The sequence below is a fragment of the Loxodonta africana genome, chromosome 18 (genome assembly GCF_030014295.1).
Source record: "Loxodonta africana isolate mLoxAfr1 chromosome 18, mLoxAfr1.hap2, whole genome shotgun sequence".
Lineage (NCBI taxonomy): Eukaryota > Metazoa > Chordata > Mammalia > Proboscidea > Elephantidae > Loxodonta > Loxodonta africana.
Window position 1 is genome coordinate 31,900,445 of NC_087359.1, and position 127,221 is coordinate 32,027,665.

Sequence of the window (127,221 nt, forward strand, 5' to 3'; positions counted from 1 at the left end):
CAGGCATGGACAGTGGGCTATGGCGATGGGGGGGGGGCATGGAGGGCTATCCGCTTCCCAGAGGTCCAAGGACACATATTGGCAAGGGGCTGGGCAGGGGGAAGAGGTGGACCTGGCTCCCAGCCTATACACAGTGGCTCCCGATTTCCCAAACTTACCCATCCCTGGAGGCTTTTCCCATCTTCCCAGCCTGATGTGTGGGAACTCAAAGGTGATAAATCTCCAGCAGGAGAATGAGGGGGTGGCCAGGGAAACAGGGTGTCACAACAACAAAGATGTGAGCAGGGACAGCCAGGTCATTGGTAACTCCTTTGTGGAGCTGTCAAGGCTCAGGAAGGGAGTACAATGAGGCCAGGCGGGGTCTCAAGAGTGGCCCAGGGAGACGGTCGGGAGTACAGTGTTGGGCCCTCTTCCATACCGGGATCCCCAAAGCCTCTTCTGTCAACCTCCAACTGCTAGATAGAGACTCAGCTGACCGTCCAAACAAAGGGCTGGAGTCCAGTCCAGCTCCCAGCCCCAGAACTCCTGGGAAGGGTGAGGAAGTGGGAATGGCAGATGTCTGTGTCCAGAGGGGAGGATGTCCAGGAAGCTGTCAGGAAGGGGGCTGGGTAGGAAACTGTAACATAAGCTGTTCCTTGAGGGTCTGGAACAGGTTTGTTATTCGCCAAATTCCCATCATCAAGCAGGCACTCGATGGGTGAGGGGATGCCTGGGTGATGGAATTTGAGAGTTAGAAGGTAGGTTAGATGTCCCCTGATTCAGCCCCTTCTTGACCCACCTTCCTACAAAGGGGGTCTCCTTGTCCAATGGCTAGGGCCCTAGACCCAGAACCTGGTCCCAGGCACTACCCATCAGTGCCCCTCCCTGACTGTGGCCCAGGCCAGGGCTGGCATGCCCAGGAAGCCCTGCCTCTGGGCACAGTGACCTCGGTGGGGTGAGAGGAGCTCTCCCCATGGCTGGGCTGCGGCCCAACCCCACCCCCTCAGGCCATGCCAAGCGGTGTTGCCAGGGCAGCCTGGGCAGTGCCAGGCCAGCCCACTCCTCCATAAAGCTCTCAGATGCCAGAAGCAGGCAGAGCCCGGCCCTGATGGAGCGGAGACGCATCACCTCGGCGGCCCGCCGCTCCTATGTCTCCTCCTCAGAGACCATGGTGGGGAGCCTGGGTCCCGGCCGCCGCCTGGGGCCTGGCACCCGCCTCTCTCTGGCCCGAATGCCCCCTCCACTCCCGGCCCGGGTGGACTTCTCCCTGGCCGGGGCACTCAATGCCGGCTTCAAGGAGACACGGGCCAGCGAGCGGGCTGAGATGATGGAGCTCAATGACCGCTTTGCCAGCTACATTGAGAAAGTGCGCTTCCTGGAGCAGCAGAACAAGGCACTGGCTGCCGAGCTGAACCAGCTACGGGCCAAGGAGCCCACCAAGCTGGCCGATGTCTACCAGGCAGAACTGCGTGAGCTGCGGCTGCGGCTCGACCAGCTCACTGCCAACAGTGCCCGGCTCGAGGCGGAGAGGGACAACCTGGCGCAGGACCTGGGCACCCTGAGGCAGAAGTGAGGACGGGTACCGAAGAGAGGGGTTCTTGAGCAGGGGGACTGAGCTCCTGAGAGGGGTGCCACGGGCCTGCAAGGATCTTGGGTGCAGGGCTCTGCCTCCTTGCTCCCTGGGTTTTTCCACCTCTGGGACAAGAAGGCGATCCTTGTTCCACCATACAGTGGGAGGGACCAGGGAGAGGCCTAACACCTCAGAAGATCAGTCCAGGTACTCTTAGCACCTCCCAACCAGGGGAACGCATGGCAGAGACCTGAGTGGGTGGGGTCTTTCAGTTTCATCCACTGCTGGGCCTCCTGACTGCAGGCAGGGCATTCGCCTTTTCTGAGCCTGGGTCTATATAGAGGAGGTGTGAAAAGGGGAGAAGGTGGGTGTCTACAAGGAGAATGGGGAGGGGAAGGAGGCGGGGGAAACTGCAGGCAGGCCTGGCTTCAGAACACACTCTGCCTGTCATCACCTTGTGACCTTAAGCAAGCCACCTCAACCTGTGCAGCCTTGAAGTGGGGGTCATAATAAACCCTATTTCAATAGTTATTTGCCCAGGGTCTGAGAAGCCGCAGGGACACGATGTTTACTGAGCTGGCAGGGCATGCAGGATGGCCTGCAAGTGCAGGAGGAGTGTGTGTTTGTGCACACAGCAGCAGCAGGTGCTGTGGATGTGCCTGCCTGAGCGGGAGCAGGTCCACCAACTCTGATAAGGCCCCTTGGTAATGAGTTAAAGCAAAGTCCCTGGACTGCTCACCCTGCTTGTCAAGTCCTCTGTCTAGGACCCCTCTGACCCTGGCTCTCCTGCCACTCTACCAGTCCTGGGAGCCTGGGGAGAGACCCGAGAGTCCTCAGAAGAGCTTGGACCCAGGAATGTGTCTTTCCCACCCCAGACTCCAGGACGAAACCAACCTGAGGCTGGAGGCGGAGAATAATCTGGCTGCCTATCGACAGGTCAGGGAGGTGGAGGGGTGGGGCAGGGGGGAGGGATAGGCTTGCAGGCAGCCCACTCCAACAGAGCCCCCCCAGCCCAGCCCTCCAGAGCAATGTGCTGCTCCCCCCTGGTCCCCAAAGAAGGGATAAACAAGGCTGGGAAATGTGGAGGAAGAGTCTGGGGTCCAAGTGGCCCTTTGTCTCCTCCCCATTCCAGGAGGCAGATGAAGCCACCCTGGCCCGCTTAGATCTGGAGAGGAAGATTGAGTCACTGGAGGAGGAGATTCGGTTCCTGAGGAAGATCCATGAGGAGGTGAGGCCAGGGCAGAGGGAGGAGGGCCCAAAACAGAGACTGAAATGGACAGAGATGGAGAAAGACGCTCAGAGCGTCTTTCTCCATCTCTGTCCATTTTGGTATTGACTGATAGAGAAACAGAATGAGAGAGAAACAGAGTGAGAGACAGAGAGACAGATACAGAGAGAGACTAAGAGAGAGAGACAGACAAGAGTATCCAACCCCTAGTAAAACGCACACACTCAACGCCCCAACTCCATTTACTGAGTGTTACGATGGATCCTATTGCCTCATTTTTTTTTTTTTCCTTCACAACAGCCCAATGAAGTAGAATCCATTCCAGTATCATCCCCTCTTCACAGATTAGGACACTGAGGTGCAGAGGGGTTAAGACACTTGGTAAGGTCACCTAGCTAGTTTGACTCCAACCCCCCTCTGCCATCTGTCTCCCTTAAAATGACAGCCACTTATAAGAACCCCTGAGCTCTGGCCTCAGATCATAGATTCAGAATCCATGTTGCCATGGAATCAGGAACACAGGCACCCCCATTCACAGAAATATAGTCACTGTCCCCCAAGAATGCAGGCACACTCTCAGAGCCAGCTCCGGCCTGTCCAGCTCTGGGAAGAGGACACCATGAAGCCCCAAACCATCCCGTGTCTCCCTCAGCCTGGGCCATGCCACTTCCTCCAACTAGGGCTGCCCCAATTCCCTTAGCTGTGTCCATGTCCAAGAGGGCATGATGCTGCAGGAAACCCTGGCTGTCACCTGAGTCCTAAGCCCTGGGACTTTTCTCACGCTGGCCAGGAGGTACGGGAGCTCCAGGAGCAGCTGGCCCAGCAGCAGGTCCACGTGGAGGTGGACACGGCCAAGCCAGACCTCACAGCGGCCTTGAGAGAGATCCGCACGCAGTACGAGGCAGTGGCATCCAGCAACATGCATGAGGCAGAGGAGTGGTACCGGTCCAAGGTAGCCTAACTGTGGGCAAGCCTGTCTCCTCCAGGCAGCTCTCCTTGTACCATACGGGAGAATTGGGAGGGAGGATGCAGGAAGGTGGGAAAGGATCTTCTCTGGGTTACTGACCTCTGGAGAAATGAAGTGACTTGTCCAGGGTCACACAGGCACTACTACCTCCAATAAGTAAAACAAAACAAAAACCAGACCCATTGCCGTTGGTGGATTCTGACTCATAGTGACCCTATAGGACAGGGAAGAACTGCCCCATAGGGTTTCCAAGGAGCACCTGGTAGATTTGAACTGTTGACCTTTGGTTATCAGCCAAACTCTTAACCACTACGCTACCAGGGTTTCCTCTGAGAACTTATTATTGCGTGCCAGGCCCTGTCCTAAGTGGATTACCTTTTAAGAAGTAGGTACTGTTCTTTGATAGGGAATTGAGGTCCAGAGAGGTTAAGTAATTTGGCCAAAGTCACATAGCTCTTAAGTAGTAGAGATGGATTTCTAACGCTTGCCCATCTCCTTGTGGAGACTGATGTCATTCTTGATCCTTGTACTGGTCAGTGTGCTGGGTTATTGAACATCTACTGTGTGCCAGGCAGTGCCTGGGATGTAGAGAGGTGTCTGACCAAAGAGATGTGATGTGCACTCAAACAATCACAGTACACCTGTCTCCATACACCTGAGTGCTATGGCATCCGTAGAGAATGCCATGGGGCAGAGCTTACATATGCAGTTAGGAGACCAGGGAAGACATCATAGGAGGGCATTTGGGCTGGGCAGGACAGACAGGCTATGGGGCAAGCAGAGGAGGAAGGCAGAAGCATTATGAGTGGAGGCCACAGCCTGGACAGCGGCAGGGGCCCAGAGATGCTGGCCCAGAGTGCCAAGCTGAGGAGTGTGAGCAGCTAAGGCCAGGGGTGGTTCTGAGCACGGGAGAGGCCACAAGGAGCTTTAAGGGCCTCATTCAGGATGGAGAGGGCTATTAGAATCCAGGACTCTACTCTGCACTGCCTACCGTGGGGGAAAACAGCGTCCAGTGTAGAAGCTTTTGGATTCCACGGCAAATGGTTGTTCATTCATTGGCTGACCAGGCCCAGCAGTAGATGCTGGAGGCACAGCAGTAGCTACCCTGCCCCTCCCTGTGGTCATAGTCCCCGGGAGTAATTCCAGCCAGGGCTAATGTCCAGGGGGTGACCTGGACAACCTCCCTGATTTCCCAAAGGTCGTGCCTTCCCATGGGCCTTCACAGCCACCCCCCCCACCCCCGCCATATGAGCCCCACTGCTGTCCCTTGGCCCCAGCCCTTCCCCCCAGCCTACCGCCCTGTTCCCATCTAGTTCGCTGATCTGACCGATGCTGCCGCCCGGAACGCGGAGCTGCTCCGCCAGGCCAAGCACGAGGCCAACGACTACCGGCGCCAGCTGCAGGCCTTGACCTGCGACCTGGAGTCCCTGCGTGGCACGGTGAGCACGGACAGGGCTGGTAGGGGTGGACGGGGGCCAGCGAGCTGGGGCTAGCCCTGGCGGAATGGGAAGAAGGGCTGCATTCCCAGGAGATGCCAGAGGAGCAGGGCCGGGACGGGGACCACGGCTGAGGCCCAACCAAAAACCAAAACCAAACCTAGTGCCCTCGAGTAGATTCCAACTCATAGCGACCCTGTAGGACAGAGAAGAATTGCCCCCATAGAGTTTCCAAGGAGCGCCTGGCAGATAAAAACTGCAACTCTTGAGAGGCCCAGATCCTAAAAAATACTCCAGGGCGGGAACACAGGCAGGGCCTGGAACGGGGCAGGACATCGAGGGGCGGGCCTAGGGCCGGGTGGGACATGAAGCCCTAAGCCGGGCCTCGCCGCTGGACCTAGAGGGACCCGCCGACTCCACCCCACAGAATGAGTCCCTGGAAAGGCAAATGCGGGAGCAGGAAGAGCGCCACGTGCGGGAGGCGGTGAGTTACCAGGAGGCGCTGGCCCGGCTGGAGGAGGAGGGGCAGAGCCTCAAGGACGAGATGGCCCGCCACCTGCAGGAGTACCAGGAGCTGCTCAACGTTAAGCTGGCCCTGGACATCGAGATCGCCACCTACAGGAAGCTGCTGGAGGGCGAGGAGAACCGGTGCGCACTGCCTACAGAAGTAGGGAATTCCCACTGCCCCTCCTTGCTGCCCTTGATAGAGTCGGCCTTGCTCTCTTCAGGAGCTGTGTAGTGCTTGGCCTTGTGTCCAGCTTCCCTCATGCCCCAATGCCCAGTGCTGCCCCTGCTTAACACACAGTAGGTATTCAATAAATATTTGATGGATGAATAGATTCCATTCAAACAATATTGATTAGGTCCCACACCCAAGGACTTGATTACTCCCCAAACTTAGAGGCTCACTCCCCACCCTCCCAACAAAGATTGGGCTTCTTTGATCCTGATGGATCTCTTTTGCCTCCTCAGAACATTCTTCACCAATCTTCTGTCCCCTCTGCCATTATCCAAGCTCCACTCTCCTCTGGACACATATTCTCCTTGCATATAAAACTGCAGCCCTTCAAAGACTCCTGGAGCCCCGGAGAGCACATTGGCTGTTGGGAAAAACTAGGAGATGGGGTTGGCCTTTCCTAATAAGCTAAAGGGCCTTGAGGCTATCATGATAACCCTGGACCAGGACCCAGTCTGGGGATGTCCTAGGGCAGCTTGGTCACCCATCTCCCTCTGTCTTTCAGCATCACCATTCCTGTGCAGACCTTCTCCAACCTGCAGATCCGAGGTCAGTAGAGCAGGGCCTTGTGGGAAGGATGTTGGATTCTTACCCCTTCCCCCAGGCTTGTGGGCTGCTGCTTTAGCCTGGGGCCAAGGACCAGAGCAAAGGGGTCTGGGACTCTCCTTGGAGGCTTCATGATTCACTGCAGAGCTTCTAGCCAGAACACATCCTCCCAGGACCCTTCCCAGTGAGGTGTCCAGCTGCTCCTGGCCTGCTCTGGCCCTTGTCCCCTCTCCCCACTACTGTGCCCCATTCTGCTACAGAACTGGGGGGAGGGTCTTAACCTCTCTCCTGTTGGCAGGTCCCTGAGTAATTTATGCCTGTCTGAGTGTTTTATGTTTTTGTTTTTTTAACTGCTTGTCACTACAGGGGACAAAAGCACCAGAGAAGGGGAAGGTCACAAGGTCACAAGACATCTCAAAAACCTCACAATACAAGTTATACCAATACAGGCGCATTCGATTGTAAACGGAGCCCTGCCGGCTCTAGGTTAGCTGCCTGCCTTTCGGACACAGCGCTTTTCTCAGCTTGACAGGGAATGAGCCTCACCAAGCCCATCTTCCTGGGCCTCCTGGGCTCCCTCCTCCCAGGCTTCCCCTAAAAGGCCAAGGCTTTGTCATTTTTCCCCGGCAACTTCATTGCCCAGCTCAGGACTTGACACAGAGTAAAAGTATGCTAAACGAGCAGAGCTGGCCAGTGCTAACAGTGGTGTGTCCTTGAGTGTGCAGAAGAGAGGCTCTGAGGCCAGGTTTTGCCTCACCTTGTCCCCATCACTGGGAAGGCCCCTTGAGTCTGGCAGTGCCTGGTGACAGCCAGGCTATTTAATTCCTCTGTCCCGAAGGCTCAGCTCATTGCTGATTCAGCCTAGAGGATTATTTCCCCCTGGACTGCTGCTCTTGTAGAGAATAAAATTTTATGCTCTCTGTTCTTAATTTTAAATATTAGTGAACGTGACATGTTATATTTTTCTCTCTGAGGGGGTGGAAAACTAAATTACTTTTTACTTGTATGTGGCCCTCAAGTGATTCTTAGATAGGGCAAAAAATTCTTCTACGGGGCTAGAAAATTAAGGAATACCTGATATTCATGTCCCAGGGTTTAATCCAACACCAGAAGGGTTAACCAAGCTGACCAGGTAGAGGTAATACTGCCAGGTGCCAGGTGGTAAAGGGTCACTAGGCAGATAAGTGTCAGAGAGAATTAGGAAAAGGGAAAAGGGACAGGCAAGGGACCCACATGTATTGAGCACTAATACGTGCCACACGCTTAACATATATTATTTCAATTTGCTGACTCCTCACTCCCACCTAGAGAAGTAGATATCATCATCCCCATTTTGCAGATGAGGAAACTGAGGCTGAGAGGTAAATTAACTTTCCCACAGTCATATGGCTGGTTAGTGGCTGAGCTGGGACTCAAGCTCTGGACTTCCTGATTTCGAAGCCCGTGTGTGCCTTCCTTGGCACAATGCTGGGTTATCAGAAAGCCAGGTGCCAGACAAGGGTTTGCAGAGGGGCTGAAATGAAGCTGGGCCAGGAGATACAGCAGGACACTGGGCAGAGCAGCCAGCACTTGCCCAACACAGTCTCCAGCCCCTTTGGAAGTGGCTTGTCTACTCCCTGCCTGGTTAGATGGGCTCTCACACTCAGGATTGGGGGTGTGTGATGGGAAGGCTGAGGGTGAGAGAGGATGCCTAGTCCCCAAGAGCCCATGGAAGGCCTCCTGTCCTCACACCTGCAGAAACGAGCCTGGACACCAAGTCCGTGTCTGAAGGTCACCTCAAGAGGAACATCGTGGTGAAGACTGTGGAGATGCGGGACGGAGAGGTGAGGATGCTGAAGCCAGTCTCAGCGACGGCCTGGGGCTGGCCCACAATAAGGCCTTGACAACGCACAGGAGCTCCCCAGGGAGCTGGATGTAATTCCATTTCTCCAGCCCCGCCACTGGCTGTTCTAAGGGGCGCCTGGAGACCTAGGCCACAAGATGGGGTCCTAATTCAGGCTCTTTCCCTTTCTCACCTGTGGAGTCAGGTGCCCGCAGCCCCAGAAAGAAAGAGAGTTAAGGTTAGGAGTTCTCACCCCCAACCCTGGCCAGGACAGTTGGGAAGAGAGAGGGCTTTCAGTTTCCAACTTGGTTAAAGAAGCATGTCAGAGAAGTGAGAAGGAGGCTTTGGCATCAGCCCCTCCCCATTCGCAGCAGCAACAGTAAGAGTTAGTCTCAAACCATTAGCTTACCAGGTGCCCAGTAGTGTGCAAAATGCTTTATAGGCATATCTCATTTACTTCCCTGACTATGGTTATCATAGAAAGAAAGATCCAGGGGGGTTGGGGACTTGCCCAAGCTTACACAGCCTCGCAGCGGTGGGCTGGGCTGGGGTCTGTATGAGCTCCTAACTGTTGCACTGTGTACCTTCCCTGTCCCCTACAGGTCATCAAGGAGTCCAAGCAGGAGCACAAGGACGTGATGTGACACAGGATCCACCCAGCGGCCCCTGACCCACAGTGTGAGGGCCCACAGTCGGAGGCAGGGTAGCTGCCCCTCCTCTGTTAGCTGATCTCCCCAGATCTGCGTTCCCACCCTCCCCACACCTTTCCCTCCTTGCCAGCTCGCTACCCTAGGCCTCATCAGCATTAGGCCTGCCAGACAGCACCCACTGGCACCCAGCAACTCCAACTAACGGCACTAATGCTGGGAGCTGCATTGCGCTCACTCACCCCAAAGGGGCGGCCTGAAGGAGCATGGCCAGCAGCTTAGGTTAGAATTAGGAGGGGAGAAGCTGGGGAGGGCAGAGGAACCTGACAAATCACCCTCCACATCCCCAGTACTTGTTGTTATGGCAACTGTTGCCAGAGCCAGTCTCTGCAACTGTCTGGGAACTGGGTCTCTGAGTTTCCTCCAGCTGCGGGAGGAAAACAGACTCTGAGACAGGAAGGGAGAGTCCCCGCAGGCAAGGGACCCCTGGCTAGAGGCTTATTCTTCTAACCTGACCCTGGCCAGACTGCAAGTAGGTGGACATGTCCTGTCACCTGGCGTGGTCACCAGACAGATATTCCCAGATCCCAGAGGGGCTCCTGAGCGGTAACTCATGTCTCAGCCCCACTGAGCTGCCATCCAGGGAACCAGCCTGTGGGATCCTGTGGGCATGTGGGAGCTTGATTCTCAGAACTTGGGGGATGATAGTGTAAGTAGAGAGGGAAGGGGTACAGGGAGGGAGTAGAGGGGGGCTGCCTGGCCCTAGGTATGGGTACAGAGAGGCAAAGCCCTCCATACAGGCTGGAGGGGCTGCTGATGGGGATAGTAGGGCGCTGTGGGTGACATTTGACCTGTGGGTCATGGAAATCAAGAAGTGATTCATCTTCTTGAAGATGCTGCTGAAACAGGAGAGAGTAGGGCTGCTGCCCATGGCATGGGAGGTGTGGGGTGGGGTGGGGTGGCACAGCTTTGTTCTAGTTCCAAAGGTCTCTGCCTTGCTTTCTAGTCCCTGTCCATCCAGGCTCCAGACCCCTCGTGCTGCTGTCTCCTGATCCTGGCAAATGACCCTCTCTACCCCACAGCAACCAGCTGCTTTTCCCTAAGCCAGGGGCACCTTTTGGTCCCCTCTCACCCACACACAAAACATACTCCCGTATTTTAGGCAGCACCCTATTTTATAAACCAAGAACTTGAGGGCAGCTCAGGGCAGCTTCCATCCCAGAGCACCTGCTCTGCTTTCCCTGGGAAGACAACAGCAGGCCCAGAAGTAGAGCTGAGAAGGCCCACTCCAGGGTCCCCGCCTCTGCTCGAAGGCCAAAAGGAGGGAGACGTAGAGGTCCTTCCCTCTTTCTCAAGATTTGGTGCCCTCTCCCCTCAACCCCTCCTGCCACCTGCTGCTGAACTTCAGGGCACTGCTGCTGCTTTTAGTCATTGAGAAAAAATAAAGACAAATGCTGTGGCCTTCCCCAGAGTGGACTTGGATCTGTCAGAGAGGTGGGGCTGGGGGGGAGGACATAGCCTTGGACAAGACGCAACTTGCTTCTTATCACTGATCATCTTGGGATGCCCCCACCTGCAGACTACCGCAGCAGTAGTCACAGAGCCACATGACAAATCCTCCGACCCCACTCTGCCGCAGTCGCCCTGAAGCCCCTGACCTATTGCTCCCTCCCTCTCTTCTTGCCCCCAACCCTCAGCCTGCGTACATCTCTCAGGAAAGCACTGAATTTGATCCCCACTTTCCTTGCCCATTTCCCCTGTACTACCAGTTGCCATCAAGTGGACTCTAACTCATGGCAACCCCATGCGCTTGCTGAGTGGAACTGTGCTCCCTCAGGTTTACAATGGCTGACTTTTCAGAAGTAGATTGGCAGGCCTTTCTTCCAAGGTGCCTCTAGATGGACTTGAACCTCCAACTTCTCAGTTAGCAGCCAAGCACATTACCCCTTGTACTAGTCTTTACCTTTATTCCCAAATGCTCCATTTCTTCCTGCCAGTCTGAAGACAAGGTTGGGGAGGAAGCCAAAGGTGCATAGACTAGGATGGTCCTCTTTTCTTCTTTCCTCTCCCTGCTACCCCAATTCAATCAGTACCCACTCAGCAATCTTCAAAGGCAAGAAGGTAAAAGTACCTCAGACACTATTCCACGCAGACTAGGCCATTTGATAAATATTGGGTTCATTTCTTCCTCTCTGGAAACCCTGGTAGCGTAGTGGTTAAGTGCTATGGCTGCTAACCAACAGGTCAGCAGTTCAAATCCACCAGGCGCTCCTTGGAAACTCTATGGGGCAGTTCTACTTTGTCCTATAGGGTCGCTATGAGTCCAAATCCACTTGACGGCAGTGGGTTTTTTGGTTTTCTTCTTCTCTGATCTGAGCATAAAGTCAGAAAACACATGCACCCTGGCTACCTCCAGCCTGACTTGAGTCCCCAGAATCCCACCTGCCTCTGGCTTCCCCACTTCCCAGATCAGGCCCCAGATCCACCCTTGAAAATAGCAGGTTGTAACTAACAGATATGTCCACACCTCCTTGCCACGTGTCCCAGCCCAGGATGCCCATCCAGAGGCATCTGGTATCATTGCACAAACACATTTAAGCATAACTGGTCTTCAGGACTGGGGAGGAGACAGCCTAGGGGGAGAAGTTGGGACAACAGCGAAATAAGTAACAGCAGCAGCGACAGAGGTGAATAGTGACAAAGACTGCCGTGATGAGCAGGTAGCCTATCAGGGTGAGCTGGAGGACAGAGCGAGTCTCGGGGTCTGAGAAGGAGACCTGGTAGTGCCCTCGGGATTTCACAGCCAGCCGGAACCCGGCAACTCGTACCCCCTGCCGCCAGCAATAATAGATGCCCCGGTCACTCAGCTGGGTGAAGCGAATGTGGAGCTGGTTGCCATGATCGATGAACACCCGCATGGACCTGTTGACGCCCTTCAGGTATTGTGTGCGGTACAGGTGCTGGTGGTCCTTGTCCCAGGCGACAGCGTGCTCTGGCCGGGCACCAGGGCAGGAGATGATGAGTCCGTGGCCCAGCCTCTGCTTGTGGAACTGAATGGGCACCTGGGGCACCCAGGGCCGGCTGCCCACTTTGGACACGTAGTTAAAGATGGCCAGCATGCCCTCTCGGATTGTCTTTCTCTTCTCACAGGACACCAGGCAGCTCCGAACCAGCAACTCAGGCATGTGGTCCCTGGCCATGGTTCGCAGCTTCCTTGGCACAGCCTGTGAACCACAGGACACCACGTCAGGCATTGTCTTATGGTAGCGTGGGGAGAGGTCTGGGCTCTGCAGGTAGCAGAGGCCAATGCGCCACTGCTCCCCACGCACCCCGCAGCGGTCACAGGGGGTCCACTCCCAGAAGGTGGTGAAGACATGCAGGTCCCCATGGTACTCATCTTCGAAGGGCTCCTGGCCTTCGTCCTTGAATGTGGCCACCATCCCCTCATTGCTCTGGATGTCCACATCGTAGGCATAAAAGTAGTCCCCCTTCCGGGTGCCGCAGAAGTACAGGCCTGAGTCCTCGGGCTGGGCCCTGAAGACCAGCAGGCTGAACATGCGGATGCTGAAGCGGACCAGCATGTCACTGCCCCCGCGCACGTAAGCCGCCTCCGTCAGCACTCGCCCGTCGAAGTCGGTCAGCACTTTGGTGTGGCTGCTGCTGAGGTGCTTTTGGTAGTACCAGACCACAGCTGACACCTCCTCGGGCTTGCAGTGGCAGGGGAGCTCGAAGCTCATGTCGGCCAGGTAGGCTGCGTTGTCAAACATCAAGAAAGCTGGGCAGGGGGTTTTCTGAAAAATGTTCTCCTTCTCCACAATTTCAAAGGCCTGGAGACTGCCCCACACCCACAGGAGCACAGTGGTGTGGGCCAGGCTCATGCCTGCAGGAGAGAAGGGTCAGAGGCAGTAAGGCAAAACAAAGTACTAAAGGCCTTCGAGACTTCCAAAATTCACTTCTGGGAACAGTCTACAAGGAAAGGATTAAGCAGCCAGGAAAACAAGCAAAATCTGCAGAGGAAGCTGCCAAAGGCAAGACAATTTATTCCTAGTTCAGGTACAAGATGCCCTTCTGATGTTCCAGACCTGGTCTCATAGGAAAACCATTCTAGAACACTGGCACTCACCCAAGAATGGGTCAGAAGAAATCGGAATGAGAGGCAAGAGCCTAGGCGCTGGGACAAGGAAATGTCCACCTCACTGCTCCAGGCCCTGGTCCACATGCCTGGTGGAAAAATCTTCCCTTTTGCCAATTCAAGAGATGGAAGAAACCCATATGCTTGCACATCTGGCCATCTAAAGAAGCCCGGGAGACTGGCCAGGCCTGAGCTGATAGCTTGGGGCTTTCCCAGACCCAGCCGCACAGGAACTCAGTCCCTGTTGAGAAATGCTGCACCCCAAATGGGGTAGCATTTGAGCATTCATTGATCAAACATCCATTCATTGGTTTTGGATTATAAATATTCTTATTGAGGCTATGGAGATCAGTAGTTATTTACCATGGAGGATGGACGACTTTGCTTTTACCTCTCTTTAAGTGGAGGGTGTAATTGTAGCCAGGATTTGGTTGGGAACATGCCCATCTCTCAGGGCCAGCGGACTAAAGGCTTGGCAAGCTCTAAGAGCGCCGTCTAAGGGTGGGAAACAAAACTGCTTTCAACTTCTTGGGCCCTTGACTGCCCAGATAGTTCAAAATACATAGCCACAGAGGGACTGACAAAGTGGGGAAGACTCAATGCCTGTTTTTGCTGTGAAAATTCCAAGTTGAGAAGATAATCAGGTGTAGGCTTCTCATTACAGTCCTAGTGCCCTCAAGACAACAACCAATGAAAAATGCCTGAACGACAACTGGGGACCTCTGAAGGCAGCTGGTCCTATCAATTCACCTGGTACAGCCCCAGTAGCTCCTGCAGGAGCCCCTCCTCCTCCTGGGGCCCACCAGACTGCTCCTCCAGACGCTGCTCCTCCTGGCTGAGCCCCTCGGCCGTGGGTCTGGGGACGCTCGTGGCCTGAAGCTTCTGAAACAAGCCTCTGCAGCTCTCCCTCTCTGCATGACTCAGCAGGCTCAGGTTCAAGGTGAAGCGCCCAGTGCTGGTCAGGCTGTGCAGGATCCCAAGAATGGCCGCCCGGTCACCTGGCCTCATATGATCAGCCAGTGCCACCAGCAGCTCCCCTAGAAGTCCAAACCCCACATCCATCTGGAAGAGGCGGCCCAACCTTGGGCCCCCGAGCTGCAGCAGGGCCTGGTAGCGCTCTGGCCCACTCCTCAAGTGTCGCCGCCAATCGCGGTAGAACTCTGCTGAGGTCTCGGGCTGGAAGAGTGTTTTCTCCTAGACCACAAAGGAAGAAGGAAAGGGAGACCAGAGCTCTTCCAGCTGCTCTGGGACAGTGAGGGCAGCCTGTGGGTTTTCGTCTTAGCTCTGGTACTGCTCTTTGAGCACTGCGAAGGCTGCAGTCCTGTGGGTCTCATTTTCAGATCAACTAAGCCATGACTTGAGATTCTCAGTTGTACCAGGGTAGTCTCTCTGATGAATGGGGACATATAGCCCTGGTCTACGAGAATAAGTCAGGGTTTACTCTGAGCAGGGTGAAGGGGATGATTGGAACTCAAGGTGAGTGTCAAGGATCTGACAGGCTGGGTCTCCCTTCAACACTGCCACAGAATCATTACACTATATACACCACAAGTGGGAGATGGAGAGACCCAAACCTGCTCTGGGAATGAAAGTCGAAGGGCTGGCTGAAGGGGGCCTGCCCAGCACATCTTTCTGACTTGATCTGCCCAGTCCAACTTGGCCTCAGCATTCACTGGCTGCTTTGCTTTCTGGGATCAGAGTCAGAAACCTGCCTCTGGTCGCTTAACATGAAAACAACAACAGTAAAAACAACTAAAAAAAAAACGTGTTTGATTACATAGGTATATAAATATGCATAAATATGTACAGAAAAGCATATATGAGTAACTGTAGGCATATATGTGTATATATACATGTTCATGTGTGAAGCATATATTTTCAAGTATAAAATAAAGCACATAGTAGATTGGACCATAAAATAAATAATATCACCTGTGAGTACTGTGTTCCTCAAAATAATCATCTAGATGAAACCAAATGGTTAACATTTGCCCTAGACCAAACATGAGAAGGCTAGGAGGGACAGGGAAGCTAGATTAATGGAAACAGAACAACCAAAATGGAAATAATGAGAATTCTGATATATTGTGAAAAATGTAACCAAACTCACTGAACAGTAAGTACATAAATTGTTAAATGAGAACCAAATTTCCTGTATACACTTTCACTGAAAATACAATATTTAAAAAAATAATAATTATAAGGCAAAGGTATATGTTGTGAGAAGACAGGTTTGGGAGTTTAGGGCAGAGAACCTGCTGGGCTAAAAAGGCTGGGCCTCACCTACCTGGAATATTTCAGTGCCCTCATCCTGGGAGGTGCTTTCCTGAGTAGTGTGACAGTTCCAGGGTGCAGTTCTCTTCCCTCCCATCTTGTCCTTCTGCTCCAGAGGTTTCAAATGTGAAGCAAGGACAATACCCCTGTGGGCAAAGAACAGAGACTGAGGGGGTGGACTTAGTGCTGTTACAAGTGGGTGCAAGGAGGCTGGACTTTGCAGCATACCAGCTGAATCGTTAGCAGACAGTCATGGACGGAATTGTGTCCCCCCAAAATATGACTTGGAATCTTAACCCCTATACCTGTGAACATAATTCTGTTTGGAAATAGGATTTTCTTTGTCATGTTAATGAGGCTATACCAGTGTAGGGCATGTCCTAAACCTAATCACTTCTGAGTTATAAAAAGAGCAGATTAGACACAGAGGAAAACACATACCAAGGAAGGCAGATACCATGTGAGGATTGCCAAGGAAACAAGGAACACCGGGGCTATCAACAAGGAAGGAATCAACACAGCCCAGACCCTGATTTGGACTTTTAGCCTCCAGAACTGTGAGAAAATAAATGCCTGTTCATTAAAGCCACCTACTTGAGGTATTTGTGTTACAGCAGCACCAGGAAGCTAAGACACAGGTCAAAATGACAATAATAATAATAGTGACAATAGTTGACAGTTTTTGAGCACTTCCTCTCTGTTCAGAGTATTATGTGCAATAACTCATTTAATCGTAACAATTGTTCTTTATAAATGAGGAATTGAGACTCAAAGAGGTTATGTAAACCTGCACAAAAGATCACCCAGCTAACAGGGGGTGAGGCCAGAACTGAAGCCCAGAACTGACTCCAGAGCCCTTCCCTTTATTCACTATAGTCCAGCGTAACAGGGAGCCAACCTGAACTCCTCATAAGATGCCACCCTCTGTTCCACTGCCCGTAACTTGGCAGCATTCTCCCGCTTGTACTTCTCATCAGCAGTAAGTGCAGCCTGCAGCTCTTTCTCCAAAGCCTTGAAGTCGATGATGTCATTCCTTTCCATGACCTGTGCCTGGGAAAGCAAAGGGAATGGACATGAGCATAGGGTCATCGTCAGGGGGGAAGAGGAAGCCTCTGGATTCTTTGCCAGCCCACAAAATGACCCAAAAGCACTCTGGGTATCTCGTTACTTAACTTATCTTGGTGAAGAGGATAGTGATACAGAAATCTAGTTTTTTACTTTACAGAGGGGAGCTGAGTTGTACAGTGGGGACTTGCACAAGACTTGTCACCGAAAACAGAATTTGGAGCCCTGTGTTTTGTTTTCTGCCTCTAAAAATATTTTAATTTTTTTGCTTCCGCTGAGGCTTTTGGATCTCAGAATTTGGTTCCTTTACTTTATAGCTAGTTATTGGGATAAAGGACCTCACACAAAAGCTGAACTATTGTCAGGTACTATAGAGCTCTAGAATAAAATCTAACCCTGCATTAAACGTCTTTAATGGGGAAGGATACTTTTCACCCAAACCAGATGCAATGACTGAGCAGGAAATGAAGAAGTGGCAGAGGAAGGGGGTCAATGATCCCTATCCTCAAATCCCTCTGTCCAGCCCAGGGCTGGAGCACAGGTCCCCACGGACTCGGGCAATCTCTTTAGTCCTGCCACTATACTTCTGTAGCCTCTGCGTTATCTGCAGGCAGGTTATCTATATGGGTTCTAGTCTTTGACATTTATTTGCTGTAAAATCTCTCTTTAACCTCCTGGTGGATTAGGCTAGATTTTGTGGCGGAGTCATCATCAACAGCCTTCGGAAAGCAGGCGGCCCGCATCCAGCCCAATAGCCACCAACGCGGAGAAACCAACCAAGCGCCAACAAGGGCCAGAACTGAATTCCGGCGTCCCGGTTCCTGCTAGTTCTAAATCATCCCCAATAGCTGAACTGAGAGAGAAACTAACCCTTCCGCCTCCCTAATTCAGTCACCGGGAACTTCACCCCAGCAGCCCGGGTCTCGGATCCCTTGCTTTCTTTGGGGATCCCCTGAAACATCAGGGAAAGAGGGCGCTCAGCGCAATCTACTTCTAGCAGCTGTGGTTGCTCAGCAACTGCCACAACAGCCTGCCCACGTGATCTTCTCGAAGGCCCCTTTTCGGGGTGGCTCCGAGGTGCCTGATCAGATTCATGCCTCCTCGGGTCATACTTTCTTTGGAACAGCCGCGCCTTATTTTGGGGACCCACAACTCCATCTCGGGCCTTCCTGTCTCCATGGCTGGCACTCCTCTGAGCCGGTCCTCAGGCGGAGGGTTGTCCTTCGGGGCAGGAACGCCCCCGAGGCGTCTGCGGGGTCCTTCCTGACTGCGGGCGCAGGCGCGGCGCGGCGTGGGACAGAGCGCGGCCTTCGGCGGCAGACTTGGGGCTTCTGGCTGAGCGGGCGCGAGGTGAGCTGGCGCAGGTCAATGGCGTGGGGACGTTGCTCCGGGTGGGATGGGAAATTATAAACGTCATATATGGAAAAGACGTTATATGCTGTCTGTCCCCCTTTCGCTTGGAGAAATTGAGGCCTGGAGCGGAAAAGGGACCGATTCAAAGAACCCTTCTCTCTCTACTCCCCCCCACCCCAATTCTGGGGTTCCCTCCGTATCGTCCGTCCGTAAAATCTCGTAGGTAAGGCTTACGTTCTGTCTGGTTCCCTCTCTCTTCTATCTGGGTCGCCTTCGCCCATTCCTTCTTTTGGGACTCTGCGTGATAGCGAGAAGCTACAGTCAGGACTGGCACCAAAAGTCACTAACTGGTTTTGTGCAACTGTTGGCCAGTCAGCTAGCTTCTCTGTGCCTTGGTGGAGTCATTCATTGATTCAGTAAGGATGTATTGTTTTGTTCTAAGCGAACAAAACAGTCCTTGCTAAAATTGTAGTTGGGGTGATGAAGAGAACAGTGAGGGTACCTGACAGTACAGTTAACTACCATTCAAAGACATAAATGTTGATGAAGGTGTAAAGGTCTATATAGAACGTTGCTGTTGTCAATCATCATCGAGTCGATTTCGACTTATAGTGACCCCATGTATGCAAAGTAGAGACCCTGGTGGCGTAGTGGTTAAGTGCTAGGGCTGCTGACCAAAAGGTTGGCAGTTCGAATGCACCAGGCATTCCTTGGAAACTCTATGGGGCAGTTCTACTGTGTCCTATAGGGTCGCTATGAGTCGGAATCAACTGGACGGCAACTGCTCCGTAGGATTTTCAAGGCTGTGACCTCTCAGGAGGAGATCACCAGGCCTGTCTATCATGGTGCCTCCGAGTGGGTTTGAATTGCCAGCCGTTAGGCCAGTAGGGGACAGTTAAACATTTGTGCCACCCAGGAACTCTTCTAAAGGTACTACAGATAATATAAACAAATAAGTCTGGTTGTGTTCCAATACAGCTTTATTTTTATTTATGTATTGTTTGTTTTATTGTATTTTAGATGAAGGTTAACAGAACAAACTAATGGCTCATCATACAGTTAGTACACACATTGTTGTATGACATTGGTTAACAACCCCATGACATGTCAACACTCTCCTTTCTCAACTCTGTTGTTGTTTTTGTTGTTAGGTGCCGTCGAGTCGGTTCCGACTCATAGCGACCCTATGCACAACAGAACAAAACACTGCCCAGTCCTGAGCCATCCTTATAATCGTTGTTATGCATGAGCTCATTGTTGCAGCCACTGTGTCAGTCCACCTTGTTGAGGGTCTTTCTCTTTTCCGCTGACCCTGTACTTTGCCAAGGATGATGTCCTTCTCCAGGGACTGATCCCTCCTGACAACATCTCCAAAGTATGTAAGAAGACACAGTCTCCATCCTTGCTTCTAAGGAGCATTCTGGTTGTACTTCTTCCAAGACAGGTTTGTTCATTCTTTTGGCAGTCTATGGTATATTCAATATTCTTCGCCACCACCACAATTCAAAGGCATCAGTTCTTTTTCGGTCTTCTTATTCATTGTCCAGCTTTCACATGCATATGATGCAATTGAAAATACCATGGCTTGGGTCAGACTCACCTTAGTCTTCAAGGTGACATCTTTACTTTTCAACACTTTATAAGGTCTCTTGCAGCAGATTTACCCAACACAATGGGTCGTTTGATTTCTTGACTGCTGCTTCCATGGCTGTTGATTGTGGATCCAAGTAAAATGAAATCCTTGACAACTTCAATCTTTTCTCCATTTATCGTGATGTTGCTCATTGATCCAGTTGTGAGGATTTTTGTTTTCTTTATGTTGAGGTGCAATCCATACTGAAGACTGTGGTCTTTGATCTGCATTAGTAAGTAATTCAAGTCCTTTTCACCTTCAGCAAGCAAGGTTGTGTCATCTGCCTAACATAGGTTGTTAATGAGTGTTCCTCCAATCCTCATGCCCTGTTTTTCTTGGTATAGTCCAGCTTCTCCAATTATTTGCTCAGCATACAGATTGAATAGATATGGTGAAAGGATACAACCCTGATGCACACCTTTCCCGACTTTAAACCAATCGTTATCCCCTTGTTCTGTCCAAACAACTCCCTCTTGATCTATGTAAAGGTTCCTCATGAACACAATTAAGTGTTCTGGAATTCCCGTTCTTGGCAACGTTATCCGTAATTGGTTATGGTCCACACAATCGAATCCCTTTGCATAGTCAATAAAACACAGGTAAACATCATTCTGGTATTCTCTGCTTTCAGCCAGGATCCATCTGACATCAACAATGATATCCCTGTCCTCTTCTGAAACCCGCCTGAATATCTGGCAGTTCCCTGTCGATATACTGCTGCAGCCATTTTTGAATGATCTTCAGCAAATTTTGCTTGTGCGTGATATTAATGATATTGTTCTATAATTTCTGCATTTGGTTGGATCACCTTTCTTGGGAATAGGAATAAATATGAATCTTTTCCAGTCAGTTGGCCAGGAAGCTGTCTTCCATATTTCTTGGCATAAATGAGTGAGCACCTCCAGTGCTGCATCTGTTTGTTGAAACATCTCAATTGATATTCATCAGAATCAGAGGTTGATTTTGATTATAATGAATTGGGCAGAGAGTCCAAAAATCTTGATGAGGACTTCTTCCTTCAGTACCATCAGTTCCTGATCATATGCTACTTCTTGAAATGGTTGAACATTGAGTAATTCTTTTCGGTATAATGACTCTATGTATTCCTTCCATCTTCTTTTGATGCTTCCTGTGTCATTTAATATTTTCTCAACCCTGGGTTCCCTATTACTAGCTACAGCTTTATTTTTAGACACTGATATTGTTGAATTTTATGTAATTAATTTTCCTGTGTTGTGAAATACTAAAAAAAATTTTTTTCCAACTATTTAAAAACGTAAAAAGCATTGTCTTTTACAAAGACAGGCAGTGGGCCAGGTTTGGCCTGTGTGTCATGGTTTTCTGACTCTTGCACTAAAGTATTAGGGGATGGGGAGGCCTCGTGTTGGCAGCTTACTCTCAAATAATTTAGGAAAAAGAACGTTATTTGTATTCTTGAAACTTTTTGTTTTAATCATTTTAAAAACGAAAGATTTCTTTAACATTAAAAAGAAGGGTATGTAAACAGATGAGGGTGTGTAAATAACGAGCAGGGCAGAGAACAGCGGAAGTACAGGGCTTTTAGGCTAGCGGTTAGTAGGTCAGTGTAACTGGAGAGGAGGTTTGCGAAGGAATACGGTCAATCATAAAGGTAGGGCCATGTCATGGAGCACCTTGACTACCTTGCCAGAATCTAACTCTTCTCTTCTTGAATTTTAGCATCATGGATACTGACTTGTATGATGAGTTTGGGAATTACATTGGACCAGAGCTTGATTCTGATGAAGATGATGATGAATTGGGCAGAGAAGCCAAAGATCTTGATGAGGTAACACAAATATATTACTTCTTTAATCTCTCTCTTAAAAAAACAAAATGGCAATAAAATGACTGAATCCTCTGTGCTCCCGTAATACCCTGTGTACATTTCTGTTATTATCCTTTCTATAGTAAGACTTAATGGGGTCTCATACTGCCCCTAAGGAAGTTTAGCTACTGAAGCTTCCAAACGAAATACTAGATAGTTTCATCAGTGAGGTCGTCTTGTAACCTGAGCTCTAGTTCATCTGGTGGTGGCTCTTCTTCTATTTACCTGAAGTGCCTTTCGACAATTATGAGTAATTCCAACGTAGAAAAGCTCGCCAGCTTTTCAAATTGCAACTGCACTGGGCCGTCTCTCATAAGCTCAGGTTTAAAAGATGCATAAAAAGGATAGAAAGGGAAGGCACATATCCAAGGTCAGGTAAAAGATTCCTGTGACTCTCCATCAGGCACTCTATGGAGAACGAAGTCCAGAATGGTCCAGGCTTGCAAAAGACACCAGAGGTGGCCAGAATGGCCTGAGGCTTGCAAAAGGCACCAGAGGTGGCTTTTATGTTTTAGCAATATTTGTAACAAGATGAACAAGAAATGGATGGGTCCACGCTTAGCAATGGAGGTGTGATATTAACAAGGGACAGCAGAAAAGCAGAACAGAAGTCTTGGCTGCCATCTGTCTTCTCCATCAAGGGAAATGTCCTTCAAATTGAAAAAAAAATAAAAGAAACACTGGAAAAAGGAAATTGAAGCCACATACATGAGGTAAAAAGCATCTTGCAGCTTTGTTGTCAGGTGTCATCGAGTTGATTCCGACCCATAGCGACCCCATGTGACAGAGTAGAACTGCCCCATAGGGTTTCCTTGGCTGTAGTCTTAATGGGGGCAGATCTCCAGGTCTTTCTCCCATGGAGCTACTAGGTGGGTTCGAACTGTCAACCTTTCGGTTAGCAGCCAGATGCTTAACCGTTGGTGCCATCCGTAGGTGCATTCAAGTCTCCAGGCCCAGATGATTATATCCTAGGGTCGGGGGTAGGACGAGGGGAGATCTTGCAGAGGTGAACCGAGAGCCACTGTAGTAAGCTTTAAGAAACTGTGGGGAGGGCAACAGTATCAGAAACTGAATCAGGAAACTATTGTTCCATTTTTCAGAAACAGAAATAAGGCACTGCCGTTTAGAGACTATAGGCAATAACCGTGCTGTAGAGCCATGGTGAAATTGGGGAAGGAATCATAAAACTGATGACTGTTGAATATTAGGGGGACTTAGTGTGAGTTTTTGTTTGTTTACATTTATTTATTTATTTTTAAATAATTTATAATTTTTTTGTTGTTGACTACTATGAGTATTATAAAAATTTTCTCTTGATGGGATATAGATGTAGCTATAGGTCAGGGGTTTGCTGTGAACCTGATGTGTCTTGATTTGGGCAAGGCTTTTGAAGAGTCTTTTATGGATATCTTTTTTCAACCAGCTTTTTTTTTCTAACGTTATTTTAAAAAGATATTTTTCATTGTGTGAGTAGTTCATGAATACATTCTTATTGAACAGTATAGATAGAAGAGTCTTTGGTCCTCATTCCATTTCACTTACCTTCCTAGGGTAACCACTATATTCATGATGTCCTTGTGGAAGGAACATGGGCTAGGTCATAGTACAATTAGGGCAGTCACAGCTGATTGAACAAGGGGCCCAAAGAGTATTGATTAATGGGTCACCTCCAGAGCTCTCATGACATGCCCGTGGCATCTGTGCTTGGTCTTGTCCTTTTCAGTCTTTTGTCAGTGAGTTGAGTGAAGATTGAGATGATGTTTATAACATTTGCACACAACATTTTAAAAAGAGCACCAAACCCATGCCGAGTTGATTCTGCATGTACTGGATAATGAAATCTAAATCCAACAGACTTAAATAAAGCCCAATAATTCATTCATTAAGTAAGTATTTATAGAGCAGTTGCTATGTGCAAGGAATCCCAATGCAGAGAGAGCCAAGGCACAATTCCTGCCCTCAAGGAAACTACTGCTTAGAGGGCGAGATGGAGACGTTACGGAGCAGGGAAGAAACAAGTGTCATTTAAGTAATACTAAGTGCTATGATAATAAAAACCAAAACCAAACCCACTGCCATCGGGTCGATTTCGACTCATAGAGACCCTATAGGACAGAGTAGAACTGCCCCATAGAGTTTCCAAGGAGCGCCTGGCGGATTCGAACTGCCGACCTTTTGGTTAGCAGCCGTAGCACTTAACCACTACGCCACCAGGGTTTCCGCTAGATAATAGTATGTAAGAAAGGATCATTCTTGGCTGGGATGACCAAGAAAGGTATCTGAAAAAGTGATATTTGCAGTGGACCTGAAGAGTGTGTAGGCATCTATAGGGATGGAAAGTAGAATAATCAGTGGCGGCCTAGGCTTGGAGAAGGGGATGTGGGATGCTTGAACAGTGACACCTAAAGGGTATGGAGTTTCTTTTTGGAGGGATGAAAATGTTCTAAAATTGATTATGGCGATGGTTGCACAGTTCTGTGGATATATTAAAAACCATTGAACTTCGCATGTTAAATGGGTGAACCGAATGTTATATGAATTGTATCTCAAAAAACCTATTACCAAAAGAATACAAAAAACAAAAAAAGGGGTAGGTGGTGTGTGCATATTTGCTTTCTTGGTGGTATGAGGTACCTCTCCTCTGCTCGATTTTCTCATTTATATCTTGGAAGAGATGGACTTAAGATACAATCTAATCCTATAGATTGAGTCCTGCCTCGTTAATGTAACTGCCACTTATCCTGCCTTATTAACATCATAAAGTTTAGGATTTAAAACACATAAGATAATCACATCAGATCACAAAATGGAAGACAGCCACACAAAACTGGGAATCATGGCCTAGCCAAGTTGACACACATTTTTAGGGGACACTATTCAACTCATAAAACTCCTGTTACCCCGGTAGTCCATCATCCAAGGCCTTCTCTGGTCTGGCCCTGTCGCCTTGGCCTCCTACCTGTAGCTCTCCTCCTGGGATTGTGCTTTCAGCAATCTGGAGAAACACTTGTTCTCCATTAACATACAAATTCTGGGTCCCTACTCACTGCACTCCTCCCTGGCATGTCTTTCCTTCTTTGCTGTCTCCACTGTCAAAATCCTGTGCATCTCTTGAGCGTTCTATACCTCAGAAAAGGCCACAAAAAACAACTCTGCATCCTGTATGGACTAGGAATCTGTCCATGATATCAGAAGGAATGTAGACTGGTGCAGCCATTCTGAAGTGCAATTTGGCAGTAGTCAAACTTGTCGTTAGGTGCTGTTGAGTCGGTTCCAACTCATTAACGACCCTTTGTACAATAAAATGAAATATTGCCTCGTCTTGCACCATCCTCACAAGGATTGCTATGTTTGAGTTGATTGTTGCAGCCACTGTGTTAGTCCATCTCATAGAGGATATTCCTCTTTTCGCTGACCTACCTTTCCAAGCATGATGTCCTTCTCTACGGACTGTTCCCTCTTGATAACATGTCCAGAGTACGTGAGACAAAGTCTCACCATACTTTGGACCTGGGATTTCTGCGCTGAGAAACTCCTAGACCAGGGGGAAGATTGATAACAAGGACCTGCCCCCAGAGCTGACAGAGAAGGCCTTCCCCTGGGGCTGGCTCCCTGAATTTAGACTTCTGGCATCCTAAACTGTGAGAGAATGAACTTCTGTTTTTCGAAGCCATCTACTTGTGTTATTTGTGTTATAGCAGCAGATAAGTAAGACAGGGAATAAGGGGTGACACAACCAAAGCAAAGCCTGGAGTGCTTCCTGTAGCGAAGGCCTGGATACCAGCCAGGAGTTCATCACAGTGGTCCCCACAAGTTGCAGAGTTGCGGGGGGGGATAGAACGAGAATGAGGGAAGCTGGGGTGACTGGAAGAACACTGATGTTATGAACAGATAAAAGGAAGAGATAAAAAAGTTCTCATCTGGTTTCATTTTAGACCTGTTGAGTTTGAGCTACTGTTAGAATACTCAGAAATAACTATAGACACCTGGGAATTATTACATAAAATCCTGCAGTTAGATTCAAAATACATTCAGTAGTACAGGGTAGGAGAAGACTGGCTTGATACTTGTTTTGGGGCCACCATCAATAGCATGTGTATGGCTGCCAAAACAGCTAATGTAATCTTGGGCCACATTAATAGATGTAGAGTGTGAAGATGGTGGGAGGTAGCCAGTCTGCTCACAACTGGAGAATTTTGTGTTCTTTTTATGAAAGAGCTGACACATTGGAATTTGTGTGAAAGAAAACAAGCTCCCACCACTGCATCTACACATCTCTCTGCTCTGTGTCCATGTACGCTGCCTTCCCTCATGTTCTTGTAGATGACTCGTCCAGTTTCTACCTACTAGATCCCATCCCTTCTCACCTACTCAAGATGTTCACTCCAGCAATTCCCCCCTTTCTCTACTAGATCATCCCCTCAGCATATAGACATGCCGTTACTTCATCTTCAGACCCTCTCTTGACTCCCACGTTCTCCTTCAGTTACCACTCCATTTCCCTGCTCCCCAGTACAGCACATCTCAAGAGAGTATTGGTACTTGCTGTCTCCAAATCCTCTCCTCCCGTTTTTCTCTTAAACCCACTTCCGCCAGCCTTTTTCCTCCCACTCTGTACGGACTGCTCTTGTCAGGGTCCCCAGTGACCTCTGCTCCGGTAAACCTAATGGTCAGTTCCCAGTGCTCATTTTACTCGACCTGTCTGCAGCATCTGACACAGCTGCTTACTCCTCCCTCCTCTCTCCTCCTTAAAATACTCTCTTCCCTTGTTTCCAGAACATTCCTCTTCTGGTCTTCCTTCTTCTCAGAGGCTGTTCCTTCTCAGTCTTCACTGCTGATTCCTCATCTCACTGACCTCTAAACATCTACAGGCCTCAGGACCCCATTCCTCATAGCTCTTCTCTTCCTGTATTCAATCCCATGGGGATCACATCCAGTCTATTAAATAACTTCTATTCGCTGAGAACTCTCAAATTTCTATCTTCAACTCAGACCTTTCCTTTGAACCTCAGATTGGTATGTCCAGTTTCCTACTTGATGTCTAGTAGGCATCTCAAACTTAGCATGTCTAAAACCTGGCTACGGATCTTCCTTCCTAACCAGCACTTACAGTCTTCATCTCAGTAAAGATGGTGCCATTCTCTAATGCTTGGGTCAAAAACCTTGTGTGTCTCTCTCTCTTTTTTTGTTTTTTCTCACTCACTGTCAATTTGTTAGAAAACGTTTTTTGACTCTACCGTCAAAATGTATCCAGAATTTACCAGCCCAGGGGCAAGGACGACAAGGCAAGAGGAGACAGGAAGGCTGGTAACGGAGAACCCAAGGTTGAGATGGGGAGATTGTTGACATGTCATGGTGTTGGCAGCCAATGTCACAAAACAATATGTGTATTAATTGTTTAATAAGAAACTAGTTTGCTCTGTAAACCTTCATTTAAAAAAAATAGCATAAGTCAATGTTTAATAAATATCTCATGATTAAGAAAAAAATACGTATATATCCAGAATTCATCCTCTCCTTCTCAGCTTCACAGCTACCACTATAATCTCTTTCCTGAATTACTGCAGTAGCCTCCTGACTACGTAATCTCCCTCCTTCCACCTTTGCCCCCCTGCAGTATATCTTCAGCTTGGGAATCAGAGATTCTTTTAAAACAAAAATTGGATCATACCGCTCTTCTGCTCAAAACCCCAAGCGTTTCTCAACCTTGGCACTACTGACATTTGTGGCTGGAAAAAAATCTTTGTGTAGGGGTTGTCCTGTGCACTGTAGGGTGTTTAGCAGCATCTCTGGCCTCTACCCGCTAGATGCCAGTAGCAAACACTCCCCCCATGCATATCTATTTGTGACAACCAAAAATGTCTTCAGACACTGTCTGATGTTCCCAGGGAGAAGGGACAAAATCACCCCTAGTTGAGAACCATTCTCCTAGAGTAGAAGAGTGAAGTCACATTACTTAGAATGATCCAGAAGATCCTACAGGATCACCTCCTGTGTGACCTAAGTTGTACTATTTTCCCCATCATGCACACCACTCTAGCTATACTGGCCTCCTTGCCAAACCTCAAAGATGCCAGTGCCTGACTCAGGGCCTTTGCAGTTGCTGTTTCATCCAACTGAAGTGTTCTTTTCCCATGTACTTGAGGACTTATGCTCTCTCTTCCTTCAAGTCTTTGCTCAAATGTCATCACCTTTTTTTTTTTTCTCCCTCATTGATGTATTGTTAATGCCTGAAACAACGCCTAACACATAGTAAGTGCTCAATAAGTATCTGTTGAGTTACTGAATTAATCAAGGATGTTTTGGAATATAAAGAGTGACAGAGTAGCCACTTTTGATTATTTGAAGGACTTTTAAGCAGAAGAGAGACTAGCTTTGTTCAGTGTTGCTTATGACCAATGGGTTGTTTGTAAGGAGCTGGATTTGAAATCAGTTACAAAGACTAAATTTCTAGCCAAGTTTTCCAACAGGGAAAGGGACTGCCTTGTGAGCGAGGGCCATGTTATTGAAAGTATTCAATAGGGACAGGAATAAATAACTATAGAAAGAATACATTTGTTCATTTGATGGGATCTGCATTGTGGCAGGCCCTGTGCTGTGCATTACGGCCACAAAGATGAATAGCACGCTTTTCCTGCCCTTAGAGAATTCCTAACATGTGAGGTGTTGTAGGACAGTGCCCAGAAGAGTGCCTGGCACATGGTAGGTGCTCTTTAAATATTTGCGTTGTGTTTTTTTTTTAATAACTTATTTTTGTTGTTCCTATGGAGAACATACACAGCAGAACATACACTAATTCAGCAATTTCTACATGTACAATTCAGTACATCGGTTATATTCTTTGAGTTGTGCAACCATTCTCACCCACCTTTTCCGAGTTATTCCTCCCCCATTACCATCAACTCACTGCCCATAAGCTTCCTACCTAATCTTGCAAGTTGCTGCTATCGATTTGATCCCACATAGATATATCTTAAAAGAGCACAATGTTCAAGGCCAACATCCTTTACTAGTTAAGCTAAACTATTGTTTGGTTTTAAGAAGACTTCAGGGAATATTTTTGGTTTAAGGTTTAAAGATTATTTTAGGACGATAGTTTCAGGGGTTCATCCAGCCCCCATGGCTACAGGAAGTCTGGAGTCCATGAGAATTTGAAATTCTGTTGTGCATTTTCCCCTTTTTGATCAAGCTTCTTCTATAGGTTCTTTGATCAAAATATTTAGTAATGGTAGCCAGGCACCATCCGGGTCTTATGGTCTCATGGCAGAGGAGGCAATTGTTTGTGAAGGCAGTTAGCCATACATTGTTTCCTTCCTGTTTCTAACTCTTCCTTCCTCTGTTGCTCCAGGTGAATAGAGACCAACTGTTGTGCCTTGAATGGCCACTTGCAAGCCATTAAGACCCTGGGCACTACCCAGCGAACTAGGAGGTAGAACAGAAGCACTAAATATGTTATTAGCCCAGTTGATTGGGATGTCCCATGAAACCATGAACCAAAAGAACCAAATCCCATGAGATGTGTGGTTGTACATAAGCAACTTTAGCCACTACCCATTCATTCACTCATTCATTCATTTATTGCCATTGTTGTATATATATCTATCACACAACTTTTCCCAACTCAACTTTTTATAGGTGTGCAACTTATTGGCAGCAATTACAGTACTCGGTGGTGCAACTCAACCCTTAATCAATGTGATTTTTTTCATATTTGTTGAATGAATGACTGACAGTTGGACCACACAACCCCTTGTCCAACTCCAAAATGTATTGTTTCCTGTGTAAGTGCATAGATAAAGCATATTTCTGCAGACTACTTGGCAATACGTGTCCAAGCCTTGAAGTATGCACATCCTTTGGCCCAGCAGTTTTGCTCCTGGGAATTTATCCTCAACAAAAAATGAGTGATGTTCACAAAGATGTGTGGACAATACAGGTTTACTGCAGTGAAATTTGTAGTGGTAGAAATTAGAAACAGCCTGTATGTTAGAAAATAGATTAAATAAGTTATGGCATGTGGTAGGCCACATAGTCATCAAAAGTATAGGGTATAAATATATGTATTATTGGTTTTTTTTTTGGCTTGCCTGTTTTGTAATTACCATGACTTAGCAAATAGCAGGTTACAAAGTTTGTTTGTTTGGTTTTTTTTTTAACAATTCTGTGAATCTAAGTGAAAAGTTTAAAGACGAGGGCTTGTTTCTGGCTTCTGCCCTTGGACAAAGGCATTTTTTTCTTAAAAGGGTGTGTTGTGATGTGCCCTTTGTTTTTCCCGCTCTCAGTCCTCATGAGATCACTGGCACACACTTAGGAGGAGCCAGTTTCAACTAGGAGATGCTGTTTTTCTTCATGGAGGGTCACATAGGAGTACAGCCTGTCCCGCTGGCTCTTCAGGCAGAAGGAGTTAGTGCTCCACTCATGTATCAGCTGTTAGCCGCAGAGCAGAAGCGCATACCCCTTAGAGCCTCCTTCTGTCTTGCTTTCAGATGGATGATGAGGAGGAGGAGGACGACATAGGAGAGCATGATGACGACCACCCTGGGATGGAGGTGGTGCTACATGAGGACAAGAAGTACTACCCCACAGCCGAGGAGGTGTACGGTCCTGAGGTGGAGACCATAGTCCAAGAGGAAGACACCCAGCCTCTCACAGGTGAATCAGAAGGCGCTGGGTTGTGAAAGGGGAAGTTGAAACTGGAAAACTTTGTTTCATAGCCATGAGCAGTCTTAAAAGTTCAGTGAATGAATTAGTCAGTTACTAGTTTCAGGTACTGTTTCTGGATTAAGATTCCATTAGCCCTGTTTTAATATTCAGTGAAAATCTTAGCTTATCGCTAAGTAAATAAGAGTTATTTCTTTATTTATCTTACATCTGTTTAGGTGTTTGAAGGCGATTACTAAGCTCTCCCTGTGGTCTGATATATTTTTCTACCCAATTAACGCCAACCCCCTTAAGCCAAACCTCGTGATGTTTGTTTTCCACCTCTTAATAATTTTCAGGAGCCTGGGTGGTGCAAGCAGTTGGAGGTTGGCTGCTAACCTCAAGGTTGTTGGTTCAAACCTGTCCAGTGGCTCTGCAGAAGAAAAGCCTGGCAAACTGCTTCCATAAAGATGACAGCTAAGAAAACCCTATGGAGCAGTTCTGCTCTGTAATACATGGGGTCATCATGAGTTGGAGGTTGACTTGATGGCAGCTAACAACAATCAATTTCATTAATCTTCTGGAAAATAGTTGCATTTTATAAATACAAGGAGAGATTTTGAACAGACATTGACCATAGCATGTAGCCATTCTCTCTCTTCCTCCCGTAAAATGCAGTTCAAACTCCTCAGTCCACAGTTGAGGGTCCTTCACTGTCTCGTGCCAAACAGCAATGTATGAGTGATCCTTGAGAATAAAATAGACGTCGTATATCATGTATTCCGAAGGATTAGTCTAGTGGAACAGGGATCTGTGTTTTTATGTTTTATGCTCACCTGCACATCAATCACTTTTTTTTTCCTAGAACCCATTATTAAGCCAGTGAAAACCAAGAAATTCACTCTGATGGAGCAGACGTTACCTGTCACGGTGTATGAAATGGAGTAAGTCACCTCTGCAGGAGTACTGTGGGGTCGCCTTTTCCTGGAGGAAGGAGGTAGTTTGTGGTTAAAGTGGCCATTGGAATGTGGGAGCAAAAATCTCTCCCTACATTTTGCCGGAATTTTCCTTCAGCTTTTATGGCCACTGGCGTATTTAGACAGAATCTTAATTTTTCTCTTAGCTCTTGTCCAAATCTCAGCTGTTTTCTTCCAAACCTTTCGTTTGGTATTGGAAGCCATCCTTTGAGACAAAAGTGGGTGTTTGGTCTGGTTTACCTACTTTGACTCAATAAGACTGTTAAGAAAGAACCCTGGGCACAGAGGTTAAGCACTCGACTACTAACTGAAAGGTCAGTGGTTTGAACCTACCAGCTGCTATGTGGGAGAAGGATGTAGCAGTCTGCTTCTGTAAAGATGACAGCCTTGGAAACTGTATGGGGCAGTTCTGCTCTGTCCTATAGGGTCGCTATGAGTTGGAATCGGCAACGGGTTTTGAAGACTGCTAAGCATTTTTTTTTTGTTTAATAATTTTTACTGTGCTTTAAGTGAAAGTTTACAAATCAAGTCAGTCTCTCACACAAAAACCCGTATACACCTTGCTACACACTCCCAATTACTCTCCCCCTAATAAGACAGCCCACTCTCTCCCTCCACCCTCTCTTCGTGTCCTTTTCGCCAGCTTCTAACCCCTTCCACCCTCTCATCTCCCCTCCAGGCAGGAGATGCCAGCATAGTCTCAAGTGTCCACCTGATCCAAGAAGCTCACTCCTCACCAGCATCTCTCTCCAACCCATTGTCCAGTCCAATCCCTGTCTGAAGAGTTGGCTTTGGGAATGGTTCCTGTCCTGGGCCAACAGAAGGTCTGGGGGCCATGACCACCGGGGTCCTTCCAGTCTTAGTCAGACCATTAAGTCTGGTCTGCTAAGCATTTTTGATACATAAAACCAAAAACCGAACCTGTTGCTGTCAAGTCGATTCCGACTCTTAACAACCCTATGGGACAGAGTAGAACTGCCCCATAGGGTTTCCGAGGAGCGGCTGGGGGATTACAACTGCCGACCTTTTGGTTAGTAGCTGAGCTCTTAACCGCTGTGCCAAAAAAGGGAGGGTACCAGCAGAGAGAGAAACAGTTAGGCTCTTCCTACTGCAAACTGTTTTAAAAACATCTTCATTGATGAAATGTACTCGTAAGGCCCCCACATTTCAAAGTGCTTGTGACTTCTTATTAGACTATGAAACTCTTTTGTTTGTGTCGTTGGGAAAACATGTTGATAATCTTGTACGTCTAAGAGTGGGCTCCCTTCTTAGGACGGTCAGCTCACCTTCCACCATTCAGACGGTTTTGAAACAACTTTTCAGTTGTCTTTAGAGTTGTCTTCAGATTCCTTCACAGTCTCAGTGGTGGTTTTCTAAACCTCCCATCTTTGAGAGTGGGCCTGATTTTTAGAAGAGCCCGAGTCGTCTGAAGGATACTTGCCAGAAACACTGTGGGCGATAAGCACGAAAGACAGTGCTGATTTTGATCAAGATGGAGGCCCTCTGCGCTCAACCTCATTGATGAGATGGAGTGTTCTTGAATACCTTTGTGAACTGATGGTGACAGCAGTGATTCCCAAGAGAAGCTTCCAAAGTGATTTTAGCCCCCTTGGCGTCAATGAAATGAATGTAGAGCATCTAGCCTGAAGGCTGTGACAGCGACAGGACGCACATAGATGTGCTTGTTCTGGTATTTGTTGTTTTGTTTTGTTTTGTTTTCTTCTCGCTGTATTTTTTTTTCCCCAACGTTAACAAATAACTTATTTTTATTTAAACATGTTTTTCAAAGGGCTTCAAACCAGTTAATTCCGGTTCGAGCCCCTGCTGAGAATTTTCATTTCTTTGTGTGTGTGTTTTAGGTGAAAGTTTACAGTGCAAATTAGTTTTTCATTCAAAAATGTTATACACAAATTGTTTTATGACATTAATTGCAATCCCTGTAATGTGTCAGCACCCTCCCTGTTTCCCTTTACACCCTGGGTGAGTTTTCTTGTCCCTTCTTGCTTTCTTGTCTTTGCTTTTGGGCAGGTTTTGCCCATTTGGTCTCGTATACTTGATAGAACTAAGCAGCATGCTCCTCACATGTGTTATTGTTTGTTTTATAGGCCTGTCTAATCTTTGGTTGAAAGGTGGACTTTGGAAGTGGCTGGAGTTCCGAGTTAGCATAGCATCCAGGGGCCATGGTCTCGAGGGTTCTTAATGTCATTATTTTATTCAGGACTTCAAATCAGTTCTGCCTGGTTTAGTCAAGGCTGACAAAGTGAAATCAGGACAGACCTGAATTTTAAAAATTTGGGTGAAACAGAATGAGAAGCAGAACAGGAAAAATTACGGCTTGAAGCCCTGCTAGAAACTTAATGTCCTTTTTAGAAAACAAGGGCAGTGTACACACTGCATAGCGACCAAATTTCTTGCCTGTTGGATTTTCAGCAGAGTTGGGAACTATGGTGTCCTGTTCGAAGATAGTGGCATTCTGCACCACTTTGAATGTGTGTTGCCTTCCGCAGTCCTTAAACTAATCCAGTCTCCCACACCAGATTCCTGAAAGGGCTTACCGCTTCTCTTCCGACTTTCCCCATTCCGAGGCTTCAACCCGTAATTTTTCTCGTTCCAGTTATCATTCCTGTTCACCCAAAATTTAAAACTTTGGGTCTGTTCTGGCTTCACTTTGTCAGTCATGACTGAACTGGTTCGAACCAATGTGAAGCCCGGATTTTACTGTGGGAGTCCCCACGACATTTCGTTCACAGGTTGCCACATTTTCTAAGCCAAGACTGTGTAGATGGGGAAATTCCGGTCTGCCTCTGAGCATTCTCCAGTTGGTCTGAAAGTTATTCCTTGGCTAAAATACCTAAAACACCTTTAGGGTTTTTTGTACCACTCTTGATTTGAAAACTTTTGCCAAAGTCCCTTTCTTCTTTTTCTTTCTCCTTTCAGTTTCTTGGCAGATCTGATGGACAACTCGGAGCTCATCAGAAATGTGACCCTTTGTGGCCATCTCCACCATGGCAAGGTGAGACACTTCCAGCTACTTGGAACAGAATTTCTCTTCATTCCTGCTCATTTTTCAGCCCTCGGCATCACAGAGGTTGCGGTTTGAGGTCCTAAAGCCGGGCCCCCTGACCCTGCGGCTCCCTACCTGTCATGAAGTCACCTTGTGCAATTCTAGCTTCTGCAGAGCAGTGGATGGGCCCTGTTCCTAAGCCACTTGCACGCCAGAGCCTTGTGTTTACATCTAATAGAAAAGAGGAAATTGAGCCTTACTCTGATTTTTATAAGTTTTCATTTCCTGGGGGATGCCTGTCCAAGAAGGATTTCATCTTTCATTTGACAATAACCCCGTGGCTTCTGTGTTAATCCTTTGCCCTCCCGTAGTCCTCCTTGGTTTCCCCTTCCTCTTCTTATTCCTAAATTGTGTGGTAGCAGTGGGAGCTGGGGAAAGGGCACAGTGGATTTTCCTTTGTAGTTGGCAAGTCTTAAACTTCTCTTCCCTTTCAGACTTGTTTTGTAGATTGTTTAATAGAACAGACTCACCCAGAAATCAGAAAACGCTATGACCAAGATGTAAGTAGAACTGCTGGTTGAGGGCTTAGGATGAACCATTCAGAAATACAGGGGTGTCTTTCTCCTTCCCCTTCTTTTTAAATACTGACTCCCACAGAGTGCTGCTTTATCACTTTAATCTCTGTTAATAGCCGTTAAGAACATAGTTGCAACTTTCTCAGGAGCAGTGCAAATACCAACCTGGGGTGTTTTGGGATGATCTGTTCTACTCTTGGAATTCTTCCTGTGTTCTGATATATCCTGATTTTATAGTCTGTTCTTTCCTGTCATAGTACTAATAGCCTGTTCTGTAAATATACAATGGGACCTCGTTGTTTTCATTGTAAATGTAAATGCCTCTGCATGAGGCCCGGTGTGGCTGTGAGTCTCAGTGCAATAAATGCTCAATCCCTGCCAGATTGATTGCCTTGTCATGTGGGTTGGGAGGTGGTGAGGAAAAGTGATTGATGCTTTGTAGGTGGGAGAGGAGTCCGGAGTCAGGTGATAACAACAGTTAATTTCTTTCAGCTGTGCTACACTGACATCCTCTTTACTGAGCAAGAGGTAAGTGTGTCTTGGGAAATCAGATGGTTGCCCGCACCAGACCCAACGAGATCCAGTAGCTTAGTAGGGAATGCGGAGGAGCTTTACGGTAGAACGTCAATCCCTACCATGCCTCCCTCCCACTCCCACCCCACAGCTCCTTGTCTTCCCTGTTTCTCCGAGTCACCCCTGATCTGTAACTTGAAAAGAGCTGGGTAGGTTAAGCAGTAGGGTAGGAAGGATTTAATAAAGCAGATACTAAGAGGTAATACCTACAGTTATGCTGTAAGTTATGCAGAAGGTCATCATGATTTTTAAAATGGCATCATTCTAAAAAAACATGAATCTGGGTATATGATGACCTCTTTGAGTACCTGTCCCTGAGAATGTCATTGTGTGTTCTTGTGCCTCTCTTTCTGTATAAGGAAGTGAGGGTTATGTCTCAATATCTTTCCCATTCTGTCTGTCTGGCTCTTTATCCCTTCTCTCTGGCCCCTTCTTTTTTCCCCTCTCTTTCTGTCAGAAACCCTGGTGCTATAGTGGTTAAGAGTTCAGCTGCTAACCAAAAGGTCGGCAGTTCGAATCCACCAGGTGCTCCTTGGAAACTTATGGGGCAGTTCCACTCTGCCCTATAGAGTTGCTATGAGTCAGAATCAACTCAATGGCAGTGGATTTTTTTTTTCCTGTCTATTTTTCCTAAGTGACCACGTGAAAAGCTCAAGTACATAAATACCAAAAAAACCAAACCCAGTGGCGTTGAGTCAATTCTGACTGATAGCGACCCTATAGGTCAGAGTAGAACTGCCTCGTAGAGTTTCCAGGGAGTGCCTGGCGGATTCGAACTGCCGACCCCTTGGTTAGCAGCTGTAGCACTTAACCACTACGCTTCCAGGGTTTACATAAATAGGTTAACGTAAAAGAACTTTAAATGATGCTGGCATGTGATAAGCAATCAACAAATGTTAACTATTATTATTTTTAGATGTATTTATAGATTGATTTGACTAGATTTTTTTAATATTTTCTATTTTTGTTTTTATAATGAGAATACTGTAATATTTACATAAAAAGAAAAACTAAAATGACCCAGGTTTGTTTTTTTACTTACGTGATGCTTAGTTGTTATTATTTGTTGTACTTTAGATGAAAGTTTACAGAGCAAACAAGTTTCTCATCAAACAATTAATACACATATTGTTTCAGGACACTGGTTGCCAACCCCCTGACATGTCAACCCACTCCCCTTCTCGACCTTGGGTTCCCCATTACCAGCTGTGCTGTCCCCTCCTGCCTTCTGGTCCTTGCCCCTGTGCTATTGTGCCCGTTTAGTCTCGTTTTGTTTTATGGGCCTGTCTAATCTTTGGCTGAAGGGTAACCCTCAGGAGTGACTTCTTTACTGAGACGTAAGGGTGTCCGGGGCCCATACTCTAGGGGGATTTTTCCCGTCTTTGTCAGACAAGTAATTCTGGTCTTTTCTTTTTTGTTCTACATTTTTCTCCAGCTCTGTCTGGGATCCTCTATTGTGATCCCTGTCAGAGCAGCCAGGGGTCGTAGCCGGACACCATCTAGTTGTGCTGGAGCTTAGTTATTGTTTTGGTTCCACTGTATGAATAACTGTCAACAGGAAGATAAGATTCCAGGACCCTGGATCCTGTTAATTTTGATACTGCTTTACTTGGGTTTTTTGTTTTCAGTTTTTTTTAGCATTTGAACCAACCTCCCCCCGCCCCCTACCAGAAAAAAAATGTTTAATGCCAAGGCATTTTATCTTCAAAGTCATGCTGTAGAGGCCTAGATAAAAATCATACCCACTACGAGGAAAGACTTCGGTGTCATTTACCATCAGCTGATAATCCCAAGAGCATAATGAACCCCTTTGGCATCGGAGAAGTCTTTACCACTCTCTGTGTGATTTGCAGAGAGGCGTCGGCATCAAAAGCACTCCTGTGACGGTGGTCCTGCCAGATACCAAAGGAAAATCTTACCTCTTCAATATCATGGACACTCCAGGTAAGACCTTCCTTGTCCTTTTCCAGTCAGAACCTGGTCTCCTCATGTTCTGTGCTCCCGCTTTCAGAGCAGAGCAGAGCAGAGCAGAGCAGAGCAGAGCAGCGGCACATCTTTGGTTTTGCATTCTCTTCACCTTGATTCAAATAATTAGAGAATTTTATTTGTGTACTCATTTCAGCCTGTATCAGGCCCCACACTAGACACTGGGGCAACAAAGCTGAATCAACATGGTCCTTGGCCTTAGGAACTCTCAGTCTTTTGAAGGAGCCTGTGGGTAGACATTGCCACCACACGGTCAGCACACAGGTTACGGTGGGAGCAGTACATCTCGCCCCATGGCTGTTCCTTCTCTTAGGGAAAGGACCAGCTTGGGGCAGAGTTTTAAACAGGAAAATTTGGGTTTGGGCAGATTTGCCTTCACTGCACCATGCGGTGCCCAGTGTCCTTGTACGTGTCAGTTCTACGTCCCACCTCACCCTACGCGTGCTAGCGTCTTACCGGGAACTGTCTCCCTGGAGCAGTAGCCCATGCTCCAGTTCTTCCTTTGCCCTTTCTCTTGCCTCCAAAATTGTTGGCGTGTCCCACAGAACCGATTACTGCTGATTAGACTAAGCTGGCGTGTGAGTGAGTGTGAATGTTACGCCCTCCTAGGTAAAACACTTTCCTCTTTGTATATATGGAGACCTGCTGTATAAAAGCTTAATGCAAACATGCTACGCAAGGGGTGAAATTTTTACACTGCAGGAAGCTGTGTACAGGAACATTTAAGAGTCTGCAAGCTTTGCTGTGCTCCTCAGATCACCCTACAAGTTAGTTGCCTCATCCTGCCTCTCCACAAGTGGCAACTTACTTGGTATTTGCTTTTCAGGACATGTGAATTTTTCTGATGAGGTTACGGCTGGCTTGCGCATCTCGGATGGAGTGGTTCTTTTCATCGATGCTGCTGAGGGGGTGAGTCAGGCTCTGATCTCTCAGAACCTCTTTCCTGTGTCCTGTTTGCCCCCCACACAATGCCTAGAGCACTGAGTGAGCAGGGAGCCAGAGAACATGAAGATTGATGGGATTAAAAGTCAGATTCTCTCTAAAAATGAGAGCAGCAAATAAAGTTAATCCTCATTATAGACTCCCTCACTCCCTGCCCATTGAAACTCAAAATGATAGGACCCATTGTTATTTAGGAAACACAAGGTGAGATGATAAACTTAAATAAAAGGGAGGTAGGAAAATATATTCCTGTTGATGGATTTAGCATGTTAATGAATTTTTCTAAGCTAGAGAGACACTGGAGGCCCAGAATGTCTTTCATACTTCTGAATTGGAAGCTTGGGTGTCTCAGTTAATGAAACTCACTCGTGTTGTCGTTGGTGAGATAGCCACCAGATGGAGCCAGAGTTGCCTTTTGTCAAAACTGGCTTCATTCTGGTATAATTTCCAACTTAATAAAAAGTTATAAAAATAGTACAAAAGAATGCATCTTATTTGCCTCATTTGCTTTGTAATTCTTTGCCTCCGTATATGTATATGTGTTTATGTATATTTTTATCCCCTGAAGCATTTGAAAGTAAAATATTTCAGAATGTATTTCCTAAGAAAAAGGGCACTCACTTAAGTAACCGTAGTACCATTACCAAAATCAGGAAATTCAACATTGCTACAGTACTGTTGTACAGATTTTATTGTGTGGACCTTATTCACTTTCACTAATTGTCTTATTAATGGTCTTTATAATGCTCCGCCCCCTCCCCCAAGCTACTGATCTGATAGCATTTCGTTTCCATGTCTTGTTACTGTCCTTTAATCCAAATGTTTCTTCAGCCTCTCTTGATTTTTTGTGACATTGACGTTTTTGAAGAGTACAGTCCATTTATTTTGTAGAATGTGTCTCAAGTTGGGCTTGTCTGATGTTTCCTCATGATTAAAACAAACAAAAAAACCAAACATGTTACCGTCGAGTCAATTCTGACTCATAGTGACCCTACAGGACAGAGTAGAACTGCCCCATAGATTCTAACTGCTGACTTTTTGGTCAGCAGTTGTAGCACTTAGCCACTACGCTAGCAGGATTTCCTTCCTCAAGATTGTTGTTGTTGTTAGGTGCCGTCGAGTCAGCTCTGACTCACAGCGAGCCTACACACAACAGAACGAAACACTGCCCAGTCCTGAGCCATCCTTACGATCATGGTTATGCTTGAGCCCATTGTTGCAGCCACTGTGTCAATCCACTTCGTTGAGGGTCTTTCTCTTTTCCTCTGACCCTGTACTTTGCCAAGCATGATGTCCTTCTCCAGAGACTGATCCCTCCTGACAACATGTCCAAAGTATGTAAGATGCAGTCTCGCCATCCCTGCTTCTAAGGAGCATTCTGGTTGTACTTCTTCTAAGACAGATTTATTCGTTCTTCTGGCAGTCCATGGTATATTCAATATTCTTCGCCAACACCACAACTCAAAGACATCGATTCTTCTTCGATCTTCCTTATTCATTGTCCAGCTTTCACATGCATATGATGCGATTGAAAATACCATGGTTTGGGTCAAAGCACATAGCTTTCAAAGTGACATCTTTGCTCTTCAACACCTTAAAGATGTCCTTTGCAGCACATTTACCCAATGCAATGGGTCTTTTGATTTCTTGACCGCTGCTTCCATGGCTGTTGATTGTGGATCCAAGTAAAATGAAATCCTTGACAACTTCAGTCTTTTCTCCGTTTATCATGATGTTGCTCATTGGTCCAGTTGTGAGGATTTTTGTTTTATGTTGAGGTGCAATCCATACTGAAGGCTGTGGTCTTTGATCTTCATTAATAAATGCTTCAAGTCCTCTTCACTTTCAGCAAGCAAGGTTGTGTCATCTGCATAACGCAGGTCGTTAACGAGTTTTCCACCAATCCTGATGTCCCGTTCTTCTTCATTTAGTCCAGCTTCTCCAATTATTTGCTCAGGATACAGATGGAATAGGCATGGTGAAAGAATACAACCCCCACGTTGTACTGTGGGGGCTTGCGTGTTGCTGTGATACTGGAAGCTATGCCACCGGTATTCAGATACCAGCAGGGTCACCCATGAAGGACAGGTTTCAGTTGAGCTTCCAGACTAAGACAGACTAGGAAGAAGGACCCAGCAGTCTACTTCTGGAAAGCATTAGCCAGTGAAAACCTTATGAATATTTCTCATGATTAGGTTCAGGCTATTTTTGGCAGGAATACTCCATAAGTACTGTGTTCTTACTAGTACATCCCATCAGAAGCTACATGATGTCACCTTATCCTATTACTGGTGATGTTAACCCTGATCACTTGGTTGAGGTGCATCTGCTAGGTTTCTCCAGTGTAAAGTTACTGTTTTCGCCTTTGTGCTAATAAGATAGTTTGTAGGGAGATACTTGGAGCCTATGTGTACATTGTATTCCTTATCAAACTTCACACGTGCGTTTTAGCATCCATTCATCATTCTTGGCTTATTTCTGTGATAGTTGCAAAATGGAGATTTTCTAATTCTTATTATTCCTATTGTATTTCTAAGTCGAAATCCTGTTGTAAGGAAGAGCTTTCCCTTGTTCCCTATGGGCTTATTTATTACCAGTAGTGACTCATGGGTTCTTATTTTATTCAGTGGGTTATAATCCACTACTATTCTTATTTGGAGCTCTGGTGGCGCAGTGGTTAAGAGTTATGACTCCTAACCAAAAAGGTCAACAGGTTGAATCCACCAGGCACTCCTTGGAAACTTTATGGGGCAGTTCTACTCTGTCCTATAGCATCGCTATGAGTTGGAATTGACTTGACAGCAGCAGGTTTGGTGCCTTTTGTTGTTGTTGTTGTTATTCTTATTTGTTTTTATGCTCTAGTTTCAGATTTGGCTAGCAAGAGCTCCTTCAAGCTGGCTTTTTTATCCTTTTGACACTTTTTTTTTTTTTTTGAGCACTTCTTTCCAGCACAAAGAGACATTCTAGACTCATCTTGTATGCTTCCTGCCCCAAACCTGGAATGACTGTTTTTCCAAGGAGCTTTGACTCCTTTTAGGTGGGAACTGGTGTTTAGAAACAAAGATCTGCATATGTGTGTTGCTGTTGGGTGCATTGCTTCTGGGTCCTTTCACTGAACAGGATTAGGTAATACACACACATCTACACACACCTGTATCTATTTTGCACATATGTATTTACATTTGACCATTTGTTTATCCTGATACCCCTAATTCCATTCCAGCACCACAGGCTCTTCCTAGCCTTCCTTTATTCCTTCTCCAGCACTGAGAAACTTGTCTCCCAGCGTTGTCATTTACGTATTTCTCAATCGTGCAAGTTGCCTCTTAAAGTTCTTATCTCCGCCTTTCAGAAGGTGCTCTGTCGCTCCACCCAACAATCTATATTTCCAGGCCCTCTGTCCCCCTAATACCCCAGGTTTTGAAATAGTATCCTCTTTGGTCCTGCTGTGGCCTTTTCTGCACCTGTTGCCACCTCCTGACCCTTGTGTTTCTCAGGTGATGTTGAACACCGAGCGGCTGATCAAGCACGCTGTGCAGGAGAGGCTGGCGGTCACTGTGTGCATCAACAAGATTGACCGACTCATCCTGGAGCTCAAGCTGCCTCCAACTGATGCTTACTACAAGCTGCGCCACATTGTAGATGAGGTCAATGGGCTAATAAGGTATAGGATCCCTCGGAGTGGGTTTCCTGTCCTTGGGGACTCTTGGTTTTTGTAAGTCATAACCCTGAACACCTTTGAGGGCAAGTGATCTGTTGGCATGTGTTGATGGCTTGTCAGGCAAGACTAGAGGCACATTCTGGCTTCTGTAGGGATTGCCTCCACAGCTTTGGCCTCATTAACTCTGTGTCACAACCAGTTGTGCTCACTTCACAGAGATCTTCATTTTAGTGTTGTGGTCAGTACCTTGGACTCTAGAGTCATCTTCACCACGTGTAATTTGGGGGAAATAAGTGTGTAAAGCCTCAGTTTCCCCATCTATAAAAAGGGAATAATTTTGCCAGATGGGATGTTATAAGAAATTAAATAGGTATTTGACATACTTCACTTAGCACAGTGCTTACATACTGTAACTGATGGGTGAATAACGTTAGCAGCTCTTAACTGGTAACCCAGACTCAGTGATATTAAGAAACTATGTTCTCTTGCTTCTATAGCTATAGCTGCTTTTCAGCAAGGTGGGGCCTTAAATTGTTAGTATGAGGGACAGTTGGGAGACCTTAGAAGACAGTATCAGGGGTGGCTTTGAAGAATATGTTACGTAGATCTTAAAGACAGTCTTATCTGCAGGCGGAGGCATGTACTGGGCAACTTGTTGAGGCCCTCTGATGGCCCTGAGAGGAGACTCCTCCTGAGAAGTCACCTCCACAGTTGAGGATTGGGGACGGGACCAAATGGCCAAAAGAGAGGTTTACCTTCGGGAGCCTCCCTGAAGTTTTGAGCACTGACCCTCAACAGAGGAATCTTCTCCCTATCTCTGGTAGGGCTGAGAATGACTAGAGTCTAGCATAACATCAGGAGTCTAAAAGGTGAAATGATCAACTTAATTAAAAAAAAAAAAAAGAAAGTTAGCAGATGGGATGGGGCTAAGTCTTGATCTGCCAAAATAGGAAGTCAAGAGTCAGCATATCAGATCCCTAAGCAAGAAATAGCGGTGTAAACCTACCATTTAGAACTACGAAGATAAATGCTTTAAAAGCTTCTTTGAAAGAGTTGGAAGCAGTTGCTTCTGAGAAGCATAACTTGGAGGTGGGGTAGAAAACCTGGCAATCTGCTTCCTGTAAAGATTACAACCAAGAAAATGCCATGGGGCACTTCTACTCTGTCACATGGGGTCATTTGCTATAAGTCGAAAATCAGCTTGATGGCACCTGACAACGACTTTAATTTCTAAGCTAAGAGAGTCCATAAAACAATATGCCAATAAGGCTGGGATCATGGATTCAGTCCCTGTGTGACAAATACTGATTTTCTTATAAATGTTCCTGAACTTGGGATGCTTGTGGCTTCTGTATGGCTTTTAAGATTCAACGTTTTAATGTAAATTGTAAAACTAAACACTATAGAGGAGAGTAGGGCAGTGAGGGTGGGGAGCAAAGTTGCTTTTCTTTGTTCTTTTTTTGCCCTTTAAACCTGGTGTTTATTACGGTTGTTTGTATTTGTGGAATCAAGAGGACTCTAAAACGTATTCCTGTCATATTATTTCCTGTGTTCCAAGGTCTTTGTCTCTGTCCTCCAAGTTTCCACTTGTCTGTTGGTGCAGTTAACTTTTCCAAGATTGTGCAGAATGTCCCCAGTGCTGGGCAGTCAGCTTGTTTCTAGGTTAGGGAACAACTCCATCATGTCGCTTTCTTGGGCCGGGGTCTCGGCAAGGCCGAGCCGATTATGTAAGCCCCTTCTGAAGGCTGGTGAGGCTGTAATATCACACCCTTGCCCTTTACCTTTGGCTCTGTGTCTGTGTTGCTGCACGGCCTGGCACTGGGCTCATGCCTGTCTGTGTTTCAGCATGTATTCCACTGATGAGAACCTGATCTTGTCCCCGCTCCTGGGCAACGTCTGCTTCTCCAGCTCCCAGTACAGCATCTGCTTCACGTTGGGCTCCTTTGCCAAGATCTATGCTGACACCTTTGGTAAGTTCTGGCTGGCAGTCTGTCTCACCAGCTTCCCTGGAGCCATGTGTGCCTTTCCTGCCGAATGGCACAGAAGTTGGCTTTGTGCCAGAGTCCCCTGTCTAGGGGAGCATATACTAACTGTTATTGTCACATTTGGGGCTCTTTTTGGCCTCTAGGCCCTTTCTTTTGGCTAAATGGTTTCTACGCAATAGAAAAATAGAAGTGACTAGGAAGAAATGGGACAAATATGAGCTCGTTCCAAGAATAAAAATCTCTTTGAGAGACATTTTATGAAATAGGAATTATCCGTGCCCGCAAAGTATTTTCAGACCCTTTTCACAAAGGTGGAATCTCTCTCACTCCCAGGGCTTCTCACTGTCTTTCCAACCATATTTAGACACATAAATTTTATAAAGGAGCCCTGATGGCACAACAGTAAGCTCTCAGCTAATAACCCACAATTTGGCAGTTCAAACCCACATAGCCACTCCGCAGGAGGAAGACCTAGTGCTCTGTTTCCATAAAGATTATAGCCTAGAAAACCCTATAGGGCAGTTCTGCTCTGTCACATGCGGTTGCTATGAGTCAAAAAATTGACTGAATGGTGGCTAACAACAGCAACAAATTTTAGAGGCCTACATGAGAACTCATATTCGATTTGTAGCCACATATACAAGCCTCCTGGGGCCCAGCCAGCTGAATAGTTTTTTGAGTTCCTGGACCCTGAACACCAGAGCCCTAGGACTAGCTTTCCAGCTCAAGAAAGCCCCTGACTCTCCATCTCTCTGCCTTCCCAATTATTCCAAATCCCCTTCGGAGCCACGCACCGAGAGCCTTCTGCATGTCGGGGACTGAACTTCCTTGCAGGGAGGCATTATTACCCCCATGCTTAGAGCTGAGGAGACAGGCTCTGAGAGGCCTCGCAGCAGATAGGCAGTGGAGCACCGCTGTTTCTGTTCTTGGCACTCAACTACCCTTTCTCTCTCTCAGTACGTATATGTTTGTGCTTGTGAAAACATGGGGGATGCAAACTTGGTCTTATTTTTTCATGTGTACATATTTAATACATGCTTATTGTAGAAAAGTGGGAAGTACAGTAAAATTTAGGCAAGAAAGCAAAATTTACCCATAATCTCGTTATCATAACCATTATTAACATTTTGTTATAGTTCCCTCCTTCTGTTCGTTTTACATGATCTAGTCATATTTAGTCATATTATATATGCAATTTTATCCTGTTTTTCATTTAGCGTTGTACCATAAAAATTCCTCTATTTTATTAAAAATATTTTATAAAAATTGTTTGTTGAAACTGGTGTTGGTCCACTGTAGAGATGTACACCTACACCTTACTTACCTACTCTCATTCTCTGATGTTTTGCATTTACAACAGTAGTAAAATATCTGACTGTTTTTGTGCCTTAACGAGGCAGCAGGCATGGTGGCAATGGCTGTGGAGAGTCCCCTTCCTCAAGGAGGGTCTCCGGGCAGCCTCCAGGAAGCTGGGCCACACTGCCCCATGCCCTTTGCTCCCTCGTGCTACACGGGGCTGGCCTCCAGGTGGATGCACAGGTAGCACTAAACCAGTGGGCACCTGTTCCAGGTTCCCAGTTCTTACGTGGCCTGAGGCCCTACAGCTCAGAATTGCTGCGGGTTGGGAAGGGAGGAAAGAAAGAGACATTGGAGAGAGTGTTTGGAAGAAATGCGTGCAAGTTTAGTGACATCCAGGGTGAGCCAAACTGGGCCTGAAGCTTCCACTTCAGTGGGGCCCAGTGCTTGGCCAGGATCCCAGCACCCTTGCCCTCACAGGAAGCTGGAAGCCTTGGTGACTCACCAGGCCCGGAGGGCAGAGCAGGCTCCAGGATTGTGAACTCAGGGCATGCAGGGGTGGAAGTGGAGCCTGGAGATGACTCTGAGAGGGAAGCTCCGACCCAGCCCAGGAGGAAGGTGAAGTAGTTAAGCCTTGGGCCCTCCAGTCACACAGCCCGGCTTTATCCAGCTTTGTCTCCCCCAAGCCTCCTTCTCTGCAGAGGAATAATCCGTAGCTGGACTTGTCATAGCGATGAGCACATCACTAAATCGTAGCTGTTATTATTTCTATGATCATATTTTCTAAATAAAAAAACAAGTAGTCTGAAAACAAAAAAAAATCCTCCATTTTCGTGTAACGCCAATTTGGCATAACCATCTGGTCTTTGGAACCTAATTATGTCGATAAGTGAGGAGTGGGCATACTCTTTTCTGTCATTATACATTTATCTGTTTCCAGATGACTCTTTTAAAAAAAAAAAAGGGTGTAGAAGGACAGTAAATGGCATTCATCTGAGCAGGGGTCCAGTACAACTGTGTGTATTCCTGAACGCCCTTTTTATCAGCATGTCAAGTAAAATCTAAGACCTTTTTTGTAATTATAATGTAGAGATGATTCCATTTCTGATTCAAAATTGCCCTGAGCTTCAGGAGAGATTATTACTCATCCTTGACCCACTGTTAGTTTACAAAGGAGTCCAGCTGTGGGCTCCAACATGATTGCCGTGAGAAACCACATATGGACTTCTAGAAACTCAGCAGTGGGGGGAATATCAGAGATCAGTCCTTCCCCTTTGTTTTTTAATATTAAACTTTTACTTATTTATTGCAAATTTATAACACACTCAAATGGTTCAAAATTCGAAAGGGTATATAGAAAAAAGTCACCTTCCCACTCTTATCCCTCAGGTAACTGGTTACTTTCTGGAGGTAATTAACCTTCCCCTTCATTTTACATATGGGGAAGCTAAGCCCGAGGCCACAGAACTTGTTGATAAAGTTGGAACTTGAATCCACTTTGGCATTCTTTCTGTTATATCATACTACCAAAATTGAGTACCACGTTCTCTTGCTAGAAATACAAGGTGTGATGAATGCTTTCTGACATATAGGAGTCTTATCCACCAAGTAGACAGAATCCCACAGAGCAATAATGGCAGTGTGAGGTGGCGTGGGCTGAGTGCCAAGTAGCTGCTGTAGGTGGTGGAGCTGCGGGAACTCGGAGCAGGGAGTCAGCCCAGATGGCCCAGGGGCCTGGCAGGGAAGACTGCATGAAGGCTTTGACAAGTAGAGAGTAGGGCGCCAGGAATTCCAAACTAGCACGATTGCGGGAGGAAGCAGCTGGTGTTGACCATGGCCTGTGCAGGTCACAGTAGACTGTTCACCAAAGAGAAAAGTTTGAATAAAGGTGTTCACTGGGTGGGTCAGGGCCATGTTGTGGAGGGTATGGAATGCCAGGTTAAGGAATTTAGATTTTATCCTATAGGCAGTTCCCCCCCACCCCAGTGCTGTCAAGTCGATTCTAACTCATAGTGACCATATAGGACAGAGCAGAACTGCCCCATAGAGTTTCCAAGGAGCACTTGGCGGATTCGAACTGCCGACTCTTTGGTTAGCAGCTGTAGCACTTAACCACTACGCCACCAGGGTTTCCTGTAGGCAGTTAGGAGCTATTAAAGATTGGGTTGGGGTGATAAGTACAAAGCTGTGAAAGATAGAGCAGAGGAGGGCAATACAGGAAGGGACAACTGTTCAGACATTTTTGTCGATACTCATATATAAGATTAGTGTTATTTGTGAGACCAAAAAGGAGGACATGTATTTCAGAGATGTTCACTCATTTTTTCAGTAAACATTTATGAAACTTTCATGTGGTAAGCACAGTTCTTCCCCTCAAGAAACTCAATCCAGTGGTTATAATACAACACTGTGATAAGTGCAGGAATAAAACCAAAAAAACCAAACCCATTTCTGTCAAGTCGATTCTGACTCATAGCAACCCTATGCGACAGAGTAGAGCTGCCCCACAGGGTTTCCAAGGAGTGGCTGGTGGATTCGAACTGCTGACTCTGGACCCTGGAAAGGAAGGTGTTAGAATTCCTCAGTTATGAATTGCCTGTGGCAGCTGAAACAATTTGCTAGGTAGATTATAATTGTGTTACTTCTTTTATAGGTGACATTAATTACCAGGAATTTGCTAAAAGACTCTGGGGTGACATCTACTTCAACCCCAAGACGTAAGTAGAGTATGGGACGTGACTCCAGAGGGGTGATCGGTTTTCCCAGTGAGGACAGATAAAGTGTTCCTGAGGTTCAAACCTGCTCCTAGACGTCAGCTGTGTCTTTTGAGGTCTTCACAGCTTAGCTCAAGGATGCAGGAGAACCATAACCATATGGCCTCTCACAAGTCTCTCTATGGGAATTTTATGATCACACACAGTTACTTCCCCTTGACCCCTGCTCAGATTCAGAACTTGGGAAATTCATCCTCAGGGTTGATGACACTGCCTTCTCCCTCCTGGAGCACTCATGACTCTCCTTTTTCCCTCTAGGAGAAAGTTCACAAAAAAGGCCCCGACTAGCAGCTCCCAGAGGAGCTTCGTAGAGTTTATCTTGGAGCCCCTTTATAAGATCCTCGCTCAGGTGAGTGTGTCAGGCCACCTGGTGCACGTCTGCCCTTCCAAGCACGAGGTGAGAGAATTGCTGAACTCAGGCTCCCCTCTACCCCACACCACTCGGTTTTATATTACTAAATTTGAGGGCAGTTGATCAGCAGTTGTTTATTCTTTTGGGTCAAGGACACTGCAGTATCCTAAGTACTGTTGAAATCAGGGTCAAGGGGGAAGGTACAAAAGAAAGGAAAGGCAAGGCATAACCTAGAGGAGTTTTATGGAAAGATCTTGACTCTTCAAAAGAATGTGACATTTAAAATTTCCATTAAGAGAATTTGAATTACAGAGATAACGTAATTGTGAACATCCTCCAGGCTATGTATATATATAGATGTTTGTCATAGCGTTGTTTATAACAGCAGGGAAAGGAGGAGAGAAAAACTGGAAATCAGTGTTCATCAGTGAGAATCCGATTAAATGATACATCTCTTAAAATGAAGCCTGTTGCAGCCACTCAGAGAATGGCTGTATGAGCTTTGTCTTAATGACTCTTCGGGCCACGTATGTGTGTGATGGTCTGTCAGACGGAAAAGGAGGCATCAAAAAGTGGTAAAGATGCTGTCAGACATGTGGAATGTTTCAAAAAGAGTGTAACATTGCATTTATATGAATGCGTGGTACCTAAAAGGCAGGGCTGAAAGAGGGTGGTGATGTTATATAGGAATATTTCATACGGCCCTTTCTTCTCAGACAGTTTGAAATGTGCCAGTTTTAATAAGCACCGCACAATGAAAGCAAAGGAAAGAAGAGAGTGCAGCCATTCCAGCTGACAAACTAGCAGAACATAACAAGACAAAATAACGTGACTAAAATCTATGAGTGCTGATCTTATGTCAGTCTGGAACAGATTAATAAAAGAAATTTACAGAATCTGCCTTGGTGGAGACCTTGAGTCTGCTGAGGATGATTTATCTTGGCCCTGCTCTGACAGGGGATGGACTGCCAGGTGGCCTTTTTTGGTTCCTTCCAGTGCAGTGATCCTCTAAATGAGAAGCCTAAATAGGGAGGCCTAAGGATCTTCCTGAGTGGAAGGAGGTGCTGCTTGTCAAACACCAGGGGGCAGCACTGGCAATAGTCAGCCTGAGGGTACCTGGTTTATTGACTGGTGGGGGAACTTAACCAAGCTTTCCTCACCCAGGGTTGGTTTGCAGGGTAAGTGCCAAAGACTTCCCTGAAACCAAACTGTTATCCTTCCCAGGAGCTCTGCCTGCAGAAGAGAACCTAGTGCAGTAGTTCTTTGAGTCAGCCTTTGGCCTTCCCTCTTCCTCCTGTGGATTACCACACTGGGGCCACTGTTCCTTAGTGCTACATCTGACGTGGTATCTGATACCTTCACAGGTGGTGGGTGATGTGGACACCAGCCTCCCAAGGACCCTGGATGAACTTGGCATCCACCTGACCAAGGAGGAGCTGAAACTAAACATTCGCCCTCTGCTGAGACTGGTCTGCAAAAAGTTCTTCGGCGAGTTCACAGGTAGCGAAGAGCCGACGGCCCCCTCTTAACATCACCACTATCATGTTCAGCCACCCTGCAGTAGTGTTAGGAGATCTGAGGCTCTTTTAAATAAACTGCAGATCAGGATACAGAACACCTGGGTTCTTTCCTAGCTTCTTAGTGCATGGGACCAAGAATTCTGTCTTTGAATCAAATGCTTATGGAATCCACACGTTCTGGAGCCGTGGAGGCTTGACGAAACTCCAAAACTATTGTTCTGAGATAACCTTTAAACCTAAAATCAAAAACGTCCCCTGAAGTCTTCTTAAAACCAAAGGATAGTGTAGCTTAACTAGTAAAGAATGTCTGCCTTAAGCATTATGCTCTTTTAAGAACTATCTATATGGGATCAAACTAAGAACGGCTTCTCAAAAGATTAGATAGGAGCCTTAGGGGGCAGGGAGTTCATGGGAGGAACAACTCAGAAAAGAATGACAAGAGCGATTGCACAACTCAGAGTGTCATCAGTGTTGCTGAACTGTACATGTGGAAACTTGAATCGGTGTATGTTCTACTGTGTAAATTCTCAATAACAAAAAAATAAGATATAAAGGAAAAGAAATTAAAACTTTTTTTTTTTTTCTTTAAATCTTGGGAACCCAAAGCAGTTAAATTCCCCCACCAGGTGGAGCATACAAGTAAAGGAGATAAGGAGACAGACCCGAGGTATTGTGTTTGCCAGGGGCTAGTCAGAAAGGTGGTCTCTGGGTGGTGTGAGATAGTGAAAAAGCACTAGGCTAGGACTTAGGGAACTCGGGCTATAGACCCAAAGTTCTCCTTCCCCTGAGCTTCTTCCTCCCGTATTTTAATTATACATAGGAACAGCACTGGCCTGGTTGAGAAAAGATCTGAGCCTTGATCCTGGGGAGACTCCAGACCAGCCACCTAATTCCTCTGTGACTCTGATTTCCTATGTATAAAATGGAGGCATTGGAACAGGTGATTGCTGAGGGCCCTCAGCATAGTTTTAGTAGCTCGTTCTGGCCCAGCCATCAATCTGACATAAGATACCAAGGAAAAGCAAACATGCCTGCCCCAGTGTTCAGCAGTCTGTTAGGAAAATAGGGTGATTTACTGAACAAACATATAGACAGTATTTCTCAAAGGAGAAGGGTTCTGAATAAATCTAGAAAGAAGAGATGGGGTGTTTATTTAGCTCAATCTAATTGTTCAGTAAATGCTTATGTTCAATAAAAAGTCACGGATTGACAGAGACACTTGAAGTTGTCATCAGTTAAGTTCCAAGGACTCATAGATCACCGAGACTTGCTTCTTGCTGTTTCAGTGTGTCCCGAAATCTCTTAGCAGCGTGCTCCCAGGAAACAGGGTGCTGTTTCCTAGAGTCATTGAACCCTGGCTTTTTAGAGCAGGTAATCAGCCCCCTCACTTTTAGCTTTCTGACCACCGTGAAAGGAACAGTACCCAACTGCTCACTTCCCCCTGTGAACGAGTACAGTCATGGCATTCTCCTCGTCTTCCACAGGCTTCGTGGACATGTGTGTACAGCATATTCCCTCTCCAAAGGTGGGCGCCAAATCCAAGATCGAGCACACCTACACTGGCGGCGTAGACTCCGACCTCGGCGAGGCCATGAGCGACTGTGACCCTGATGTAAGGGGACATGGTGCCCCCAGTTCTCTGATTTTTTTTTTTTTTTCCTACTACTTCCTGGCCCTCCTCATGAGCATAGGCACACAGACCTGAATTCAAATACGAATATTGCAGCTACCACTAGTGAGATCTTGGAAACATTACCTATTCTTTCCGACCTTTAGGGTCTTGGTTTATAAAATGAGAATAATAACATGTAAGTAGTTATTAGGAGAATTAAATAAGATTAAAGAAATATTAGAGTTGTGTTTGGCATGGTGCCTGGCAGATGGCAAAGATTCAATAAATGGTAGCTTTTTTTTTTTGTAGTCTTGTCAGTCCTGGCTCAAAAAAATCTTTCCCAGCCATTCCTCAGGCAAACTAGTTTCTCGGCATGAACAGATGACCAGTTGGAAATTGTCGGTTACATCTTCAGAGGAACTTTGGGGCAAGTAATCTTGTTCCCTAAGCCAGTCTGCCATCCTCAGCCTGTTTTTCTTTCTCATGGCCCTCATTCATCCAGAAAAGGGGGGAGTTTTTTTTTTTTTTTTTTTGCTGTGCCTAAGGCTTCCATTAACCAAGGAGGGGATGGAACATTCTTGGGAATCTTCCTAGGAGATTGCCATCTATTCCTCTAGGTCCTGGCTGCCTCCTCATAGAGCTTGTGCCATTGTCATCGAGGGGGAGGGGGAGACAGTAGCACTTACCCAGAAGGTATGTGTGGTTCAGGCTGCACTCTGTCCCCTGCTCTAGGGTCCCCTGATGTGCCACACTACCAAGATGTATAGCACAGATGATGGAGTTCAATTTCACGCCTTTGGCCGAGTGCTGAGTGGCACTATCCATGCTGGGCAGCCTGTGAAGGTCCTGGGGGAGAACTACACCCTGGAGGATGAGGAAGATTCCCAGATATGCACCGTGGGCCGACTTTGGATCTCTGTGGCCAGGTACTGTCCACCAGAGCCTCAGGGGCGTGCCTTGGCCTCTACCCTGGAACTACCGCAAAGAGCTAGAAGGTGTGGGCCTCCTTGGAAACCCAGTAACTGCCTGGCTCCCTATCGTAGGGGTGGGCTAAGATGATCCCTCAGCAGGTCTATTGACTTCTGGTTCTTACTACCCAAGATTTCCAGGGCCAAGAAGGTAGCTACTGCTGGGATAATGTCGATAGCCTTGCCTTTGCATTTTGGGTATCATGTATGAACTTCTGTGGCAGTATTTCCATTTTTTTTTTTTTTTAACTTTTATTGAGCTTCAAGTAAACGTTTACAAATCAAGTCAGACTGTCACATATAAGTTTATGTACACCTTACTCCATACTCCCACTTGCTCTCCCCCTAATGAGTCAGCCCTTCCAGTCTCTCCTTTCGTGACAATTTTGCCAGCTTCCAACTCTCTCTATCCTCCCATCCCCCCTCCAGACAGGAGATGCCAACACAGTCTCAAGTGCCACCTGATACAAATAGCTCACTCTTCTTCAGCATCTCTCTCCTACCCACTGTCCAGTCCCTTCCATGTCTGATGAGTTGTCTTCAGGCATGGTTCCTGTCCTGGGCCAACAGAAGGTTTGGGGACCATGACCGCCGGGATTCCTCTAGTCTCAGTCAGACCATTAAGTCTGGTCTTTTTATGAGAATTTGGGGTCTGCATCCCACTGCTCTCCTGCTCCCTCAGGGGTTCTCTGTTGTGCTCCCTGTCAGGGCAGTCATCAGTTGTGGCCGGGCACCAACCGGGACGATGTAAGTCTCTGATTCATGTGGCCCTTTCTGTCTCTTGGGCTCATAGTTATCGTGTGACCTTGGTGTTCTTCATTCTCCTTTGATCCAGGTGGGTTGAGACCAATTGATGCTTCATAGATGGCCATTTGTTAGCGTTTAAGACCTCAGACGCCACATTTCAAAGTGGGATGCAGAATGTTTTCATAATAGAATTATTTTGCCAATTGACTTAGAAGTCCCCTTAAACCATGGTACTCAAACCCCCGCCCTTGCTCCGTACTTCCATTTTTATTCATCTTAATCCTCTCTTCATTTCCTCTTCTTTGTACCTTAAGTCATAACCTTCAGTTTTCTCCCCAGAAGAAATTACTTCCCAACCTCCACTGTCTACTTTTTAACCAAGACAGAAAACTTCACTGGGTCCCTTTTAGCCTCCCAATCTGCAGAGCCAAACTTAACTAAGGCCTCTGGGCTGCTTGTCAGCTCGCAAGTTTGGCATCTTAGTTGGCAAGCAGAACTGAGTCCTGTTCTCTGATGTGGCTTCTGTGCCTCACTGATGGCTCCTTTTCCCTCCTCCAAATCCAGCCCCATTCCCTAGGAGGCAGAAGATTGAAGAGCTAAGAGAATTGAAGTTATTTTCTAATTCTGTGATGCTTTTGGCATCTTTTACATTTTACACCTTGGGGAAAAGCTTGCTTACCATGAACCCCCAGTTTAAACTAGGGTTTCCTGTTACAGCCTCTTACACCTTTTACTTTTTTTCATAGCCCTCATTGCAGTTTGCCACCGCATATATGCGTGGTCTCTGATTGTTCATTCCTTCTCCTCTCTGTTAGAATGTATTGCTTTTGCTCACCCCTGCTCCTGGCTCAGTGCCTGGCACATAGCTGATGCTCAATAAATTTTTATGGAATGGATGCTCTGCCCAACACCTACTGGATGTTGTTCTAGGTACCATATTGAGGTGAACCGTGTTCCTGCTGGCAACTGGGTTCTGATTGAAGGTGTCGATCAACCAATTGTGAAGACAGCGACCATCACTGAACCCCGAGGCAATGAGGAGGTAGAGTTTCTGAAGAAAAAAGTGGGCTTGGCTTACACTAAAGGGTCACAGGCAAGCTTGGCACACATGAGCAGCACGTGGCAGAACTTGTGGAGGACTCGTCCAGAGTCCAGGAAGCAACCTTCTAGGTCCAGCCCTGCTGGATTCTCCGTGTGCTTGGCTCAGATGCTAGGAATTAGAAGGAGCTCCTTTTATTCTTTTCCTCCTGTCTTTGTTCTGCCAAATGCATGGCAATAAATGGCCCTTCAGGTAGCCCCAAGCAGCACCTTGGCTCCCAGTTAGAAAATAGTCGGATCTTGAGCAAGTCCTCAGCCCCTGTTTTACCTCTGCACTTCCTCCTGTGCCTGCTCAGGCCAGGTGCCCTCACTCCTCTGCATTTTGGATCTCAGGCTCAGATTTTCCGCCCCTTGAAGTTCAACACCACATCTGTGATCAAGATTGCTGTGGAGCCAGTCAACCCCTCAGAGCTGCCGAAGATGCTCGACGGCCTGCGCAAAGTCAACAAGAGCTACCCATCCCTCACCACCAAGGTATGACCGAGGTCTGCAGCAACTTCCGTGCCCTCCTGGCCCAGCTGACTTTTCTGTGCTGCTGGCTGCTTTGGGTCCATCAACATCTGTGATATGCTTTCTGCAGCAACCTATATGAGGAGCTATTCCTGCCTGGTACTGTCATTTGAAGGCAGGGCAAGACCAACGTTTGTGTGTTGTTGGCAGGGGGAGGGTTTGTGTGTGTCTTCCATGAGTGTCTTTAGATAGGAAAAAGATATTCTCGGAGCGTACACTTTGAATGGATTTTTCAGAAAAGATAGAGGGAAAAGTGAATTACTCTGATTTTTCCTCACTCTTGAGCCTGCTAGCATAACCTTTCTTAGTAGCTGGCTAGGGTTAACAGGTCAGCTTGTGTCCATGGATATAGAGCAGGGTTTCCCTAAATGGCTAAGATGGGAATTAAATCAGTGACCTCAAACTCAGTACCCCTGTGCCGAGTGGTCCAGATGTCTTATGGACTGACTCATAGGTTGCTGATCCCCACTGAACCTTCTCGAAGACACGAACAGTCACTGAGCCTTGGCTGCTTCTGGTAGCGGGTTTGGGCACTGCCTCCTCAGTTCTGGCCTTCCATTGTATCTGCTGTTGCTGGCACGAGAGAGCTCCGGCTGTGACCAGCAGGGCGGTTGCATTTCAGGTGGAAGAGTCCGGTGAGCATGTGATCCTGGGCACCGGGGAGCTCTACCTGGACTGTGTGATGCATGATTTGCGGAAGATGTACTCAGAGATAGACATCAAGGTAAAGCAGCGCTCTCGTGCTTGTCACTTGCGTTGATTAGGGCAGAGGGGTTTCCCTCGGAGTAGTGTCAAAGGAGCTTTGGAATTCCCTTTAGTAAAAGATTGTCCTACAAGCAGAATTAGACTTCGTCCCAACAATTTAATGTATTTCCCAGGTGGCTGACCCAGTTGTCACATTTTGTGAGACGGTGGTGGAAACGTCCTCCCTCAAGTGCTTTGCTGAAACTCCCAATAAGAAGTAAGTTGGGTAGTCATTGTGTCCCTGGGACTGATTAGCCTCAGGGACCTCCCCCACCTGACCCCGCCAGCACCACCCTAACCACGAGCACTGTAGGAATAGAGGCAAAGCTTAGACCTCTAAGTCTTGGGATAGGGGGAGGGGACATGCTTAGGATACTTGAGTTCCATGTCATCCTTCTCATCCCTGTGCCTTTGGACAAGATGCTTTGGAGTTCTTTGCCTGGAATACTCCCAAGAGGAGTTTCATAATTGCCTCTTCTCTATAATATGACCATCCTACAAATTTGCCTCAAATTTTACTTTTTTAAAGACAAGTTGATTCAAATGAAAGAGGACAGAGATGAGCTCTTTTTGCTCTATCCCACCCGCCGTGGCTCTCACTGAACCCCCTTAGAAATGCCCCATCTGCTTGTGCTGCTAGCTCTCCTCATTACCATTTCCTTTCTGACTAGGAACAAGATCACCATGATTGCTGAGCCTCTTGAGAAGGGCCTTGCGGAGGACATAGAAAACGAGGTGGTCCAGATCACGTGGAACAGGTGAAAGTGTGCCTCTGATTCCAGGGCTGAAGGGAGGCAGGGACACTGTAGCCTACCTGCTGGGCCTCTGGTACCACACATCCTTCTGGAAAGTGCTTCTGTCTCCCCCTTTACTATGTTCAGGGCACAGGGTGGTTAGGACAAGGTGACTGTCCTCTGGAAAGCGAGGGTCCATGCCACCAGGAGCTACCAACTGCAGAGCTATGCCTAACACCTTCATTTTCTCCTCCTTCCTCCAGGAAGAAGTTGGGAGAGTTCTTCCAGACCAAGTATGATTGGGATCTGCTGGCTGCCCGTTCCATCTGGGCCTTTGGGCCTGATGCCACGGGTCCCAACATCCTGGTAGATGATACCCTGCCCTCTGAGGTACAGCAGAACTGCTGGGTAGTATGTGGTGGATGCTTACCTCTTGAGCAGAAGAGACTACAAAGTGCTCCCTTTTTCTCGAAAGTATTCTGTGTCTTCTGATGAAGGAGACTCCTCTTAGAGGCTCACCCACGTTATCTTCCCTCTAAACTATTGGGCTGTTGACAGGGTCACTGCTAAAGAGCCTTCTTGTTTCTGTGCAGGTGGACAAGGCTCTTCTCGGCTCAGTGAAGGACAGCATCGTCCAAGGTTTTCAGTGGGGAACCAGGGAGGGGCCCCTCTGTGATGAGTGTAAGTCCACCAGTGCCTCCCCCACCCCAGTTCTCTAGGTAGGGCCCTCTCACCTGGACGTATGAGGTGGGGTAGTTTCACCTCATCTTTGGGACCTGGCAGGAGAAGCTGCTTGGGGTACACAGGGCCATCCTATGTCCTGGGCCAGCCTCCTCCAATATCCTCCCTTCCTGTCCTGGTACTACCACTTGGTACATCCTGGAAATGAAGCCCTTACTAGACTGATATTTGCTCCTCATTCCTGAGAAGGGTCCAGCTTTAGGTGTGTTTCAGAAGAAGTATCAAGAGGATGATAAGATTGGAGTGGTTTATAGACCAGAGAAGGAGCCCTAGTGGTTCAATGGTTAAACACTTAACTGCTGACCCAGAGATCAGTGGTTCAAAACCACCAGCGGCTCCATGGGAGAAAGACCTGGCAATCTGCTCCAGTAAAGATTACAGCCTAGGAAATCCTATGGGACAGTTCTACTCTGTCCCGCAGGGTCACTGAGTTGGAATCAACTCAACGGCACGTAACAGCATAGACCAGGGCTGGATTTTGTGGGGCCCAGTGGCAATCTTGGAACTTACTCTGTGTCCAAAAATAATTAGAAGCATGTAAACTGCTAGGAGAGCTTTATGATACCTGAGCCTGACCTGAAACAAACACTATTGAATGTGTGCTTAACTTCTGACGTCTGCTACAGGGCTGGCATATCCCATTAGAACTCCCACCCCCAGTGTGATTTTTGTGCCGTATCTCTTGTGGCTGCCAGACAGCTGCACTATAGTACGAGACCCCTTGCTGCTTTGCTGTGGCCTTTGGCCAACACCAGAACCACTTCAGTCAGCTGCCCCATCTCCTTTTCAGTGATTCGAAACGTCAAGTTTAAGATCCTGGACGCAGTGGTGGCCCAGGAGCCCCTGCACCGGGGTGGGGGCCAGATCATCCCCACAGCCAGGAGAGTCGTCTATTCAGCCTTCCTTATGGTAAGGGAGTGAGGTTGTGGGGCACGGCCCTCAAGGGGACAGTGGAGGACCGAGCCTGTGGAGCCCCTAGACGCTACCCCCACAGCCTTCCCTTTACCCAGGTTCTTGCTCCTTAGCCTCTCCCAAACTAAGGAATCCTTTCTTCTTGCTCTGTTGTAGGCCACGCCTCGTCTGATGGAGCCTTACTACTTTGTTGAGGTACAGGCCCCTGCAGATTGTGTCTCTGCTGTTTATACTGTCCTGGCCAGGCGCAGGTGAGTGGCCCCAGTTATATGCGGGAGAGTGCTGAGAGCAAGAGCAGGGCCAGAAGTAACCTGGCTGTCGTGGGGAAGGAGAGGTTGGCCTCCACCACCCTTCCCTCTCCCCAGACTTAGCTTATTTCTCAGACGGAAGTGGGAATGAGGTGATCCCTAGCTTTACTGCAGAATAAAAGTTGAGATTCCTTTCTTAGGCCCCCCTCCTTTGAGACCTCCTGGGGGAAATGCTGAAACGCATCAACGAGGGGACTATGCACCAGGCCCTATCCTGTCCATGTTCCAGCTCCCTGTCTTCTGCCCAGAGGTTGCCACCCCTTTGATTTCCACAGGGGGTTACATTAAACACCTCCACCTTTTCTGCTCTCTGTAGAGCATCGGTGGTTGTTCTGTCTTTAATGGTACTCTGGGTTGAGATGCAGTTGGGGGCAGATACTCCACTGTTTTTGGCCTCTGCCAGACCAGAGACTCAGCCTTGGCCTGTTTCTCTGCCTCAGGGGGCACGTGACTCAGGATGCACCCATCCCAGGCTCCCCTCTCTACACCATCAAAGCTTTCATCCCAGCCATCGACTCTTTTGGCTTTGAAACTGATCTGCGGACTCATACCCAGGGACAGGCCTTTTCCCTGTCTGTCTTCCACCATTGGCAGGTGAGAAAATGGTACAGGCTATCTTGGCCTCCCACCTTTTCAGGACTAATTCCCTTCTGACCTATTCCCCTTCCAAGCTGTGGTAGTCAACAGCTCTGACTTCTGCTTTCCTAGAAAAGGTCCTAATGCTAGGCCTAAATCCTCAGGGAAGTCTGCCCAGACCATCTGAAACGGCCTTGTCTTTCAGATTGTACCTGGTGATCCCCTGGACAAGAGCATTGTCATCCGCCCCCTGGAGCCACAGCCAGCCCCTCATCTGGCCCGAGAATTCATGATCAAAACCCGTCGTAGGAAGGTATGTGTGCTTCTGGCCCATCACCACCCCTCAGCCACCAGGCATCTCGGCAGGAGTTGGATCTCTCTTCATTTCTTCCTTTTGGATCCTTCTGCCAAGGGCCAACAGACTGAGAATAGTTCACTACACAGTGTAGAGAGATACAACCTGTAGAATCCTCTGGCAACCAGACCTGGGCCCAATCTGGCTGGGGAAGGAGAGCTTCTCTCCTGTGAGATACCCTCAAGGCACAGTTCCTGAGGCAGTCGGCTGAGCCTCCATCCCAGCCCCAGCAGCCTCTCATTCTAGCACAGGGCTCAGCCTGGCCCCCATTTCAGTCACCAATGCATGGGGCTCATTCTTGCATTTGCCGCCGTTTTCTGCAGGGCCTGAGTGAAGATGTGAGCATCAGCAAGTTCTTCGATGATCCTATGTTGCTGGAGCTTGCCAAGCAGGATGTTGTGCTCAATTACCCCATGTGAGTGCAGGTACACCTGGCAGCCCCTGCTCCCTGCAGTGGGCTGCAGCTCCTGGACTTGAAGCTGGGACCCGACCGACTGCTTGGACTTGATGTTGTCAGAGAGCATCTGGGAGCTGCTGTTGCCTTTTTAACACCCCAAGAACCTCCAGCCCAGCGTCCCAGTGAGGGAGGAGCATTTGGCCTTCTGGTTTCTTCCATGGCCTCTGCCTGGCTCCATTCCCAGGGAACAGAGAGGAGCTTGGGCTCAGGGAAGGAGAAGGGGATGAAAGTGTTTAACTCCAAGAGGCCCTGTCTTCAGGATTTACGTGGAATTTTATTTTTTACCAGTTTGACCTTAGAAAAACTTTCTAAGTGAACAGAACATTCTGACTTCTGCCTGGCTCTGTTCTTTTCATCCCCACCCACTCCCCCGGCCCCCTTCCCTCCAGCACAGTCTAGTCCTGGCACTTGGGTCTGGAGGGATGTGGTCTCCCATGAGGCGTCACTGTCTGTGCTCCCAGCTGTAGTCTCCTTCCTGCCTGGGCCCCCAGGGAAGCAGTCTGTGGGGAGAGGACTGCTGCATCCTAAGTCACTGTTCCCATGAGTGCAGAGGTCTCTTTACTGCCCCCACCTCTGGCATGCTGTCTTCTGTGCCATGGTCCTTCTGAGTCAGACCTGAGGTGGCTTGGCAGTCATTGGGTTTCTGGGGTCTGAGGTCTGCTAGGGCTAACACCTCTTCCTCATGGGTCCACTGCTCCTTAAGAATCTCCCTTGCCCTGGAGTTGGGGGTTATAACTCTTTGGTTTTGAGACTGCTGCTCCAGGTCCTTCTACCAGCCCCCACCAACCCCTCATTCCCCCGAGTATAGAAGAGACTGCGGAGTTTTCTCTAAACTACTTTATTAGGAGCATACCAGGGGTTGATTTAAAGGGTCTGACTGCTCCAGCCTCTATAGGAACCTACTTATCCCCAGCGTCCTGTGCTGTTTTCTTGGTGTAGTCTCTGTACGTCGTGTACACAGCACCTGTGTGATGTAGAGGACAAGCACCCCTTGGCATCAAACCCTTTGCCCTCCTCTGTTTGCCCCAGGTGTTGAGAATAACAGCTGCCGTGTGACAGGTCCTCAGCTCTAGCCACTCCCTTGAGAGTCCTGCTTCCCCCTCTTATCTTTCTGCCCCAGGTCCCAGCAGCTGCTCCAAGCACCTGACCACACAGCCTAGGAGAACACCTGAGACCACTCCCTGTAGTTACCAGTTCACAAAGCACTGTCACATATATTCTCTCTCTGTCTTCGAGAAACCTGGGAGGTAGGCAAGCCAGGTGTGGTTATGTAATATCACGTTGAACGTGGGGAAACGGGGTCAAGGAGCGGAATTTGACCACTGTCACACAGCTAACAAATCGCTGTCTGCCTTTTGATCCAGAGAGGAAGAGAAATTTAGCAAAAGTCTTGCTTCATGATTTTTCTCACCTCTCAGGCAGGAAAACTGTGATGAAACAGACTGCACACCATCCCCACAGGTCTGGGGCCGGAGATGAAAACAGAGAACCCTGGAAATGTCTTTGTACAAGTTCCACCAAGAACTTGATGTGGGGCCAAGTATAGGGAACAGGGACTTAAATCATGGTCCTTGACTGTCAGAACTCATAGCCAGACTTTGCTTGATCTGTTTTGCCCTCATTCTCCTGTGACCACCCCACCCCCCACCCACAACCCCACCAAGCTACTCACCCAGCATGATTGCACCCACAGCACAGGCCTGAGCTGCCACTCGGGTGTGAATCAGATGTATGGACATCTTGGTGGAACCACGAGCCTTCAGCCGGTAAATCCTGTATGCTGCCACCACGAGGCAGCCTGCCAAGCCTATAGGCAGAGAAGATGAACCCTGGGCCTCAGCCACCATGCGTAGTGGCTGCCCTAATGAGAGACACCTCACTAGGCAGGCTGGGCATCTGGACAAACATCTGCTTTAGAGCAGCTGGAGTGGGATGCGGGGTTATCATTAGAATATTGAGTTGTTTTCCCTCAGTGGCATTTCCAGGGTGGTGGCTTTCTGCTAATGATGCCCGCACCCACATACAAATGGCCCATCCTCACATCACCCCCACTCCCATTAGCTTGGCTCTGGGGCCTTCTCCAGCCACTACTGACCCCCACATCCTTCCTGATACAGCTGTTTTCCTCTCCCAAGGCCTTGAGGAACAAAGCCCTGGGGGACTTCAAACTGCTGCTCCTCTGACCCTTCCCATCCTGACATTGGTGTTGGTGTGCCAAGTTTCCCATATCCCATCCACTAGCTTACTTCAATGGCCGCCACCTTCATCCATCCAGACTCTTCCTTATTTTATTTTAAGGGTGTGTCCATTTGTCCCTTGGCACCTTCTTTGCCTTTGGTTCACTCAGCTGTTGATTGGTGGGTAGGACTATTTGAGTCTCTAATCTGTGCTTCCTACTCCTTTGGAAGGACTAGGAGACATGTTCTCCCTGAGAGAAGGCTCTCTTGCCCCCCATTCCTTCCTTCCCCAACTCACCTACAGGCACCAGCGGAGACTCCCTGGTCTTCTTCAGGAGTTTCTCAGACACGCTGTCTTTTCCCTCAGGTGGCACCCACCAGCTTTTGTTGGCAGACATTTTCTTGGCCCCTAGATGTTAGCAGCTGGGGATGCTCAGCTTCAGCCTAGTCCTGGAAGGGAGCATCCCACAGTCAGAACCCTGATTCTCCTCAGCCTGGGGTGGAAGAGGGATTACCTGTTAAGAACCTCTGTCTTACATGCCCAACAGCCTCTACTTGTGAAGATGTCCCAGGTTCCTTTCTCAGATGACTGGGCCACTAGCACCATTTCTCCATCTCTCCTTCCTAACATCTGCCTCATCCTCAGCTCCTTCTGACTTTACTGTTTACTTCTTCCTCCCCCATCCACATCCCTATGGGTGTGATCCCTGGGCCAAGAAAAGCAACTGGAAAAATCCTCAGATGAGTGTGGAAGAACAGGCCTTGAACTTTGGGGCTGTCACTGGCCTTGGAACTGGTCTGTGGCATTTGTTCCTGAGGGAGCTACAGAGCAGAATCTGTGGCCCCAGGGAGCTGGAGCCAGAGCCATCCCAGACGGTTCCACAGCCCTGGACACCAAATCACAAGAGCTAGAGATAGAAATGACATTAATTTGTGTGCAATTCAGCATAGATTTTGCACATTAATACTTAAGGAACAAATTTACTTGTGCCTGAACTGTTACCCTGTTTCCAAGTCCTTCACAGTTATCAACCCTTCACTCCTGGGCTGGTGACACCTATTCCTCTTCTTGCTAACCCCTATAAATGTCTGCTCTGATCACAACTTAGACCGAGTCCCAGAGTTCTGGCCCTCAGACTAGAGGTTCTTGCCTGTGGAGTGTCTAACCATGAAGTAACTCCCTGTTGAGTCAACTTCTAGTTGCCTTTCTCTCCTGGAGGAGCAAGGACTGCTGGCCTCATGGGTCCTCAGCATGCTGGTGCTTACCCTAGAAGATGGCCGTAGGTGGAGCGTGGGCTGCTGGGCCAGTGCTCAGCGTCCGCTGTTACGAACCGGCCAAGAGCTGAGAATGGAGCTGCCACTGTGGGGTCAGAGAAACAGTGACTTGAACTTTATGGAGACTTTGAAGTCAGGGATGGGGAGGGGAGGAGATAGCACAGGGCACCAGTCTTAACCCCCCCTCTGCTGAGTTCCAGACTGGAGCTCCAGGCCCCAGGAAGTAATGGGAGACCAGATGGAAGGGAGCCCTCAGCTAGATCCAATCTTCCAGTTCCCATGGACATAAGTAGCTGGGGTCAGAGACGGGCTTGAAGAGAACTGAGATGAGAATATAGAGGCGAGGATGGCAGAGATCCAGCGTTCTCCCCCAAGTTATCCTGCCTCAGAAATGCTTATGAACGAGGTAGAGTGTAAATAAAAACCACAACTGTAGGAGGCAGGCTCTCTGGGCCTGCTCTCAATCCCTTCAAGGATGCTTGCTGGACCAAGGAGATCTGTCCAGGAGTTTGAAACAACTGGGATTTCCCTTACTTCATAGTCCCTTATATTGCCTGTGGGGATGATGCTCACTCAGGTTACAGGGATGACGGTGACCAGCATTAGTCACTGTGCTGTACTAGATGTATTTCAGACCTCTCAACTATCCTATAAGGTAATAGTTTGTTCATAGACAGGGAGATGAGTTTCAGAGCAGTTAAATGACTTATCCAAGGATCCTAACTAGCTAATGGCAGTGTTGTGGTCTGAACCCAGGTCTGGCTGGCTTCAAAGTTTTAGCTCCTAACTATAATACTAAACTGCTTCCCAAGCTGAAACCCTCTCTGGATTGATACTGAAGTTTAGGGATGCTAATCAATTGTGGCACCCTTGATTAAAAGAACAAGTACCTGCTCGCTAAGCAAATAGAGAAATATCAAGGTGCACTGTGGAAGTCCAGCTCCATCCCAGGCCTTCGTACCTTTCCTAGGTTACCCTCACCCCTGTGTGTCTGTTCTAAAGGGGCTTTTCAGCTCTAAAAATTTGTCTAACAGCTAATGTCTTTCTTTTTTCTCTCCCTAGCACTTAGTGCTCTGGGAAGAGACCCAGAGTCACAGCTACTCCCTAGGGCCTCCACATGTCCTTGGCGTCCATGGGAACTCTCCTCCCAGTCGTTCACACACACTCTTCTGCGCTGCCTCTCCTGATCCTTGGTGGTCTAGGCCAGAGGTGGTGGTGGTGGTTAGGTGCCGATGAGTTGATTCCAACTCGTAGTGACCCTATGTGACAGAGTAGAACTGCCGCATAGCGTTTTCTAGCTGTATCTTTATAGAAGTAGATTGTCAGGTTTTTTTCTCCCATGGAGCTGTTGGGTGGGTTCAAGCTACCCATCTTTTGGTTAGCAGCTGAGTGCTTAACCATTGTGCCACCAGGGCTCCTAGGTCAGAGGTCAGGGAATGGAAATATCTGGGTGAGACAGGAGGAATCAGGATCAACTCCAAGTCCTTTAAGGGGCAGGGGTGAAGGTATGGAGGGTGAAATTCAACTTCTTACTGAGATTATGGGAAACCCTGGAGGTGTAGTGGTTAAGTGCTACAGCTGCTAACCAAAAAGTCGGCAGTTGAAGTCCACCAGGCCCTCTTTGGAAACCCTATGGGGCAGCTCCACTCTGTCCTATAGGATCCCTGTGTGTTGGAATCGACTCAACAGTTACAAATTTTAATGATATAAATAGTAATGGATTGAGAGCTGAGACCAGAGACAGATGTGGAAGCAATTAACCACTGGATCACTCTCTAAATATTTGGCTTTTCGGCACTCAACCTCTTTGAGTCTACTTCCTCATCTGTAAAATGGAGGTAGTGTCTACCCATAGGATGATTGTAAGGGTTAAATACGGTGATTGTTAGAATTCCCCTGCACTGTCCACCCCTCTTTCTGAATGAGCAAGTGGTTGAGAGAGAAGTGAAAAGTCCTTGACAACAGATGGGAAAGTTATTGTGTTCTGGGCATCCCTGCCCCTTACCTCCTGCCTGCCCCTGCACTGACCTTGCCGCGCTTCACCATCCTACTCCAAACCTCATGCACTTTCTCCCTGTTGTGTTGGGATAGGGTTGGAGGTGGGACTAGGACCGAAAGAAGCTCTCGGGCTCAGCGCAATTTAAGCCACAGCTGTGCTATCTAAAGCCCAAGGGAGCTGAGTGACCAGATAGGGGAGGAACATTCAGCTTTTGCCTTGAGCTCATGTCCCCAGAGACCTGTGAATGAGGGGGCGATGAAGAATAAGCTAATGCGGAACAGAGGATGCTCAGTTGAAGTCGGGACAGGAAGCACCTGAGTCTAAGGGCTGAGAATCATAGGGGGGAAACAGTAGGCTGTACAGGAGTCTTGAGGGGCAAGGAGTGGGGAACAGAAACAATCGAGGCAGTGGAAGTTTCCAAATGATGTGGCTAAGCAGAGTCAGCCGGTAAGTGGTGCCTAGGACAGGAAGGGTCTGACTCTCCCTCCCCTTCTGAAAACTCGCACTGGCTTCCAAGGACCTTGCAGCATTTGTCCAAGGACAGCCCCAAGAGCCACAGGCCTGGGGCCAGGAAAGTGCCTTTGGTATCCACTAATCTTACTGGGGAAACCTGGTGGCATAGTGGTTAAGAGGTACGACTGCTAACCAAAAGGTCAGCAGTTCAAATCCACCAGCCATTCCTTGGAAACCCTATGGGGCAGTTCTACTCTGTCCTATAGGGTTGCTATGAGGTTTGCTTTTAATCTTACTGGAAAAAGCCCTAGTGGCGCAATGGTTAAGCGCTTGGCTGCTAACTGAAGGACTGGCAATTCCAACTCACCCAGTGATCTGCTTCCCATAAAGATTACAGCCTAGGAAACGTCGTGGGGGCATTTCTACTCTGGCACATGGGGTCATATGAGTCAGAATCAACTCCGTGGCACCTAACAACAACAACAATCTCTGGGAAGACTGTTCAGGTAATTACGAAGATTCTAAAAGGGCATGGATAAGGGTAATGGGAAGGCTGAATTGGACTGTAGTGACACTGATACCGTAGAATCATATTTTGTGGCAGGACAGTTCCGAGCTGATCAGAAGACGTCAGTAGGGACCCCTGTCTCAGATGACAAATGGGTGCACCAGTAATTTGAAATGGTTTGTAAGGTCCTTATGTTGGTATTTTTTAATCCACCCATATTGCCAAGCATTCTCTAAACGCACTACCAAACCAAACCCAGTGCCGTGGAGTAGATTCTGACTCATAGCGACTCTAGGACAGAGGAGAAATGCCCCACAGGGTTTCCAAGGCGGTAAATCTTTACAGAAGCAGACTGCCCCATCTTTCTCCCAAGAAGCAGCTGGTAGGTTCAAACTGCCGAGCTTTCGGTTAGCAGCCAAGCACTTAACCGTTGCACCACCAGGGTTCCTTAAACATACAACAGAAGGGACTAATGTCTTGAAAGCCTACAAGATTTAGTCACTTTACATATTTTATTTAAACCTCACAACAGCCCCAACAGGTAGGTCTCATTATCTCCATTTTACAGATGAGAAACTGAGACTCAGAGAGGTTAAGTAACTTACCTAGATCGTACAGCAAGTAAATGGCTGAGCTATTGTGATGGTTAAGGTTGTGTGTCAACTTGCTGGGCCATGATTCTCAGTGGTTTGGCAGTTATGATGTAGTTTGGCCGTTGTAGAGTGATACAGTCGTCTCCATGGTGAGATCTGACACGATCACCTCCTTTACCGGATCTGCTGTGAGTAGCCAGTCAGTTGAAAGGGCGTTTCCTTGGAGGCATGGCTTTCATCCAGTGTAGGTGGACTTTCTGGCAAGGCTCGCTGGCTTTTACTGGCTCTGAATCCTGCAGTTGGCTCCTGTTCATCTGACCTCCGGTTCTTGAGACTTGAGCTAGCAATGTATCTGCTAATCTTGGGATTCTTCAGCCTCCGAGGTCTAATCTTGGATTCCCCAGCCCCTGCGGCTACATGAGTCGGGAGAAGCTTCAAGCCTGACCCACGAATTTGGGACTTTCCAGCCTCTACAACTGCGTAAGCCATTTCCTTGATATGTATCTTTGTCTCTTTTTCTCTCTCTCTCTACATGTATATGTGTGTATATATATACAGACCCTTCACTGATTTTGCTTCTCTAGAGGATCCAGCCTAATACAGCTATCCAACCAATAACGATAACCAGTGTATGCCCCTTTACAATGGAAAATTAACATATAACAATTTTTAAGGTGATTTCATGTACATTACCCCATTTTATTCTCATAGCCATCTTAAAAATATGAGGAAACGAGTGCAAACAGCTAGGCAGAATGGGCTTTTGAGCCCAGGGGTTCCAGACTTCAACGACTCAGCTACCCCACTGCATCTCACCAAGGTAGGGTCCTAGGCTAGTGCGCTGCGTTATGGGTGTGTCCAAGAAGTCCTCACCTGGTGAGCGGCACCAGAGCAGTTCTCAACTCTCCCCACTTCTACTCCCTGTTCACACTTCACCTACCCATCACTCCCAAGGAAATTGACCTTAATTGAAAATCCAGCATTAATACATAAACCAGCTGCCATGGAGTTGATTCTGACTCATGGGAACCCCACGTGTGTCAGAGTAGAACTGTGCTCAGTAGTTTTTTTTGCTTGTTTGTTTTATTATTTATTTATTTATTTTCCCATAGTGTTTTTTAATGACTGACTTTTCAGGTGTAGATCATCGTCAGGCCTTTCTTCTGAGATGCCTCTGGGTGACCTTGAACTTCTAACCTTTAGGTTAGCAGTAGGCCTTAACACTTTGCACCACCCAGGGACTCCCTGGGGAGAGACCTGATTGCGGAGGGGGTCTTCTTACTGTTCCTTTCATACTACTTGTATTACCTATTCAAAAAACTTTTTAACAACAAAAAATCTGCTTTGGCCAACATCCCTGTGGGTAAGGGCAGGGAGTGGCAGTGTTATGTGTCCCACCCACCAAAAAAACCAAACCATTGCTATTGAGTCGATTCCGACTCATAGTGACCCTATAGGACAGAATAGAAGTGCCCCATAGAGTTTCCAAGGAGTGCCTGGTAGATTTGAACTGCCGACCTCTTGGTTAATAGCCATAGCACTTAACTACTACACCACCAGTGTCCCACAGGTTGACTGAAAGTGCTGGGGATTATCAGGGATTTGTTAGCCGGAGTAATCAAGAACTCTTTTTTAACAATTCTTCCTTATTATTGGGTTAGTCTAGGGGCAGGCAGGCAGGCCTCTCTGCTGCCAGCAGGCAGCTTTCCAGAATCCCACCTCTCTGGACCTCTACTCCTAACCACCAGGAGGAATCAATTCTGAGTTTACCAGCCAACCAAGTTGGGACCCTGGAAAATGTGTAATGGAAATAGTGACACACTGCAGCCTTCAAGTTGACCCCACCATTCCCAAACCACAGAGCCCTAGAGCGACTCTCAAGTTCTCAAATTGGGTTTTGATCCTTTCCTGCCCTGGGTCTCATGTGAATAAAAAGTGACATGGTTCTCACAGGACCCGGCCTCTGCACTCCCTGCCAGAGGCTGGAAACCAGACCCAGTTCCCTGTTTAGAACCTGGGCTTTTTTTTTCCTCTCCTCTTCAGTAGTCTTTTTGTACTAGGAACGAAGAGTCTTTATTCACTCATTCACTCAGCAAATACATACTTCCTAAGCTCCTACTGTGTGCTGGGCTCTCTTCTAGGAGCTGAGATGCATTGGGCTCATGTTCAAACACCCTGGTTTGCTCAGAACTTTGGGTAAATTCCCAGACTACAGAGCAACTGGCCTAGACTTGTGGCCTCAGTTTCCCCACCTGTAACTGGATTGAAGGATGTCACTAGCTAGCAAGGTGACAGAGGAGAGAAAGAATTCTGACTAGGAGAACAAAGATTGAGATAATATTTTTGCTTTTTTAACCATCTAGAGGCAAGACAACTTAGCTTCCCTAGATCTCGTTTTTCCCCATCTTTAAAAGTTTCTACCTCTGGATGATTTTGCCAGAAGAGAGACAGGACTGCAGGCTTGGTAGTAAAGTAACAAATTTAGAAGGAAAGTATATTGTTCTCAATCTCCATGAAAAATGGGTGATGATAAAAGCTGGGAAGTCTTCCTTGGAAGGTTCATCCATGAATTTATAGGAAAATAATACCTAATAAATGTTTGATTATATATATATATATTCAAGTATTTAACATTATTTAAGGCTTTTTATTGAAGTACACTATCAAAAGTGTACAGCTCACTCCAGACTTTCCTGGAGCCATGAAAGTTGAGTGAACCCCTGCAATTATTGCCCTGAGATAATCTTTAAGCCTTAAACCAAATATATCTTCTGAAGTCTTCTTAAAACCAAACAATAGTTTAGCTTAACCAGTAAAAATGTCTGCCTTGAGCATTATGCTCTTTTAAGAACTATCTAAAAACCCAAACCCACTGCCATCGAGTCGATTCTGGCTCAGCCACTCGATAGGACAGAGTAGAACAGCCCCATAAGGTTTCTAAGGCTGTAAATCTTTACAGAAGCAGACTGCCACATCTTTCTCCTGCAGAGCAGCTGGTGGACTCAAACCACTGACCTTTTGGTTAGTAGCCAAGCTCTTTAACCACTACACCATCAGGACTCCTTAAGAGCTATCTATGAAAAACCAAAACCAAACCCATTGCTGTCGAGACATAGCAACCCTATAGGATAGAGTAGAACTGCCCCATAGAGTTTTCAAGGAGCACCCAATCAGTTTGAACTGTTGACCTTTTGGTTAAGCAGCCTTAGCTCTTAACCACTACACCACCAGGGTTTCTAAGAACTATCTGTAGGGGATCAAACTGACAAGAGCAACTCAAAAGATTACACAGGAAACTTAGGGGGCAGTGAATTTATGTTGATGGTGGAGACACAACTCAGAAAAGGAGGGTGAGAATGGTTACATCACTCAAAGAATGTAATAAATCTCACTCGATGGTACATGTAGAAACTGTCAAATTGGTGTATGTTTTGCTGCGTATACTCTCAACAACGAAATAAAAAAAAGCAAACTGCTCAATGTACCAACTGAACACACCCATGGATTCAGCGTCCAGAAGCGAACATGACCAGCCGGCTCTCCTTTCCTAAATGCCCCTCAGGCTTCCTTCCAGTCACTACTCCTACCCACAGGGTAACCGCTAGTCTTACTTCTAACAGCACAAATAGTTTCACCTGTTTTTAAACTTTGTATAAATGGAAACAATTTTTGTGAGATCCATCTATTTTGCTGTATGTAATTGTAGATTGTTCATTCTCATTGTGGCATAATGTACCATTATACGAATATAACACAGTTTATCTATTCTGTGGTTGACAGGCATTTGGGTAGTTTCTAGTTTTTTGGCTATTAAAATAGCCAAAGAGCCTTTTTTATATATATATTCCATTTTATGCATGTGCCACATTTTGTTTATTCATCCATCTTTTTTTTATTGTACTTTAGATGATTTACAGAGTAAAATGGCTTCTCATTAAACAATTAATACACATATAGTTTTGTGACACTGGTTGCCAACCCCACGACATGTCAACACTCACCTTTTCTCAATCTTAGTTTCCCCATTACCAGCTTTCCTGTCCCCTCCTGCATTCTTGTCCTTGCCCCTGGGCTGGTGTGCCCATTTAGTCTCCTAAAATAGCCAAATAGTTTTTGACTGTTACAAATAGTTTCCAGTTTTTCGACTGTTACTAATAGAGTATTAGAGAATACTCTAATACAAATATTTTGGTGAACAGAATATATGCATTTCTGTGAAATTTCCATGGAATTGCAGGGTCCTAAAAGTTTTTTTTTATTTTTTTAGTGTATGCATAAGCAGCCCTGTGGCACAGTGGTTATAGTGTCTGGCTGCTAACTCAAAGGTTGGCAGTACGAACCCACCAGCTGTTCCTTAGGAGAAAGATGTGGCAGTCTGCTTCCGTAAAGATTTACAGCCTTGGAAACCCTATGAAGCAGTTCTACTCTGTTCTATAGGGCTGCTATGAGTCGGAATTGACTCAACAGCAGTGAGTTTCGTTTGATTTGGTGTATTCATAGGCTCAGCTTTAGTGTTGCTGTTGTTAGGTGCTGTGGAGTCAGTTCCGACTCATAGCAACCCTATGTACAATAGAATGAAACATTGCCCGGTTCTGTGCTATCCTCATAACCATAATGCTTAAGCCCACTGTTGCAGCCACTGTGTCAATCTGTCTTGTTCAGAGTCTTCCTCTTTTTCACTGGCCCTCTACTTTACCAAGCATCGTGTCCTTCTCTAGGGACTGATCTCTCCTGATAACATGTCCAAAATATGTGAGACATAGTCTCACCATCCTTGCTTCCAAGGAGCATTCTGGTTGTACTTCTTCTAAGAGAGATTTGTCCATTCTTTTGGCAGTCCACAGCATATACAATATTCTTCACCAACACCACAATTCAAAGGCATCAATTCCTCCATCTTCCTTAGTCACTGTCCAGCTTTCACATGCATATGATGCGATCGAAAACACCATGGCTTCAGGCAAGCTCACCTTAGTCTCCAAGGTGACATCTTGACTTTTTAACACTTTAAAGAGATCTTTTGCAGCACATTTGCCTAATGCAATGCATCTTTTGATTTCTTGACTGCTGCTTCCATGGCTGTTGATGGTGGATCCAAGTAAAATGAAATCCTTGACAACTTCAGTCTTTTCTCCATTTATTATGATGTTACTTATCGGTCCGGTTGTGAGGATTTTTGTTTATGTTGCGGTGTAATCCATACTGAAGGCTGTAGTCTTTGATCTTCATCAATAAATGCTTCAAGTCCTCTTCGCTTTCAGCAGGCAAGGTTGTGTCATCTGCATAAGGCAGGTTAAAGAGTCTTCCTCCAATCCTGATGCCCTGTTTGTCTTCATATAGGCCAGCTTCTCAGATTATTTGCTAAGCATACAGACTGGATAGGTATGGTGAAAGAATACAACCCTGACGCACACATTTCCAGAGTTTAATTCACGCACTGTCCCCTTGTTCTCTTAGAACAACTGCCTCTTTATCTATGTACAGGTTCCTCAGGAGCACAATTAAGTGTTCTGGAATTTCCATTCTTCGCAATGTTGCCAAACAGTTTTTTGAAGTAATTCATACCAATATATACTTGCACTAGCAGGGTGTGAGAATCTTAATATTTTAACCAGTATGTACAATTATGTGGAGCCCTGGTGACACAGTAGTTAAGAGGTTAAGAGCTCAGCTGCTAACCAAAAGATCAGCAGTTTGATTCCAACAGCTGCTCCTTGGAAACCCTATGGAGCAGTTCTGTCCTACAGGGTTGCTACAGGTCGGAAATGACTGGATGGCAAAGGGGGAATGGGTGCAATTATGCTGTCTCCTGTCTTATTTTAATTAAAATGTTTTTCATTCATATTTTCATATATTTACAGGGCTTTCACACTTATCATTTTAAATACATCTATAGAGAGTGTTGTGGGGAAAAAACATCTCTAAGTTTAGTAAAGCAAAAAGAAAGTTTTATTCGGCATATATTCAAAAGGATAAAAGTTGAGAAGTGGACAAAGCATGTTGCCAGAGCTATGTCTGCCTGAGTCCAAGGAAATATTACAGAGTAAGAAAGAATGGGAAAACCGACAAGCATGCTGCCACAGCCATGTCTGCCCGAGTCCAAGGAAGGTTACAGAGTCATCAGTATATATTAACATTACAAATGGGCAAAACCATTGAAAGCTTCACCTTTTCACAGATTGGCTAGAAACTGTCATCCTACATTTTGAATTGCCTTTCTTAACAATCATTGGTACAGGTTTCAGTAAGGACAGTCAGGAGGGTCTTCATTGGTCCAACAAATTTCTATTCACTAAATGTTAACAGAAAAAGATAAGAGTGGAAAGTCTTTTGTGTTCTGGCTTATGTGAAAGTTTCCCTGAAAGAAATTTTCCAAGATTATTCTATCTATTGTCTTTATACCTCAGGGCCCAGTCGATGTGTCCTTCTGAGTCCTTGTGAGCCCAGCTCCAGCTGGGTCACATTCTCTGTCCTCAAAGACAGGGAATAATGACTCCCAATATTATACCCTAAATCAAGAGGGAGCATGAAATTGGGGGAAGAATGTGGCCTGGCAAGTATAGGGGATGCAGAATTTAAACACCCATAGAGTATATACTACGATTCATGGAGAGGCATGTGTGTCAGAGTAGAACTGTGCTCCATAGGGTTTTCAATGGCTGATTTTTAGGAAGTAGACTGCCAGCCCTTTCTTCCGAGCACCTCTAGGTGGACTGGAACCTCCAACCTTTAGGTAACAGGAGAGCATATTAACCACCGGGGACTCCTCCACAGAGGCCAAGCAGGTAATAAAAAATGATTAAAGGAGCTGTGCAGGAGCAGTGCCTGCCCTGGATAAACAAATGTAACTCAGAAGTAACTGCCACCCGAAAATAGGGGCCCAAAGTGAGCAAATCTTTAGATTTTTCTTTTTATTTTTAAAGAAAAGCCAAAAACTCCGGATCTTTAAATTTCGGCAATTAATTCCTTTTTTTGGAAAATACCACCCTGGCCAAACAAAACTTGTCAGTGGATCAGATGCCCAGCACTTAAGTTTTAAACCTGGGGACTAGGGGTTTAGGCCTATCTTTGGGGGACTGGGGGATTTTGACTGCTGCAAATCACTTCATCTGTTAAAGCTTAATTTCCTCTCCGGTCAAAAGGGGAAAACAGAAGCCCATCCTTTTATATACAAAAACCCACTGCCCTCGACGGTTAAATGAGCTGATTCAGGAGCTGTTAAACGCTATACAAAGCAGAGTATGCCTTCTTTGTTCTGCACGGACTCACTCTACTTAAAGCATTTGGGGGGGTTTCAGCTTCCTACCAGGCAGTTTAAGACTGGAAATTCTTAAGTATACAAGATTTTTTTTTTAGAAAATCCGCTGAATAGGATCCCGCTGGGATGCAAGGGGTTAAGAGGAAATAGCCTATTAGGGTCTTTCTAATCTGAGAATCTCAGGACCTTAAAAGTACCTAGCAGTCCTCTAAAAGCCACGACTCAAAGGTGCTTGGCTGGTTGACCCACCGAGGGCCCGTAAAATCCTAGAGTAACTTTAGAGCAGAACGTGGAGCAGAGCATCACCGTCCCGCGTTGCCTGGACCAAGGCCTTGGCCGAGAGCAGAGAAGACAACTCCGAGGCTCGTTTGAAGAAACCCTGGAGACCCAGGTAGGCGTCCTTCACGGCGCCTTGAGAGCCCGCTCAAACCGAGGCATGGCCCGCGGGGGGCTCCTGTCCCGAGAACCAAGCTGGTCGACAGAACTGTCGGAGAGACGAGATCTGCGATCCAGACCCCCCGAGCGTGGGTTCTGCACGCGCAGCGACTCCGGCGCGTCGGGGACAGCAGGGGAGCGAGCGGACCAGACTGCGGAAAGTTGGACGCTCTTGCCGCGGGCCGCGCGCTCCGGGGCTGGACGTGGGGGGGCTCCCACCCGAGCGCCACGTGCCGCGCGACCCCCGCTCCCAGGCCGCGGCGGGACGCCCCTGCCCCCACCGCGGTGCGTAGTGCGCAGGCGCCTCCCCGCGGGTCCGGGCGGCGGGAGCGGGAGGCGGCGGCGGGAGCGGGTTCAGCCTCGGCTGGAGACTGAGGCGAAGTCGGTGGCGAAGGAGGTGGAGGAGCGGCGAGGGTGGCGGCCAAGGCGATGGCGACGCGAGACACATGAGGCGGCCGCTGGCGGGACGGGCCGAGGCCCGGCGGAGGAGGCGGCTCCGAGAGAACCTGCCGCCCGGTGAGGGGCTGCCCCAGGGCCGGCTGTGGAGAAGCGGGCTAGGGGCGGGACTCAGGGGTGGCGGAGGAACTTGTGGGGAGTCCGGAGGAGGGCCGAGGAGAACGGGGGTCCGGGAAGGAGCGCGGCCGGGGGCTGGGGGAGGGAAAGGGGCGCCGCCGAGGGGTTCCCGCAGAGCCCGGACGGGCAGCGCCGCCCGCGTCCTGCCGCCGCTCCCGGCGCGCCCTCCCCCTTTGTCCCCAGGCGCGCGGTTTCCAAATTGGGAGGGAAACGGCTCGGGGGCGGGTCCGGGCCGCTGCGGCCGCGCTGGTACCCGGACCCAGGTCGGGCCCGGCGGGCAGCCCGCAGGACCCCGGCGCGCACCTTGGCTGTGCTCGCAACTCCTCCGGGCGGTTAGGGGCGCAGGGACACGCCGGGACCGCCCCTCGCCGCCTGGTCGCTTCGCGGGCTGGTCTTTGTCTCCCGGACACTCGGCCCCTGACATCACTCCGTGCGGCGTGCGGGTTAGTTTTACTCTTCTAACATCTCCCTGCCGGGACCCCTCCTCCTGGGAGTGTTTTAGAGAAGATTTAGTTGGAGGGCTGGAAGGATTTAACGTTGTGTGTTGGGGGTGAGAAGACTAGGGTGATAGTCGCCTCTTTTAAAAAAAAAATTATTTATGTATGTTGTCGAGGATATACGCAGCAGAACATACACCAATTCTACAGTTTTACAGGTACAGTAAGTGACATTGATTAAGTTGTGCAGCCCTTCTCACCCTTCTGTTCTGTTTTCCCCCCGTTAACATAAATTCGCTGCCCCCTAAATTCCTGTCTAATCTTTCGAGTTGCTCTTGTCAATTTGATCCCCTACAGATAGGTCTTAAAAGAGCCTAATGTTCAATACGGACATTCTTTACCAATTCAGCTAAACTATTGTTTGGTTTTAGGAAGACTTCAAGTGGATATTTTTGGCTAGTTTTAAAGATTATCCCAGGGCCGGTAGTCACGTCTTGATGAACACGTTTCCTTTTTTTAAATGATGTATTTTTTTCCACTTGGTGTAACTTTGAAGAGTTGTTTTTTTCTTTAGTCTTCACCTTCAAAATTTAGAGAAGGCGCGCTAACGGTGTGATTGTGGGCAGTTCTGTGGTCGGCGGCTGCCTTGGAGCTTTGAGTTAAAAAGACGGACCTGAATGTGCGGTTTAGAATTTGTTTTTTGCCGGTGTTTCTAAGATTGGTATTACTTTTACTTTCTGCAACGAGCGAGTATGGTTTTATCATTTGAAGGAATTTTTGTTCAGTAAGAACTGGTAATGGTACCTATTTCATCGTGCTTACGATTTTGTTAGTATCAAATTTATTCTTTGTGAAATAGAGTAAATCAAGTTACAGTAAGTTGTTTTGGTTATGTGTTACCTTGTATGCCTAATAAGGCGAAAATTATTTTGTGTGTGTTGTGTATACATTTAAGTGAGGATATATGTGAAAGCAAGTTGCTTTGGATAAGTGTTATCTTGTATGCTTCATAAAGCTAAAATTATTGTACGTGTGTTGTGTAAACGTTTAAGTGAGTATATGTGAAGGCTATAGAAATCAAACTCAATTAGAGGGATTTTAATTCCTTGATAAGTAGAGAACAACATATCCCAAGTACATAAATATTTGTAGAATAAAAGGACTAATAATGTGACTTAGAGTTCAGATCTTTTCCCCCTAAAGGGGGTTTTAGATACTCAGAATAAGAATGCAGAAAAATAAATGAGGTAATTCCAGAGCTCTTCACTGAAAATATCGTGAATTGTGGTTAAGCTTGCTGATTGTTTTTGGAATTTAGAATTTGTATATTGCAGATTCCTTAAGTGCTGTATAAAATGGCAGAATTAAACATGAACTCTTCTGGGTAAAAGGTTAAAAAAAAAAAAAATCTCTGGCAAGCAAATCTGTGTCTTAGTTTTTGCCAGATCTTTGTAAGCAGAGTGTTGTAGGCAAACAACATTCTGAAGAGACTACATAAAAGTTATATGGGAATTTTCCTTTTAGAATTTGTTCTAATTTGTAGTGATTTAATATTATTTACTATACGTCTTACACAGTTATGTGCTTTTCCAAAGCATCTCAAATGTCCTTTCCAAAGGTAATACTTTTAACTTCTTTTTAGGTTGTTTGACTTCGGAATTGGTTTTCTGCTTGCTCTAGGTGACCACCACACTTGACTTAAAAAGGAGCAAAGGACCCAGTAACTTTCTCAGTAGAGAGAGTTCATGGAGGTAGAATTGCATTTTGCCCTTAATCCAAAGAATTTAAGAAGTTAGTCTATCTCCAGCATAACAATTTTACTTTTAAGTGCTATTACCTCAATAATTTTTTTTTTATAGATCAGCTAGAGGGAAGGGATGCAGAGTTCTGTCTCTGGTTATTCCCCTTTCCTCCCCAGTTAGCCACAGGTTCACGTACCAATTTAGTAATTTGGGTCCTAAAATAGAATATATATATTTAAAGTTGAGAGCATTATTCTCTTAATAAATACATAGTGTTTGTTCCATACTTAATTCAGGACAAAGATAAGAATTCCAAAAGTTTTTAAAACGTATTTTGAAGGCTGTTGGTTTTATTTGAAGTTTTTTCACATTTCAGAATTAATGAGGGGTGTGTCAAAATATCTGCTGATAAAAATTTAGGAAAAGAAAAGGTAGTGATTACTCTTGCTTTTGCATACCTTTCTTCTGAGACTAGATATTAGAAGATAGATTTTGGCTAATATCATTAACCCGAAACTTAGACATAGAAAAGAGTTCTGAACTGTTGATAACAGCTAAGTGCCATCATTGTTTTTTAAACATGCTACAAGTGATGAGTTAATCATTTAGCTTCTGTGGAAGTAATGACCTGTTCAAATGTATTATCTTATTCCCTTAAGTCTCAAGAATGAATGAACAGTCAGTCAATACTGGTATACAGTAGTATACTCTTGAGTTGTGCAGGATGCAGTGGCTGACAGCATTCCATGACAATAGTTTATGATTTAGATCTGTGGAATGTCTCGTTCAAAGGCTTTTTGCCAAGACAAGATCTCTGCTTATAGCATAAGCAACGACAAGCTCTGTAGAATGATGATATTGTAGCACCAGCAAAATTTGGATAAAAGTGTTCTGGTAGCTATTCATTCATTCACTGAACTGTTCAGATCAGTGTCAGGCACTGGGCTAGATGGTGAAGATATAAGGCTTATACTATATGGTTTTTTCTCTCAAAATGTTCACAGTTTAACATGCTGAAAAGCTTAGCAATCGGGAAATTATCTAAAATCTTTGAAACAAAAGAAATGTATAGGATTTCAGAATTAAATTTTGCTTCCCCCCCATAGAAATAGCAAACATGGAATAAACTTCACACACTTATGTTTTTAACCTTTAATTTCTAAACTATTCAACTCTCAAATAGTTATAAACATTTTTTTTAATTTATATCTTTGGAAGATTTATTCCTTTTAAATGAGTTTACTGTTACATAACTGATGAGTGAGTTATAAAATTCCTTCTGGGAATATTCAGAGTAAAATGGAGGACTGTCTATTTTTAGGGGATTCCCTTCGACTCATTCTTGGACGTGGGATTCATAATAGTCCATCCAGAGTTGGTGTTTATTTGAATTCAAAACATTGTTTCCTGAGATACCCTTCACTTAGGTTGTAATTTTCCCTCCTTCCTCTTTGTTTCTTCTCTCCGGTTTTTTCCCACCAACTCCTCTACCAGATCTTCTCCCCCTCAGGGTAATATATATGTATGTGTGTTGACCAGATAAACTGACCATGTTACATGGGTAAAAGGATTGATACATTAGGGCACGTTGTTTAAGACTCACTGATTACACAATGCGGTTAATGTAGTTGATGTCACTAAATTGTATACAATAAAAATGTTAAATTGACAAAGGTTGTGATGTATATTTATTTGCGACAATAAAAAAAAGGGACAAGCATTTACAAATAAAAATAGGGGCAAGGGAGCCTTCTACTCGTTGCATGCTATAAAATGGCTGTTTAATTCAAGGATAAAAAATAATTTCCCTCCATCCCCATCTCTTCAGATACTTTTCAGAGACTGAATTTAATTCCTCCACATTTCTTATGGAGTCTTGGCCTTGGGTATATGGAGTACTGATAGAGTTCGATGAGTTCTGAGAATCCTCTGCTCCTCAAAACAATACCTCCTGACCTGCTGACTGATGCCTCAGATTCCCTTATGAGAAATTTTACAATTAGAGAAAAAGCTTAATTTGATAATAACACCTCTGAAAGAAACAGATTCAGAATAAAATCAATGAGCAATAACAGATTACCTCCTGAGAGCTGGTTTTTGGTAAAAGATTAAGAGTGCACGTATGCATTAGACATGATATGTTAATAGCCAACATGTACTGTGCATTTAATACCTGCCAGGCATTGTTCTGGCAGTGCTACAACAGGTTAAGCACTCAACTACTAACTGAAAGGTTGGTGCTTCAAACCCAGCCAGAGACTCCTCGGGAGACAGGCCTGAAGATCTGCTTCAGAAAGGTCACAGTCTTGAAAACCCTATGAAGCAGTTCTACTTTGCACACTTGGGGTTGCCATGAGTTGAAATCGATTGGACGACTTCTGACAACAGGTGTTCTATGTGAATTAACTTGTTTTAATCCTTAGAAGGTAGATACTATTGTAATCCACATTCTACAGAGAAAGAAACTGAGACTCAGAAGAAACTGCGCAGCCAGATCTGCAGTTGATGGTCTGGCTCGAATCTTGGTCCATAGTCTTCCTCTCTTCTCACCCTAATCTTATCCAGTCTGTAGCTTCAGTTACCATGTATATTTTGAAGACTCACAAATTTTAATCTCTAGCCCAGAATCCTTTTCTTACGCCAGCTGCCTGCTTAGTATCTCCATTTAGATACTCAGAGGCACTTTGGATTGAGTTGTCCATATTGAGCTCTTGATCTTGACTCTAAACCTAGACCTTCTTCATTGTTCCGTCTTTCAATAAGTGACTCTGTCAACTTCTTTTTGAGGCTAGACTCAAGATTAGTCTCAGTTTCCCTATCCCAGTCTAGGCTGCCTCTTCCCAAGACTGTTAGAAAAACCAAAAACCAAACCCTTTGCCATCATGATGATTCTGACTCAAAGGCTATTATAGCAGTTTCTAAATGGTCTTTCCTCATTCTCTCTTTAAAAAAAAAAAAGTGTATTATGAAATATTTAAGACAGAAAAAGTAATAAAGAATACTACAATGAGTACATGTGTGCCACTTGGCAGCTTAAGAAATAAAACAGTACCAATACTGTTGAAGTCCTCTGTGTGCCCCTACCTGATTGCATCCTTTCTCCCCCTCCCCACCCCCAGCTGTAGGCCTCCTTACCAGAGGTAATCACCAACTTCAATTTATTATTCCCTTGCATTTCTTTATACTTTATAGGCATATATCTCTAAGCAGTTTGCTCTCATCCACGAGGTGTCTTTAACTGGATTCCAACTCATAGTGACCCTCTGTATAACAGAACAAAACACTGCCTGGTCCTGCACCGTCCTGACTTTGATTGCCAACCCCATGACATGTCAACACTCCCCTTCTTGACTTGCGGTTCCCTTTTACCAGCTTTCCTGTCCCCTTCTGCCTTGTACTCCTTGCCTCTGGGCTGGTATGCCCATTTAGCCTCATTTTGTTTTATGGGCTTGTTTAATCTTTGGCTAAATAAAGGGTGAACCTCAGGAGTGACTTCAGTACTGAGTTAAAAGGGTGTCCAGGGGCTATACTCACAGGGCTTCTCCAGCCTCTGTCAGACTAGTAAGTCTGGTCTTTTTTTGTGAGTTAGTATTTTCTTCTGCATTTTTCTCCAACTCTGTCTGGACCCTGTCAGAGCAGTCAGAGGTGGTAGCTGGGCACCATCTAGTTGTGCTGGACTCACTCTGATGGAGGCCATGGTACCCGTGGTCTGTTAGTCCTTTGGACTAATCTTTCCCTTGTGTCTTTGGTTTTCTTCCTTATCCCTTGCTCTTTATGGGGTGGGTCCAATGGAGTATCTTAGATGGCCGCTTACAAGCTTTTAAGACTCTAGACACTATTCACCAAAATAGGATGTAGAACATTTTCTTTATAAGCTGTTAAGCCAGTTGAGCCAGATGTTCTCTGAGACCATGGTCCCCACAGCCCTCAGCCCAGTAATTCAGTCCCTTGGAGTTTGGATGTGTCTATGAAGCTTCCATGACCTTGCCTTGGTCAAGTTGTGCTGACTTGCCCAGTATTGTTACTGTCTTACTCTTTACCAAAGTTACCACTTATCTATTGTCTAGTTAGTGTTTTTCCCTTCCCCCCACTCCCCTCCCTAATAACCGTCAAAGATTGTTTCTTTCTGTGTGTAAACCTTTTCATGAGTTTTGATAATAGTGGCCTCATATAGTATTTGTCCTTTTGTGATTGACTTACTTCACTCAGCATAATACCCTCCAGATTCATCCATATTGTGAGGTGTTTCACAGATTCATCATTGTTCTTTATTGTTGCTAAGTATTCCACTGTCTGTATGTACCATAGTTTATCCATTTATCTGTTGATGGGCACTTAGGTTGTTTCCATCTTTTTTGCTATTGTGAATAATGCTGCAGTGAACATGGGTGTGTACATGTCTATTTGTGTGACAGCTTTTATCCCTCTAGTATGTATTCCTAGGAGTGGGTTTGCTGGGTTGTATGGTATTTCTATTCCTAGTTTTTAAAGGAAGCGCCATAACGTGTTCCAAAATGGTTGTACCATTTTATATTTTACATTCCCACCAGCAGTGCATAGGAGTTCCAAGCTCTCCACAGCCTCTCCGGCATGTGTTACTGTTTTTTTTTTTTTATTCTCGCTAGTAATGTTGGGGTTGCTTGATTTCTTGACTGCTGCTACCATGAATATTGATTTTGGATCCAAGTAGAACAAATCCTTGACAACTTCAGTCCTTTCTCCATTTATCATGAGGTTGCTTTTTGGTCCAGTTGTGAGGATTTTTGTTTTCTTTATGTTGAGGTGTAATCCATAACGAAGGCTGTAATCTTTGCTCTTCACCAGTAAGTGTTTCAAGTCCTCTTCACTTTCAGCAAGCAGTGTTGTGTCATCTGTATATGGAAGGTTGTCAGTGAGTCTTCCTCCAGTCCTGATGCTGTGTTCTTCATGTAGTCTGGCTTGTCAGATTATTTGCTCAGCATACAGATTGAATAAGGGTGAAAGGATACAACCCTCAACGCACATCTTTTCTGATTTGAAACCACTCAGTATTCCCTTGTTCTGTTTGAACGACTGCTTCTTGGTATATGTACAGGTTCTTCAGGAGCACAATTAAGTGTTCTGGAATTTTCATTCTTACCAATATTATGTACAGTTTGTTATCATACACACAGTCGAATGGCTCTGCCTAGTCAATAAAGCACAGGTAACCATCTTTCTGGTATTCTCTGCTTTTAGCCAAGATCTGTCTCACATCAGCAATGATAGCTCTCGTTCCACGTCCTCTTCTGAGTCTAGTCTGAATTTCTGGCAGTTCCCTGTTGATGTACCGCCACAGCCGTTTTGAATTTTCTTCAGCAGAATTTTACTTTTGTGTAATATTAATGATACTGTTTGATAATTTCCACATTCTGTTGGATCACCTTTTTTTGGAATGGACACAAATACTAATCTCTTCCAGTTGGTTGGCCAGGTAACTGTCTTCCATGTTTCTTGGCATAGATGAGTGAGAGCTTCCAGTGTTGTATCCATTTGTTGAAACATGTCAGTTGGTATTCTTTCAATTTCTGGAGCTTTATTTTTTGCCAGTGGCTTCAGTGCAGCTTGGACTTCTTCCTTAAATACCATCAGTATTGATCATATGCTACCTCCTGAAATGGTTGAATGTCAACCAGTTCTTTTTGGTACAGTGACTCTGTATTCCTTCCATCTTTTTTTTCTTTTTTTCTGGGTATATACTTTTTTTTTTTTTAATTGTGCTTTAGGTGAAAGTTAGCAAATTAGTTTCTTATTAAACAATTAATACACAAATTATTTTGTGGTGTTGGTTGCCAACTCTGCTATGTGTCAGCACTCTCCCCTTCACCCCAGGTTCCCCATTTCCTGTCCCTTCCTGCCTTCTTGTCTTTGCTTTTGGGGTGGTGTACCCATTTAGTCTCATATATGGGATTGAACCGTGAAGTACGTTTCTCACATGTGTTGTTGCCTGCCCTGTAGACCTGTCTAATCTTTGGCTGAAGGGTGACCCTCAGGAGTGACTTCAGTACTGCCTTAAAAGGGTATCCTGGGGCCGTACTCTCAGGGTTTCTTCAGTCTCTGTCAGACCAGGTCTTTTCTGTGTATGTGTGAATTTGAATTTTGTTCTACATTTTTCTCCTGCTCTGTCTGGGACAGTCTATTGTGATCTCTGTCAGAGCAGTCTGTGTTGGTAGCTGGGCACCATCTGGTTGCACTGGGTTCAGTCTGATGGAGGCTGTGGTAGTTGTGGTCCATTAGTCCTTTGGACTAATCTTTTCCTTGTGTCTTTGGTTTTCTTCATTGTTCTTTGCTCCAGCCAGGATGGGACCAGTAGATGTGTCCTAGATGGCTGCTTGCAGGCTTTTAAGATGCCAGACGCTACTCACCATAGTCAGATGTAGAACATTTTCTTTATAAACTATGTTATGTCAATTGAGCTAGATTTTCTCGAGACCATGGTACCCAGCCCTCAGCCCAGTAACTTGGTCCCGAAGTTTGGGTGTGTCAGCGAAGCTCCTGTGACTTTGCCTTGGTCAAGTTGTGCTGACTTCCCCAGTATCCTTTCATCTTTTTTTGATGCTTACTGTGTTATTCAGTATTTTGCCCATAGAATCCTTCAGTATTGCAACTCGAGGCTTGAATTTTTTTTTTTTTTTCCAGTCCTTTCAGCTTGAGAAATGCCAAGTGTGTTCTTCCCTTCTGGTTTTCTAACTCCAGATCTTTGCACATTTCACATTATAATACTTTGTCTTCTTGAAAGAAAAGAGTAAAATGGGTGTTAGAAGAAACTCTGAAACTTGCTTTTGAATGTAGAGTAGCCAAAGGGAATAGAAGAAATAATGAAGTAAAAGAGCTGAACAGAAGATTCCAAAGGGCAGCTCGAGAAGACATCCATTGTTAAGCCCCACCAATCCATTCTTTTGATAGCAGCTACAGTTATTTTTATAAAACACAAATTTCATGTCACTTGTTTGAAAGGTTCTGTTGCCTCCCTCTAAAGCCCTGCGTCTTTATTTAACAAGGTGTAACCTGGGCTTGTTCCCTCTCATTGTTTTTACTTTTTTATTCTGTGTGGGCTAGCCATACTGATTTTTTTTTTTTTTTCTTCCTATTGCCTTACTATTCAAAGCTCACTCAGGGGCCTTTGCACATGCTATAGCTAATCTTGGCTGGAAGGTTCCTTCAGAATCTTCTTAAATATCACTTCTGTGGAGAAGCCTTCTCAGATCCTCTTTAATGAAGGTAGCCAAAACCTGTTGCTTCCGACTCATAGCAACACTATAGGACAGAGTAGAATTGCCTCAGAGGGTTTCCAAGGAGCAGCTGGTGGATTTGAACTGCTAACCTTTTGGTTAGCAGCCAAGCTCTTAACCATTGTACCACCAGGGCTCCAGACTAGGTTAAACTAGGTTAGGGACTCCCTAAATACACTTAAAAAAATAATACACTCTTACAGCACTATGTACATATGTAGGATTTATCACAATTATAATTAATTAATTTATCTCCCCATTAGACTGAAATGTATATTCCATAAGTTCAGGAGCAGTGTTATCTTGGGTACCCAAGTATCCCCGGAACCTAGCTCATAGTTCATTTATGTATTCAGGAACTATTTGAGTACCTACTACTTTATTTTTTTATTGTGAAAATACACGTGGCAAAACATACGCTGTCTGATTTCTAGGTATACGATTCAGTGTCGCTGATTACATTCTTCAAGTTGTACACCCGTTCTCACTATCCTTTCCAAATCATTCCACCACCATTAACACAAACTTAATGTCCCATTAGCAGAAACTCCCCTTCCCTTTCCTTCCTACGCCTGATAACCACTAATAATATTTAGTTTCTCCATGTATTTCTGTATATTTGCTTCAGGAGCTCTGATAGCGCACTAGTTAAGTGCTCAGCTGCTAGCTGACAGCTTAGCAGTTCCAGCCCTCCAGTTGTTCTATGGGAAAAAAGACCTGAAGATCTGCTCCTCTAGGATAACAGTCTGGGAAACCCTATGGGGCAGTTCTGCTCTCTCATATGGGGTTGCAGTGAATTGGAATCAACTCAGCTGCACACAACAGCAGCAATAACATATACTTATTTCATATAAGTGAAATATATAGTGTTTATCCCTTTGCAACCGACTTTTTTTACTCGACGTGATGTTCAGCTATGTTGTGGCATGCATCAGGACTGCATTTCTCTTGTTTATCCATTCATCTGTTGATGGATATTTTGGTCGTTTCCACCTTTTGGCTATCGTAAACAGTGCTGTGATGAACATTGGCACACAGGTTTCTATTTGCATTCCTGCCATTCCTTCTTCTGGATATGTTCCTAGGTTTGGGATTGCTGGGTCATATAGTGGTTCTATGTCAATATCTTTTTTATTTTTAGTTCGCAATTGTAGTGACGTAGCTTCTGACACAGCTTTTGTGTTTTTGACTAGAGACCTCATTATCGTATGTTGTTTTTCTGCATTATTGGTTTTATATACCAATACTGTACTAGGTCCTTGTTGTTGTTATGTGCTGTCGAGTCAGTTTCTACTCACAGCAACACTATGCACAACAGAACGAAACCCTGCCCGGTCCTGTGCCATCCTTAACAATTGTTGTTATGCTTGAGCTCATCGTTGCAGCCACTGTGTCAATCCACCTCGTTGTGGATCTTCCTCTTTTCCACTGACCCTGTACTTTGCCAAGCGTGTCATCTTTCTCCGGGGATTGATCCCCCCGACAACATGTCCAAAGTATGTTAAGACATAGTCTTGCCATCCTTGCTTCTAAGGAGCATTCTGGCTGTACTTCTTCCAAGACAGATTTGTTCGTTCTTTTCGCAGTCCGTGGTGTATTCAATATTCTTTGCCAACACCACAATTCAAAGGGTTCAGTTCTTCTTCGGTCTTCATATTCATTGTCCAGCTTTCACATGCATATGATGCAATTAAAAATACCATGGCTTGGATCAGATGCACCTTCAAGGTGACATCTTTGCTTTTTAACACTTTAAAGAGGTCCTTTGTGGCAGATTTACCCAATGCAACGTGTCATTTGATTTCTTGACTGCTGCTTCCATAGCTGTTGGTTGTGGATCTGAGTATAAAAGGAAGTTCTTGACAACTTCAGTCTTTTCTCTGTTTATCATGATGTTGCTCATTGGTCCAGTTGTGAGGATTTTTGTTTTCTTTATGTTGAGGTACAATCCATACTGAAGGCTTGGTGTTTGATCTTCATTAATAAATGCTTCAAGTCCTCTTCACTTTCAACAAGCAAGGTTGTGTCATCGGCATAATGCAGGTTGTTAATGAATCTCCTTCCAATCCTGATGCCCTGTTCTTCTTCATATAGTCCAGCTTTTCATATTATTTGCTCAGCATACAGATCGAATTGGTATGGTGAAAGAATACAACCCTGATGCACAGCTTTCCTGACTTTAAACCAATCATTATCCCCTTGTTTTGTCCGAACAACTGCCTCTTGATCTATGTAAAGGTTCCTCAAGAGCACAATTAAGTACTAGGTCCTTAGTAAATATTTATTGACGTAAACTTAACTAACAGCCACAGCCTGATCAATCTTCAGCAGTTTTAATAGACTGAAAATACAATGATCACCTATGGTATAGTATACATGGCAGTGGGGAATCTTGCCTCCCAGGAAGGCTTAGTTGGAATAAAGAAATTAAAGATTAGATTTTTTTTTCTTTGAAATGATGTATCTAATTCTGATATTTATTTCTTTGTATTTGGTGAGCCAAGGGTCAGGATAGGTCATATCCCAATAAACTGGACATTTTATATGTTTGTACATTATAGCCGAAGTTGGCAATTTTTGTACTTGAGTGTTTTACTTCCTTAACTTTTTAAAATATATGTATATATATTGGAGTAGGTAATGTATTTTGTGGTATAAAGTCCCAAAGGTGTGAAAGGATATACTTTGAAATTGAGTCTGACTTTATTCTTTTCCTGACACTCAGCCACCTGTGTGTTTTTTTTTTTTTTTTTTTTTACCCCCAGAGGCAATTGCTGTTTCCAGTTTTTTGTGAATCCTTCCAGAGATATTCCAGGCATTTACAGTATTCCTTCTTCTCCACATAAATGGTAGCATACTATACATAGTGCTCTACATGCTGCTTTTTTCACTAACATACCTTGGACTTTGATTTGGATAGAACTGCCGCATTCCTTTTAACTGCTAGATGTGCCATAATTGATTTACCCAGTTTCTTCCCGTTTCCGTCATTGATTCCGACTCATAGTGACCCTATAGGTTAGAGTAGAACTGCCCCATAGGGTTTCCATGGCTATAAATCTTTACAGAAACAGACTGCTACATCTTTCTCCCAAGGAGTTTGAATTGCAGACCTTTTGGTTAGCAGCCAAGCATTTAACCACTGCGCCACCTGGGCTCCTTCTCAGTTCCTTAACTGATAGACTTTTAGGTTGTTTCCAGTCCATTATTGACAGTGCTGCAGTGACTATCTTCGTATGTTATTTTTTATAATGCTCACAAACAAAAATTTGTTCTGTACACCCTTCCTTATCAGTGATCTGTTATCAAAACTTTCATCTCTTCCAGTTATATAAATGAAAAATAGTCTATCAGTGTAGTTTAATTTGCAAATCTCTAATTTTTTTTTTTTTAATTACTAGTCAGGTTAAATATCTTTTCGTATTGTATTATTAAAGGCCATTTGTATTTTATTTTCTGGGAACTGTCTCTTAGTATCCATTGAGCATTCTTCTGTCGAGTGATCTTTTTATTATTGATCCTTTGGAACTCTTTATGTATTGGAGAACTTAGGTGTTTTGTCTAAGAACCGCACGTATTTTTAAGGCATGTCGTATGTCTTTTGAGTTGTTTAATGTGTATTTTGCTTTACAGAAATTATATATTATGTAATTGAGTTTGTCATTCCTTTCATTTGACATCTAGATTTTGTCATTTTAGAAAAGCCTTCTTTACTCACATTATTAAGAAAAACTTTTTATATTTTCTTCTAGGACTGTTATGATTTTAATTTTAAACCTTTGCTCCATTTGAAATTTAGAGGATCCAACTTTATTTTTTCCAAATGGCAATCCATAGTAGTTTAACATCATTTACTGAATATTCTTTTTTTTTCTATTCATTTGGAATTCTACCTTTATGATACATTAAATTCCCATTTGTATTTGGATCCTCTAGATTTTCTATGCTATTCCATTGGTCCGTCATTCTTTGTGCCAGTTTTACCATTTAAAATTTTTGTAGCTTTATAATATATATTTAGAGGGTCTGATATGCCCGTAGTCCTCTAGGGCCTCTATAAGTTGAAATCGATGGCAAAGGTTTTTTTTTTTTTTTTTTTTTTTTGATATGCCTTCATTATCCTTTCAGAAATTTCCCAACCATTCTTACTATTTATTTTTTCATGTTAGCTTTGGAATCAGTTCATCTGGTTCCAGAGAAATCCTACTGGCATTTTTAAAAATCATGATTGCATTAGATTTTAAATTAACTTAGGAGGAACTAACGTTCTATTGAGTCCCTCGTGGTGCAAATGGTTAACTCTCTTTGCTGCTAACTGAAAGGTTGGAGGTCCCAAAGGCACCTTGGAAGTAAGGCCTGGTGATCTACTACTGAAAAATCAGCCATTGAAAACTCTATTGAGCACATTTCTATTCCTGGAGTCACCATGAGTTGGTATCGATGAGACAGCAACTGGTTTAATATTTTATTACAATGGTTTTCCTGTCCAAGAGCCTGGGACGCTTTTCTGGTTGTTTGGATCTTTTGTGTCTCCTGGTAGTGTTTTAAGTGTTCATCATTTAGATCTTGCACATTTCTTGTTAGGTTTATTCCTGAGTACTTCATCTATTTTGTTGCTCCTGTAAATGGGGTCTTCAGTTATAGTTATATTGCTTGTGTATCACTGCCAACTTCTTCAGAGATTTTCTGATGGCCTCAAAATGAAATTAAACACTAAACACATGTTGTATAGCAAAAAAAGATTAGGGCCTGAGATATATTCTAGACTTTATAATTAGCTAGTTTTGTGACTTTAAGCAAGTCACCTTGACCTTTGGTATCATCTTCAATAAAATGAAGTAATAGTTTTATACCGTGGTGCCAAACAGTGGGCCGTTGCAGAATAATTGAAAGGCAACCTTAGAAGCCATACCGATTATTTTCTGTGGACTGCATAAGTAATGGCTTACAGATATGTGACTTCCTCAGATATGTATGTAGATGCTGTTGTGATTGATAAACTACAGATTCATTTTTAAACTTTTATCGGTTTATGGTAGCTTTTTGTTTATATGTTTTCTTTAAGAATAGACTGTTATGTAGGGGTCCAGGAAATCATTTATATTACTTAAGGGTCTTCAGACTCAAGAAGTAGAAGACCACTGGCTTCGCTGATCTTTTAGCAGTAATAGTACATGAATCTATAAAATCTCAATTTAAGTGTGTTTGTGGAAGACTTGGGTGATAAACCTGTTTTAAGATAATGATTTTTAAGCCTATAATGTATCAAAAATGTTAGTTCTTGAGCTCTGTTTTTAAAAGACCTGATGATTACCCTGTCTAGATGTGTATAGAAAATGCTTTGGAGAGAGGCCATATAGTACTTTCTGAAAGGGAATTTGTGTGTCTAAGTTAGATAGCTTACTCTGATCTCACACTCCAATTCAGTAGTAGATGTTCTTGTTACCAGAGTGAAAGCTTTGCCTTATAGGTTGGGCCGTTCAAACAGACGTGTACTTCTCAGATTTACTTGAAAAGGAAAGCTTTCTTTGGAGTTTGAAAAATTATTAGGCATTGGCAAGGGAGGGGAGGAGTGTCTCAGTTTATAAAAAGGGGACTACATATCTGAAGTTATCATATTGAACACAGAAAAGAGGATGGAAAAATACGTTTATAAAAATTTGAGGTATATCCTAGAACAGAAATTGTATGTGCGCAGCTTGCAAAGCATCCTGCCGAATAGCTTTATTTTGGTTACTGGCTATTTATGGTTATCAGTGCAACAAGAAGTTTAAAATGGCCTTAACATTGTGAACCCCAGGTATAATGCTCTTAAGGAACCTTGGTGTAGCAGCGGTTAAAGCACTGAGCTGCTAACTGAAAGGCCCACGGTTTGAACCCTCCAGCTGCTCTGCAGGAGAAAGAGGTGGCTGGCATTCTGCTTCCATAAAGATTACAGCCTTGAAAACCCTATGGGGCATTTCTCCTGTGTCATACAGGGTCCCTGTGAGTTGGAATTGACTCCATGGCAACAGGTTTTTTAGAATTCTCTTAAGAGTTAGAAACATAACTAATGTTGTTTATTTTGCCTGGGAAAACTGTTTTTTGCCTTAGTGGGTTGAAAGTATATGTCAACACAGTTTCTTGAGATAGATAGGAAAATGGAGTTAAGAGATCAGTGCTCAAAAAAATGGTCTTAGGTTCCAGTTTAGCTAACCCTCAAAGCCATAAAGTAACAGATTATTTTGATTAAAAAAGAAAACATATAGGGCTATATACATTAATATTTTAGTATTTTTCTAGGAAGGTAGAATCTTTCTACTTGTACAAATCTCATGGGCGTGGTTCACCCCCCCTTTTATTGTGATTTAAGTGAAAGTTTACGATCGAAGTCAGTTTCTCATACAAAAACTTATACACACATTGTTATGTGACTCTAGTTGCTCTCCTGATATTGTGGCAGCACACTCCTTCTCTCGACCCTGTATTTTCTGTGTCCATTCAGTCAGCTTCTGTCCCGCTTTGACTTCTCATCTCACCTCTGAACAGGAGCTGCCCACTTAGTCTCATGTGTCTACTTGAGCTAAGAAGCATGCTCCTCACCAGTATCATTTTATGTCTTATAGTCCAGTTTTATCTTTGTCTGAGAGTTGGCTTTGGGAATAGTTTTAGTTTGGGCTAACCGAGAGTCCGAGGACCACGTCCTCTGTGGTCCCTCCATACTCAGTCAGACCATTAAGTCTGGTCTTTTTACTAGAATCTGAGTTCTGCACCCTACTTTCCTCCTGCTCCATCAGGGATTCTCTGTTGTGTTCCCTGTTAGGGCAGTCAGTGATGGTAGCCGGACACCATCTAGTTCTTCAGGTCTCTGACGGATCATGGGCACAGTCTTCCCCCAACAGAAAAATTCTTTGCTATGAAGGAGAGAAAATGAAACAGTGATTTTAGGACGGGATTTTTTTTTTAACTTTTTCACATATTGAGTACTAAAACTCATTTGTAATGGAGACTGGTAAGTTTTTGATGGTTTTAATATTTTTCATGGTATTTTTAAAAAAAAATTTGTTGAGAATATATACAGCAAAACATCAACTATTTCTACATGTATAATTCAGTGACATTGATTACATTCTTTGAGTTGTGCAGCCATCCTTACCCTCCTTTCCCGAGTGTTCCTCCTCTATTAACACAAACTCACTGCCCCCTAAGGTTCCTATCTGATCTTTCTACTTTGTGTTGTCACTTTGATCCCGTATAGATAGTGCTTAAAACAGCATAATGCTTAAGGCAGACTTTTTTTTACTAGTTTAGCTAAAGTATTCTTTGGTTTTAGAAAGACTTCAGGGAAAATTTTTGGTTTAAGTTTTAAAGATTATCTTAGGGCAATAGTTTCAGGAGTTATCCAAACCCCATGGCTCCAGAAAGTCTGGAGTCCAAGAGAATTTGAAATTGTTTTGCTAGTAATCAGTTTTTTTATTTTTTTAAATTGTGCTTTAGGTGAAAATTTATGGCTCAAGTTAGTTCCTCATACAAAAATTTATACACAGATTGTTAAGTGACCGTAGTTGCAGTCCCTATAATGTGACAGCACACTCCCCTTTCCACCCCATGTTTCCTGTGTCCATTCAACTGGCTCCTGTCCCTTTCTGCTTTTTCATCTCGCCTCCAGACAGGAGCTGCCCACTTAGTCTCTTGTATCTGCCTGAACTAAGAAGCACACTCTTCACAAGTATTATTTTATTTTATGTTTTATAGTCCAGTCTAATCTTTGTCTGAAGAGTTGGCTTTGGGAATGGTTTTAGTTATGGGTTGACAGAGAGTCTGGGGGCCATGTCTTCTGGGGTTGCTCTAGTCTCAGTCAGACCATTAACTCTGGTCTTTGTGTGTGATAATAACCAATTTTTTAAATAAAAGTATTGTTAGTGGTTGTCAAGTCTATTCCGCCTCATGATGACCCCATGTGTTAGAGAGTAGAACTTCCCCATAGGGTTTTTTTTTTTTTTTAATTTTTTAATTTTTATTAAGCTTCAAGTGAACATTTACCATTCCAATCAGTCTGTCACATGTAGGTTTACATACATGATACTCCCTTCTCCCACTTGCTCTCCCCCTATTGAGTCAGCCCTTTCAGTCTCTCGTTTCGTGCCAATTTTGCCATCTTCCCTCTCTCTCTATCTTCCCATCCCCCCTCCAGTCGAGTTGCCAACACACTCTCCAGTGTCCACCTAATTTAATTGGCTCACTCTTCATCAGCATCTCTCTCCCCCCCGCTGACCAGTCCTTTTCATGCCTGATGAGTTGTCTTCGGGGATGGTTCCTGTTCTGTGCCATCAGAAGTTCTGGGGAGCATTGTCTCTGGGATTCCTCTAGTCGCATTCATATCATTAGGTATGGTCTTCTTATGAGAATTTGGGGTTTGTATCCCATTGGCCTCCTGCTCCCTCAGGAGTTGTCTGTTGTGCTCCCTAGCAGGGCAGACATCGATTGTGGCCGGGCACCAACTAGTTCTTCTGGTCTCAGGATAATGTAGGTCTCTGGTTCATGTGGCCCTTTCTGTCTCTTGGGTTCTTAGTTGTCGTGTGACCTTGGTGTTCTTCCTTTGCCTTTGCTCCAGGTGGGTTGAGACCAATTGATGTATCTTAGATGGCCACTTGTTGGCATTTAGGACCCCAGGCGCCACAATTCAAAGTGGGATGCAGAATGTTTTCATAATAGAATTATTTTGCCCGTTGACTTAGAAGTCTCCTCATACCATGTTCCCCAGACCCCAGCCCCTGCTCCGCTGACCTTTGAAGCTTTCATTTTATCCCGGAAACCTCTTTGCTTTTAGTCCAGTCCGATTAGGCTGACCTTCCTTGTATTGAGTGTTGTCTTTCCCTTCACCCAAAGCAGTTCTTATCTACTGATTGATCAATAAAAAACCCTCTCCCTCCCTCCCTCCCTCCCCGCTTTGTAACCACAAAAGTATGTGTTCTTCTCCGTTTTTTCTATTTCTCAAGATCTTATAATAGTGGTCTTATACAATATTTGTCCTTTTGCCTCTGACTCATTTCGCTCAGCATAATGTCTTCCAGATTCCTCCATGTTATGAAATGTTTCAGAGATTCGTCACTGTTCTTTATCGATGCATAGTATTCCATTGTGTGAATATACCACAATTTATTTACCCGTTCATCCGTTGACGGACATCTTGGTTGCTTCCAGCTTTTTGCTATTGTAAACAGAGCTGCAATAAACATGGGTGTGCATATGTTTGTTTGTGTGAAGGCTCTTGTTTCTCTAGGGTATATTCCGAGGAGTGGGATTTCTGGGTTGTATGGTAGTTCTAATTGTTTAAGATAACGCCAGATGGATTTCCAAAGTGGTTGTACCCCCATAGGGTTTTTTTGGGCTGGAGGCGCCCTGGTGGGGCAGTGGTTAAGCGCTTGGCTGCTAACCAGAAGGTTGGTGGTTCTAACCCACTTGCCAATCTGCAGGAGAAAAATGTGGCAGTCTGCTTCCATAAAGATGGTGAGCCTAGAAGGTAACCCTTTGGGCCAGTTCTGCTCTGTCCTGTAGGGTTGCTATGAGTTGGAATCAACTCGACAGTTAACAGGTTGTGTGTTAATCTTAACAGAAGTAGATTGCCAGGCCTTTTCTTCCGTAGTACTGCTGGTTGGGTTCAAAACATCAACCTTTAGGTTAGCAGTTGAGGGGAGACTGTTTGCGCCACCTAGGGACCTTCAGATGAAAGTAACCCCTTTCAGATAATACCAGATACTCAATAACCAGCAAAAGTGTGGATTTGGAGACGATACTGGGAATGTTAGTTTTCCGTCATGTTTCTGGGCAGTTTTGTAGTGTGCCTCTAAGGGAATAAGAAGAGCTGCAGTGTCATACTAAGCTTGCTGTATAACAGATCCTGTCAGAGTGCCACTATCCTTTGGTACAGATGAAAAGTTGATAAAACAGTCATTATTGGTACATCTGTACTGGGAACTTTTGCCTTTAATTGTATAATGTTCCCTTGGAGTTATCCAAGCTTTAAATTTTGACTGCTGATTTTTTGGACGTTTGTTGTTGATCTCTGGATTATATTGTTGTTGTTATTGGGTGCTGTCAAGTCGATTTTGACTCATAATGACCCCATGTGACAGAGTAAAACTGCCCCATAGGGTTTTCTAGGCTGTAATCTTTGCGGGAACAGATTGTCAGGCCCTTCACATGTGAAGCTGCTGGGTGGGTTTCCATTGGCAACCTTTCGGTTGGCAGCTGAGCGCTTAACCGTTGTGCCACCAGGGCTCCTTTGGATTATATTACTGAACAGCAATATTTCATTTTTCCAATTAAAAAAAAAAAACCCAAAAAGACCCCCCAACATTATGGATAAAATGTGACATAAGGCTTTAAAATTTTTATAACTTGAGAATTAACTTCTAGCCTCACCGTCCTATGTTTTAGCCTGGAGTGGAATTTTATATAAGTTCTGTCTTGTACCCCTATATCCAAGGAGGTGTAGTGGCTGTACCAGAGGTTCTATAAGATGGTTTCCATAGTATGAATACCAAGATCTGAACTATGGTAGGGCTTAAGTATAACATTTACACTTTTCTATGATGTACCCATTACTTAATTAGGTCTTTATGAATGTGTGTAAATATGACAGATTTTGTATGCAGCCTACTCTGTTGTTGTTAAGGAGAGACTATTCAAAAGGATTATTGCAAAGGGGAAGGGAAATCACTGTGATAGGTGGAGGGGAACGATGGCAATAGGAAGAATGCTTTGACCATAAGATCTGCAAGCATCTCTCTGACCTGCTCTTTAAATTTCTGTTGGGGCTTTGGTTAATAGTAAAGTTTTGCCTACCCCATTATTACATGTTTATTGTAGAAGATATTGAAAAGTATATGAAAGAGAAGAGCATTCATCCATAGTCATTGTCAATATATCCTTTCACGTGTTATCGTTTTTTTGGTCACTTTTCATATGAGCATTTTCCTACGTAATGGAATATTCTTTTGAAGTAACTCACAAATTGACAGGCCTTATTCAACCCTTGCCAACATAAAAAATAAAAAGGTAGGCGTGTAAATTGTTAGAACTACTTCGGAAAATTTTTTTTTTTTTTCTGCCATGTCTGTGCCCTGTGACCTAGCAATTCTGCTTCTAGGTATTCAGCAGAAATGCATGCATATGTTCACCAAAAGATGAGCACAGAATGTTCGTAGTACCATTATTTGTAAGAGCCCCAAACTGGAAGCTGCTCAAATGTCTGTCAGCAATGAAATGGTAAATTGTGATACATTCACATAATGGCAATATAACACAGCAAAGAGAATAAGCAAACTAGACCTAAATGCAGCAAAATAGGTGACTCTCCACAAATGTTGAGCAAAAGAAGCCAGACACAAAAGAATATGTCCTTTATTACTACAACAAAAGAAAGTCCATTTTGATTCCACTTATATAAAAGTTCAAAAACAAGTTGGGGGGGCGGGGAGAGGCATTTTTTTCCCTAAGGGACTTAGCAATGTCTGGAGACATTTTTGGTTGTCACAACAGTGGGTGGGGTGCTACTGGCATTTAGTGGGTGGAGTTCCTGCAGTGTACAAGGACAGTCCCCATAACAAAGAATTGCCCAGAATGTCAATAGTGCCATTATGCCCTGGATTAAACTCATCTGTGTTGTTAGAAGTCAGGATGATGGTTTCCCTTAGGAAGTAAAGGACATACGTGATGGTGACTCTAGGTGGCTGGTAGTGTTTAGTTCTTGATCTCCTTGCTGGTTACATAGGTTATGTTGTTTGTGAAAATTCATTGAGCTGTGCACTTACATTTGTGTACTCTTTTGTATGTATTTTATGCTTCAATCAAAAGTTTAACAAAAAATCCAGATTGAAGAGCTCGGCTGCTAAACAAAAGGTCAGAAGTTCAAATGCACCAGCTGCTCCTTGGAAACCCTATGGGGCAGTTCTACTCTGCCCTATAGGGTTGCTATGAGTCAGAATCAACTCTATGGCAGCAGTTTTTTTTTTTTCCAGGGGGTTTTTTGAAGACAGGTGGTAACATTCCCACAGCTGGAGCTAATAAGCAATACCCCCCCCTTCAGATGGTACCCGAGTTCTCCATTTACTTCAGTTACTTCAGTAACTTCATTGGCCTCTGAACATTTTAAAAAATTTTAACACACGTGCCATAATTGGAAGTATGATTCACACACCATAAAATCACTCATTTAAAGTGTATGGTTAAATGTTCTTAGTATATTCACAGGATTGTGCAACCAGCATAACAACTTTTAGAACATTTTCATCTTTCCTTAGAAGAAACCCCCACTGATCCGCAGTCACTCCTGTCCCCACCCGCCTCCTTCCAGGCCTGAAGAACCGCTGGTTTACTTTCTGTCTCTATATAATTGTAGACACTTGAATTTCGTGATCTTTGTTCCAAAAGACTTAAAGTAGCTGTATAATATTCCATCTGAGAGGTTATACTATAAATTATTTAAAATTCTTCTTTGTTGCTAAATTCCTGGGTGTGGAATTACTGGTCAAAGACGTAAACATCTTATAAATTTCTTGATAATATTGCCAAGGTGCCTTTCAGAAATGTTGGACTAGACCACGCTCACCATCAATATGTGTGTTTTTTAGAAATTTTGTTTTGTGAACCTAGTCATATTAGAAATACTGTACATTTGTTCATACTTTGTCCTAGACATGTTCATTTTCTTGGACTGTGCATTATTCAGAACAGTTGTTTGACCTAATCTTTGGCTGTTTTGCAGAAGTCTACCAATACTGTCTTTTTTGCATGAAGACAATACCACTTATGATACGTGGCGAATGAATGCATTATCCTAGGTTCCCCCATATTTTTGCAGCTGGTTCCTGAAGGTTCTTACATGCAAATAGAATGGCTTTTTGCCAGCACAGATTGACATTTCAACCCACAATGAGGTGTTTTGTTTTCTTGTTGATCAATATAGAGCCAAGATTCTAAAATACTTTCCCTCCATTAGGTTTTATAATTTGATTCATAGCCAATTATATTTTGTGTCACAAATACTGTCCATAGCCAGGAACTCTGTTTTCAAGTTGTTTGCATGTTTGTGACACATAGATTACTGTTTGCTAGTTAGCTGGCGTAGTGGCTTTTGCTTAGAAATTGTCACTAGCTAGTTATTAAACATCTATTATCTCTCATGTGGAATTAACTTCCATTTAAAACGTTTCCGTTAAACAGAACTTCATTGTAAATCTTTCCATTGATTCCTTATCTGCATACAAAGCAGTCTCATTCAGGGGTGTGAGTCACTAATGGGATTCTTAATGGATTGCTCAGATCATGGGTATGCCCAAATAGATAATAGTTGCTTTGGAATGATGGTGAGTCAACTTTGAAATTTTTTTAGTTTAGGGCAACCACAGATTTTCTGGGATGACTGTTTCGGAAATATCTTTTTGAAAATCTGACATCTTGTTATTGCTTCATTTTACTGTCGCTTCTTTCCTGTCCCTAGAGTTCTGAGTGCCACATAATCCACATCATGGGTTGTTTTATGAATTTGACTCTGCCTGAGGGAATTTCCATCAAACGTTAGCGCTGGAGGGAACTTAGAAATCATCTAATCAAAAAAAAATCTGATAGTCTCCATTTATTTCACAGATGAAAAAATAAAAATGACTTATTCTGGAAGCTCCTGGATCAGACCTGGGAATAGAATCTCTTGTGCTTGCTCTTTCTCAGTTTTATAAATTCAGGGTTGGGAATCACTTTTCTCAAATGTTAATTTCCGTTCACCCTGAGTTTTGTTTTTGTTTTGAAAAGAAATGAAGATTTTAAAGTACGGTCTATTGACTTGATGGCAGTGGGTTTGTTTTTATCTGTTGTAGGGTTGAAAATATGGCTTGGGTCAGGCGCATCTTAGTCCTCAAAGTGATACCTTTGCTTTTCAACACTTGCAGGAGCTCTGGTGGAGCGTGGTTAAAGCACTTGGGTGCAAGCTGAAAGGTGAGCAGTTTACACCCACCAGCCACTCTGCAGGAGAAGGATGTGGCAGTCTGCTTCTGGAAAGATTACAGCCTTGGAAACCCCATGAGGCAGTTCTACTCTGTCCTGTATGGTCATTATGAGTTGAAATTGACTCCGTGGCAATGGGTTTGGTTTTGCAGCAGATTTGCCCAGTGCAATATACATCGTTTGATTCCATGGGCATTGATTGTGGATCCAAGCAAAATAAACCCTTGAGAACTGCAGTCTTTTTCTCTCTTTATCATGATCTTGCTTGTTGGTCCCGTTATGAATATTTTATTTTCTTTATGTTGAGGTGTAATCCATACTGAAGGCTGTAGTCTTTGATCTTCATCAGTAAGTGCTTCAAGTCCTTTTCACATTCAGCAGGCGAGCTTGTGTCATCTGCATATTGCAGGTTGTTAATGAAGAAGACTGAAGAACAATCAATGCCTTAGAATTATGGTGTTGGTCAAGAATATTGAATATATACCATGGACTGCCAGAAGAATGAACAAGTCTGTCTTAGAAGAAGTACAGCAGGAGTACTCCTTGGAAGTGAGCATGGCAAGACTTCATCTCAAATACTTCGAACATGGTATCAGGAGGGACCAGTCAGAGAGTCAGCGAAAAAGAAGACAACTTTCAATGAGATAGATTTACACAATGGCTGCAACAGTGGGCTCAAAAATAGCAACAATTATGGGATGCAGGACTGGGCAGGGTTTCGTTCTGTTGTGCGTAGGGTCGCTATGAGTCGAAACCTACTCGACAGCACCTAACAACAACATTGTGGGGTTTTGTTTGTTTTAGGAGATTAAAACATGAGTCTGACCCATTTGGACATGGTTCTTGAATTTATAAAACATTTAGAATAGCAGTACTTGTTTTAAAATCTTAGTTTCCTTTTGTTTACCGTACCTCTTGCCATGGCGTCGATTCTAACTCATAGTGACCCTGTAGGACAGAGTACAAGTGCCCCATAGGGTTTCTAAGGAGCAGATGGTGAATTCGAACTTCTGACCTTTTGGTTAGTGGCTGAGCGCTTAACTACTGTGCCACAAAGGCTCCTTCCTGATGTTTAGCAAGCATTAAAAATGGACAGGAACCAGTTACAGATCTTTTTTTAGTTGTTGATCTGAAACCTTGAGAACTTTTTTATGTTAGTCTATTAGAGGGGCTTTCCCAGTGATGTATATATGAAAGTGATGTTTTAGAGTTAACAGTGTTTTTGTGACCAACATTATAGTGAAGAGAGTGTAATGGAAAAAATGAATCAGATAAGCTGGAGAGTGAGCATTTCCCTGTGGAGGCCCTGCACTATAAAATGTGTTTAAATTTTAGCAGATTTTTCTGGTTAACCTTCCTCTACGGCCCTTTTACATAGCATACGTAATCGTACATTAAATAACTCATGAATACAGCTATAGTTTTTTAAAAGTGTAAATTCCTATAAACCTAGTAGATTGTAAGCTTCTTGATGGTAGATAATTTTAATTTCATGAATGAATTTTAGACTAGAATTCCTTATAGTTTAAAATCAGATTAACCCAAGCCTTGTTTCTTAAAAAATATATTAAAATCATTGGTGAGGGAGTGGAAAAACCATCATTCTCATACTCTGCTAGAGGAAATAGAAATAAGCACCGCCTTTTTGGAGAGATAATTTGGTAATTTTTTTTAGAGATAATGGACAGAAGTTGACTTTTTCTTATTAACACAAAATATTTTCAGAATTTACACAACTGTTGACCCCACAGTCCTTCTAGAAATTTATCCTTAATCTGAGTTGGGGATTTGTACAAAGATAAAAGTATGATAACATAATATTATAAAGAACTTCAATGACTGACTGTAGAAGATTGGTTAAATTAGGCCTGGTTTGGGATGGGTAGGACCTGGAAATCAGTATTCTCAGTACACATTCCAGATAATTCTGATGAAGATGGTCTGTGGAACTGAATTTAAGGAACATTGCTCTGAAACCTCCAGTGACTCCCCATTACGTACTTTAAAAAACAGAACCCACTGCTGTCGAGTCGATTCCAACTCAGTGACCCTATAGGACAAAGTACAACCTGCCCCATAGGGTTTCCAAGGCTGTAATCTTTATGGAAACAGACTTCCATATCTGCTCCTTTTATTACTTACTTACCTGCTTTAATTTCAGGCTCTTCAGTGTTATTTAAGGCCCTCTCCAACTACTTCCCAAACACCTTCCTTTATGTGCTTGTCTAAGGAACTTCTTGAGCAGTTTTTCACTCACAGTTTTTTCCTTCTGCCTGGCCTCTATTTCCTACCCCAGCTCTGCCTGGTGAAACCACATCTGTCCTTTAAAGACTCACTTGCATTCTGCAGTAAACCTTTATACTTCTTTTTAGCCTTGATACTTTTTAATCCACAGGAATTCATCCCTTTCCCTTCGCCATGTTTTTTCACGTTTTGTACCATTCGTTGTATTCTGCCTGGTAGTACGGTTACATTAGTGTCATTTTCCTCTTCCTATGAATTCATTCAAGATATGAAGTTCCGTATACAAGCCAGAAGACCAAACCTGTTGCCAAAGAGTCAATTCTGACTCATAGCAACCCTATAGGAGAGGGTAGAACTGCCCGATAGAGTTTCCAAGGAGTAGCTGGTGGATTCAAACTGCTGACTTTTGGTTAGCATCCAAGCTCTTAACCACTGCGCCACCGGGGCTCACTATAAAATAGCACACATTTATTGAGTGCCTTTTGTGTCCTGAGTGGCACACTAGGTGCTAGGGATGCAAAGAATTAAAAACATGGGCTTTACTCTCAAGAAGCTAATACTTCTACTGAAGAAACCGGTACCACTAGCTTTGTTTTGATAGAATAAGTGCTAATATTATTGGAATGAAAAGTTGTTATGGGGTTCCTGGGGAAGAGATTAATTGAGGAGGCCCTCTCTTCTCCATTCATATGAAACCTGTATAGAGTTCCATCTGTAATGTGCTTTTTTTTGCCAGTGGTTCAAAGCCCAGGCTCTGGAGCAAGACTGGCTGTTTATATCACAGTTCCTCATCTTTAAAATGGGTTTAGTAATAAAATCTACCTCCTGAGATAAACCAAATAATGTGCTTTAATCCTCACAAAAGTCCTATGATCTCTGCTTTACAGAAAAAATACAGTAAATTTTGATTTGATCCTGTTAGACAGCTCATAGAACATTCTTCAAATACAAAGAATTTCAGAGTGGAATTATAGAATTTATTACCAGGTTCATACCAGCTAATTTTTAAAATGCTGTTTTCTATTACAAGACATGGTAGATTTATAACTGTAGTTATTTGGAAAATAGACTAAAAATAGAACATTTGATTTATGTCCAATGAATGTTATATAAGCCAACATGACTTAGTTCAGTGTGTGGGATTTTTTTTTTTTAATGTGAATTTTTTAAATTGTGGACTACTATGAATTACAGTATCCTCTTTTAAAAAAGCCATTCTAGAAAGAATAGCTTTCTTACCTTTGAATTTATTCAAGACATTGATGTAACTATATAAAGGTAATAAAATTTAAAGGATGGCCATAAATCAAGAAGGTATTTATATCAAATGTCAAATTTTTAATGCCTGCATTGTTATTAAGAGTACTTCCTCAGATAGATGGGCAAAAGTTTAGACAAACAATTCACAAAGAGGGAGAACATGGAGAAAAGTATATCCCTTACTATTGAAGACATACACATTGACATAATTTTGAAACACCATTTTGCATCTAGTAAAATAGCTTAGCAGACAATGCTGACAAGGTTGAGATGAAGTTGTTAGAATTCATTGCTGGTGGCATTGTAAGTTTTTGGCAAGTCGAATGACAATACCAAGCAAGAACCATGGAGGTTTACATTTCCTGTGGCCTCGTAATCCTGCTTGCTAGAATTTACTTCCTAGCATTTAGAATTTACTTATAGATTAATTCAACCAAAGCATAAAGGATACATTCACAAAGATATTAAGTGTAAAAGCATGTAAATAATTGGGGCTTCCCTAATGCAAAAGGCATTCAGGTGTTTGCCCTTCCCCCTCTTGTCCCTACCACCTTGTCACATGCTCCCATGCCCTTTTCCATTCATAGATGGGTTTCAGAAAAGAAATTTTTTTTTTTAAGGAAGCTCCATTTCTTAAAAAGCTAGAAATAGAAATACCATATGATCCAGCAATTCCACTCCTAGAAATATACCCAAGAGAAGTAAGAGCCATGACACAAGTAGACATAGGCACACCTATGTTCATTGCAGCACTATTCACAATAGCAAAAAGATGGAAACAACCTAAATGCCCATCAACAGAGGAATAGATAAATAATTTATGGTACATATGCACAATGGAATACTATGTAATGATAAAGAACAATGATGAATCCACGAAACAGCTCACAACATGGATGAATCTGGAAGGCATTATGCTGCGTGAAATAAGGCAATCACAAAAGGACAAATATTATATGAGACCACTATTATAAGAACTCAAGAAAAGGTTTAAACACAGAAAAAAGCATTCTTTGATGGTTATGAGGGTAGGGAGGGAGGGAGAGGGAGATCACTAACTAGGTAATAGACAAGGATCAACTTCAGTGAAGGGAAGGATAAAACACAATACAGGGGAAGCTATCACAACTGGACCAAAGAAAAGCAAAGAAATTTCCTAGACACATCCAAACACTTTGAGGGACAGAGTAGCTGGGGCTGGGACCTGGGGACCATAGTTTTGGGGGATATCTAGGTCAATTGGCATAATATAGTTTATAAAGAGAATGTCCTACATCCCACTTTGGTGAGTAGTGTTCAGGGTCTTAAAAGCTTGCAAGCAGCCATCTAAGATACATCTATTGGTCCCATCCCACTTGGAGCAAAGGAGAATGAAGAAAACCAAAGACCCAAGGAAAATACTAGCCCAAAGGACTAAAGGAGCAAATGAACCAGACTTCACCAACCTGAAACCGGAAGAACTAGTTGATGCCCAGCTACCACCATTGACCACCCTGACAGGGAGCACAACAGAGGGTCCCGGACGGAGCAGGAGAAAAATGTAGAACAGAATTCAAATTCACTTAAAAAGACCAGACTTAATGGTCTGACAGAGACTGGAGGAACTCCTGAAACTATGGCCCCCAGATGCTCTGTCAACCCAGAATTGAAACCATTCCCAAAGCGCACCCTTTAGACAAAGAATAGACAGGACTATAAAACAAAAAATAATATACGTGAGGGATGTACTTAGTTCAGTCAGATATATGAGACCAAATGGGCAGCTCCTGTCCAAAAGCAGGATGAGAAGGCAGGAAGGGAACTGGTCAAATGGACACAGGGAACCTGGAGTGGAAAGGAGGAGTGTGCTGTCACATTGTGGGGATTGCAGCCAATGTCCCAAAATAATATGTGTATAAATTTTTGAATGAAAATTAACTTGAGCTGTAAACTTTGACTTAAAGCACAATAAAAAAAAAAAAAAATTTTTTTTTTTTTCATGAGAGCAATCCACAGGTGAATTATACACTTTCACCTCCTCCTCTATAACCAAGTCTATTTGCAGAAGCAGAAAAGTTAGAACTGTGTCCAGAATCTTAGGCTCTTGATACCAAACCAAACCATAGCCATCTAGTGGCTTCTGACTCATAGTGACCCTGTGGGACAGAGTGAACTGCCCCATACATAGGGTTTCCTAGGCTGTAAATCTTTACAAAAGCAGACTGCCACATCTTTCTCCCGCAGAACAGCTGGTAAGTTTGAACCGTCAGCCTTTCGGTTAGCAGCCAAGCGCTGAACCAGTGCACCACCGGGGCTCCTTTTTGGCTCTTGATAGCAGAGCAAAATGATGGTTTGGAAGGAAGGGAACTTCTTTGGAGCAAGAACTAGCTTTCCTCTACAACGAGGCCAAATTGGCAATGTCACATTCTGCTTCAAAATGTTAATTCCAGAATTCACCACTCTGTTCATTCTACTTTTCCTCTTGAAATGATTTTATGCACACACACACACACACACACACACCGGTTGAGCAGTGCACTCTGACATTTTTTAACTATTCTCTTGATAATTCGTTAATGCATAGCTGTAGTGTGTGTGTAGGAGATGGGGAACTGAAGTTGCCTAGAGAATGGATGGATATTTTGGAAATGTTTCCCATATCAGAGCCATCATCCAGGGATTATTTGACATTCCACTGAGAGCAAGAATGGGCACTTGGAAAGAGCAGAATGAGATTTGGAAAGGGAAGAGTATTTAAGAAAAACCTACTGACTCCTATGTAGATCAAAGCAGTAGTGATGCTGCCATTCATTTTAGGAAGCTCATGATTGTTCTTTTTTAGGAAGAAAATGCCTGCCACCCATTTTATGCGATGCTGGAATTAAGTAACTAAACACTTTTATACAAAAGAAATATGAATAGTAAACAAATGCAAGACAATTTATTTCACTGCTAAGAAGCTTTGTAAATTAGTGCCATTTTACCACTTGGAAAGAGTATTTGTATGAACAGAGACTGGAAGGAAATATGGGAAACCAAAACATTTTTAAGGAGCTGTGATTGTGGGTTTTTTGTTTCTTTTAAGTTATATTTGTTTCACAATAAAATGATATTAAGAGGAAGAAAACAAAATAATCCATGTACCTCCAGCATCCCAAGAACCAAGTATCCAGATGTTCCCTTCTCTCCGTAGAACATTTGTGGCCAAAAGCACCGACTGTAGGGATACCCATTCCAGAGACTCTTCAGGGTAGAGGCATAAGGTGCTGTGGCTCTTAGGAATGCCTGTGGAAAACCAGGTACACAATCCATAATTCTGAGTGTGTTAAAATGGCTACTTTATAACATACATACGCTTTGAAGAGTTTATCACCAATCCCTCAGAATAGTTGGGTTTTCAGTTCAGTATGAGATGCTGAACTGTTGAAGTTCTTTCATAGCAATAATTATTAAAACGATATCCACCTGTTTTACGGTGGGGATGAAGATGTAGAATATGAGTTTCCTAACTAATAAGCAATTTCATTTTCATGATTTTGACTTATCGGGACAAATAGAATTTCAGGCCTTGGAAGAAATGCTTTAAATGTGGTAGTTTGGGGGAAATCTGAGCCTGCAGGGAACTTGTGGGTGTAAATCATGGAGTTTTGTGTTGGAAATCTGGCTTACCTCATTAATGATTGCATACTACTTATTTTGTGGTTTTTATAACTGTTGTATATTCAGCAAGAGAAGTGATAAGCTCAGTTAGAGATCAGGCCTGGAAATGGGAATTGACTTAAGTCATGTAGGGCCTTAAACTGGTTCCAGTTTGATCCCCTGCTGAGAATTTGCATTTCCACCCCAGATATACTGAATCAGAATCTACAGTTTAACAAGACCCCCAGGTGATTCTAATGCATGATAAGATTTGAGAACCACTGCTCTACTAGTGGTTCTCAGAACTAGTCCCCAGCCAGCAGCATTAGCATCACCTGGGAACTTGTTTGACATGCTTGTTAGAACCAGCTCAAAGCCCTGAGTCATTTGATGAGATCTTTGTGTGGTCAGATTCTATGTATGTTAATTGTGACACCTACATATTATATAGAAACCTACACTTTTTTTTTTAATGATTTTTATTGTGCTTTAAGTGAAAGTTTACAAATCAAGTCAGTCTCTCACACAAAAACCCATATACACCTTGCTACACACTCCCAGTTACTCTCCCCCTAATGAGACAGCCTGCTCTCTCCCTCCACTCTCTTTTTTCATGTTCTTTTCGCCAGCTTCTAACCCCCTCCACCCTCTCATCTCCCCTCCAGGCAGGAGATGCCAACCTAGTCTCAAGTGTCCACCTGATCCAAGAAGCTCACTCCTCATATCAGCATCCCTCTCCAACCCATTGTCCAGTCCAATCCCTGTCTGAAGAGTTGGCTTCAGGAATGGTTCCTCTCCTGGGGCAACAGAAGGTCTGGGGGCCATGACCACCGGGGTCCTTCCAGTCTCAGACCATTAAGTCTGGTCTTAACGAGAATTTGGGATCTGCATCCCAGTGCTCTCCTGCTCCCTCAGGGGTTCTCTGTTGTGTTCCCTGTCAGGGCACTCATCGGTTGTAGCTGGGCACCATCTAGTTCTTCTGGTCTCAGGATGATGTTGTCGCTGGTTCATGTGGCCCTTTCTGTCTCTTGGGCTCGAAACCTGCACTTCTTTTTTCTCCTTACTTCCTTATTGACCTTTTGGAAATTGTTCAGTTTTATTCTCTGTATCTTTAAAAAACTTTTAAATAAAACTACTGTGAGCACATATCACTCAGGAACTGTTTTAAATTTGTTAAATTAATTGATAGTAAATGAACAAAGTTGGCACAGTATGGATAAATCTTGTCCGCTTAGCAATTCAAAATTATTAGAACTTGATAATGAACAATAATTCTTCCTGGAGTTTTTGTTATCACAGTAAAAATGCAGGTGTTTTATTTCTGTGATTTTTGTGAGCAGTTAAATCTATAAATCACCTCCTGTGGAGAGGGTGTCCCAGTGACTGAGAGCCAGCTGTTGGGCGTTTTAGCTAAACAGCTTGCTCCTGGTTGGCTGCTCACAGAAGTTTTGGCTGCTCTACGGAATAGGGCGGGAGTAAAGCACTCAGGGTGAAGGTTTTCACAAGGCCTTTAGTGACCCTGGTTTAAATTAGCTCGGACTTTTTTTTTTTTTTTTTTTTGTATAGGTGCCAAAGTTCATCTGCTTCGTATTTTCACCAGTGACTCATCTTCCTGTCATATATTCTTAGACTACAATGACTTAAGAATCTTTAAGTCACTGTTAGTAGTTTTTCCTACTGCACATATTAGGAGGAGAAAACGGTGTTCAGACTCAAGCCTGTTTCCATCTCATTCTGTTATTCTTGTGGTACATAGAAAACTTTGTTTCTTCCTGAAAATGGCATTTTGGTGATTCATTATTTTCTGTGGGATGAAGCTTATGGCCTGCATTTTTTTTTTTTTTCCTTTCTCCCTTCCAGAAGGAACCTGGAAGAGTTACAAGCAAAACATCAGTTCTCTAAGAAATTTTTGGGTAACAGAAATTCTGGATAACAGGTAAAGTGTGTTTAAACTGACTTGGTGGTGCTGATAAATTACCTGTGATCTGCAGAAATAAACTGGGAGAGGGAGGAAGAGAAGGAGAAAAAAAAGCTAAGTGTACTTTGTTTTGGGGTTGTATTTGGGGTTTTATGTACATTACCTCATTTAGATAGTTTTTACCAGGGTTCGGGACATAGATCTGAGATTTTCAGAATAAAACTATTCTTTCAGATGTTGTTTTAAATGGATTTGCCTAGTGCTTGGACTTAACTATCCTCATAGTTCAATTTGGCAAACATTTTTTAATACCTACCGTAAATACAGAAATATAATTTGTAAATTTTGTTATATAGTAAAAAGGTAATACTGTTTGTTGCAAGAGATTTCACTCTAGGCTTTTAAGCAAAATCAGAATCCTAGAATCTGCTGTTATGCAGCCTAGCTAGGAAATGAGTATCTTCTTAGTTCCTTTCTATCTTTTGTTTTGGTTCGTGATTGCTACCAGCTATTTGCAGCCGTACCATCTCCTAATTCCCTTTAACAGTCTGTTACACGTTCCAAAATGTAAGCGTTTCCTAAACAGCGTTATAAGGTAAGCTACTTCTTCACAGTGAAGTCCAACCCAAACTTTCCCTTTATGTTCTCAGTGATGGACTTGCCTTGACTGGGTGGAAGAGCTACATACACTTGTACCTTATTTTTCATATTGGAATATTTGTTCCAACATGAGCCTTGAGTTTAGATTTTAAGTAAGCTGAGAAGTGGTTCCTAGAGATATAAATAAAAAAATAGTCATAGTTTTAATATTTGTTGATTTTCCTTTGGTGTTTTTCCGTTTTCATCAGAACAAATCAATTCAATCACCATGAGCTGGAGCTTCCTGACCCGTCTGCTAGAGGAGATCCACAACCACTCCACCTTTGTGGGGAAGATCTGGCTCACCATTTTGATTGTCTTCCGGATTGTCCTCACAGCAGTAGGAGGAGAGTCCATCTATTATGACGAGCAAAGCAAATTCGTATGCAACACAGAGCAGCCAGGCTGTGAGAATGTCTGCTACGATGCCTTTGCACCCCTCTCCCATGTGCGCTTCTGGGTGTTCCAGATCATCCTGGTGGCAACCCCGTCGGTGATGTACTTGGGCTACGCCATTCATAAGATTGCCAAAATGGAGCACGGTGCAGCAGACAAGAAGGCAGCTCGGAGCAGACCCTATGCCATGCGTTGGAAACAGCACCGGGCTCTGGAAGAAACAGAAGAGGACCATGAAGAGGACCCCATGATGTACCCAGAAATGGAATTAGAAAGTGAAAAAGAAAATAAAGAGCACAGCCAGCCTAAACCCAAGCATGATGGCCGACGGCAGATTCGGGAGGATGGACTCATGAAAATCTATGTGCTGCAGTTGCTAGCAAGGACGGTGTTTGAGGTGGGTTTTCTGATAGGGCAGTATTTTCTGTATGGCTTCCAAGTCCACCCATTTTATGTGTGTAGCAGACTTCCGTGCCCACATAAGATAGACTGCTTTATTTCTAGACCTACTGAGAAGACCATCTTCCTTCTGATAATGTATGGTGTTACAGGCCTTTGCCTATTGCTTAACATTTGGGAGATGCTTCATTTAGGGTTTGGGACTATTCGAGACTCACTAAACAGTAAAAGGAGGGAACTGGAAGATCCGGGTGCTTATAATTATCCTTTCACTTGGAATACACCATCTGCTCCCCCTGGCTATAACATTGTTGTCAAACCAGATCAAATGCAGTACACCGAACTGTCCAATGCTAAGATTGCCTACAAGCAAAACAAGGCGAACATTGCCCAGGAACAGCAGTATGGCAGCCATGAGGAAAACCTCCCAGCTGACCTGGAGACTCTTCAACGAGAGATCAGAATGGCTCAGGAACGCTTGGATCTAGCAATCCAAGCCTATGCTCACCAAAACAATCCCCACGGTCCCCGGGAAAAAAGAGCCAAAGTGGGGTCCAACAAAAGCAGTGCCAGTAGCAAATCAGGGGATGTGAAGACCTCCGTCTGGATTTAATCTTGGCTGGACTTAAATTTGTGCTTTTCATAGTTTCTGGTAAGCAACGGCTCACTGAATAATGACTTCCATTGAGTAAACATTTGGCTCTGGTTATCTTCAGGGATGCTGTTGGCTCATGATCCAAGCTCAGGGGCCTCTGGAGGCAGGACTGGGATGAGGGGGCGCAGAGGGGGAAACACAGTGTTCCTGGGCACATGTTCTCAGCAATAATACAGTGGCAGAACTATACACTTGTGTCTTCCAGATCTGGAGAAGAACAGATATATTTAAATCATTCTTGTTGAACAGTTTTTGTATGTACAGTATTATGGTACATTTTTTAGTATGAGAACTTTTTTCTTTTGTATTTGTACATTGGACTGCTGTAGTTATACTTTTATATTAAAGGAAAAAAAAATCCTTACAGGTAATGCCTGTTAGGCTAGTGTGATTACTCTGTTCAGCAAATTCTGCTCTGCGTTTAGAGTTTTAATAGTTGGTTCACTTAATAAAAGTGCCTCTTGTGTTGCAGGGAAGGTTTCACGTACGTAAGGAGACAGAGAAGGAGTCGTCAGCCTTCAGCCTTGGAATGAAAGCCCACCTTAGAATGAGGCTGAGATTCTCTTTTACCTGAGAAATCTTTGAATCTAGTTCATGTGCTCAGAGTTTGTATCCAGTCTCGAAAACCTATTTATATTTTCAGAAGAGATAAATGATTCACTGCAGGATTCCTTTACATGTCAAGCATTGCCAATATATGTTTTGATGGTGTGTACGTAATTTATGTTGCTTCAAAAAATTGACACACAAAGGAGCCTCCCAATCTGATAGCAGCGTAAGAACCTCACTAGAGTTGGTGCTGAACTTTATCAGAAACCAAAGCCAAGCCTGGAAATGAGCCCTGATAGGACGCTTAGAGATAACTGTGGACCCGTTGGATTTGCCTTAAGTCTCTTATCCAGAAATCTGCTTCTGGTTTGTTAGGATGCCTACGATGGATATTTTCTTTTTATATGTTAACATTAAAAATACAAAAATTTTCTTGTAGGCTAAGAATACTCAAAGCTACTTGTACTGCAAGTGGCAGAAGGCCTAAATTCAAATTCCTTATTTTTTATAATTTACCGTGGAACTTTTAGTGTGCCAGTGTGGGTTTCTGCCTGGGAGGCCAGTCTGATCTGGGATCCTGCCCGTAAATAGACCTGAGGAGGATTTTTGTATTTATTCCCTGTGGACATATCTACTTGTCAGTGACAAACATGAATATTCACATGACACTCATAAGTTACAGTATTTAATTACCATTTTCAACCTCACAGTACTATGTTGGAAAGCTTTGCTCTCCAGTCATGCTCACGTTGTCTTATAATTTGTGAGCTTCTGGGTAATAGCTTGGTAAGAGTTTAAACGGGGCCTTTGTGCTACCAGGGATCATTTTGAGTGTCTCACTCTTATTCAACAGAAGATTATTGCAAACCACTTCTATCTTTGAAATTCTAAAACTATTTTTTTATGTCTTAATTTTAAAATATCAGTTCTTCATTATTCAGGATAATCCTAGCACAGAATCTTTTGTGTGGTTTTATTTTTTCTTTTGATTTGTTTTTGTTTCTCCATTGCATCTCGCTGCCTCGCCAATGGTGGAGACACTAAGCTTATCTTCCATCCATTTATTTACCTTTATTTTCCTTTTCTTTAAATTTTTGTTTAGAGAGAGGCTCCTCAGGATCTATAAACATCTTAAGTAAAATTAAACTCAGGTGAGACTGAAGGGAAAACTTTAGATGACATACGTATCATGGGTTAGCTAATAGACATGCACAGTTCCCCTCAAACCAGATGTTTAATAAGGAAATTTCTATAATAATTCTAAGAAAACAGGCAAGATCTTAAGCACGTAAGCCTAGCCCAGATAAAGAACTACCAATTAATTCATATATCTCTAGAGCTTCAAGCAAATGTCTTAATTGAAAGACAAAAGATAACACATACACTTGGGTCCCACTTTTCAGAGCCTGAAGGAGAACAGAGTGGCTTCGCCAGCAGAAAGGTTGGGAATTTGAAAGTGATGGAGAGGAGAAGAGTCAGGCAGAAATGCTAGGGAGACCCAGGCAAAGACATTTGGTGCCAGAAGCATTCCCTTAGTTTCTACACAGGGCCCCTGGTGTTCCATCATGGCCTGTTCCGATGAGAATTTTCTCTTTTGTGTCTGGAAAATTCTTCAACTTCTTAAAATGTAAAGAAAAATATTCTGAGTCACCTTGCCGTGTGCATATTCATAGTTCTTTTTTTTTCCCCCTTCTATTTTTTACCCTCTTGCTTAAGTTTTAATTATGACATGGATTTCCCAACTCTCACTGCCTGCTTAGTACTTTTCTTTCAGCCTTTGAACATATGCGTTTGCCAAAGCCGTTTTCCTCTAATGACATACCATGGACCTACATTAAGAAAATGGCCTTGTCAGTGTCTAGCATAAACATTAAACAGTGAATCTGTAAAAATGTTGTTCAGGTATGGTTCTGAAACTTGCGGGTATTTGTACAAAAATCTGTTGGCAGGTGTTTTTTTTCCCCAATCAGAATCACTTACATTGTTTTGAATTGCCATGTAAGACATGTACTGTCATATGGCATTTGCTTCTCCTCTTAATAGAAGTTGAGTGCTTAGTCCTTCACATGCCAGAATCAGGATATGATCAACAGCATGTGTGTGTTCCTTAACATGCTGTTGGATTTATTCTAATGCAGAGTGTCCTTTGCTCTTCTTTATTAAAATCCGTTATTCAGAAGACATTTGTAAAAGGAACAGGTGTTTTTTTCCTTCAAATTTGAGGGGAAAATTAGGTAACATTTTCCCCTAATATTAATGTTTGTTTTGTGGCTTTGTCTTTGCATATGACTTAGTTTCATCTGTTTCTGTTTTTGTTCATTTTAAAGAGTCAGCTGTGTTGAGGATTTCCTTGACTAATGATTATAGAATTCCTTACTCTAGATAAAAGTGAACTTTACCGCCAGAAAATGGTTCTCACAATTTAGGAATCATCCCACATGTGTTTTTTAGAGGGGCACTTATATCTTTAAAGGGAAAAAATCAGCATTAGGTACCTCTGCTCTCATTTCTTTATGGCATGAAATTAGGCAGATCACCTTTTTCAAGTTTCAGAAGCCACTTAGCTCTGAGGTGTTATGAAGCAGTTAGAGAGAGCATCTGGTAAAAGGTGATAAAAGACTACCTGTTATTATTGGTCATTTGTCTGAAATTGGAGCTTCAAAATACTAGGTGAAAGAACTGTGTGATGGTAGTGAGATGTCCTTCAGTGCTTAGAACACTTGTTTAGAATACTTACTCTAAGGGGTCTATAGCAAGAATGAACTTAAATGTTATTCCTATTAGTCATACCTATGATTTAAACCCATTAAGCTTCTAAGTGCCCATGCCTTTATGCTTTTTGTCTCATTTAAGAGACAAGCTGCTTCTAAAAATAGCATCTATAGTTTATGAGAAAATTTTGGCCTGCCAGGCTTCAATAAAAGGCATGTATGTTATACTTGAATCTACTTCAAGAAATGTCTATTTGTAGATGAAAGGGTTTACCTGGCCGTGGAGAAAAGGACCTGAAGTCAAAGATACACAGGTGCTGGTCATTTTGATTGAAAGCTTCCAGATACTAGATCAAATAGGCATTTAAGTGAAACCTACCTAAAGCTGTTTTATGTTTTTGGAGATTAGGAATTTGCGAAGGGAATCTTGATTCTTCTGAGATCCTAAAGAAGTATGTGGCGTCTTTTATCATCTTAAAATCATGAAATCCCATGAAGAGTCTTACCATCTGAAAGTAGCAAAGCCTCTGTCGTAGACTTACTATAACTGGGCCTACAAAGTACAGTGTGTGGAAATAAAATTTCAACTCACCTATGTATCATAAAGAGAGTCCTGGTGGTGCAGTGGTTAGAACCCATCAGCGGCTTTTTGGGAGAAAGACGTGGCAATCTGCTTCCTAAAGATTTATAGCCTCTGAAGCCCTATGGGGCAGTTCCACTCTGTCCTGTAGGTTCTCTATGAGTTGGAATCAACTCGACAGCAGTGAGTTTGGTTTTATGTATCATAAATCTTTAATAATTCACAATCACCATCAAATGTTCAAATCATTAGGTTGAATCACATGCCTGTCACTCATTCGGGCCATACATTATGGAGAACTTAAAAAATTTTATTTGCTGTTGTCCCTAACGTAGTTGTTTTGTTGTTGTTTTTAATGATGTTAACTGGCTTGAGTTCGTGCACATTCTCCCTTAATATTCCTATTTTTTAAAGACGCAATCTATAGTATTCCAAAATTCAGGAGCCCAAATAAAGAGTTTTACTCCAGTGTAAAACTACTCCAGAAATAAAAAGGAATTCTGCGTTTCGGGGTCTAGTGGTTTTTTGGCTGTATGCTTCCAGGGTTGAAGATGTTTTTGTCATTGTGCTCTCAGTTGTGTTTTCTTTAATAAACTTATGGAACCCTCTACCTCAGGCACTAAGTGTTAAATAAGATTTGCATATTAATTCTGAAAAACTTAGCTAGGACTTCCAACTCTTTAAAATAATTTAAATGTAAAGACATTAGCTTTTTTATTCAGTCATCTAATGTCATGTGTTTAGAGTTCAGATATTGTGTGAACAGCTAAAGAATTATCTGTTCTAGTGCCAAAGATCACTTGTTGCTGATTCTGTTGTGTAGAGTTAATGTGAAACTTCATGGTGGAGACAGACTCTGTGCTCAGGGCCTTGTCTCTGGGGAGATTTTGTCAGTTCCAAATGTTTTAAGTTCCAAATAGAGTTTAGAAGATTCATTTGTGGTCTGTGCGTCTTTTCCCCAAACTTGAAACCCATGGAAAACCCAGCTGCCAGGAAATGTCGTATTGAGGATTTTTACCCTGTTCTTTCTATACAGTAGAGCTTAGGGTTTACACAAAGAACCTGGTACCAAAACCTGTTCGCATATATTCAGCTGTAAGTTGATCTCAGTGGGAATGAATGAGCAGAAAAATTTTCCAAATAGACATTTGGGTTCAAGAAATGCCTTTTTTCATAGCTGGGTTCAGGGGCGGATTAACCAGCAAGTGTGGTGTGTACCAGTTTACAGTAAGCAAAGTACACACGGGCTGAATTGTGTTTACTTATCTGTAGTGCACATTTCACCTGGGTTTCACCATATCAAAGATCAAAGATGTGGTGAAACTCAGGTGAAATTGTGCACTACAGATAAGTCTAAGTAAACACAATTCAGCCCGTGTGTATCTTGTTTATTGAGTAATCTGTCCCTGGCTGGGTTAGAATGCTCTGGCACTGCTGTAGCCAAGTGGGCCAGCCTGTTTGTGGCATCATAATCTGAGAGGTATAGATGACCTTGTATGGGAGGAGGGGGAGGCTGGGAACATACCCTTGTCCCTGCTGCCTTTGGTTCTTGAGCTCTTTTCTCAGGAGTGCCTTCTGAGGTGGTCTGCCTCAGTGGGGTGACTAATCTACCTTCTGAGAAGGGGAGGGTGTAGGAGAGGCTGAGGAAAGGGTAGCATTTATTGCAACAGTGCCCTCTGTTTCCACAGACACAGAATAGCTGACTAGTAGGTCATGCACAGAGCCCACCCTCAGCAGCGTGGATTGTAAACTGGTCAGGCAACCATATTTGGTAATAAACTTGTGAGCAGTTTGAAAGCTGTTGGAGTGGTTAAGTGACTCCGATTTTATTAATTTTGCAAGTGGATTCTTTGGCAGATTTGCCATCAGAACAGATTTTGTAGTACCTGGAAAAGGTATTAGCATCAAAGTTAGTATGTGTTTTCTTTCATAGGGTTTAAAACAATGTTTTTAAGGCTTTAAGGACTTACATTAATCCTAATGTACAGTACTTTCTAGGGCTTGTCTCCTTATCTAATTTAGAAGCAGATTATGTGAAAGACGGAAGTAGGAGCAGAGCTGAGAACAGAACCCAGGTCTGCACATTGCCCAATGGCTGAATCCAGCTGCCTTTGCTCTTTTCTAAGCAGAGTGTGCAGAAGCAGCTGTTTGTGGAGCTTTTCTCATAAAGAGGAGGGAGGGTGTGATCTTCACTGGACATGCCTTGCTCTGTCTATGGGGTTTTCCAGATGTAACCGTTGGACCACCTGTGCTAGAAGTACCAGGGAGTGCTTATTAAAATATAGGTTCCTTGGACTCAACTCAGGCCTGTGTAATCAGAATCTTTTTAATAAGTTCTGTAGGTGACTTTTTAAAATCTTATTAAAGTAGAATTTATAGTTCACATACAGTAAAACTCACTCTTTACCGTTCTGTTTTAACCACCACCAGAAGATAGAGAACAATCCAGTTGCCCCAGAAGTCTCTAGTTGATTTTTACGTGCATTAAAATTGGAGAACCACTCATTTTAGGAATAAGAAATAATAGTTTTTTGAAACGTGGACCAGAGTAAAGGGTGTCAGGGGAGGGGGGCTGTTTTGAATTGACTCCCGTGTTTTCAGGGAGGTGTATACCTGGGATAGCAAATGACTTTCATCTGCCTGCCAATGCAGAATTATTGACGGCTTCGTGGAGTACTGTGTAGAGAGGGGTACAGAGACTCAGTCTGGGTTCAGCCAAACAAGTGACATTGGGGGCAGGGGTTGCCAAGAAGAGTGCCATCCCTGACTAGACATTTAAGCATAAGTTTCAAAACATCAGATAACGGATTCAGGACTTCTGCGTTATGACTATGACTAGACCCATGTGAAACCCATCCCACCTTACATGTAAATTAGATTTGGAGTCATTACTTAGAAATTTCTCTACCCTACATTTAATGACATCTTTGAGGAAATTAGAAATAGGAAGTGACTCAGGATTAGAAAACAAGGAAAAGATGATGACTTGGTGACAAGCATTCATTGTCAGTTCACCTTTCTTTCCTGCCCCCTCAATCCGGAGGAAATGGCGCTGCATTTTCTTGCCCAGTCCTTGACAGGCTGTGTCCACTTTAGATTGTGGAGTTGTAGAAGAAAACCTGAGGAAGCCCACTTCTAGTGCCTCAGGGAAAAACTGACCGGATTCCCTCTTTATCCTCAGCTGAACCTCCTGCAAGTATCCTTGTCTCCTTTGCTGTCCTGGGGCCTTCACAAAGCGTGAGGAGGCTGACAGCCTTAAACTCCAGGCAAGGCAGAACCAAGCAACTGTTCATAACCAATTTCAGTGCAGAGCCAGTGACCTGAATGGGACCTGACCATGGGGAAAAATGATACAGAACTAGATAGCTTTTTAAATTTTATTTTTAGTTTGTGTAGTCCTGCAAAAGTGAATTTTGTGTCTGCACTGGAAACGTTGAAAAACACTGACAGGGAGCTCCTTTGGCCTGGCCCATTTTTCTTAAAGCACGTTGCAGCTGTGGCTTCTGCCCAACGGGCAGAGACTGATGTTAGACCCTGTACCCGGGTGCTGTTCAGAGCAATGACAGGCCTGAGCTTCTGACTGCAGAATGGCCTGTAGAGACATCAGGGCTCCTCAAGATGCTTCTAAAGGCAAAAGCCCTGGAAACAGGTGAGTGAAAGCTGCCACTGGTTGCTTGGTTGACTTCACATTCAGATTGGGAAATGATCAAGACTTTGGAAATACCGACAAGGATCTGGAATCTGGACAAGTTGAAATTACAGACCAGCTTGGTTTTTTTTGTAATTATGCTATTTAGTTCCAGAGATCTGTTTTTGGGGAGTTGTTAACCAAGAAGAGGCGGTGTGGAGTAAGGACTGCTTTTCCCTTGATTTAATTCACTGTCCTCAGTGACTGCAGTCACCTGTCACTCAAGTCAGTTCTTCTGAGTAGTCAGATCTTGGGAAACAGCTGGGAGGAGGAAGGGTAGAGTAGCATAGGTGGCGACCATGGTGGCCTCCAAAGTCCTGGACAGCATGAAAGTGGCTCTGCCTTTGTGTGCGTTGATGATGTAGCCAGATGTTTCTTGTGAGTAGGGAAGAATGAAACCCCATAGTAAACCTAGGTACTGTCTGGGAAGGTTGTAAGTCATTATAGGCTGGCCTGGAAAAGATGTCCTGGGCAGGAGCCCATCACCCTTGATTTAGAATTGCCAGATAAAATACAGGACACTCAGTTAAATTTGAATTTCAATCAGTAGTTTTTTAAATATTGCATGGGACATACACTAAAAAATTGTTGCTTATCTGAAGTACAAATTTAACTGGGCATTCTGTATGTTTATTTGCTGAAACTGGCAACCCTAACTGGATTCGACTCAGGCACGTGTTCTAAGGCCCTGATAACAGAGAACAGGAAAGGCTTTAGTCAGATATTAGAAAAACTATAGGCAGGAACTATCTACTGAGTCTGAGCCACTACATGCAGAAAGGTAGTAAAGAGTCCTGCTACCAATGAGGAGAGCTTTCTGGCCTTCCCTGTTTTTGGCAATTCTCCTTTGATGCAAAACATCTGTTCTTCTGGTTCTGTAATTTTGTCAGTAGCAATCTAATATGTCAACCCAAACTCAGGAGAGCAGCCAACCTACTTTAAAAAAAAAAAGTATTAAAAGAATACATAATAAGAATCTTGATGAATAACTATAGGACATAAAAAGCAGAAGTCCCTCATGCCTCCCCCATTCCCATTCCTCAGAGGTAACCACTGTTGAATCTGTCTTTTCCCAGAAGTATTGATGCACATACAGGCATGTAGATACGTGTATTTTTTCTCGGCTTAGGCAAGAGCTCCAGAGCCTTTTTTCAATTAATTTAAACTAAACCTTCGGAGGCATAATTTACAGACAATAAATGTACCCATTTTCAGCATATAGTTTCATGACAGTGCAAATATCATTGCCTCCTTTTTTCAGTCATTCCCTTTTTTAATGATTTTTTTTCTGATTTTAAAGGCACTGTTGTATGCCCATTATAGAAAACAAAAAGAAAATTCAGGAAAAATAATAATTGTGTGGTCCTCAGCAGAACATTATTAGTACTATCTCTTAAAAAGCATGAGTACACTTTTTGTAAATACTGTGTTTTAGGTGAAAGTTTACACAGCAAATTAGTTTCCCGTTTAACATTTTTTAAACAGATTGCTCTGTGACATTGGTAAAATTTTCTCAGTGTGTCAACACTCCCATCATTTCTGTTCTGTTTGTTCTGTTTCCATTGATCTAGCTTCCCTGCCCCTCCTTGCCTTCTCCTCTCTGCTTATGGGTAAATGTTGACCGTTTGGTCTGATGGTTGATTGTTAAGGGGGCGCATTACTTCCTGGTGATATTATTTATTTTATAAGCCACTCTAATATTTGGCTGAAAGGTGACCTCCAAGTGTGGCTTCAGTTCCAAGTTCAAAGAGTATTTTAGGATGATAGTCTTGGAGGTTCTTCTAATCTCTATTGGTCCAATAAGTCTGGCCTTTTTTAGGAATTTGAATTTTGTTCTACATTTTTCTCGCATTCTATCCAGGACCTTCTATTGTGTTCCTTGGCAGAACAGTCAATAATGGTAGCTGGGTACCATCTAGTTCTGGTGTCAGACTCGAAGCGGCTGTGATTTGTGTGGGGTCTTAGTCCTGTGGACTAGTTTCTTCTTTGAGTCCTTGGTTTCCTTCATTCTCTTTTGCTCCAGATGAGTGGAGAACAATAGTTGTATCTTAGATGGCTGCTTGCAAGCTTTTAAGACCACAGACACTACTCACCAAACTAGGATGTAGAACATTATCTTTATGAACTATGTTATGCCAGTTGACTGAGTTTTCCCACGAAACTATGGTCCTAAGTTTTTTAACCCAGTAAACCAATCCTGTGAGGTACTTGCATATGTTTAGGAAGTCTCTGTGCGCATATGTGTTTTATTATACATATGAATAAATGCAGCACATGCAAACCTGTACATATATATGCCTACAGATCCACCTGTACATACATATGCATGTACTCACATATGCCTTCCTATACACATATGTGTAATCATATCTATGTAACCACACAGATTTTTTGGTTATTACTGTTGTTGCAAAATGGCTACATGCATTTATTTTTATAAATTAATTTTTATTGTTCCTTAAGTGAAAGTTTACAAATCAAACCAGTCTCTCATACAAAAACTTACATCACCCTGCTTTACACTCCTAATTGCTCTCCCCCCAATAAGACAGCACACTCCCTCCCTCCTCTCTCTCTCCTCATGTCCATTGGGCCAGCCTCTGGCCTCCTCCGTCCTCTCATCTCCCCTCCAGACAGAAGATGCCAACATACTCTCATGTGTCTACTTGATCCAAGAAGCTCGTTCTTCACCAGTATCACTTTCCATCCAATACTCCAGTCTAATCCCTGTCTGAAGAGTAGGCTTTGGGAATGGTTCCTGTCTTGGACTAACAGAAGGCCTGGGGGCCAGGACCTCCAGGGTCCTTCTAGTCTCAGTCTGAGCATTAAGTCTGGTCTTTTTATGAGAATTAGGGGTCTGCATCCTACTGCTCTCGCGCTCCCTCAGAGGCTCTCTGTTGTGTTTCCTGTCAAGGCAGTCATCGGTTGTGGCTGGGCACCATCTGGTTCTTCTGGTCTCAGGCTGATGTAGTCTCTGGTTTATGTGGTGGTCCTTCTTGTCTCTTGGATTCATAATTACCTTGTGTCTTTGGTGTTCTTCCTTCTTCCTTGTTCCAGGTACTTGAGACCAATTGATGCATCTTAGATGGCCACTTGCTAGCATTTAAGACCCCAAACACCACTCTCCAAAGTGGGATTACATGCACTTATTTTTAAACACAAAAATATGAAATAAAAATGACCTACAACTTCCATACTTGCATAATCCTTGTTGATACTTACAAAGCAATATCACATGTCTTAAACATTATAACTACCAAAATGTATAGATCTCCCTTTCCCAATGGTTTCCCCAAGTGTAACCACTGGTCCATTTTTTGTGGATTGTACCACAAGATTTTCCTATGTGTCTTAGTTATCTAGTGCTGCTATAACAGAAATACCACAAGTGGGCTGCTTTAACACATTTATTCTCTCACAGTCTAGAAGGCTAGAAGTCCGAATTCAGGCCACCATTTCCAGGGGAAGGCGTTCTCTCTCTGTTGGCTCTGGGCGAAGGTCCTTGTCATCAATCTTCCCCTGGCCTAGGAGCTTCTCAGGCACAGGGCCCAAAGGATGTGCTTTGCCCCTGGCACTTCTTGTTGGTATGAGGTCCCTCTGCTCAATTCTCTCTTTCATATCTCAAAAGAGGTGACTCAAGATACAACCTAATCCTGTAGATTGAATCCTTCCTCGTTAATGCAGCTGCCTCTAATTCTGCCTCAACATTGTAGAGGTAAGATTTACAACACATAGGAAAATCACATCAAATCACAAAACAGTGGACAACCACACAATACTGGAATTATGGCCTAGTCAGATTGACACATTTCGGGAGGACACAATTCAGTTTATAACACTGTGCATGTATCATCCTCTAAGGCTTGTAAAAATGGCACTGCTTTAGCAGACCTCCTTGTTTAACTTCACAAGGCAGAGAAGAGAGAATCAAGATCATCAGCCCAGGGCGGATTCCTATGAGGTGGAGGTCGAACATGCCTCCACCCTCCAACCGTTTTACCAATTCTGACACCATCCATCCCTCCTATGGCACTCTTCCCTGGTTAGATAGTTCATTGCAATGGCCACACAGAACTCACAGACTATTGTCACGATTAAGGAGTTTATTAGGAAAGTGACAGGTTACAATTCAGGATCAGGAATGATTTAGGATACAGTTCTTCGGTCAGGACAGCTTCTTGGCCTTGCCTGCAGGCAGTCTTCTGTTTTGCCCTCTCAGGTTCTCGGCCTGGCCTCTGCCCGGCTCAGGCAAGTGCTACAAAGCTCTTTAGTTCTGCCAAGTGCCTCGAGGCACTCCACTCTGCTAACAAGCCTCCTGCCTGAAGGCACTCAGCTTTCTTGATCCATGGGTCACCTCACCCACTGTAGCCACTTTGCGGGCCAGGAAGCCCACTACCATCTCACACCCTTTCCAGTGCTGCAGATCTTTCTGTCTCCTGGGTCTAGGAGGCTCTCAGTGCAGGGACCCTGGGTCCAAAGGATCCAATCTGCTCCTGGTTCTTGATGGTAGTGAGGTCACCTCCTGCTACTGGGATTGGATCATTTTAAGCCTAAAAGAATGGCAAAACTGATGAATTCCCTACAAGGGTTCCATACACCTTATTTGCATAGTCCCACCCCAAGGGTTCCTTGCACCTTATCTGCATTATTAGCAAGATGTCTGTTATGCATTGAATTGTGTCCCCCAAAATATGTGTCAACTTGGCTAGGCCATGATTCCCAGTATTTTGTGATCATCCGCCACTTTGTCATCTGATGTGATTTTCCTGTGTTGTAAATCCTACCTCTGTAAAGTTAATGAGGTAGGATTAGTGGCAGTTATGTTAATGAGGCAGGACTCGAATCTACAAGATTAGGTTGTGTCTTAAATCAATCTCTTGAGATACAAAAGAGAAAAGTGAGCACAGAAACAGGGGGACCTCATACCACCAAGAAACAAGAGCCAGGAGAATAGCATTCCTTTGGACCTGGGGTCCCTGCGCTGAGAAGGTCCTAGACCAGGGAAAGACTTTCCCCCAGAGCTGACAGAGAAAGCCTTCCCCTGAAGCTGGCACCCTGAATTCGGACTTCTAGCTTCCTAGACTATGAGAGAATAAATTTCTCTTTGTTAAAGCCATCCACTTATGGTATGCCTGTTATAGCATCACTAGATAACCAAGACAATGTCTAATCCCCTCGGTGGGCCACAAGTACCTTATTTGTATAATCCCACCCAGTCATTTTGTGGGAGTCATAAGATCATGAATGGCTAAAAAAGAAAAAAACTTTTTTAAATTCTAATATGGCTAGAAGGGCCATATTAAGTAATTCACTGCACCACAGGTGTCATCCTGTAAACTCTCTTGTACCTCTTGTTTTTTTCTCTTTTTTTGTGTCTTTGAGTGTTTTTCATACCAACATAGATCTACTTTACTGTTTTGGTGACCACTGTACTTTATGCCACAACTGTGAACGCCTTCAGTTTCATACTTCTAACTACTAAAAAAATGTTCTTGTGTGTGTCAGTATTCTCAAGAGAAGAAAGATTCCTTGACAGAAGTGAGTGTATAGCACTTATCAAAAAGCAAAGACCATGTAGATGCTTAATAGTGGGTCTTCAGTTATCTCTCCAAGCTGGAGAGAGAAATTCTCAGTGAACAAGGATCAACATAGTTTTTAGCATGTTCCTAAAAACCAAAAACCGTTCAATTTAGCCCAAATAACTCAGATTTCACACTTACAGATTTAGGTCAAATCATGTTAAGATGAAAGGTAATAAATACACATTCCTGATAAAAAAAAAATGCAGACTAATAAAAGCAGTTATTGCTTCCCGAGAAATAGGATACCCCTATCAAGGAAGGAAGCCTTGGTGGCGTAGTGGTTAAGAGCTATGGCTGCTAGCCAAAAGGTTGGCAGTTGGAATCCACCAGGCTCTCACTGGAAACCCTATAGGGCAGTTCTACTCTGTCCTTTAGGGTCCTATGAGTCGGAATCGATTCGACAGCAATGGGTTTTGCTTTTTTATGAAAGAAGCAGTGGGCCACTGCGCTCTGGCTGTACTAGACAGAACACGCTAGAGCATTCTTTTTATTTCTGAGGAACGTGCATTAGGAGGAATGTAGATAAGTTGGGACATGTCCAAGTGGAGTGATCAGGACAGGCAAGTCTTGGGTCCATGGCCTGGGAGGAGAGTTAAGGAATTTGAAAGGACATGTAGCCTGATAAAGAGAAAACTTGCACTGGGAATATTTGAAGACTGTCCTAGGATGAGGGTCCTAGGATGAGGGTACTAGTGGGTAGAAATTATAGGAAGGCAAAATTTGGTTACTATTTGAATTTTCTGCTAATCACTTGCTTTTGAAGTGGTGAGTTTCCCATCATTATAGGGATTTAAGCAAAAGCTAAGTTGGGCCTGTTGTAGAAGGAATTGAGTAGGGGGTTGGACGAATACTTTCTTGGATTTCTTTCACCTTCAGATTCTGCAAGTCTGGATTTTATTCTCAATTCCCTTTTCAACAGCATTGATTATTAGGATTTTTTTTTTACATCTTTTATTCCTTCCCTTTAAGGACCCGGAGATGCTAGGCAAGTATTTTAGTAAGTAAACACTATAAACCTATGACATTTATGAAATACTCAGAAAAGGGAAGAACCCATAAAAGTCCTTTGAAGGGAGTGTTGGCTTTTGTGTTGGAGCATCAGGTCTGTTCTACCTCAGAGCTCTACTGGTCCTACTGTGGGCCACGGGAAAGAGCACAAGATGTTACACGTTAGCATCTTCACCAACCAAGATGCATTGGGTGATCCTATGTAAAGGCTTTGGAGAAGATGCAAAAAGACAAATGTTGCAGAAATTGCTAGAAGTAGTCAAGTCAGCTCCCAACTCATGGGGATATATGTAACAGGATAGGACAGTTGTGATCTGTAGGGTTTTCATTGATTGTTTTTCAGAAGTAGTTCTCCAGGCGTTTCTTCCTAGTCTGTCTTAGATGGAAGCTCCACTGAAACCTGTTCAGCGTCAGAGCAACACACAAGCCTCCGCTGATATACTGGTAATGGCTGCACTTAGTTAAGGTGCATTGGCTGGGAATCAGACCAAGGTCAAAGTAACAATACCAGCTGACTGTTATAAGGTGTGAGCTCAAAAGAATGCGTCCTCTAGGCCTGGGTTTCATTATCTGTGAAGCTTTTCCCACCCTCAGCGATTGTGGAGGATCCCCTGAGATACTGTTCCTGTCCTTGGCCCATAGTAAACTCAGTAACTAGGTTCTGTGAGTTGTTTTAAGACTTCACAGATGGGAGTGCCTGGTGCTGGGGAGAATGATGTTTCCACTGATGAACCTAGAAAGGCTAGAAGGGAAGCTAGTTGAGGGGGGCAGGATAGGGAATATATCCTCAATCATTTCTTTACAGCAACTGTTCAATTAGTCTTCCATTTTTGTCGTGCCATGAGGTATATCTCACGTGAAATGGCTCTTTTTTATATTCCAAAGACTGCTCACATTACAGATTAAACTCCAGATAAACAGAACAGTTGTGAGCCAATCTGGATTTTCAGGTCCCACTTACGTTCATTCCACAAACATTTCCTAAGCACTATTATGAATGTGTTGCGAAGAAGCCCCGGTGAGGCAGTGGTTAAAGTGCTTGGCCACTAACCCAAAGATCAGCAGTTTGATCCCACCAGCTGCTTCACAGAAGAAAAATGTGGCAGTCTGCTTCCATAAAGATTAAACCCAGTGCTGTAGAGTTGATTCCGACTCATAGCGACCCTATAGGACAGGGTAGAACTGCCCCACAGAGTTTCCAAGGAGCGCCTGGCGGATTTGAACTGCTGAACCTTTGGTTAGCAGCCGTAGCACTCAACCACTACGCCACCAGGGTTTCCCTCCATAAAGATTACAGCCTTGGAAACCTTATGGGGCAGTTCTACTCTGTCCTATAGGGTTGCTAGGAGCAGGAATCGACCCCATGGCAATGGCCTTGGTTGTTTTTTTAATAAATGTTGCAGGCACCAGAGTCCATGCTGGGACTATGGCACTGTAACAAGGCAGATCCACTGCCACCCTTCATGGAGCTGATGTTCACTATGAGGGAGTGGGCAGGCTGTAACAATGCAGGGCGTGAATGCTCTGATCCAGGAAGTCGATCTAGACACTGCTTCAAGAGCATGTGCAAGAGGCTCCTAACCCAGGCTGCCTTTCTGGAGCAAGTAACATACAAATCAAGGTCTAAAGGATGAGAAGGAGTTAGTCAGATAAAGTAGTAGTGAGGTCGTAAATCGGGAGAAGGTCCAAGGGTGACAACCTTTAAGGAACTGAAAGAAATTCCCAAGGTTGGAGCCTAGAGGAAAAGATGGGCATGAAATGAGCTTGAGAGACAAGTAGGGAAGCGTCAGGTAAACCATAGCTCCAGTGCTGAGGAGGCATTGGTGAGGGCATGGCTGGAAGAGTGGAGCTGGCTGTTGATCCAGGTGGTGGGATGGAGAAGGAGTTGGAGTGGATGGGTGCTGGGGAGTGTGACAGTGGGAGCAGACAACTCTCAGTCAGTGTGACTGTGAAGCTGTAGGGGCTATTGGCCAAGACTTTTTTGGTGAAAAAAAAAATTTTTTTTTTGTCTTTTTTAAGAATGGAAATGTCTTGAGTTACGGGAAGGAGAAGTAGAAGGTATTGAGAGAGGATTGGTAAATGGCTCAGTGATGTCCTAAGAAGGTAGAAGGGGCACAGTTTCAAAGTAAAGGGGGAAGGAGGATTAACCTTTGCAGAGAGGGACATAGAACTGGTAAGAAGGCAAGTGGGGAGCTGGCAGGGCCTTGAGAGTGGGGTTTCCAATTGGGAGTGAAGTAGGAGGGGAGAGGTTATCTGGGTGAGAAGAAGGGTGATGGGGTGAGTTTTGAAGAGAGCAAAGGAGATGAAGTTAAATGGAGAAGAAGAAAGAGACCTGACCAGGTAAAGCCAGGTGTGACTGTTGCCGTGAGTGTCCAGCTGAGGCCGGGGACTGCTTTTGGAATGCCATCAGTCTGAGCAATCCTGGGAGTCTCTTCCCCCCTAAAAGCAGCTCAACCTCCTACCACCCCATTTCTGTCCCAGGAATGAGCCTCAGATATAAGAGAAACAGTTTCCTGAGACAAACCTCATATGATATGTCCTTAATGGAAATGCTAGAATGTACTCCTTGCGGCGGACTCTGAAATGATGGTGACACTTTATTTTCTGAGGCAGCCAGGATCTGGCTTAACATGGAGGAAGTTCCCAGGATCAGGCTGGAGGAAAGGCAGACAGCCCCTGGCAGACAACGAGTTTATTTTTAAACCGAAGTGGGCACTACAGCTGCCAGCGAGAAGCAGACAGCTCTTGGGGAAAATAGAGTTTGGCAGCTGGTCAGGCACTTGTCAGGAAGCCTGGAGGCTGCCAAGTGGGCAGGGGTTCAGGTGGCTGAAGGCCAGGACCATGCATGAGGGGTCAGGGTAGAGGTGAGGGCAGCAGCAGTTCAGAGCCCAACTTGAGTGTTGCCCAAGAAGGCAGTGGCAGCTAGAGGACTGGGCACAACAGGCTCTCAGGTCGGGCTGCCCCCAAGGCACACTGCTGTCCTCATCCCGTCACCCAGGGTTGTGTTAGACTTGGTCTCAATTTGTGGTCAGGAGTTTGTCAGGGGCCCCCTTCATGCTCTCCATGCTCCATAAAACTCATTGCCATCCAGTCGATTCTGACTCATAGTGACCCTACAGGGCAGAGTAGAACTGCCCCATACAGTATCCAAGGCTGTAAATCTTTACAGAAGCGGACTACTGCATCTTTCTCCTGTGGAGCGCCTGGTGAGTTTGAACCTCCAACCTTTGGGTTAGCACCCGAGTGTTTAATCACTGTGCCACCAGGGTTCCTCTCCATACTCCAAAGGCCCCTAAAACTCTCTGCACTAGGGGTGTTCTTCCAGGATCCTGGTCAGCCAGGTGGCACTTAGTCCTCTTACAGCTGACCTGTAAGAAATGGAAGGCTGCCACCAGATCTCTGCACAGAACATGTTATCCGTGGTTGCATAACCCCGTCAGCCTCATAAAGCCAGGAGGCTCTTCTCCCCAAAGCCTACAGCACCGTTGGAAGAGCCATTTGTCAGGATGGTCTCTGGGTTTATGATCTTAGGCTTCTTACAGGATGTAATAAGGATACCTTGAGTCACATGTCTGACCCTCTTGGTTTCAACACTGAAAACCCTGAAGAGCCCTGTGTGGAGGCTGGCTGAGCTGAGGGTTTCTGAGTTTGCCTGGAAGTGCCTATGCACCCGTGTGAGGATGAACTGTAGATCTCACTTCCTTAAATGTATTCGTAAGAAATTATTTACCTTCCCAGGAATCTCCATCCTCAAAGGCCAAATGTTGGAGTGTAGCTGTTGCTGACAGCCCTTGCCCCCAATGCCTTGGGTAGTAAGAGGCTCCTCAGGGCCAGAGCTTCTGCTGTGGACACTGGCCTTCTGAAAACCAAAAACAAAAAACCAAACCCAGTGCCGCTGAGTCAACTATGACTCATAGCGACCCTATAGGACAAAGTAGAACTGCCCCCATAATTTCCAAGGAGCTCCTGGTGGATTCGAACTGCTGACCCTTTGGCTAGCAGCCGTAGCA

At 44.5% G+C, this 127,221-nt stretch overlaps 6 protein-coding genes across 17 annotated transcripts; 3 read left to right on the forward strand and 3 right to left on the reverse strand.

Moving 5' to 3' along the window:
* The first annotated feature begins 1,087 nt into the window (after positions 1–1,087).
* On the forward strand, positions 1,088–8,928 carry GFAP (glial fibrillary acidic protein). Of its 2 annotated transcripts, XM_064271021.1 has the most exons (10): positions 1,088–1,548; positions 2,425–2,485; positions 2,682–2,777; positions 3,568–3,729; positions 5,058–5,183; positions 5,608–5,828; positions 6,422–6,465; positions 6,829–6,948; positions 8,200–8,285; positions 8,887–8,928. In XM_064271021.1, exons 1-10 carry the CDS (start codon positions 1,088–1,090, stop codon positions 8,926–8,928), a joined length of 1,419 nt encoding a protein of 472 aa, XP_064127091.1. The 2 variants fall into 2 exon arrangements, with proteins under 2 accessions (XP_064127091.1, XP_003414340.1); XM_003414292.4 differs by lacking the exon at positions 6,829–6,948.
* Positions 8,715–12,838, reverse strand: FAM187A (family with sequence similarity 187 member A). The gene has a single exon (XM_010594631.3). The coding sequence runs from the start codon at positions 12,807–12,809 to the stop codon at positions 11,565–11,567; it is 1,245 nt and encodes a 414-aa protein (XP_010592933.1). The 5' UTR covers positions 12,810–12,838; the 3' UTR covers positions 8,715–11,564.
* Positions 12,839–12,939: 101 nt separating this feature from the next.
* Positions 12,940–17,683, reverse strand: CCDC103 (coiled-coil domain containing 103). Of its 2 annotated transcripts, XM_003414293.4 has the most exons (4): positions 17,273–17,683; positions 16,236–16,387; positions 15,351–15,483; positions 12,940–14,257 (listed from the first exon to the last, which is right to left on the reverse strand). In XM_003414293.4, exons 2-4 carry the CDS (start codon positions 16,376–16,378, stop codon positions 13,805–13,807), a joined length of 729 nt encoding a protein of 242 aa, XP_003414341.1. In that variant the 5' UTR covers positions 16,379–16,387; positions 17,273–17,683; the 3' UTR covers positions 12,940–13,804. The 2 variants fall into 2 exon arrangements, with proteins under 2 accessions (XP_003414341.1, XP_023409523.1); XM_023553755.2 differs by having other exon boundaries at positions 16,236–17,683.
* EFTUD2 (elongation factor Tu GTP binding domain containing 2) lies at positions 17,624–59,611 on the forward strand. Of its 3 annotated transcripts, none has more exons than XM_003414291.4 (28): positions 17,624–17,752; positions 21,087–21,195; positions 29,721–29,886; positions 30,740–30,818; positions 33,789–33,864; positions 34,350–34,415; positions 34,923–34,958; positions 36,857–36,947; positions 37,816–37,898; positions 41,429–41,595; positions 43,438–43,562; positions 47,527–47,590; positions 47,906–47,996; positions 49,364–49,499; positions 51,004–51,131; positions 51,864–52,057; positions 53,777–53,888; positions 54,278–54,418; positions 55,077–55,178; positions 55,333–55,415; positions 55,870–55,956; positions 56,196–56,322; positions 56,526–56,613; positions 57,464–57,582; positions 57,742–57,836; positions 58,334–58,487; positions 58,675–58,782; positions 59,148–59,611. In XM_003414291.4, exons 2-28 carry the CDS (start codon positions 21,091–21,093, stop codon positions 59,241–59,243), a joined length of 2,919 nt encoding a protein of 972 aa, XP_003414339.1. In that variant the 5' UTR covers positions 17,624–17,752; positions 21,087–21,090; the 3' UTR covers positions 59,244–59,611. The 3 variants fall into 3 exon arrangements, with proteins under 3 accessions (XP_003414339.1, XP_010592824.1, XP_023409520.1); XM_010594522.3 differs by lacking the exon at positions 17,624–17,752 and adding an exon at positions 17,816–17,978; XM_023553752.2 differs by lacking the exon at positions 17,624–17,752 and adding an exon at positions 18,100–19,199.
* HIGD1B (HIG1 hypoxia inducible domain family member 1B) lies at positions 59,587–62,985 on the reverse strand. Of its 3 annotated transcripts, none has more exons than XM_064271024.1 (4): positions 62,725–62,985; positions 61,757–61,908; positions 60,954–61,088; positions 59,587–60,245 (listed from the first exon to the last, which is right to left on the reverse strand). In XM_064271024.1, the coding sequence occupies exons 2-4, from the start codon at positions 61,854–61,856 to the stop codon at positions 60,181–60,183; spliced, it is 300 nt and encodes a 99-aa protein (XP_064127094.1). In that variant the 5' UTR covers positions 61,857–61,908; positions 62,725–62,985; the 3' UTR covers positions 59,587–60,180. The 3 variants fall into 3 exon arrangements, with proteins under 3 accessions (XP_064127094.1, XP_064127093.1, XP_003414342.1); XM_064271023.1 differs by having other exon boundaries at positions 61,996–62,983; XM_003414294.3 differs by having other exon boundaries at positions 61,757–62,983.
* Positions 62,986–74,362: 11,377 nt separating this feature from the next.
* Positions 74,363–114,076, forward strand: GJC1 (gap junction protein gamma 1). 6 transcript variants are annotated; one of them, XM_064271026.1, is made up of 3 exons: positions 74,363–74,495; positions 106,947–107,022; positions 107,853–109,559. In XM_064271026.1, the coding sequence occupies exon 3, from the start codon at positions 107,873–107,875 to the stop codon at positions 109,049–109,051; it is 1,179 nt and encodes a 392-aa protein (XP_064127096.1). In that variant the 5' UTR covers positions 74,363–74,495; positions 106,947–107,022; positions 107,853–107,872; the 3' UTR covers positions 109,052–109,559. The 6 variants fall into 6 exon arrangements, with proteins under 6 accessions (XP_064127096.1, XP_010592822.1, XP_064127097.1 ...); XM_010594520.3 differs by lacking the exon at positions 74,363–74,495 and adding an exon at positions 74,879–74,995; XM_064271027.1 differs by lacking the exon at positions 74,363–74,495 and adding an exon at positions 75,020–75,207.
* Positions 114,077–127,221: the final 13,145 nt, after the last annotated feature.

What these genes read in the sequence shown, in the direction of transcription:
- CCDC103 (XM_023553755.2), bottom strand. Translation starts at nt 16,426, where the DNA reads ATGACCCTATGCTCATGTCCATTCCCTTTGCTTTCCCAGGCACAGGTC. An exon ending in GCATCTTATGAGGAGTTCAG is followed by an intron (nt 15,484 to 16,235) that starts GTTGGCTCCCTG and finishes CTTTGCCCACAG; the next exon opens with GGGTATTGTCCTTGCTTCAC. An exon ending in AGGGCACTGAAATATTCCAG is followed by an intron (nt 14,258 to 15,350) that starts GTAGGTGAGGCC and finishes TTTGTGGTCTAG; the next exon opens with GAGAAAACACTCTTCCAGCC.
- GFAP (XM_064271021.1), top strand. Translation starts at nt 1,088, where the DNA reads ATGGAGCGGAGACGCATCACCTCGGCGGCCCGCCGCTCCTATGTCTCC. An exon ending in CTCCAACCTGCAGATCCGAG is followed by an intron (nt 6,466 to 6,828) that starts GTCAGTAGAGCA and finishes TTGTCACTACAG; the next exon opens with GGGACAAAAGCACCAGAGAA. An exon ending in TGGAGATGCGGGACGGAGAG is followed by an intron (nt 8,286 to 8,886) that starts GTGAGGATGCTG and finishes TGTCCCCTACAG; the next exon opens with GTCATCAAGGAGTCCAAGCA.
- EFTUD2 (XM_003414291.4), top strand. Translation starts at nt 21,091, where the DNA reads ATGGATACTGACTTGTATGATGAGTTTGGGAATTACATTGGACCAGAG. An exon ending in CTTTGGATCTCTGTGGCCAG is followed by an intron (nt 52,058 to 53,776) that starts GTACTGTCCACC and finishes ATGTTGTTCTAG; the next exon opens with GTACCATATTGAGGTGAACC. An exon ending in AACCCCGAGGCAATGAGGAG is followed by an intron (nt 53,889 to 54,277) that starts GTAGAGTTTCTG and finishes TTTGGATCTCAG; the next exon opens with GCTCAGATTTTCCGCCCCTT.
- GJC1 (XM_064271026.1), top strand. Translation starts at nt 107,873, where the DNA reads ATGAGCTGGAGCTTCCTGACCCGTCTGCTAGAGGAGATCCACAACCAC.
- FAM187A (XM_010594631.3), bottom strand. Translation starts at nt 12,809, where the DNA reads ATGAGCCTGGCCCACACCACTGTGCTCCTGTGGGTGTGGGGCAGTCTC.
- HIGD1B (XM_064271024.1), bottom strand. Translation starts at nt 61,856, where the DNA reads ATGTCTGCCAACAAAAGCTGGTGGGTGCCACCTGAGGGAAAAGACAGC. An exon ending in GTCTCCGCTGGTGCCTGTAG is followed by an intron (nt 61,089 to 61,756) that starts GTGAGTTGGGGA and finishes CTCTGCCTATAG; the next exon opens with GCTTGGCAGGCTGCCTCGTG. An exon ending in TGTGGGTGCAATCATGCTGG is followed by an intron (nt 60,246 to 60,953) that starts GTGAGTAGCTTG and finishes TACATCACACAG; the next exon opens with GTGCTGTGTACACGACGTAC.